Source organism: Myotis yumanensis, unplaced genomic scaffold (genome assembly GCF_028538775.1).
Source record: "Myotis yumanensis isolate MYYU_CA2020_CCGP unplaced genomic scaffold, mMyoYum1.0.hap1 SCAF_1, whole genome shotgun sequence".
Classification (NCBI taxonomy): Eukaryota; Metazoa; Chordata; class Mammalia; order Chiroptera; family Vespertilionidae; genus Myotis; species Myotis yumanensis.
The window spans coordinates 232,739,851-232,874,796 of NW_027223752.1; the positions used below are offsets into that span (position 1 = coordinate 232,739,851).

A 134,946-nucleotide genomic window follows, 5' to 3' on the forward strand; every position below is an offset into this window, starting at 1 on the left:
GCTGCATGTAAAAGGAGGCCTAGCATTTCTTAGAAATGCTCCGTTAGAGACTGGCAAGATTAAACATGTGTAAATATGTAATTCCCTATGAATAATAACACTTATTTTATTCCAACTGACCCTAAACTCCAATTGGACGTTTCCATTCGGTACATATTTCACAACCATTTCATTCACTGCTCATCCTGCAGACTAGATCAACATGACTAACTTTTCCCCTCAATGGGCGCTAGACAGCTAACTTTTCCCTTCAATGGGCTGTACCTGAGGGTACAGCTTGACTGTACCCTCAGGAAAGAACCTGAGCTAGACAGACTCAGCTAAGACACTCCGAATTCCTGGTCCCCAGGAACTGTGAAACAGTGAACGCTTTCAGACACTACGTTTTTGGGTAATTTGTTATGCAACACTAGATACATAATGGCATGAGAAGAAGAAGGAAAAAACAACAACCCTCTTCTTTCAGCCAGTGACATTTTTGTGTTTCCTGTCACATAACAGCCAAATCTAACTCTGAGACCCTCCCTTCTCCAGTTAAGGTGTAGAATTAACCTAACACACACACACACACACACACACACACACACACACACACACACACAAAACAACCAACAAACCAGTTTTTAAGGAGCTGTGTGTAGGTTCCAGAAACTGAGAACCAGAGGAGACCAGAGAGAGAATCTTGCCCAATCTCCTCATTTCCCAGTGAAAATGTGAAAGCTCATACTTAAGAGCTTCCTGTGCCAGGCTCTACTATGTTCCACAAAACATGTAATTCTCAGGACATCCTGTGAGGTAGACACTCACTGACTCATTTTATAGATGAGTCAGCCAGGTCAACACGCCAACCACTTTCCTTTACTGTCTCTCTACTGTTACAGAATTCTTTTCAAGCAGTTCCATTAGGAGCATATGTCAATGTTTTAATACAATCTTGCACATGAGGGAAACGACCTGTAGTATCCAAATAATCACCATGGTAGAGACATTTGAGGAAGAGTGAGTGGATCAAATCACAGTTAAATAGTTACACAAAGAAAATAATGGTTGGTTGGAGGGCAAGTAGCCCTTGATGGCCTTATCTAGATGGTTGGTGACTGATTTCCCATAATAGGTAAGCTCTTGCCTGGGACCGTCCTGTTTACATGTGTTGTAGGTTAATTAACATGTATTAATTATCACTCTGAAAGGCCCCCTGACCTCACCTAGTGTACAAGTGAGGAAACAAACTCCAGACTGTGCAAGAGATTTGCCCATGGGTAGGTGGTAGTGGCGGAGGTAGAATTAGAACTCAGGTCAATGTTTTCTGTAACCAGGCTGTTCCCCGATCCTGTTCCCTCCCAAAAATGCTATTGGTCAATTAATGGGAATCAAAGGTGTGCAAGACACTCCTATTTTTTTCTACCTACAAAGCTCTCAGCATTTTAAAATTTTTCTGGGAGTAACCTTATGGAACCAGGGATGTGTTTTGTACTGTGTTTTGAGTTTCTGAGGGTGCTTTTTTGTTTTGTTTGTTTAATGTCAGGGGTTGGGAGGAAGGAAACAGAGCTGATACTTCCCTGAACACTGCTTTTCCCTTTCTGTAGGCAGGAATTAAGCAACCACCTGCCAGATTTCATCACGGCAGTGAATGCAAACTGGCACTTTACAGGAAGCTTATCGCTCATTTCTGTTCCAACTTGTGATAGTTTTCCTTGATACATGGTGTGAACAGCTCAGGCAAGTTGCCTTGGGAATAGCCACCTTCCCCGCAGGCCACATACACTGACACTGTACCATCTCGTTCCATGCAAGTCAGCCCATAATAGAGCCTTTGATGGGAAGTCAGAAGTTGGTACGGACTTGGCAATATCTATTAAAAACAAGATAAGTGACACAGTGGCATGTTTAGGAAGTAAAAGGCTCTCTTCTGTTTGGAATTTTTGCACAGAAACATTATGAAGCACTTGGCACATTATAACTCCATATTTGTATTGAAGTAAACTATGGTCTTAGCATTATCTAAACTACTTCTCTTCAAAAGGTAATCTAAGAAATGGGACTATGTATTTGGACACAAATGTAGCTTGTGGTGTGACCTATATTCTTCCCATTCATCTTTGACTGCAGCTCAACGGTTAGTAGCACATATTAGGTATATAGTTTGTTGATAAAAATTAATGACACAGAATTGTTTTTCAGTGTAGGGTTAAGTACCTATTCTAGGCTGAGAAAGACAGATTTTATCTCTCTGATTTTCCATTAACTAGCTCTAGACCTTGGACAAATCAATAACTCTGTCCAAACATCATTTCACTTTTTGCCAAGTGAGAAAAGTAGAACCTTCCATATACAGTAATTGTGAGGCTTACACATGATACTCCATGTAAAGCATTTATAGTGCCTGGTGCATGGCAAGACCTTTAATACATTGTAATTATTATGTTCTTCTCTCTACTTCCACCCGTATCCTTTTTCTTTCCTTTCTTCCTCTCCCCACTCTGTTTTTCCTCATTGTTTTATTTCTGTCTTATCTGTTCCTTTTTCTTTTATGCCTCTTCCTTGCCTTGGCTCTTCCATTATCCTCTGCCTTTGCATATGTCCAAGCATTTCTTCTTTTCCTGTGTGAGGCATCAATACCCCTGTAGGGGCAAGAGCTTCACACCTTGCAAAAAGGCACAGTAAGTAGCACCTGCACTCCAATCTGATGACCTATCCTGTTAGTCACAAATGGGAAGCATGTGCTCCAAAAACGATACCTTGAATTCTAGGAAGGGGCACTGAGACTCGTTGTGAATACAGGGGGACACTGAGCCAGGAAATACCCAATGTGATAGATACCCCTCCCCAACTTTCTAGCAACTATGTGGACTTTTAGAAGAGCTGGTGGCAACCTTGGCAGGCGAGGGAGGCCCAGCCACGATGAAGGGTCCTGTCTGTGTCATGTAGGAAGTGCCCCAGGAGCTTGGTGGTCTCAGGAACAGAACTCAGCTAGAACTTTCTGGAATGGCCTCCCAGTGACAAGCTGAGAACGTGCCATGCCAGAAGGATGGGGCCATGTGGCAGGAGACGAAGGCAAAGGCCTCTAGGCACAGGAACAAGAAGCATCCTAGGACTCTCTTTATATGCCTGTGAGGTAGAATGGCCTCCACAGGACTGGAGAGAGTACCTGTGTTATAGATCTTATGGTGGTTAATGTCAATAAAACTGAAATCTTTTTTTTTAATTAGAACCTTTCTTTTTCTTTCTTTCTTTTTTTTAAATCCTCACCTGAGGATATTTTTTCCATTGATTTTTAGAGAGAGTGGAAGAGAGGGGGAAAGACAGAGAGAAATATCAATGTGAGAGAAACACATTGATTGGTTGCCTCCCGCACATGCCCTGACCAGGGCCTGGGCCTGGGAGGAGCCTGTGACCGAAATACAAGCCTTTGACCTGAATCAAACCCAGGGCCCTTTGGTCCACAGGCCAACACTCTATCCACTGAGCCAAACCAGCTAGGGCTAGAATCTTTCTTTTTTTAAAAAAGTAATATATTTTTATTGATTTCAAAGAGGAATAGAGAGGGGGAGAGATAGAAACATTAATGGCGAGAGAGAAACATTGATGGGCTGCCTCCTGCACCACCCTCTACCAGGGATCTACACTTGATTGGGAATTGAACCATAACCTCCTGGTTCATAGGTCAACGCTCAGCCACTGAGCTACACCGGCTGGTCATAACACTGAAATCTTAAAAAAATAATTTTGTTTTTCAACTACAGAATTTTGGGAAAATTTTTGTTAAAAATTTGAGAAAAACGTAGCTCTCCCTGTCCCCAAATCAGCCACAGTCTCACCACCAAGGATAGCCATTGTCAACATTTTGATATACTTCCTTTTAACCTCTTTTAGATGTATTTATCGAATATGGTTGTCATGAGATTGTTTGTAATATATTCATTTCTGCATTTCTAACATTAAAAGTAAAATATGCTCATTTAAAACATTGGAAAGAAGAGAAAAATATCACCCAAAGGAGACTCGTTAAGACTTCATTTCCAGTCTTACGCATTTTTGTAAATGTGGATTATACTGTAGGAACAATTTTGATCCCACTTTTTTTCAGTTTTCATTCTATCGTACCCATTTCCCCGATGTGATTAAAAACACTGTACCTACCCTCAAGATGCTCCCGGTCCCAAGGAGAAGGTGGATGTGGACCAAACCGCACTGTAAACAGAAAAGCCGGAGGCAAAGCAGATGCACAATACAGGTTAGAATAAAATTTGGGGATAAATATAAAATGGTTCTACCTGCAATTAACACTGTTTCTACTGATTATATATAATCAAACGTTTTTCTTTAATAGCATTTTTAAAGATTTAGAAATTATTGACCAAATTTTTTTAAAAAATGCATTCTTCTTATCTATGAATTTTTATAACTGTAAGAGCATGAAGTGAACATAGCAAAATACTAAAACTGTACCAAAGGGCACATATTTAAAAGACATTTAACTGCTTTACATCCTAGAACCCTGCTCACAAGTTTCTGCTGTTATTCTAGAAATGTATCTATTTTTTAAAAACACAAATGAAAGAATATTAATATTCTCTACATTGTGTTTTTTTTTAACTTAGTGAATATTGGTTTCACAGGGATGATAGATTTATCTTAGGCTTTTTAACAAGCCTATTTGTCATTGAATGAATGTGCTACAATTGCTATAATTTATTTATCTAATATCTGGTATCCTCTTGATTTGTTCCCAAAAAGTTGTTTCCAATATTTTTGTTCATGTTGTGAAAGGTTTTATTATATTTTCACTATTTCAGTGAAAAAAAGAAGTAAGGATTTGGGGCAAACTGCAGGCAAACTACATATTTCAGATTCTAGGTCCATTTGCATATAAAGTGACTTAAAGGGAAATAGGGGAAAAAAAGTAGCATCTGGCATTTCATTTTAACTCAGTGCCTATCTTTTATTTTAATAATGCCATCATCCTTATTCAAAGCTTTCTTGTTAATGCTGTAACAGTTGTTGATTGGCTCTTTTGACTGACTGGGAGGATTAACTCTGGTAGGAGTTAGGAATGGAATTCCAGCTGTTTTACAATAGCAACATTCTTTCATTGCTTGTTTTCACAACTAACCCCCTGTTGGGGAAAGTGCTGAGTCACACACTCAAATAAACAAGAGTTAAATGTCTTGGAGCTGACTTTCCCTGACCAGTACCTTTTCCACTGCCCTCAAGCTAGGATTCAAAAACACTAAAGAAGTGACCCAGTGTCATATTTTTAGGTCACAAGGGAATGATTTGGCATCTTTTGTTTTCCTGGTAGCATGCAGTTTTTCAGAGAGAATGAGAAAGAAGAAACCACATGTCCTCCAAGCACTCACTATACAGTGCAGATTTTCACTGCTGCTCCGTTTATATGCTTTATCCAGTCTCCTTGGCCAGGAGCTAGGTGGTCAGTTAGAATTTCTTTTCTGTCCTATACCAGAAGGAATCCTAGGGAGGTGATTAAACCAACAACCTTGGCCTCAATAAGAGTTCCTGATCTGCTGTAGTTGCAATAACCTACAATAATGATGCTAAATTGATCAATGTCTTCTTTCCGGGGCTAAAGTTTAATGTAAATCAATCATTTGTCTGGATATATCAGGTTATTAATTGCTACATTACTCAGCATATGGAAGTGATGTTAACAGCTTCTTTCAAAGGGAAGAATGACCCACAGGACTTATCATTAATTACTTTAGTAGTATTTTTTCATTTTGTCATCTTATACTAATTCCCTGAAATGGCCAGAGTCCAAAGTGGCTGTTTTTATTGTTTAGCTGACTACACAACTTCAACTTCTGGGTCACAATGAAACTGTGTTCATGGATTTTTTGGTTGCTCAATGCCTATTTCATGTGCCTGGTTCTAGGGGATACACAGACAAACCACACAGACACAGACAGGCATTGGGAAATAAAACATGGTGTATTAAGAGTTAGTTGGCCCTGGCCAGTGTGGCTCAGTTGGTTGGGCATCATCCCATGTACTAAAAGATTGCTGGTTTGATTCCTGGTCAGGGCACATGCCTGGGTTGCAGGCTCAATTTCAGGTAGGGAGAGTACAGGAGGCAGCTGATGATGTCTTGCTCTGAAATTGACATCTCTCTCTCCCTCTTTCTCTAAAAATCAATAAAATAAAGTAAAAATAAATAATGAGAGCTGACAGACAGTACTTCCTATGTCCCAGATACTAGTATAAGCAGTTCAAATATATGCATTCTCTTCATCCTCACAACAACCCTATAAGGTAAGTATTTGTCTTAGTCAGCTCAGACTGCTATAATAAAAATGCTATCGACTGGGGAGCTCATAAACAACTGAAATTTGTTTCTTATAGTTCTGGATGTTTGAAGTCCAAGATCAGGATGCCAGCATGGTGAGGGCCCTCTTCAGGGTTAATCCATAACAATTATTTTATGCATGAGGAACCTGAGGCCCAGAGAAGTCATGAAGCTTACCGAAGGTCATACGAGTAGTATCTGGCAAAACCAGAATATTTATCAAATCCCTATGACAGCGGTTCTCAACCTGTGGGTCGTGACCCCTTTGGCAGTCGAACGACCCTTTCATAGGGGTCGCCTAAGACCATCCTGCATTTCAGATATTTACATTACGATTAATAACAGTAGCAACATTACAGTTATGAAGTAGCAACGACAATAATTTTATGGTTGGGTTACAACATGAGGAACTGTATTTAAAGGGCCAGAAGGTTGAGAACCACTGCCTATGGTGTCATGGAACTGTGATGGGTAATAGGCATATAAGAGGTGAACAGAACATGTCTGGTTCTTGCCCTCCTCAAGTTTATGGTCATTGTCAACCAAAAACACAGAGTCACGCTTGAATATAGTGATTCCATTTTATTTCTTCACTCTTTACTCACCATTAAGCAAGTAATAGAACCCTTCCCAGGTTCTCAGCCTTTCCTGTTCCCACTCACCCCCTTTGTGTGTGTGTGTGTGTGTGTGTGTGTGTGTACATTGGTCCTCCAGCCAACCAGTGGAGAGTTGATCAGGGTAAATGTGAGGCAGGATAGTAAGAAGCTAGAAAAATCTCTTGGCAAGTAAAATGGGAAAACAGACAGCTGAACACACTGTCCGAACAATTTACAGCCAGATACAGAAGGTCACGTCCCTAGAGATAACATCTAGGCCTCAGTTATATTTCAGCTCCAGGCCCAGAAAAGCAGCAAAACCAGGTGGACCATGCCAGGACTTGCTGCAATGATGCTGACCAATCAGTAGAGACCACAACCCTTAAAGGGCACATTGGGAAAACTGATGAATATTCTGCTAAAACCCTCTTGAGACCTCCCCTAGGATTCCCACTACCCTGCAAAAGAGAGATAAAAGCCCTCAAGACAAAGGGCTTGAACCTTTCCCCTCCCCCCTCATCTTCTCCCACAAGCATGCATCTCTCTTTTTTTAAATTTTCTTTATTGATTAAGGTATTACATATGTGTCCTTATGCTTCCCCTTCCCTCCCCCCTCTCCCCCAAAGTAGGATCTCTTAAACTTTAAGAGACCCCATGAGACTTGCAACTAGGAGAGCAATGGGCAGTGGCAGCTGGTCCCTAGCTAACCCCCTAAACCTGCCCCCAAAGTTCCTTTTCTCTGACTTCCCAGGGAGCTAAAGCAGCCCCTCCTCTGCTCATTTCTTTGCTGTAACATTTCTAGACAAAGCAGCCCCACTAGTCGCTCTCCTGTTGCTTCTTCTATCCTACACCCTTCCTTGTTTCACTGTCCCCAGCTTTAATAAACTTCCTCTCAACATCACCAGGACTCGTGTTGTGAAATTTTCCTGCAGGAAGTCAAGAACCGACACACTACCAGCAGCACTAGGCAGACCTTGTCTGGGCCAGGTCCCCTTTCAGGTAAGAAATGGTGCCCATAAACTGGGCTCCCTGGTCTGGAGGGCTGGGGTAGGGACCAGGTGACCTGTGGGAGACAGACATAGATGTTTCTTTTGGCAATGTGGGCGAGAATGGGCCATATGCTAACCTGACTAGCTCAGGGAAGGCTGCATGGCAGGCTTGCAAACTCAGAGACCTAAAGTAAACCCAAAGGATGGTCTGAAATGAAAACTTTTTAAAACTAAAAGCAGTTTATGGTGGGTAGTTATGTCCTAGGCCTGTATCTTCCCTGACAAAGGTCAATCTTTACCTTAACTGAGCCTGTCTATTGTCATTTTGCATCTACACTAGCGTATTTTTGGAATGTGAAAGTAATTTCCCTTTTCTCCGGACCCCTCAAAGCACAGGCACTACTCTTGCAGAGACCACAAATCCCCTCATTGTTAATTGTTGACTGTTAAGTATCCTGCACCCACCTAAGTAAAAGAAGTATGTGCCTATCATTTCACTTTTTATCCAATCCCAGAGGTTTCCCGGCTTTGCTTTCTTCCACCTCCCTAATCTATGGCCAATGGGTTTCATGTAACCCACTCCCATCTCCTCTTTTGATTGCACTGCATAAAACAGGTGCAAACCTGCCATCCTCCAGCATTATCTCAATCTGTTGATATTCTGCTTTCCAGCATTTGTCCACAGTTTAACTCAAATAAACTCACAGAACTTCACAGATGTGAATGTCTCTTAGGTTGACAACAGTGATCTCCTTAAGGCTCCTTTCTTTCTGGGCTGCTGTTCAAAGTGGACATGCCTCAAGGTTCTCCACCGCACTACTCTTCTGTGACTACTCACCGGTCCCCCACCGCCCAAGGCCTCCCTGACATCCCTGACCTGCCATTCCAGTGCTTGAGGCGCCTTCCCAGCTCCTCGATGCCCTGAAATGTCCCCCTTCTTGGAGCCTCCAGAATTCCAAGGCCCGTCCCTCCCTCCTGCCCAGAGATGCCCAGCGAGCGTCCTGATCCCTGCCCTGCCCCCAGACCCAGGCGCCTGGCCTGAGCTGCCTGCTGGGGTCACTGGGGTCTGTGACCAGCCGCTGGGAGGTCAGTCCTGGCTGGTGGAGACACACAAAAGGGAATGGCAGGAGGCAAAGGGCGGCTCAGGAGGGCTGGGCCACGCACAGCACAGTCGCCCTGGCACACAGGAGGGCTGGGCCACACGCAGCACAGTCGCCCTGGCACACACAGGAGGGCTGGGCCACACGCAGCACAACCGCCCTGGCACACAGGAGGGCTGGGCCACGCACAGCACAGTCGCCCTGGCACACGGGCATCGGGGCCCAGGCGGGCAGGCAGCGCTCCCTGTCCTGCGGCGACCATTGTGCATGGCTGCCTTGGCCTCAAGGTCTGGTGAGCATATGGGTCAGAGATGAGCCGAGAGCGCCCCTAGAACGACACCCCGTCTCCACAGATAATGCGTTTTACGTTGCAAAACAAACAAGAATAAGCCTGGGTTCCTCTGCGCGACACGCGGAGAGGGTAAGGAACGCACAGAGTGAAGGAGGGAGGTGGGAGCTCAGCCTGCGCCAGGCGCCGGGTCACGTGGGCGACGGGGGGGACCGCATGGCGGCGGCCCGCGCGCCGCCGCGTCCCCAGCGGCCGGGCTGCCCGGGTGCGCGCGCCGACGGGGCGGGCGCATGCGCAGGGGGGCGCGCCGCCTCTGCCCCGCGGCGAGGGAGTCTATGGAGAGGCGGCGGCCGCGGCTGCTGAGGCGGAGGCTGAGGCAGCGGCGATGGCGCCCTTCCCCGAAGAGGTGGACGTGTTCACCGCCCCGCACTGGCGGATGAAGCAGCTGGTGGGGCTGTACTGCGACAAGGTAACGGCGTGCGTGCGGGGCCTCTGGCTCCGGGCGGCGCGGGCGGCGGGGAGGAGCGGGCGGGTCCCTGGCGGCCTGGCCTGCGTCGCGCCCGCCGCCCCCCGGGCCGCGCCGCCCGGATCGCCGCTCGCCGCCTGCGTAGCTGTCAGCGCCGCGCTCGCCGCCCCGCACCTTCCCCGGGGGCCCGCGCCCCCGCCCACCCCGCAGCCTCGGACGTGCCCTCGGGGCTGGCGGCAGGGTCCTCCCGGCCGGGGGCGGCTTCCCGCGGCCGCGCCTGCCTCCGGCTCCTGCGCCCCGAGAGCGCGGGGCACCGACCTCCGGGGACTCCGGGGCGGCCGCCTGCGGTGGGCTTCCCAGCAGCCCGGGGGGTAGGCCGCTTCCGCCGCTGTCCCGCCCCCCGTCACCACTGCCCCCGCAATGCCCGCGGCCGGTCTGGGGGCTCCCCGGTCCCTTGGCAAACACCCACCCACCCATCCATCTTCCGAACCTCACGCTTGCTTCCTGGCTCCGGGGGACGCTTCTCCAACCACCCCCGGTTCAGCTAAGCCCCAGCTTTTCACTGGTTGGATGGGGGAGAAAACCCAGGTTTCTCGGCTTAGGAACGAGCGAGCCTTCCCCTCGTCGTCGGTGGTTATTTTTTCGTTGCAACTTTTTATTGCCCCGAGATCTTACGCCTTGTAGGTGTTGGAATTCTTTACGTGGGCTCGGGTGTAAGGGGCCTCGGAAAAAGTTGGTTTTTGGACTCTTCATGGGGTGAGCACAAGCTGAGCAAGCACTGTTGTGGAGGTGGTTCAGGGCCTTTTGCTAATGATTTTTAAAACAATAGTAAGAATCCTCGTTTTTTGTTTTTGTTTTTGTCAATTTACATTGGGCAAAGTCCATGTGGATATCCTGAAAACGTGGGGGCAGTTATGTTTCGAGTAGAAATGAACCAAATTAAAAAACAAACAAACCATTTCAACTATTGTTTAAGCACAGAAATCAACTCTTATGAATGTTCAGGAGTTGCATAGCATGGAGCAGAACCCCCGTTACGAGAGGAGTTCTCGCAGCCCCGTGAAGCGGGTTGGAGGATGCCAGCGTGTTCCTTGCTAGGCCACACTCAAAACCAACCACTTCAAGGGCGCCCGCAACCATCCTTCCCATTCCTTCCCTTCATTTTGAAAATTAAAAAAACCCAAAACACCTGATTCAGATATAGGTATGAACACCAAGGTATTCTGGGACAGTGCTTGTCAACCTTGGTTGCTTGTGAGGACCACCCCAAAAAGCTGCTAAAAATGCTGATGCCTAAACCAGTCAAATCAGGATCCAGGCACCAGATGTACAATCATGTGCACGTCCTGACTTCCGTGTACTAGTAGGAGGAACTGCATGTGCCACCTTGGTCCCGTAAGATGATAATGTAACTGAAAGATTCCTGTGGCCCAGTGACATTGCAGCCTGTGTCCCCAGCGCATGACTCACGCGTTGGTGGTGACGCCCGGCCAGTTGAGTGAAAGTATGGCGCGTGGAATTCCGCGCAGTACATAGTACTTGATGATAACAGACGACTCTGTTGCTGGTTTCGGTATTTATTATACTATACTTTTTATTGTTTTGGGTTTTTTTTTCCTCCCTCGAGTGTACTTTTTCTGCTTGTAAGGAAAGTTTGCTGTATGTCATGTCATGGCACATCTCTTGACTGCATTATTTTCTCTTGTGCTTGATTTAATCTTCGGTTTTGTACAGCAACATGCTGTACAGGTTTGTAGCCCAGGAGCAATAGGCTACATACCATGTTGCCTAGGTGTCTAGTAGGCTATACTTAGATGGTATCTACCTTGGTGTTCCCACAACAATGAAACCGCTTAACGATGAAGTTCTCAGAATGCAGCCCAGTCGTTAAGGGGCACGTGATTGTATAATGTGAAGCTCCTAGGTGAGTCCAGTGTGCAGCCCAGGGTGAGAACTGCTGCTTATCCAGGAGAAGCATCAAGAATGGGTTAGCCAGTCGTTAGGTAAGCTGAGTAACAAACCCCTGATTTTTTTGAGTTAGCTTACTTTGTGTTTTTAACTTCTCTGACAGTATCCTTTAATTGCAACAAAGAAAAAGGGGAGGTTTTTTACTTTCTCAAAATCAAAAAGGAAAAGTTAGTAAGGACTAGTGGATTCTGAAGTCTTCTCCATTTTAGATTTGGGGTGATGTAGTCCAGGGATCATCAGAAATGGTGATGAAAATTTTTGTGCATGTGTACATTTCCCTCGGAGGTTTGTGGCCTTCATTGGATTTCTAAGTGCTTGCTACTCTACTAAAATAATTAGGAATCCCAAATTTATTTAATTATATACTAGACTAACCAACCTTATTTTAAAATTTTAAAAAGTTAATCACTAGTTTTGTATGTCATTACCTGGTGATTGAGAACACTAGAACAAATTTGAAAATTATAGAGCCATTTCTAAAAAAATATTTGAGTCAAATAAGATTCTTTTTAATTAAATGTTCCTCTTGCAATAACTAAAAAAGATTTTTTTTTTGGTTAATCCTGACCCAAGGATATTATTTCCATTGATTTTTAGAGAGAGTGGAAGGGAGAGGGAGACACAGAGAGAGACATCGATGTGAGAGAGACACATAGATTGGTTGCCTCCTGCACATGCCCGGGGCCAGGGATCAAGCCTGCGACCGAGGTACGAGGTATGTGCTCTTTACTGGAATAAAACCTGCGACCCTTCAGTCTGCAGGCCAATGCTCTATCTACTGAGCCAAACTGGCTAGGGTGGAAGCATTTTCAATTTGATATAGCATAAGTGAAAATCATCACCAATTCCAAACTAATTACAGGTAGTTAATGAGATTGCTGTATATAGTCATCAAGAAGATTAATAGTCCAATTTTCTGACCTATGGATCAGAGACCAAGGTGATTTGGGGAGGGGGGAGGAGTGGCTACATAAGAATTCTACATCCGGATTTCTTCTTGATGCTAATAGTTAATGGAACTCTCCTAGGATGTTTTTTGGGAACTATCTTGGAAAAAAAATAAGTTTTTTATAATGGCTGAATAGACTATTTGTTTTTACTCATTTGCAAACCCAAGTTTTGCCTTCACCATCTTTTGGTTTCATAGACCAGGGATATCCAACCCAAACAGCCTACATTAAAACTTTACAAAATGAGAACTAGTTTTTATACTCAAACTAAAAAGATACAAAGCATGTTATTTCACTGTATTTTTTTAAAATATATTTTTATTGATTTCAGAGAGGAAGGGAGAGGGAGAGAGAGATTGAAACGTCAATGATGAGAGAGAATCATGTATCGGCTGCCTCTCGCACATCCCCTACTGAGGACTGAGCCTGCAACCCGGGCATGTGCCCCTGACCGGAATCGAACCTGGGACCCTTCAGACCACGGCCCGATGCTCTATCCATTGAGCTAAACCAGCTTGGGCTTTCACTGTATTCTTAATGTTGACTCTGCCCAGTAATTATAAAGAAGCAGCTAGGTCGGACTTGTAGGCCTAGGTTAGCTAGACCAAGTTTACATAAGCATCTAGTGATAGATCCAAATGAGAACCCAAGTCAGGATCATGAGTCCTAGTTTAATTTTCTGTGTATGAAATCAGAGTAGTTCCTAGAAAATATTTTTGGTAACAGTTTTTTTATGAAATCTTTTTGCTAATTTACTGACCTTCCCAATTGGGATAATTTTAGTGAACATTTGCATCGACTGACATTCTTTTTCCAGTTTATTCCAATTCTTCAGTCTTTCCTCTAATCCTCAGAATTTAACAACATTAATTCTACCAGTGAGCGTTGAGTTTCTTCTGTCAGTTGGCTGTATAGTAACTTGTGTTGGCGATGTGAGATGAGGTCCTAATTCTTAAGGAATTTACACTCAAACCTTTATGGTAGGATGGAAATCCAAATGCAGAATAGAGGGAGCCAAGAGGTATATGGTCAGCTGTACATTAAAGTGTTGGGACTGGTCTTAGAGTCTCTTCAGACTGGTTTCTGAGAACAAAGTAGGTGGTCACGGTTTAGGATATGCATGGGACAGAGATTCCCAGGCTTACACATAAGCCAGTTACAAAAAATTCAAGTGGAGGCTTTATGGAGTGCCCAAGTTTTTCAGGTATGAATATTAAAAGTGTCATCTACTTTATCATTTTATAAAGAAAGGACAATTTATGACCAAAGCAACTAAGGAGGAAGTAAGCTCAGAATAATTTGAACAGATTCTTTTTTAAAATTAAACGAATACTAGTATAGCTTTATGAAGAATTCCTTTAGTTTTCCTATTTCTTTGCATACTTGTAAAAACTTATTGACTGGCATTGAGAAGATTGGTTTATTTGAGAGAATGTTGAATTAAGAGCTAGGAGAGGAAGGAAAAGGGTATTCAGTGAGTTCTTACTACATGCTTATGTTATTTCTTTAAATCCTCACAAGAGCTCTGTGAGACAAGTATTATCCCTCATTTAAAGATGAAGAAATGGACTTAGTGGTTAAGTAACTTACCCAACTCATTCAACTAGTAATTAGGGGAGCCTGGATTTTAATCTTAGGATTTTTCTCCCTTCTGAAGCCCATGTTTTTTTGCATTACCTTACTGATTCTGCTGTTTATTATGAGCTGTATGGTTTTATGCAAAACATTTTCCTGGTGAACCAGTTTTTTTTTTCTATTTGTAGAGTTAGTTTGACCAGAGATAGTTGGGTTTCTTCATTACGTGTAAATCTCCCTTGACTGAAAGTAAGCATTGTATGGCTGAGTAGACAAAAAGTAAAACCTAATTTGGGGTAATAATAGTGTTTGGGTTTTGTTGTTATTTTCATATCTACTTTTGAACTTATTATCTAGTATTTAAGTGACACACTTTTCAAATCAATTTGAAGCCAGGCTCTAAGATTTTAGGTTGTAGAGTGCCTGAGACAGAGTCAGTTCTCAATTTTTAAAATAAGGGAGATACCATGTTACTGGTTGTTACTATTTGTTTATTTATGTGTATTGTGTCCTACATAGGGTCTTTGTTGAATTTGCTAGGCATCAGAGTATACAAGTTTATAGGTCACTTAGGAACTTTTATAGCCTACTATAGAACATTGTTTTTCAAAGTGTATCCTATGACCCGTTTGTGGGTCATTAAGTCAATTTTGTGGGTCAGAAACAGCATTAAAACATGAAATGGAAAAGTAAATATTAGAGTACATCACAGGTTAGGGAAATACTGTTTGCTGAAATTTTTTGAAATGTTTTGTGATGCGTGTGTGTGTAGATTGCAGTGTATTTCATACTAAGGATAATAATTAAACATTTAAAAAACACTACTTTAAAGCAGCATTTCTCAACTGTAGCATTATTGACGTTTTGGGCCAGATGATTCTTTGTTGTGGGGGCTGTCCTGTAGGATGTTTAGCCCTATCCCAGACTTTTACCCACTAGAGGTCAGTGTCACTTCTGCAGTGGTGACAATCCAGAAATGTCTGGACTTTGCCTGGTAGCTCCTGGGAGGCAAAGTCAACTCCCTAGGGAGAACTTTTGCTTTAGAGCTGGCATTCTTTTTAACTATTGGATCTGAAAAGATAGCTTTATGACTGGGATTAACATTGTATCTTGTGGAAAGAACATAGATTTTAGAATAATAGAGATTTATCTCTGTTTTGTTGTCTACTACCTGTCTGGTTTGGGTTATTTTCTCCGAGCCTCAGGTTTTTCACTTATACAATGGGAAATATAACTTTCTATGATTGTTTTAAGATAATACCTAAAAGTACTTTGTATAATATTTAGCACAGCATAGGTCTCAATTTGTCCCAGATGTTATTAGTGTATGGAGTATTTTTTTTTTCTCAATCAAGCCTATATGCTTGAATAACTTTACAGAGGCAAACAAAATTAAAAAAAAAAAAACCAACTCATAAACAATTTTATAAAAGTTAAATCGTTTATGTACTGGTTATTTTTTTAAGTGCTAAATTTACTGACTTTAGTATCAGTTTTAAAAGTTATTTTCAAGTGGAGAAAAACTAACTTGGGTAGTTTCAATAATAGTTTTGAACTAACTATAGAAATAACAGAAAAGCCCAAGTAAGACTTACATATATTACAGTCTGTGTTCTTTAAATATATTATTAAATTTCACAAGAACCCTATGTGGTAGTTAATATTATTAGCCTTATTTTACAGATGAAGAAACTGAGGCACAGAGCAATTTGATGGCTTTTGCTGACAGAGATGGATTCATACTTAAGCAATCTGGCTCCAGCAGTGGTTCTCAACCTTCCTAATGCCCTTTAATATAGTTCCTCATGTTGTGGTGACCCCCAACCATAAAATTATTTTCATTGCTACTTCATAACTGTAATTTTGCTACTGTTATGAATCATAATGTAAATATCTGATATGCAGGATATATTTTCATTGTTCTCGACCCACAGGTTGAGAACCGCTGCTCCAGAGTCAGCACTTTAACCACTATGCTGGATTGACTCTACATATAAAATAAAGTACTTTTATATATGTGACTTGGTTTCAGTCTGGATCCTGCACCTGGGCTTTACCTTAGTTAGTGTTTAAATCTGAAAGATTTTCTAATAGGTCACTGAGAATATATGCAGAATTCCTGCATGTCTTTTAAGATATTACTTTTCTTAACTCACATGAGGACATTTTTTTTCCTTAATTGAGTTGAGAGAGAGGGGAATGCCGTGGGGGCTAGGGGAGCGAAGGAGAAACATGGATTTGTTGTTCCACTTATTTATGCTTTCATTGGTTGATTCTTGTATGTGCCCTGACCTGGGATCGAACCCGAAACCTTGGCATATCAGGATGACACTCTAACCAACGGACCTACCTGGCCAGGGCCTACAACATTTTTTACCTTTTTTAAAATATATATATTTTTATTGATTTTAGAGAGGAAGAGAGAGGGAGAGAGAGGAACTCAACAATGAGAATCATTGATTGGCTGCCTTCTGCATGCCCCCCACTGGGGGTCAAGCGGGCAACCCAGGCATGTGCCCTGCCCAAGAATTGAACTGTGACCTCCTGGTTCATAGGTCGACACTCAACCACTGAGCCACACCGGTGGGGCATTTTTTACTTTTTTTTTTTGCCATGCTTTTCTTATTTTTAAAAATTTTATAGCCATTATTAATGTTTTCTTTTGATTTATCTCTTATTTCTACTAAATTTAAATTTTTAAAAAATAAAGTGACACATGATAGTATTTGCTGAAATTAGACACTAGTGAATTTTGTAGTCATCTTATGTGACATTTCTTTTTTTTTTTTTATCTTATTTTTTTTTTAATTTTTATTTTTCGCTAAAAGTATTACAAAGGGTATTACATAAGTGTCCTTCTCCCCCCCCCCCCCCCGCCCTTGACAAACCCCTACCCTCCCTTACCCCCCAGTGTCTTATGTCCATTAGTTATGGTTATATGGATGCATACAAGTCCTTCGGTTGATCTCTTACTCCCCTCCCTCCAGTCCCCCAACCCTCCCTGGTCTTCCCACTGCAGTCCGACAATCAGTTTGAGGCAGCTCTGCCTCTGTATCTATTATTGTTCAAAAGTTTGTAATGGTCTTAATTATCCATGAAAGAGTGAGATCATGTGGTATTTTTCCTTCATTGACTGGCTTGTTTCACTTAGCATAATGCTCTCCAGTTCCATCCATGCTGTTGCAAATGGTAAGAGTTCCTTCTTTTTAACAGCAGCATAGTATTCCATCGTGTAGATGTACCACAGTTTTCTAAACCATTCATCTACTGATGGGCACTTAGGCTGTTTCCAGATCTTAGCTATGGTGAATTGTGCTGCTATGAACATCGGGGTGCATATATCCTTTCTGACTGATGTTTCTGGTTTCTTGGGATATATTCCTAGAAGTGGGATCACAGGGTCAAATGGGAGTTCCATTTTTAGTTTTTTGAGGAAACTTCATACTGTCTTCCATAGTGGCTGCACCAGTCTGCATTCTTATGCGACATTTCTTGGGATAAAAGTCTGCATTTGTTTTTGTGTGGCTCAGTAGGTAATGTTTGAAAAAATTAAAATAATAATATTTTAGGATGTGAAAATTATATGAAAATTAAATTAATTCCATAAATAAAGTTCTTTTGGAATACAGCCACATTCATTTGTATGACTATTTTTGTATAACAACAGCTGAATTGCTTTGCAAAACTTAAAATATTTGCTGCTTGGCCCTTCACAAAAAAAGTTGCCAACCCCTTTTCTAGATAATTTACTTACTTATCGTGGTTACTATTCATTGTCTTATTTCCCTTCACATACATTATAGAATGTAAGCCCTATTAAGGCAGAGATGTCGTTTTGTGTTAACTGAGGTATCCCAAGTATCAGAAATAATAGCTGGCTCATGGTAGCTACTCATTAAATGTCATTCTGAATAGAGTGAAAAAATGCATGAATTTATAAAGTTGAATGATTTCAAAATAATGATAGCTAACATTTACTAAGCACTAATTCATTTTAGTTTCACTTGTGAAGTATACGTGTCATTATTATTATCATTTAACACCAAAAAGACACTAAGACATGGAGGGAGAAAATTAACTTTATCCAGCTAAATAAATGTTAGAACTGGGATCCGATCTTAGACTGACCATAGGTCTGGTTTTCTATAAATTACTCTTAATACCTAACCCATACTTCCTTTTACAGAAGCTAAATTAATTCTCTTGTGTATAGGAGTATTTGTATTTAGCATATGTATAGACTAATGGAATTTTGGGTTTGGCGGGAATCTAGTCTAATTCCTTTTATTTAAAGAAACTAAATTTAATCAAGTTAACCAAGTATAAGAGAGCTATTTTGCTATGTACAAACTACATAAGAATGCATTTCAATATTTCTTATTGGTGCATATTTACGTGTATTTATTATGCCTTTCTTTTTAAATTTTTATTCAGCTTTCTAAAACCAACTTTTCCAACAACAATGATTTCCGTGCTCTTCTGCAGTCTCTGTATGCTACTTTTAAGGAGTTCAAAATGCATGAGCAGATTGAAAATGAATACATTATTGGTTTGCTTCAACAACGCAGCCAGACCATTTATAATGTACATTCTGACAACAAACTCTCTGAGATGCTTAGCCTCTTTGAAAAGGGACTGAAGAATGTTAAGGTGAGTTGGAAAAATGGATATTTTACTATCACAACTTGTGTCATCTTCTGGTATGTCATTGGTAAAAATTGTTAGCATTTTATAGTAAATGATGTTTTGTTACAGAAAATAAAAATTTTCACACTTGTTAATAACTGTAAGGAAGACTTTACTCGGGGTTATTGTAGTGGGTTTCAACTCTGAATATAACATGAACAAGTGGACCTTTATAGCTAAAAGCAGGGTGGGGGCAGGAAAATGTATAAAGTTTTAAGAGAATAATACATTGGGTAGAATATTAGGAAGCAATTGAATAAATTAGTTGAAAAAAAAATAGAGATTAGAGAGGACACCAAAGGGATAAAATATGCCCACATTTTGAAAGTTCATTATTTTATAAATTTTTCACATTTTAAGTTTAGAGGGCTGATATAGAAGTGATAGATAAGTTACAGGGAGATGTGATCTTAATTCATATGAGGAGGAACTTTTTAGCAATTGTCTGGACTTACAATGATTTACTGTAGTGAAAGATGTAGTGAACTCTCCTTGCCTTTAGAAGTTGATACCTGTCTTTGGAAATATATATGGTCTTCTGTAGGATAATGTAGCATGCATTTTGAATTGCTTAGTGGAAGATACACTAGATGACCTTATTCAACCTTTTTCATCTCCTGGCACACATAAACTAATTACTAAAACTCTGTGGCACACCAAAAAATATAAAATAGGTATAGGTTTGATTCATTCATACTGGATGGCTCTTATTTGTGTTGGCTATTGTTATTTTTTATTTGACAATCTAAGGCAGCGGTTCTCAACCTGTGGGTCACGACCCCTTTGGCTGTCGAACGACCCTTTCACAGGGGTTGCCTAAGACAGTCCTGCATTTCAGAATATTTACATTACAATTCATAACAGTAGCAACATTACAGTTATGAAGTAGCAACAAAAATAATTTTATGGTTGGGTCACAACACGAGGAACTGTATTTAAAGGGCCAGAAGGTTGAGAACCAATGATCTAAGGGAAAAGAGGTCAGTGCCTCTGACTAAATAGTCAGGTATTGCATGGTTTAAAAATTGTTGGGGCACACCAGTTGAAAATTACTGTCTTAAAGGGATTCTGTAATGGCAAGAGTCCCGTAGGCTCCTATGGACTACTTGGAGATATATTAAGAAAACTGACACAGAAATTATATAAATATATACATTAGAAATCAATAGAAGTTTTGAGCAAATACTTGCTATTTTTAGATCTTTTATGGCATTTAAAAAAAGAAATATGAGATCCCATTACTAAAGGAATTCAAGGTTCAGGATGGCCTTAAGACATCTTTTATACTAAAAAAGTACAGAGACCACTTTGCTATTTGTTTGTGCTTTTTAAAAATTTTTTTAAAGGTTTTATATTGCATTTTAAACTGACTTCTTAGGACCAGGTACTGTGGAAATAATGAAGCAGAATTTTTGCAGATTACTTATTTTGTTTGTTTCTAGAATGAATATGAGCAGTTGAATTATGAGAAACAGCTGAAAGAGAGATTGGAGGCATTTACAAGAGATTTTCTTCCTCATATGAAAGAAGAAGAGGAGGTAAACATAATTTTTCCTCCTTGTGATTTTGATTTATAAATTTTTAAAAATGTTATTTTGGGCTTGTTCTACCTCTCAGAGCACGCGTATGCCTTTTCTTCCACCTTTTCTTCTTTCAGGGGTGTTACCTTTGCCTTTCCCTCTCCTAAGCTCCTAGGACTCTTATTCTGCCTCTGTAACTTGTTTCCTGAGCCTACGCATTCCTACTGGCTCACTTCTATTACTTCTGTGATTTTCCAAATAAACTTTCTCTTATATTTTGAAAGATAGATAGATAGATAGATAGATAAATAAATAAATAAATAAATAAATGTTATTTTGCCTTTGATTCTTCAAAATAATACATTAGAACACTAGAGAAAAAGGCAATCTTTTTTTTAAACCTCAGAAAGGTTGTTGCTTTTCATTAAATGAATTATTTAATTCATTTATTCAATATTTATTTTCTTATGCAGATGGCACTATATTGAATGTTCATAACTTTTTTTGTCACCCTAATGTATTTTCAGAACCTTTAGAGGATTCTTTAAACTCTTCCTGTATTTCCAGGCTAATAAAGAATTTTTAGGGTTCTTTTTTTAGTAGTTGATTTTAGTAATTACAAGATGGTGTTAAACTTATCAATCTTTTATGCCTCGTGTACATGTATTAGGATATCACTGAATGGAAGAGCAAAATATTTTCTCATTCTCTTCTTTCTCTGAAGTGGGATGGGCACACTCTTATTTGAGCACACCCTCGTCCCCCTTTCCTTAGGCATGCGCTTTGCTTTTTCTAGCTTAAGCTGTATGGATCCTGATGAACCTGCACCCAGGGAAGCACTGGGTGGTGGCAGCTGGTTCTGGGCTTACCCTCCGATCCTGTCTCCAGGGGCCCTTCCTTTGCCTCACTGTTTCAAGCTTTGATAAACTTACTCTTACTTAAAAACAACCAAAGTGGGATGAATATCAGGGTAAGGAATAGAAAAAATATTTGATAAAGAACTGGCTTCTTACTCATCTGTAAATTAGTTATTATGGTGATTCTTAACTATAGCTTCACCTTATAATCAGACTAGAGGCCCGGTGCACAAAAATTTGTGCACTTGGGGGTGGAGGGTCCCTCAGCCCGGCCTGTTCCCTCTCGCAGTCTGGGACCCCTCAGTGGATGACCACCTGCTGGCTTAGGCCTGCTCCCTGGGGGATTGGGCCTAAAATGGCAATCAGACATCCCTCTGGCAGCCCGGCAGCCCTCAGTGGATGTCCACTTGCCAGCGGGGAGCAGGCCTAAGCTGCAGTCGGACATCCTTAGCGCTGCTGAGGAGGCAGGAGAGGCTCCTACCACCACTGCTGTACTGGCAGCCATCAGCCTGGCTTGTGGCTGAGCAGAGTTCCCCCACGTGGGAGTGCACTGACCACCAGAGGGCAGCTCCTGCATTGAGCGTCTGCCCCCTGGTGGTCAGTGTGTGTCATAGTGACCAGTCATTCCCAGTCTTTCTGCTGTTAGGGTCAGTTTGCATATTACCCTTTTACTATATAGGATAGAAGCCTGGTGCACGGTGGGGGCCGGCTGGTTTGCCTTGAAGGGTGTCCCGGATCAGGGTGGTGGTCCCGCTGGGGTGCCTGGTCAGCCTGGGTGAGGGGCTGATGGGTGTTTGCAGCTGGTCACACCCCCTTTAGGGTGGGGTCCCCACTGGGGTGCCTAGCCAGTCTGGGTGAGGGGCTGAGGGCCGTTTTCAGGCTGGCCAGCGACTGAAGCTCTCAGCCTCTCCTTTTTTTATTCTGAGATTTATTTACCTTCTATAATTGAAACATTGTTGCCGTCACTGGCGCTCCCAGCTCTGAGGCTGCAGCCGGCCGGCTGAAAGCAGGTATCTGGGGTTTGTTTAGCTTTTATAATTGAAACATTGTTGCTTTTGGGCTCAGAGCCGGGCCGCGGCAGGCGGGGAACCTTGGCTTCCTCCATCACTGGAGCAAGCGCTGCATGGCTGCCGGCCGCCATTTTTGTTGGCAGTTAATTTGCATATCGCCCTGATTAGCCAATGGGAAGCATAGCGCAGGTACGGTTAATTACCCTTTTTGTCTTTTATTAGATAGGATTGGTATTTAAAAACAAAAACAAAATACTTTAAAGCCCTTTTTAGACCAGTTAAATCAGGTGGGATGTCGGTATGGGTATATTTAAAAGATTCCCCAAGTTATCATCATAACCAACCAGCACTGAAACCACAGAGTTACTAGAGCAGTGTTTTTTAACCTGTGATGCACATCAAAATTATCTGTAGCACCATAAAAAAAACCCTCCATCTCTAAAGGTTCTAATTGTATAAATGAGCAATTGAGACTAAGCATCTATTTTGAAGAAGAAATCTAGGTAATGTTGAATGGTTGAAAGTCTCAGTAGAGCTTGGCCCCATTCTCCTAGAATTTAGAGCCTTGTTTGGGTGGGTAGAGGCCAGTTACTGTATTAGAAGGCAGTTAACTGACCTAACTGTCTAACTCTAGAGAAGAGTGAAGAGTGTTGGACAAGCTCTGTACAGGAAGACCTCGTTCTGATGCTTTGAAATTGTTTAGGGATTGACTTAGCCAGAGAATTCATAGAGAGAAGGATCTTTTTGGTGATATTCTTCTCTATAATTTTTGGATAAACTAACTTGGTGGTAACAACTAAAATTTTTATCTCTTTGAAATAGGTGATCATAATACTATAGCCATTAATAATTTAAAGGGTGTAGAGTAAAATAAAATAATTAAGCATATTTCCTTATGACTATTTTGTTTAATTTAGGTTTTTCAGCCCATGTTAATGGAATATTTTACCTATGAAGAGCTTAAAGATATTAAAAAGAAAGTGATTGCACAACATTGCTCTCAAAAGGATACCGCAGAACTCCTTAGAGGTCTTAGCCTGTGGAATCAAGCTGAAGAGCGACAGAAGTTTTTTAAATATTCTGTGGATGAAAAGTCAGATAAAGGTGAGATAGCAAGTGATTTATTAGTTTCAAGGCTATTTGCTTTTGTTGATATGAACTTTAGATTTTGTTTGAGGAATAATTTAAGTCATTTAATTTCAAGTATAAATTTAATTGACAGTTTCTATCTTAGAACTTAGTGTTTGATAATTTAGCATCTCATATACTTGGGCCACATGAATGTTGTATTTCTTAAAGGGATTGATATATACACAAACTAATAATTGGCCTATCAAAATTACTGAAAACTATCATATACAGAGCACGTTTGCAGTATCCAACTTTCATATATATATATATATATATATATATATATATACACACACACACACATACACATATATATATATATATATTTGTATTGATTTCAGAGAGAAAGGGAGAGGGAGAGAGAGATAGAAACATCAATGATAAGAGAGAATCATTGATTGGCTGCCTTGTGCCCCACACCGGGGATCGAGCCTGCAACCTGGGCATGTGTCCTGACTGGGTTCAAGGCAACCTTTCAATGCACAGGACAACACCCAACTAACTAAGCCACACCAGCCAGGGCAAAATATGCCTACTTTTTTCTTAGACTACTTCCTCCTTTTTATTTTTATTTGTCTTTGATAGCTTTGCCATTTAAAACATCGTTTTAAAATATTGGCATCCTTAGGTTAGTAAAAATTTCTTTGATTCTTCTAGATGGGCAGTAGCAGTGACACTTCTGTTAAAATAGCATAAAAGGTTTTTTGAAATTTGTCCTTTTCTGTTATTTTTATTTAACAAAGTAGGTGAGATGCATGTTGAAACAAAAATGTTTTTGTAGGTTAAGCTATAATTAAACTTATAAAACTTGTGTGCTTCACTCTGAAATTCAACTTGGGCCTTTAACACCAAGCCAAGGCCTGTTGTGTCTAGTTTAATTGTAGTATATAACATGGGATTTAAAAGCATCACACTTATTACATTTAATTTTCCCACTCCTTCAAAGCAAATTATAGCTGCTTTATTTTAAAAATATTTGTTACTTAAAAAGGGTTGGGAGTAAGTAATTTGTTCATAGCATTACAGTATTTTTGTGAAGACAAATCATACAAAGTCCTCAAATTCTTCCTAGTACTTCAACAATGAATCTTGTATATTTTTTATTCCTTATTGTATACCTAATTTGCTCTCCCCCCAGAAAATTGCTACTGAATTAATGTTATAGGAAATTAGACATCCAATGACTAATTTCTACAATAGTTGCTGACCAAAGATTCCTGATAAATGTATGCCAGCATTAGAAATATTTATTATATTGTCTCAACTGGCTCATAAATATAGACATATAAGTAGGTTAGGGTATTATTTATAGGTTAAAGTATTCAGATATCACAGACTCTTATATGAAATGTGAAAAGAGGGGAAACTCGGAAGATACTCACAGGAGTCATAATGCATGAATGGAAACTGTTGAGAGATTTGTGTGTGTCATTAAAAATGCCTAGGAGATCTCATAATCTAGTCGACTCCACACTTGTTGATTTAAAGTTGTATAACCTGTTGGATTTCTTTTTCAAATGATGCTGCTTATGCTACAAAGTGAGTATTGTTTTTTCTGTGACGCGTTTGTAAGAGGAAGTCGATTCTGTGTTTGCTGTTGTAGCTCCCACTGATGAAGTATGATTTGAGCCATGATAGTTTAACCCTACGGATTCTTAACACGTTTAACATCCTTATGTTACCTCTAATCCATGTTACTTCCTTTTCACATCTTGCAAGCAGGAAGGAGTGGACTTTAGGCACTTGATTTTATTTATAGAAATGTGATTGTCCTTTCTTAGTGCTTTTGCTCTTATATTATCTAATGGTAAAACTTTCTTTTTTTATTTCAGAAGCAGAGGTGTCAGACCGATCCACAGGTATAACCCATCTTCCTCCTGAGGTAATGCTGTCAATTTTCAGTTATCTTAATCCTCAAGAGTTATGTCGCTGCAGTCAAGTAAGCACCAAATGGTCTCAGCTGGCGAAGACTGGATCGCTTTGGAAGCATCTTTACCCTGTTCACTGGGCCAGAGGTAGGTAAATGGGACTTTTAGTTTGTTTACAAATATTTCAGTCTGGTTTTTTGTTTGTTTTTTTGTTTTTTAAAAGAAATACTCATAGACATTAATAAGTAAGGCCAGTGAGTTTAATGCTCATTTAGAAATTATTGGGAAACTGAGAGGTTAAATAAAAAGTAGATGTCATAGTTAGATTGTGTTCTTTGTATGCATTTTAGAGTGAGTTATGTGATGTGTGCCATTTCCTTTAAAATAATCAGGAGAAAATTGTTGGGGAGAGAATGCAAAATAATTGGCAAAATGTTGATCATTGTTGAAGATAGGTGATGAGTACATGGGTATTCATTGTGCTACTTTTTTAATGCAATTTATTCCTATTTTTAAATTATTTTTGGAATTTTCAATAACAAAAAGTTAGAAATCAAATTAATAGGATGTCAGAACTGCTTTAAATAATTAGATTATTTACATATTTAAGAAATACAGAATAAATTTAATTAAATATAAAGATGAGGTGCTATTATGGTTGCCTTTTGGTAGTAGCTCAAAATAACTGAATCTATTTTTGTCTCCAGCATATTTTTTTATTTTTGTGTGTGATTAGTAATGCCTCACTCAGTAAATCAAAAATTTATATTAATTCATGTGTTAAGATACTTATTTACATGTAAACAATTAAAGAAAATTTCTTTTCATGAGCATATAATGCAGTCATGGGGTAAATGCAGCTACTATTGCATGTAATTTTTTTTGTCACTGAATTAAAATAATTTTTAGATGAATATTAACCTCAAAATTCACATTAAGTTATTCTTAGTTTCCTATAATTTGTCACTTTGACATGGAAATATATATTTCTCACATAATTAAATTATGAACATGATTGTAAAAAGTTTTATATTTACCATTTTTTAAAAATATATTTTATTGATTTTTTTACAGAGAGGAAGGGAGAGGAATATAGAGTTAGAAACATCGATGAGAGAGAAACATCGATCAGCTGCCTCCTGCACACTCCCCACTAGGGATGTGCCCGCAACCAAGGTACATGCCCTTGACCGGAATCGAACCTGGGACCCTTGAGTCTGCAGGCCGATGCTCTATCCACTGAGCCAAACCGGTTAGGGATATACTTACCATTCTTTGAGTAGTGGGTGGGCTTGTATGATCCAAATGATCTAGAATTGCTATTTTTATATGCAATAATTTTTTCTATTAGTTGTAGTATAATGAAAGTCAAGCAAGACAAATATGGATGTTTTAAATGCTGTTTTTGCTTAGCTATGTTTTTAATTATGAATAATTATTAGGAATTGATATATAATGTAGGTACTGTTTAATAAAAGGTCAAATGTGATGATGATATGCTAGACTTCTGTGAAGTTAAGTGGATATTAATGTTTCTTTTTTTTTTTTCCTGTTTCAATATGCTTAAAAAGTTCCAATAGAAATGGTTTTTATGTGTTTATAGTATTTGTTTCCAGTAGTTCTCACTCAGAACTGATTTTACCCACCTTGAGGGACATTTTGGTATGTCTGTAGAGACATTTTTGTTCAGTCTGGGGGAATTTACATACTGGTCTTCAGTGGATGGAGGCCAGGGTTGCTGCTAAACACCCTACAATGCGTAGAACAGACCCCCACAACCAAGAATTCCCTAGGCCAGGATATCAGTAGTGTCGAGGTTGAGAAACCCTAATTTAGATGTAATGTTGGGAGTTCAGTCTCTGTCTCTCACTTCACAATCATGTGATTTAAATGCAGTATATCCTCCAGGATCTTTAAATTTATGGCTTACTTTACCTTAATCTGACCTGTTTACTTCTGTTCCTACCTCCTTCTGAATTGCTGACTAATCCACTACTCAGCAGAAAGTCTTGCTTCCTTTTGTTTATTAGCTGTCGTTATAATGGAGATATTGCCAGAGCCAGTGTGAAGCCTCTGTAGGGGAAAAAGTTAGGTGGTTTTCAGTGATTTCTAAAATTGCCAGTAAGATTATTGATAACTATTTTTCATTGTTCTTTTTAGCATGTCTGAAATTGAATTCTTTGCTTATTTAAGTGTAATTTTTTTTAACCATAACTGAATATTTCTAACAATAGCTGGCCCATTGCCTGGGGCTCATGTGTGTGTAGAGATTTTTATTATAAATAGGTTACTTTTTTTGTAATGGTAGTCAATCTAATCTTATTTTGTTCTTGTTTATTTGTTGAATAGGTGACTGGTATAGTGGCCCTGCAACTGAACTTGATACTGAACCTGATGAGGAATGGGTGAAAAGTAGAAAGGATGAAAGTCGTGCTTTTCAGGAATGGGACGAAGATGCCGATATAGATGAATCTGGTAAGCTCTGTTTGGAAATAAAATTATTACATGGTGCTTTAATAATTCATATTATATTAAATGAGTAAATTAATATTATATTAAATCAGTCCATTAAATATTATATTAAAATGTAAATTTCCATGATAATATTTACGTATTTTGTGTTTTCTAAAGAAACATATTTTTAAGCCTACTACTTTTTAAAATTTGAAGGAATAATCAGCAAATTTAAAATGTATTCTGTTTGAAGTAATTTTTTTAGTGTGTATAAGATTGTGTTGCATATGTTTTTATATTTAAATACCTTAATCAGAAAATGCTGGTTATTCTTCTTATTTAAATAATGTACATTCATGATAATGCTTTGAAGCTTACAATGTGTGTTTTTAAATGTGCTCATTTGGTCATTCTGTAGTATTTATGGAGTCATATGTGGCCCAGAGGAAGGAGCATGAAGCTGTTGAATCTGTTTTTTCTTTTCTTTTTTTTTTACTTGACTTTATTGGGGTGATATTGGTTAACATAACTATATTATTAGTTCTATAATACATCATCTGTATATTGTATGTTTACCACCCCAAGTCAAGTCTCCTTCCATCACCATTTATCCAGCCTATATGAACCTGTTTTTTCATTTGTAAATAGTTATGCTGCTTGCCTCACATGGTTGTAGAATTGTGAAGTAATCTGTAAAAATTTTTTGCAAATGGTAAGGGACTAACTAGTGTAGCCATTCATTAAGCACTGTGAAAGAATTCATGGGTGAATAAGACTTTATTTTCTACCCTTAAAGTACTCACAGGTGAGAACTTAGGATACATGATTCTTAATTCACTGTAAATAATGAAAAATGCATTTTAATAGAGGTGCAGAAATATGCTATTTGGGAAAGGAGAAAAAAACATAAAGTTTGTCTTAGATATTATTCAGATAATAATTACTAAAAGATGATGAAATAGTAAAAAAATAACAGATAAGATACTGTTCTACTTGGTAAAACTGGACCTGTAGGAAATTTTTATTTATAAGTTGTCCACTTAAAAAGTAGTATGCTGGTCTGGCAAAAGAACTAAATGTGGAAAGTAAGGACTATAAAGTTAAAGGTTATTCTTTCAGCAGCAAGTTTATTTTTATGAAATGAAGGTGCCACGTTTTGGTATAGTTTTGAGCATTTGCAAGATATGACATAAGGAACAAGGGAGAAAGAGGTCTATTCCAGTTAGATTTGGTGATGTGCTTATCCCGTTGCAGGTACTCTCTGAGCATGGGGTTAATAGTGAACAAAATGGAGGGGGGTGGAATCTCTCTGGCCTTGTTTAGGATAAAATTTGGAGAGGGTAGGCAGATAATAAATGCAGGCAAAAATATATTCTATATTAGATAGTGTTGAATGCTGTGGAGAAAAATAAAAAGGCAAGAGTGCCAGGAAGAGAGAAAAGAAATTATGATTTTAAATAAAGTGATTAATTAAGGTTCAGTCCCCTGAGAAATTTGAGCAAAGACCTCAAGCAGGTAAGGTCTTTACGCAGATGTCACATTAGGGAAAACTTGATTTATCTGTCCTAGAAAATTAATTCATAATATCTATGTTTAGTTTTAAATGCTTTACCAAACTGTTTGCTCTTCAACATTTGAAGATAGCTAAAGTGAAGGCTGTTGTTTTCCTCTGTATTGAAAGAGAAAAATTAAGGCTATAAGGTCAAGCCCTTTTTAAGATAATATGTCCAGTTATTTAGTGGATCTAAGACTAAACTACCATTTATGTTAGTACTTTTTCAGCTTAACTGTATAGAAGTTAATGTTCTTGTAGGATGTTTATTTTATTTTTTTAAGATTTCATAGTAAACAGTACAACACATTTAGATGGAGAGGGCAACAGAAAGAAGACTCATTTGTGAATAAAAGTATAGCAGAATAAATAGGTTTAATTAAAAGTCATTTTTATCCATATATATTATGTCTGGCTAAAGGAAGAGTTAGGATAATATATGTAAACATGGAACCATTAGTTACAAATTCAGACTTATTCTTTCTATTTACATTCCTTTTGTCAGCTACAATGATTTTGTTTGTTTGTTTTAATGATACTTCCTTAATATATATATGTGTGTGTGTGTGTGTGTGTGTGTGTATAAATAAATTGGTTTATATTTAGAGACATTTAAGTTAGGTCTTCAGGTAAGCATAATAACAATAGGACCCTGAGAAAGGTGATAAAATTATTAGTTCATTCTTTTTATTGTAGTTTTTTTTCTTATATCAAATTGAAGTTTGCAGTTTTTTTTGTTGTGTTTGTTGTTACAGTAGTGCATCCTGTTGTAATCATCCAAGTTCTGCAGAAATTATTAAGCAAAAATCAAAAGCCATGCTCATTTTTAACTTCTTAAAAACCCTAAGGTACTTTACTTTGCTTGATTTATTATGACCAGGCTTACTTAATTGTTTCAAATCTCTTCCAGCTCTATGTCCCTTTTATTTGGGTAAAATAACTAATGTTACTTTTATTATGGTTCACTTTTCTTTTGGTGTCCTATATTCTCTTAAAGAACTCCTAATATTCTTCAAGTATTCAAAGTTTTTTTCCTAAAGCTGTTTTCAGTGCCTGAAACTGGAGTTATTTTTTTGTTTCCTTTGCTGCCTATCTTGATATCAAAATTACCTTCAATCTTGAAATACCGTATGTGAAAAAAACACACCTTCCCTTTATTCTCATCATAAACCTTTTATTTTTCTTCTTTCACCTCTTTTTAATTGAAGCCGGACCAGTTAAACATTTAAGTCCTGGGGAGTGAGACTTTGTCCATTTAACTTGCTTTGCATACATAGGGGAGTTTAAGGATAGCAAAGAGTATTTAATATTTAATGTTGGTGATTCCATGAGTAGCCTAATTATAATTAGTATATCAAGTTCTTAGACTTTTGAATTTATTTTACAGAAGAGTCTGCAGAGGAATCGATTGCTATCAGCATTGCACAAACGGAAAAACGTTTACTCCATGGCTTAATTCATAATGTTCTGCCGTATGTTGGTACTTCTGTAAAAACTCTAGTATTAGCATACAGCTCTGCAGTTTCCAGCAAAATGGTATGTATAAATTAGCACTAGTTGGGTATTAATAAAAACTAGCAATGATCTAAATTTGGTTTGCTTATTCCTGAGTTTAATTAAGGAAAAAATACACTTTACCCATGAGAGTTCCTTCCCATGAGTAGGCATATACTGCTGATGTTTACATGATTTCATTTCAGTTCTCACATTAATCTTTGTATATAGATATCATTGTCTACACATTCTACAAAAGGATGCAGAGACTAGGAGAGGTTAAACCAGCTGTGGGCAAACTACGGCCCGTGGGACGGATCCGACCCGTTTGAAATGAATAAAACTAAAAAAAAAAAAAGACCGTACCCTTTTATGTAATGATGTTTACTTTGAATTTATATTAGTTCACACAAATACTCCATCCATGCTTTTGTTCCGGCCCTCCGGTCCAGTTTAAGAACCCATTGTGGCCCTAGAGTCAAAAAGTTTGCCCACCCCTGGGTTAAACAGTTGTATTTAGTTTTACAAATGTTAAGTGATGAAGTCCAATTTTATATGATTACTAGAGGCCTGGTGCACGAAATTCATGGCACGGGTAGGGTCCCTAGGCCTGGATGGCGATCAGGGCTGATTGGGGCTTTCTGGCTGCTGGCCAGGGCCTATCTTCATTTCATGCCGCCCCCTGGTGGTCAGCACACGTCTTAGCGAGCAATCAAACTCCCAGTCTCCGGGTCAAACTCCCGAGGGGACACTTTGCATATTAGCCTTTTATATATATAGATAGTATGTGAGGCATGGTCAGGTGGGCAAAGGATATTAAATCTCTGTTTTATAAAAATGTATTTCATGACATCCTACATCAAAATCTCCTTGGATATTCCTTAAAAATGTAAATTTCCTGGGTCTAAACTCACAGCTACTAAAACAGATTTTCTGGGGTTTGAGCCAACATATATATTGGCAATGCAGATTTTAAAAAAATATTTATTAAGTTGATTGGGGTGACACTGGTCACCATGAACAGGCAATGCAGATTTGAAGTGATTTTTCCATGCACAAATGTTTGAGAACCTTTGGATTATGTCACTAAAAGTCACCTGCCTCTTGTCTAATGAAAAGTCTGTAGATCTTCATAGTGACTTTTTTCCCCCTTTAGGTGAGGCAGATTTTAGAGCTCTGTCCTAATCTGGAGCATCTTGATCTTACCCAAACTGACATTTCAGATTCTGCATTTGACAGGTTAGTTGTTTTTAAATATTTAAATATGATTTATAACTATGAATTTGTAGAATTGTTCTGTAGTTTCTTATTTGCATAATTATAGTTTAATCATACTATTATTTTTTATTGTCAACTCTGAGCCATGAGTGGTTGTAATTTGATAGCACCTCCAGTTCTTTGCCTCTTGTCAGGTCCCAGTTGATCCAAAACTCCAATCTGCATCATCCTGTCATTTTTATAAACTTGCACTTTGTCTAGGCTTCTGAGCCTTGCCGTGCACTATTGTTTTTAAGATGTTTTCTATTTTAGTTGGTTCCTAGTAACATTTGGCAAGGCTCCCTCATACAATTCTTCATATTTATTCTGAAATTGTAACACTTCCTTCAAGGTACACTTGCACAGATTTTACTTCTTTGGATGCTTCCAATTTCCTTCTCCCTCTATCTCACTTTCCTTTTTTTTATCCTAGCATTTATATCAGCACCTCTCTCTCCATTGCAGAGGGAGATGTGTATTCTTCTCTAGCTAAAGCTAATGCTCTACCATTTCCTAGAGCTTGTTTCTTCTGGATTTTCCTGCATTAATCATTAGTTACTCTCTCTCTCTCTTTTTTTAATGTGTATACAGGCTCTTCTTTACTGGTTACTTTTCAGTAAAATAAACTAGGTCTTCTCCTTTCCTAACCTTCTCTTAGGTTAAATATTCTTATTTCCTAATTTCTCTTATTGTGTTTTTGTATCTCTAGCATCTAAAATAGTGCCTGACAATATACATTCAGTAAATGTTTGATTATATTAAAGTCTTTCTCTTTTTTTTGTATTTTTTTAAGTTTTTTTATTGATTAAGTTATTACATATTCTTTTGTTTTTTATATACTTACGTAATAGTCAAATGCTTTTGAAGAATTTAACAATATCCACTAATAGTCTTGTAACCTCTTAATTATAGTTGGTCTTGGCTTGGATGCTGCCAGAGTCTTCGGCATCTTGATCTGTCTGGTTGTGAAAAAATCACAGATGTGGCTCTAGAGAAGATTTCTAGAGCTCTTGGAATTCTGACATCTCATCAGAATGGCCTTTTGTCTACAAGCAAAATTACTTCGACTACATGGAAAAATAAAGACATTAACATGCAGTCCACCAAACAGTATGCTTGTTTGCAAGATTTAACTAACAAGGCTATTGGAGAAGAAATAGATAATGAAAACCCCTGGACTAAGCCTGTTTCTTCTGAGAATTTCACTTCTCCTTATGTGTGGATGTTGGATGCTGAAGACCTGGCCGATATTGAAGATGCTGTTGAATGGAGACATAGAAATGTGGAAAGTCTTTGTGTAATGGAGACAGCATCCAACTTGAGTTGTTCCTCCTCTGGCTGTTACAGTAAAGATATTGTTGGACTAAGGACTAGTGTCTGTTGGCAGCAGCATTGTGCTTCTCCAGCCTTTGCATATTGTGGTCATTCATTTTGTTGTACAGGAACAGCTCTAAGAACTATGTCAGCACTCCCAGAGTCTTCTGCATTGTGTGGAAAGGCATCAAGGACTAGCTTGCTTAGGGAAAAGGACTTAATTTACTCTGGGAGTGAAAAATCTGATCAAGAGACTGGACGTGTACTTCTGTTTCTCAGTCTGTCTGGGTGTTATCAGATCACAGACCATGGTCTCAGGTAAGTAATCAATTTTAAAGTATTAGGAAATGGACATGTTCTCATTCTCAAATGAAATATAAATTTTGAATCTTAAGTGTCATGCCTTTTCGCTGATTTATTTATCCAAAAGAGTTAACCAAGATTTGTCTTACTTTAAAGTGTTGGAACATAACTTCAGCATGAAGTTTCATGTAAGTCAGTTCAAATACGTTGTGATATATTGGAAGCACATAAATTTAAAAGTTTTATAAATACTTAGCAAATGCCTACAACACTTTTCTGTGATGTTTTAGTGGATATAAACATGAATAAGATAAGAATTTTTACTTGTAATAGAGAAGAAAATATATCTACCATATTCAATCTCCTTGTTATATAGGTCTATTCTGATTTTCTTTTTTTAAACTCAGTTTGCTTTTTGTGTTTTTAGGGAATTTGTCTATTTCATTCAGGTTATACAATTTGTTGGCATATAATTTTTTATGGTGCTGTTCATAATCTTTTCTGTTTCTGTAAAATTGGTAGTAATGTCCCAATTCTCATTTCTGACTGATAATTTGAGCCCTCTTTCTTTTTTTCTTAGGCAATCTAGCAAAATGTTTGTCAATTTTATTGACCTTTTAAAAGAACCAATTTTTGGTCTCATTGATTTTTCTTTATTATTTTTGTACTCAAGGCCTGGTGCATGAATTCGTGCACAAGTGGGGTCCCTCAGCCTGGCCGATAATAGGGGCCGATTGGGGCCGGCCAGGGGAAGGGACGCGGGAGGTTGGTTGTGGGAGCACACTTACTACCAGCAGAACTGCTGCGTTGAGCATCTGCTCCCTGGTGGTCAGTGCGCGTCATAGCGACTGGTCGTTCAGTCATTCAGTTGCTTAGGCTTTTATATATATATAGATTCTCTATTTAAGAAATTTTTTCCTGTAGTCTTTATTATTTCTTTCCTTTACTAGCTTATGCTTGGTCTTTTTCTAATTCGTTAAGGTGTTTAGTTAGGTTTAAGATCTTCATATTTAATGTTGGTGTTTACAGCCGTAAATTTTGCTCTTGGCCCTCTTTTTGCTGCATCCCAGCAGCTTTGGCTTGTTGTGTTTTTGTTTTTATTCATCTCAGTTTTGTGTGTGTGTGTGTGTGTGTGTGTGTGTGTGGTTTATAATTGTTATATCTTCTTGGTTTAGTGAACCTTATATCAATATATAATATTTTTCTTTGTCTCTTGCAACCTTTTTTTAAAATTTAAGGTCTCTGTTGTTTGACAATAGGATAACCACCTGGCTCTCTTTTGGTTACTTTTTGTATGGATTATGTTTTCTCATGCTTTTACATTTAACCTCTTTTTGTGTTTTTGCATTTAAAGTGAGGTCTCTTATAGAGAGCATATAGATGCATCATATTTTTTTAATCCAGTCTGCTAATCTCTGCATTTTAATAGAAGTGTTTGGTTTACATTTAAAATTACGTATATAATGTGCCATTTGATTCCCGTTTTTCCTCTTCTCTGTATTTTTTTATAGTTATTTTCTTAGTTGTTACCTTGGGAATGTAGTTAACAGAACTTAAAACAGCCTACTTTGACAACCAATTTAATTTCAATTATAAACAAACACACAGTTCAATGTATCCCTGTCTAAGGAATGAGGTTAGTTATGCTTTATGGAAATTTTTAATTTTTCTCATTACCAAATGGAATGGTCTATTGATAGAGGCCCAGTGTGCCATTGGAATGGAATACTTAGTTTACATAGATTAACATATTGTAATTGCTGGATTGCTTCTCTTGCAGGGTTTTGACTCTGGGAGGAGGGCTGCCTTATTTGGAGCACCTAAATCTCTCTGGTTGTCTTACTGTAACTGGTGCAGGCCTGCAGGATTTGGTTTCAGCATGTCCTTCTCTAAATGATGAATACTTTTACTACTGTGACAACATTAACGGTAATGCTTTTTATCAATGAGATAATTTTGAAGGAATTGATTTAAAAATTTTTAATAATGTGGATCTTTCTTAGGGTTTCTGTTTAGTTTTCTAGATTCTAATTCCCAAACTGTTTTATTTTCAGATTTAGTCCTTTATATTTGATAAAATTTTTAAAATCACATGTTTTCCTTAATTAGGTCCTCTAAAAGTAATTTGTTTTTACAGATATTTCAAATATCCATTCTGGCATATTTTTGAGATATGTAGTAGTTTAGTCATATAAAGTTTTGGGCACTTCTTCTAGAATGATATAGTACTCATTAACAATTTGGATGTATTGATGGTCTAGATAAATTGATTTCTTAGGCATGATAGACAGTTTCTAGTGGGACAAGTTTATAAAATGCAGTAGGAAAAGGACATTGGTAAAGTGAATTCCTCAGGGATCCATTCTCATAGTATTTTTAACTTTTAACAATCATCAGGTAAACAATTCTTAATTTTTGTTTTGATTTTTAAGCCTGTCCCTACCCTGCAGTGGGCTTGTTCCCTATGCTTTTGCAAAATATAGTCAGTGCCCTTTTGAGCATTTGATGATATTCACTCGTAGAGACTGAAATTCCCAAAAGCATACAAAGCTGCTCTTCAAGTATTAGTAAACATTTCAACTTTCTGTATTTATAACTGGAAAAAATTTAGATGATTCAAATTCTCCTATACACCTGCCTTTTACACCATATACTGTTGTTTGAGCCTGATTTGTCTTAAGATGATGGGAAAATCAACTGAGTTTCTCTCAGGCAGAACGATGGACAGGAGCTAGGAAGGCTAGAGGAGTGGTCTCTTCTTTAATTACATACCAGTAGGTAGAGAAGTTAGTAAATCTGCTATTTTCCTTAAAATATATATGAAGAGACAGGAGATAGCAGCTCTCTTATTTCTGGAATCACATTGGTGATGCAGGAGATGACCTTTCATGTCTTGAAATAGCAACACTAAGTTGGAGCATTTCTTGACTCTGTTACCATTGGTGTATAATCAAGGAATGGTGAAAATTTTAGTTGCAACCTGCCAAGTGTACAAAAACAAAGTATGATTGCTAAAGTGAAAGATTTGCCTCTTGTATGGATGCAGTGAGTTTGAGAAGGGAGATATTTTTTAAATGTACAGTTATGTTATTGTAGGTACAGTATTGTACTTCCTAAAGTACATAGTATACTGTGAAATATAATAAAAACAATTGTTTTTATAAGAAAAACATATGTATGTTGCACTTGAATTGTCCATAATGATTTCAGCATAGGTTATGCTTGTGGGAATAATCACAACCTAATTTATTATATTTATTTTTGGGTATGTAGAAGTTATGGGGTGGGGTAGATTGGTCTCGGTTCATTTTTATGATCTGCCTACTTGTTTCTTGTGTGTAATTTTATAAACTTTTTGAAATAATTTACATGATGGGATAAAATATTTAAAATCTTTTGCACTTTGTTAGGATGTTAAAATTCCTTTAATCTCAACTGGGTTTGAATATATACATTTTAAAGTGTTCTGAAGGAGCTGCTACATTTCTTTGTTGAATTTTAGATTTTCTTTTTTTTTGGTAAGTGAGTGGTAATTTTCAATAAATGAAATTTAATGAAGACATCTGACTTTGAAAGATGTGGAAGGAAATTAACAGTGCTATATAATCTGATATTAAGTATCTTTTTACAGCTTAAAAGGAGCATGATGTGGGGAAATTGAAACCTTTTAAAGATAATAGGGTGACTTGTCATGTTAACTTGTATTCCAGAATTCCAGCCAGCTGCTCTGATGTAATCTTTTTCTTAAAAATTAGACATGGACAGCCTAGAAAGTGTTAGAATAAAGTTACTTTGCATCCAGTATTGCAGGATGACACTGATGGTCCAGTATCTTTCACTATAGCCCAACTTGTACAGTAAATAGTTAGTGACTGCTTAGGGGGCCCCTTTTGATTATTATGTTTATAATTTTTCAAAGTAGCTAATATGCTTATACATGATCTTAGAACAATAAGGAGCATACTTACATGACAAATGTTTTAAATATTTGAGAGCAACATTTAATTATAATGTTTTTTGTCAAAAGAAAGTTTACATAAATACCAGGTTACTAAGTAAAAGAAGTAAATACTAATAAATGATATTCATTATCTAAATAATAAGTGATAAATAAGACAGCAATCTGTTTCATAAGCACAGACAGAGATTTTGCAGAAGGTAATTTAGTAATCAAATATTTAAACAATACCTACTGGGAGACAGACACTGTACTAAACATTGCTATAAAATGCCATTTTTTATTCTTCTGAATGATTCTTCATAACATGTAAATTTATTTGATTGATAAAGTTAAGATTTAAATATAAAAGAAGGCTTCTTAGCCATAATATTTAAAAGATGTCATTTAAGAAGTGTTAAATGGAATTGCATAGTTTTAGAACTCTGGACAATGACAGTAAATAAACTTTTTATACTGATTTGCATTTCAATATATGTGTAATTTATGAATTAAGATAGATTAGATTGTAGTTTTGGAGATGACAGTCTCAGATGATTTGCTCTTATGTTTCTAATTTAAGTTAAAGAGGAATTAAAGGTAAGTGAAGGTAAGTGCAGATATACAGTATAAGTAAGATTTTTAATATCAAGGAAAAACAAATTATTCAATAAAAAGTTTGGGTAAATAACTACAGATAACATAACGTATCTTAGTCATATTTTTTTCCAATGCTGCTGCACTTTTTCTGTTGTCCATTTATTCCCTTTCTGAACAGTCCTTCTGTGATGTTTAAAGGTCTTACTGTTAACATTGCTTACTATTTCCAGGCTTTGGAAATTGTTACTCTCCCATTTTCCTACAATATGAGACTAATCCAAGTTAAAGATGGTGGTTGTCTTCACTTATTTTTGCCCTAGGCCATCAACAGTGTACAGTCTCTTCATGGATGGCATCGCTTTGATGGATTGTTAGGACCAGACACCTGCCCTGTCATTGACCTTATGATGGGATTGCAGTTACTGTTACAGTGATTGTTTACATACCCATATGCTTCCTACCTTCACATTGAAAACACTGACATATTAATTCCCTCTGTTTACTCTAGTATTCACTTAGAATCCCATTGAAACACCGATATTCTAGTGAAAATATTTGAGGGAGGGGCACATTTTACACCAGTGTGAGTGAGAACTTTGTTTTGTGATGAATAAGGAGAAGTTGACAATAGGATTGGATTACTATCTAGCTAATTTTTTCTTTCACTACTATCCCTATTACCAATCCCGTAGCCTTTGAGAGCAAAGAGTGACCCAGTGTGGAGACTGAGGATGCTGGGCCCCTCTGTCTTTTGGGGTGGATGGTAGAAACCTGTGTGGTTTTTGGAAAGATAGGGATCTTTAGAATAGCTTCCTCAGTCCAATTAGCTCCTTTGAAGGCTCCCCTTTATTTTCTCCCTTGAAAACCAGTAGCAGACCTCACTTTTCATTGCTTTGAGTCATTGTTTATGATGTTTTTTCTAGGCCACTGTTGAATTCACTATAAAGGCATTGTGGTGAAGTATTTTAGGAAGAAGTTTAGTTTGGAGAATTATATGAAGTTTCCATATTTCTTTCCTCTTATTTCTCCTTTTTTAGAAATTTGGAATAGAATTACATACTGAGAAAATGATAATCAGATATGTTTTTGCAAAACCCATCAGTTCAAGCATTTCATCACAGGTACTAAGTGTCAGAGCAGGACGATGGATTGGATCTTTTTTTTTTTTTAATGTTTTTTTTATTAATTTCAGATAGAGGGGAGAGAGAGAAACATCAATGAGAGAGAAACTTCAATTGGTTGTCTCCACCCCCCTTGCAGGTATCCAGCCTGCAACCCAGGCATGTGCCATAACCAGGAATTGGGTCTTGAAGAAAGGCACTGGGTGATTGGTAGGCACGGAAGTAACCAGAGAAGGGCGAGGGTAGTGAGGCAAGACAAGAAGGGGTGGCATGGAGGGTTGGGTGGTGTTGAAAATATAGAAGCTGAAAATGTATCAGCTTCTGGAAAACCAGGTCAAAGATTAACAGTGGGAGAAGGATTTCAAACTATAGGATTCCTTATCTGGGCATTTCTAATACCTGGTAATATGTACTAAGAAATTTGATTTTGGTTAAGATGACTAACCTTATGTCTTATTTTAAGGGAAGCTAATCCTAACAAAAATGCTACTTTGTGAATTTTAAATATTTGACACATTCAGCTTCTCATTTTAAAAATAAACAGATTTTAATTTTGGTTAAATGAAAATGGGCTTGTGGTAATTCAGTTTTATATTTGAAATAATTTTAGATTTTAAAAAATTTTAGATTTAGAAAAATTTAAACCTACGAATACAGACTAATATAATGAGCATTTGTGTGTCACTGACTTCAACAATTATAAAACTGTGCCCAGTATCTTTCATATACAATGGTATATTTTTATACCTGCTCCCCATGCCCCAGGCACCACATCCATTCTAAAGTTAAACATAAGTGAAAGTAAATGAAATGATAAACCGTTGCAGTTCCACATGTTTGTAAAGTTCATTTCTTGTTTCTTTTACTTAAAGATACTAGTACATTATCATTTCAATAGTGAAATATATGAACATTACCAGTATGCTTCATTGATTGTATATCCTAAGAAATTTGCCCTTTGTATTTTGTATATGCCATTTCAGGGATACAAGGAAAAGTTAAATTCTGGGAAATAAGTGTGTGCTGCTTGTCCAGTTGCAAGTAGTTATTTTCTTAGGTTGGTGTTAGCATACTGGCCTTTCACAATAGGTTACTCTTTTAAAAAACAAAACAAGCCGAAACCGGTTTGGCTCAGTGGATAGAGCTTCGTTCGGCCTGCGGACTGAAGGGTCCCAGGTTCGATTCCGGTCAAGGGCATGTACTGGGTTGCGGGCACATCCCCAGTAGGAGATGTGCAGGAGGCAGCTGATCGATGTTTCTCTCTCATCGATGTTTCTAACTATCTCTCTCCCTTCCTCTCTGTCAAAAATCAATAAAATATATTAACAAAACAAAACAAAACAAAACAAAACAAAAAACAAAACTAATTTAAAATATGTTTCTGGTTAAGCTAGATGTCAATCCAGTTATTTCAATTATAACCCTTTGACAAAGTCTATAATAAAATTACATTTCATGTACTTTTCCTATGATCCTTACATATCACAATTGCAAATATTTTTGGTTCTGATTGATGATTAAAGAACTATTAACTACTCTTTATTTGTTCATAGTGCAGATATACTGAAAGGCTTCAATATAATTAAGACATGCTTTTCCACATTTTTCTGCCTTTATGAAACTGATTCATTCAAAGTAATTAACATTTGAATATGTGCCATGATACCTCTTTTTGACATTTCCGAATTCACAGCTATGTTTCCTAATGGTCTTTTTATCTAGTGTCTGGATAGCATAATGTGACTGTGATAAAATGTCAGCTATTCCACGTGTTTTACTGTTCTTTGTAATTGAATCACATTTTTTATGTGTTAATATGTTTATTTAGTTAACCACTCATTATGTACTTAATTCTGGAAGATAATTTCACTTAACCCAATCATATGATTTATTTTGGCTGCAGATGTTAGATAAAAATATGACAAATATGTTAAGCCTATGTTTACACAGTTTTTAAAATTTTTGAATATAATCCTATATAATAAAGAGCTAATATGCTAATTAGACCAAACAGCAGAACGACTATCTGGATGACCTTCCGGCCCAGGCAGCCGCGGGCCTCTAGTGTTTATTATAATTGTTTAATATTAGATTCTCTAGCTGATCTGTTACAGATAAGGCTGTGTTTGCCTTTATTATATTTCCTGGAAGGATGTTCAGAGTATAAGAAAGCTGTTAAGCTAGCCTGTCAGCCTTATCTGTGGGTTACTCTTTTTCTTCTTAGATTTTTATTTTGTAAGAATATTGACAAAATATTATTTTTCTTCTTTCCTTTAGCTTTTGGACCATGAAGGATACATTAATTAAAGTCAAACTATTGGCAATGTTTATGTCAGAATAAATTTTTATACACTCATTGTGAGATTTTGTGATCCCTAAGAAATTCCTCCTTTCACACTTTTCTGTTTTTATACAGGTCCTCATGCTGATACCGCCAGCGGATGCCAGAATTTGCAGTGTGGTTTTCGAGCCTGCTGCCGCTCTGGCGAATGACCCTTGACTTCTGACCTTTGTCTACTTCATTTAGCTGAGCAGGCTTCCTTTCATGCACTTTACTTGTAGCACATTTCTTGTGTTAACCATTCTTTTTGAGTGTGACTTGTTTTGGCCTCATCCTTACAGCCTCAGAAATCTTAAAATTTACCAGTGAATTGTACAGTGTTGTTTCTCTTGCAAATCATATTTTTGTTTTAGAAAGGGATTAGGTCTTTTCATGAGGATGAGAACAGTTTTATCAGATTTCTTTTAAATTGAATGCTTGGGAAATAATGTCACTAATGCCTTGCCATTCAAAGTATATTTTAGATTATTTTGAGTTTTAAATTCAGTGGGGGTTATTGGTTCTCTTTCTATATAAACACTGTACCAAGCTTTGCCGATCTTTCAAACATACACTTCTGAAGTTTTATTTTCAAAGACAGCACTTTTTGGAAACCAACCTGTTTTCCTTAATTTGAACAATTCTTAGAAGGCCAATTCAAACATACCCACATATAAGATTCTTAAGTTTATAGAATAAATTGGCTTCTTGGCAGTTGCTCAGTGAGCTAGCAAAGCACCAATTTATTTGTATTTGCTTTCTTCAAAGAACCCCAGTTTCCACCACAGTTCCTAAATTGTCAAATTTGGGAGGGATTTTTAAAAATTCTACAATCATTTGAAGAAATGTATAAATAAAATCTACTTTGAGGACTTTACCAAGTGTCTTTTGTGTTTTGATTTTATTATAAACCTCAATGCAGGTTTACTTGAAGGTAAAATAGGACTAAATATTTTAGCTCCCATGAAATCCTGACCTTGATAAGCAGTTTTAGATAGATAACCTAATTTTGTTGAGCTGAATCGGTGTTTTTATTTTTAATTAATTATGCAGTAGTCAAAATTTGAATTGCTATGTGAAAAGGTAACGGGAGTGGAGACCTGCAATTCAGAAAGGTGCATGCGGAGTCAATTTTATATATCTAATGCTATATGAAATTCTATGTCAAGAAGAGAAGAGTAGGCGGCATGCCATCAAAATACGTGCAAAGCTATGAAAGAGGAAATAGTCTTGCAGTCCTGTTTGTGGTCCCAGGTATTGTTTTATTGGGCGATAGGAGATGTAGGAGAGAAACAAACTAGGAAGACAGGTTTCAGTTCAGGCTAAGAGAAAACTTTATCCTAGACAATGTTTTCTAAAGATGAAAGAAGAATCATTTGATGGGCATATAAATCAGGAGAATTCACACATGCTTGTAAATTTCACTAACATTTGAATTAAATACCCTGAGGGAAGATCAGCTCTAAAGGGTGGATATCTAATGACTCTCTGAAATTTTACCTTTCTTTAAGAGGTTTCTCATTTTGATTCCATTCCTGTTAACAATTGCAAAATAAATGATGGACCCACCGCTAGTTACTTGCTAGGCAGCTTAGTGTAAGGTGACCATCTTTCTTTTTGAGTTTGTAGCTCTTAAACTTAAGTAGTTATGTGGTACTGCTTATGCCTTGCTTTGTCCTTTAGTCTGGCCTAAGCTACTTCTTGATTCCCTTAGAGGACTTGAAATCTGAGCTTATTGAACAGTTACAGGATCCGAAGTTTTATTTTGTAAGGTTGACTTTTATAGTTACTATATTTTCATTTGTCTAAATGTTTAATAAAACTTATTTGAATAGTTGACATCAGGGACTATTTCAAGAAAAAAACTACAAGAATTTTTCTTCAGTAAGTGCCATCCAACCCTGTACTTGGACTTATCTGTAGTTATGTGAACTGCATGGTAAAATTACTCATCTATAACCATGCCCTGGGTCACCAAGGCAGCACTAAAATTTCTCTCCCATATAAGCAGAAGACAGTATACTGTTTTTTTTTGGGGGGGGGGGGATGGGGGGGGAATTATGAGAAATACTTAAAATCATGATTAAATGGTGTTGCAGGACTTGGCTCTAATTGTTATCCTTTAAATTAATTAATTTAAGCAGCTAATTTCCCCAGGGGTTCCAGGTAATTGAGGTGCCTCCCTTTTGCTTTGGCCTATGCTGCTTGATGTTAGCAAACCATTCAGTAGGACTTGGCAAGCTTGAACCGAACTGACTTCAAGTCAGCACTGGTTATGTGGGAACTGTTTTTCTACTGTCCACCTTCCCTCCAATTGCATGGGGAGATAGCAGTCTGCATTTAATTTTTGGGGGGGTAACACTTTTTGGGGGGTACAGTGTAAGGGGGGAACTGTGATATGTGCCATGCCAGCATGGCCAAGGGTGAACTTGAGTGGTGGTGAAGGATTAAAGAAGACAGACAAAGAGAATATAGCTGGGGCTTGGTGGATCTCCCATGCCTGGATGAGGACACAGAAAAGATCCAGCTGGCGAGCTGAGGCTTTATTTTATAGTCAGAGATAAACAAGGTCAACATAGTTACAATGTTCTTGTGAGTTTCACTTATTTTGGCAGTGCTTGCTGTATCTCCCACAGCCCATTAGCTACCTAGGAAGGATCTAGGGAGCGCTATAAGGTCAAGCTTAATTATGCTAGGAGAGCTCTTCCCCCTAAGCTGGGACTTGTTTGTGGCTCTGCCACAGGTCAATCCGAGGCTTAACTCTATAGCCACTCCCTACAGTGATAGTTCTGAATTTAGAGTCAAAGTGGCAGAGACAAGGCTGATTAATGAATAACACTTTTTGGGGGGTACAGTTTAAAATTTTTATTTCATTTGCAAATTATATTTTCTTCTGATGTGATTGAACAATATCAGTTAAAAATATTCTCATATCCTAATTACAGTTTTACATGATATAAAAAGTATACAATGAAAAAATTACCTGTTACGTATAAGGGAGGCAACATAGATCCAAACAGACAAAACATTTTTGGGATATGGGTGGATATAAACAGCTAAAGCAAATTCAACATTAGGAACATCAATATTATGCACTCCAGTGCTATACACAGCTTCAATTAAAGGCTTCAGTTCAGAATAGGGCATGTGAAGGGGAAATCCAGAGAACTGAAGGGAAAAAACAACAAGGTTTGTAGACATTAGTGAAGTTTAAAGATTTTACTTTATTTTTTTTCTCTTAATATGCAATTCTTAATATTCTTAATAAGAAGTCTTCCTCTGGATCACAAAGTCATTTATTTATTTCTGTCTTTCTGTTCAGCTATATATTAGCAACACAGAAAACGGAGTGGGGCTAAATGTCTTTTTTGTTGTGAGTTGCTAGCATGTTGACTTGGTATATAAGACACCTATTGGTCACCCTCTGCTGTTCCCTTCCCTCTTCCTGATAGCCCCTGGTTTGCCCAGTAACCCATGCAATTCCAGGGGCCCAGGTTAAGCTAATCATTGCATTCCATCCCCCTGGCCACAGTGATTCTCTGAGGGGTCGATCAGTCACTCTCCACATGAGTTTTAGGAATACTGGTCCTCAGAGGCACTCTCCTGCTTTGTCAGTATGTGTGCATGTTGTCAATAGGTGTGAGCCCTGCCTGGAACTTTCCAACCAAGTGCTGCCATGAGAAAAGCCAGCTTGAGGATGATGCCATCACAGGGAGGATTCCTCTTCTACTTAAATAAGCCAATAACTTATTTTTATTGCCCAATGATGCTTGAACTAAGTTTTCTGTTACTTGAGAACATCTGGCTGAAAACCTGGCCATAAAAGTTAAAGGATATGTTTAAGTCAGTGACTAGAATTAAATGTCCAGCTTCACCCTGTGTGTCCAGCAAGGCATTTGAGACTGCTTGCTAGTTTTTCTTACTCGGCTGTGAACACAGCACTACCAACAGGCAGTAGAGAAGATATATTGTCTATTAATGAGGACTTTCCTTAGCAATGAAAAACAATTAGGATAAAATCATACCATTTTAAGAAACCTGATTGAGAGTGGTTGGTTTCACCTTTAATGCATAGTTGCGTCTAACATGAACTAGCCAGATGATTTCATTTTATTTTACTGGCAATGTATTTTCTAAGTTATTTTTTATAGGATCTTATAAAATGGTATTTTTTATTTGAAAAATACTCTGCTACTTAATGATAGGTTACTGAGATTTGAACTGTTAATGATATTTTTTAGCCTGTGCTACTTCATATACTTTGTAGAGCAATGTAGGATTTTTTCTTTTTACTTTTCAATTTTAGTCTACATTTAATACCATTCTGTACCAGCTCCAGATGCACAGTAAAGTGGTCAGAAAACCACGCACCCCACAGTGGTCCCCCCACTGCCCAAAGCACCCACCTGGCCCCATGCCCATTTATCTCTACCTATGAACCAGGAGGTCACTGTTTGATTCCAGGCCAGGGCATATGCCCTGGTTGCAGTTGTGGTCCCAGTAGGGGGCATGCTGGAGGCAGCCATCAATGATTCTCATCATTAATGTTTGTATCTTTCTCTCCCTCTCCCTTCCTCCCTGAAATTAAAAAAAAAAAATGTCCCACAGCTGTTTGTCCACTCATCTGATGGGCCACTGTAGGAATTTTGATGACAAAAACCTGTTGAGCAATTTCCCATTTGAAACCGGGGAATCCACAGGCTCAGTTGAGAGCTGTGTGCTTACCCTGTAGTCCCCCAGCTGTCTCAGCAGCTCCGCTCTGTGGTCCTCTTCTACTTCCTCCCCTCGGCTGCTTTCCAACAGAGGCAGGAAGTGGCGCAGCGTGGAGGTGCAGTACCTGTTCCACCGCGTCAGGTGCCGTGGCCTCCACTCCATGACTTTTTCTTTTAGTATTTTTTCAATCCTGTTTATAAAACATAAACTCCATTTTTTTGCTGATTTGACTTTTCCTTTTAGACAAAAATCCAGTTTGCACGCAGTGGGGATTCAGGTGATTACATAACCACATTTTTGTAGGTGGAGTTGTTCGCTAGGAGTAGTTGGTGCCTAATAGGGGCTAATCCCTGAGGATTCAGAAATTAAAACCAATGATCCTTGCCCTTACGGGTCGTATATGGTTGGGATGGGGAGTAGACTTTGGGATGATATTCTAAGGGCCATAACAGATGCTTGAACCAGAACACAAAAAAGGGAGCACTGAATAAGGGGGACAGCTAAATTCAGTACAGTCAGCGAAAGATTTTTCATGCAGTGTTCTATCACTTCGTTCATTGGTAATGTATGTACAAACAACTTAGACCCAGGCATAAGGGGTGGGGTTTATGCTGAGAGCTTCAAGTAGGCTGTGTATACCCCATATTGATTGCTTCCCAGTGCCTTCTAGTCATGAGGTTTATTTTTCTAAATTGCCTTAAAACTGCCTTTAAAATACCCATCATCGCCGAAACCGGTTTGGCTCAGTGGATAGAGCGTCAGCCTGCGGACTGAAGGGTCCCAGGTTCGATTCCGGTCAAGGGCATGTACCTGGGTTGCGGGCACATCCCCAGTGGGAGATGTGCAGGAGGCAGCTGATTGATGTTTCTAACTCTCTATCTCTCTCCCTTCCTCTCTGTAAAAAATCAATAAAATATATTTTAAAAAATAAATAAATAAAAAAATAAAAAAAATAAAATACCCATCATCATTGCAACTTAAGTTTTGATATCCTTTTTATAGTTAACAAGAGGCCCGGTGCATGAAATTCGTGCATGGGGTGGGGTCCCTTCAGCCCAACCTGTACCCTCTCCAATTCGGGACCCCTCGGGGGATGTCAGGATGACCGGAAGTTGGACATCCCTCTTGCAATCCGGGACCACTGGCCCCTAACTGCTCACCTGCCTTGCTGCCTGATAGCCCCTAACCACTCTGCCTGCCTGCCTGATCGCCCCTAACCTCTCTGCCTGACTGCCTGACCGCACCTAACCACCTCTGCCTGCCAGCCTGGTTGCCCCTAACTGCCCTCCCCTGCTGGCCTGATCGCCCCTAACCACCTCTGCCTTGGCCCCCACCACCATGGCTTTGTCCAGAAGGATGTCCAGATGGATGTCTGGTCTAATTATTATATTACCCTTTTATTAGTATAGATGTGATGGATATTGGGTTCAAAGGATGTGAAGCTTAAACACAGAATCAAAGAAAATAGCTACCACTTGTTAATCCCTTATTCACTAGATACTGTGCTAGTGGGTTTTATACATTTTTATGTACTCCTAACAATAACCCTATGAGGTAGGGCAACACTGTCACAATTTTACCTATGAGGGATCAGTGAGATAGGATAAAGGAGGATGATGGCAGGGGAGCTGGGATTTGAGTTGAGGCCCCGCCAGTTCTAAAGCCCCTTGTGCACCCCTAAGCAGACACACAGGTGTGAGGACCCCCCCGGCTTCCTGCTGCTCAGAGCTCTGGGATCCCTTTCTATTTTGGCACAAAACACGACCTCTGTGTTGGGTTTCAAGATGGTCTGAGCAAGAACTGCCTTGCACTTCTCATCAGTCCTGCAGAAACAGATGGTGGGAGGCTAATCTGCAGTACCCTGAAGCTATTGGAAGAGATAAGGAACTTGGCAGTGAGCTGTTCTATGTGGGGATCCCAAACAAGACTTTATCTAAATTTGAACTTGAGAGTGAATTGGTGTTTTCTAGTAGTAATACCTGAAACCAGGCCACGTTTAGTCTTGTGTGATTTGGCATGCTGCTGCTCAGAGCTTGATACATAGAAAGGGCACACAGGCTTTGAAGTCAGAACATCTGGCAGACCTCTAGCCCCCGAACACTTAACAGCATGTGGACCTCTCTGAGCCTCAGTGTCCACATTTGTGAAACTGAGAGAGTATGTTCTATTTTGCATGATTATAAGGATTATAGGGACTCAAATAGGTTCTTACAGGCCACGATTTAGGTTTATAAACTGGTTGAAGTTTAGTAAGCCACTAATTGGACAAAAGAGGCATGTAAGCTGGGGATTATGATCTGTCTGAACAAGACCCATAACGACATGGTGTGGAACTCTAGTCTGAGGCTGAATTTTGGAGGACTGCCTAGCGTCCCGGAGTTCACTTCCATGCTGACGGTAAAGCCTCCTTTTGAGCCAGGGGATTTAGAGATCACATCTGCACTTGGGGTCTATAAACAGGGATTACAATGTAATTGCCCAAATTATTTCCCATGGCCCCAGGCTGAGAATCGTCTAGTTTGGGATTACACGCCCAGGGAAAGAGTGCATGTGCATGTACGGCACCACGTGACCTGTCCTGTAGCTCGGCTGCGGCCGCCTTGTCGGTGCGCTGGTAAACAAGCTCTTCCGGCTGTAAAAGATGAAGTTCAGAAATTCTAGAAATTTTGTACACCTAATTTGAATACTCCACATCTTTTCTAACTCCTTTTTTTTTAATTATGAAATTTTAGACAATCAAAGCATAACCGATGCCAATGTATGCATGGCCCATCTTAAGTAAAGCATCACCAATAAATGATAGTTCATCCTCAGTTTCTTTTCTCTCTCATCACAGAAGTACCCATGACTTGAAATTTGTTTTCTAACACTTTCATTCCACATACTTAAAGTACCTACTGTGTGTCAGGCACTTTTGTAGGTGATGGGCATATAGCTGTGAATAAACATTTCTGTCCCCACGATATTTACATTATAGTAGAGATAGGCAAGTTAATAAAATGTGTGCATGATTTTACTACAGACATACAGATCCCTAAATTATATATTGTATTGTTTTGAATGATTTTTAAACTATGTGATAATTTTATGCTATGAGTATGCAACTTGCTTCTTCTCTCTTCACATAATATATAGAAATAATAGCAAACACATTTTTAGAATGTTTACTAAAATTAATATTTATTCATTTGTGTAACAATGATAAACTATTCCATTGTGTACCATAATTTATCCTTATGCTGTTCCAATTCTTAGGCTATTGCAAACATTGCTTCTATGAAAAGTCTTGTGTATGTCACTTTGTACACATGGGAGAATTTCTCAAGGCAGGGTTTATTAAATCTTTTTTTTAAAAAGGTTTGATCACAGTTAAAAAATACATTTGATGTTATATACCCAGTATACACATACATACATAGCTCTCAAACAAAAGTGATGGTAAACAATTCTCATGCTTACTACTTGCAATCTATTACCAGGACCCTTCTTTATTAACTTTGTGAATGGATCATGCTATGAAATTAATTTAGTGCATTGACACCAGAATATTAAAAATTACATGGAATAACTTCTGTGATACTCTCTTATGTCACAGGACTCCTTACATCAAAATGTTTTCTTTTACATAAGTGTATACTGGTTCATGACATGATGTATATATCTTATTTTGAGTTGTGCTCAACTAAGTTTGTAAAACAAATATTATTTTAGAAAAAAATATCTAGGAGTCGAATTAAGGGTCAAAAAGTATCTGGCTACCCAGCATAGTGACTTCAAATTTTTCACTTTCTTTGTCTACATTTGATTGTTATTAAAAGAATTATACCTGAACACTGGAAAGGCCAGGGTATGGAAGACTTCTTGAAAAGAAAGATTTCCATAGCTTGGGCTTGGTGACATCAAAATTTACCCTTAGTGGGGAATCATATCGTTGAATATTAAACCAAATCTAAAAAAGACAAGATCACCATTAATACATGCACACACACACGCACGCACACACAATGTATGTGTGCATGTATGTACAGAAAGGCAGATTCCTGCTTTACACAGTACCCTCCAAAATTAAATGGCTCTCAAACTGGGCGCAGCCAGAATCACCTGATAGTACCTGGAAATCTCTCTTAAAAAAAGAAAGAAACTCAATTTTCTCAGATGATAAACCAAAGCACTAAGAGTTAGGCATTGTGAATGCTGTTTTGGAAGAATAAACAGAAAAGAGCTGGGACACAAACTCGGCTCTTCTGAATCGAATCCTGTATTACTCCTTTAACATTCTGCTTCTTTGCAGGTCAGGTGACTAATTCAACCAAAACTTTTATTTAAGACAGTTGTGTAACTGTGCTTGACACTACATTTCTTTAAATGGTATATATGTAGTCCTGGCTGGGTGGTTCAATTAGTTGTAGCAACATCCTGTACACTGAAAGGTTATGGGTTCGATTCCCAATTGGAGTGCATATGGGTGGCAACTGATCGATGTTTCTCTCTCTCTCTCTCTCTCTCTCTCTTTCCCACATGCCCTCTCTCTCTAAAATCAATAAACATCCTCAGATGAGGATTAAAAAAAGGTATATGTGTATGTTTATATAAATTTGGATACGTAATATTTAAGTAAGTAGGTCAATTAAAAAAAATAAAGCAACAGTCAGCCAACTGTGTTTAAGAAGAGATGTTAATACTTACATTATCAGGACCTATTAAACAGCCCACACTTTTTAGGGGACAGAATGTATCAAATTGTCCATAAAAATGTCCACTGCAGGGGTTCCATATTAAGTAGTGGCTTTGCTCCCGAGTTAGCACATAGACAGTTGGGCCCTAAAGGAAAACAGCTGTTAAAAGAGTGCACTAATTATGCAATTAAGGTCGAGAGTACTTCCTACAAATAATTTATTATATCTAAAATCCATGGCTAATGGTAAAAATTAGTTTGAAGTTCTAGGTTTCACTGGATTTAAGAAATAAGATGGATGCATATTTTTGCAGAATTCTTGCATCTGTTACTAGTGCAATGTTGTGAACAAATAGACTATTAGTTGTGTTGCTCAACCAATATAGCTTCAGATTGGCTGAATAGTCAGTATTCATGGAAATAAGCATTCATTTTCCTTTTAGTCAGTAAGATTGCCTTTCAAGTATTTAGAAGGCTGATCATTCTGAATACTACTTCTCTTTGTAATACATTAACATTAGATACACATTTATAATTATATAAATACAAAAAGGTAATTTGACAAGATACGTATCAAACTTTTAACAGTGACTACACTGAAGAAGGTGTGGGGTTGGGGGTTGGAGCCTGGAATACATCTATATTACTGATTTTTTTTTACAATGAGCATCTATTCATTTTTAGCTCATGTATGGTTTCCTTTCATGCTCACAGTTTCCTTATACAGCTCAGAGTTGTGAAGTGACTTGCTGAGAGCCACACAGCCAGGAGGAGTGCAGAGCCTCGAAGCCAGGCCTTGCGACTTCCCAGCCTGGGACCAGGCTATCTTATCTGGAAGATACTGATGGGGAATGATTAGGATTCAGACACGATGCTACCTGCCCAGCAGCAACCTGTGCTATCGAATTCCTAGAGGACTCCCAAGACCTCCGAGCTTCTTTTTGAAACACGTTTTGGATAAACTGCTTCAGTCCCTGTGAATTTTCTAAACTCGTACCCAGAATTACCCCAATGTGCTCTGAGTGTAGGGATATTTGCAGTGGGCTGGGGAAACAAATTGTAATCACTAAGTCTCCAGTCTAATAAAAATAACGACAATATCAAAATATAGCTGCTCACGTTCTTTGCTCCTATGGTCCCTGCCTTGCTCCCTTTGCCTGTGGGTAGTAGCAGATGCCTGTAGAAGCAGCAAGAGTGGAAGGAGAGGTCTCTAACCTGGCCTCACTCTGATCCCCTTCCCTCCTCAGCTTGGGTAACACCGGGTCACCAAGGGAGTCAGAATTCTTAGTAACAAGGGCAGGAGAGGCTCATACTCAAAGGGCAGAGCTCGGTGGGGCTTTGCGTGGGAAAGGATGCAGATTTGCCAAAAAATTTAAAGTCTTGTGTAGGGCCTGGTACTCCATATGGCTGAAAACCATTTTGTGTCTTATCATTGGTCCTCTCTGCCTATTACGGAATTTCTGGGCCACTTTCCTTACAACTCAAAAGACAGTTATGAGAATCAGCCCTGTTTATGATCTGGAACATAGCAACCCTGTTAGACAACGCCACGCCTCTGTTAAAGCCAGCCCACCTGTCTTACCTCGGGAATGGCATTGCCCATCATGAGCCAGGCCTTTTTCCCCAGGGAGAGAAAATAGTTGCATAGTAATACTGCATGTTCTTCTTCATCTCCTGCCAGGAGATCCAGGAATTGCTGACACAAAGAAAAAAAAAATCATGTTGCCTTCACTGACTGCTTTATTCTGGATTGGCTGTGCAGGGTTTTAAAACATCATTGTTAAAATGAGTGCTTTGCAGTATATGACCTGTTTTTTAAAATCCTCCAAAGGGCGTTGCATAATATAGTTTAATTTTATGCAAACACAATACAACCCGAAATGTAGAAACAGAATGAATACCAGCGGTACATGTTTGTTTACCCTCCAGAAGATCCCGTTGGAAGTTACTGGCACACAGACTGTAAGCTCATGAGAGCAAACACCACGCTTCTTTCGCTTGTGGCCAGAGCTTAGTACAGTGTCTGATACCTGGTAGGTGGCCCAGAAATACATGCTGAACGAATAATGACATGGCATGCCTTAAGAAGCCCACAAATGAAGGAATATACAATTCCAAATGTATCAGAGGCTGTAGCTGTTATTTTTTAATGAATAAAACTGGGATGTTGATAAGGCAATACTTGGAGGATAAATCAGAGTTAAGGCATCTGAAGTGTTTGTTTTTTTAAATTTCTTTGTGCAAATAAAAAAAAGTGAATTTTTGATCTTTGGGCAGATTAATCCAGAAAGAAAAACGACTTCAGAATTCAGCCCATCCTGGAAACAGGTGACAGTAGATTTTGATAATGACTAACGAGTGTGGCAGTTGAAAGTCACGCAAGGCCTTTAGCCAATACTCGGAGGAGTCAGCGCCAACCGTAAGCTGTGAGGAAGAACGACTTACATCAGACGTGCTCCACAGGTCACAGATGCCCGCAAACGAAACAGCGTCCGGCAGGAAGGGAATCAGTGACACGTACCGAGCCACCAGTTCCTGTTTAAACAAAACTGGCTTTAAAAAATAATTTCTATCAAATAGAAGGCTGGATCCTGTGTCTCGTTGCCTGCAAGAAAGTTTCATATATCACAAACGTTCGTGTGTACAAAACGCAACGAAGGCTCATGCTCGCCGAAGGCTTCCCCTCTCCAAACATCCTATGAAGAAGGTCCTTGCTATTATCCATTTGTTACAGATGAAGAAACTGGCCCCTCTGTCTCTTTGAAATGTCGTTGTCATCCCCCACTTGCCCTCCCCACTGCTCCCCCCACCACGTTCTTCCTTACTCTCTGCTAAAAAGAGGCTTTCTGGGATCATCTTGTATTTTTCCTCGCTCAGTCCTGAAAGCAGCCATTTCTCCTTTTGAAGGGCAATAACATTTAGAAACCAAGGTCAGGGCACCTTTGTTGTAACTCAGATTTATGTAATTTCTAAGAAGGTTGAGCATCTTTTCATATGGCCTGTCATGTTTTCACTTCTGCATGTTTCTGTTGTTGTTTTGTTAATCCTCAAATCTATTTGTCCATTGATTTTTAGAGAGAGTGGAAAGGAAGGAGAGAGACAGAGAGAAACATTGATGTGAGAGAGACATATCAATTGGTTGCCTCCCACATGCACCCTGACCAGGGCTGGGGATCAAGCCGCAACCGGTAGGTGACTTTGACTGGAATCGAACCCGGGACCCTTCAGTCCACAGGCTGACACTCTATCCACTGAGCCAAACCAGCTAGGGCCACTTCTGCATATTTTAAATTGATTTGTAGGTTTGTTTGTTTTTAACATATTCTAGCTACTATTCATTTGTCTGTTATACATGTTGCAAATATCCCCTCCTGATTTGTGACTTGTCCTTTCAGTTTTTTACGGTGCCTTTTCATAAACTCAAGTTCTCAGTTTTAATGTGGTCAAATTTATCATTCTTTTTATAGTTGGTACTTTTCTGTCTTGTTGAAGAACTTTCTATCTCAGATCAGAAAGATAAAAATGCTTCTCATATTTGAGTCCTCAATCTATCTGCAATTGAATGATGTGAAGCAGGAATCTGTTTTTATTTTTTCATATGAAAAGTCAGTGATCCTGGTACAATCGATGTAACAGTCCATTTTTTCTTTATTCCTCTCCAATGCCAGCTTGGTCACGTATCAGGTTTGAGTGGATCTAGTCTGGAGTTTTTATTCTCTCTTAATTTTCTTTGTTCTAAATGTGTCAATACCATTTTCCCTTAATCACTGTGGTCTCATCAGCAGTCTGGATGTGCGGGATGACAAATCTTTCTTGTCTTTTTCCTCTTAAGAACGTGTTTATTTTGTCATTACATTCATTTAAATGAAGACGCAAATCTTCCCACTGAGTTCTTACTCTGCAGGGTTGTCTTGGCTATTTTGACACTTTGCACTCCATAGAAATATTAGAATCAGCTTGTCAAGTTCCACTAAAAACTGGAAATCTATTTTAACAGGCAGGCTTCCTCCTACAGGGCAGGGTAGCTCCTAGTTCATATTGGTGTCACCTATCAAGGGTTCTAATTGTAGTGGAGCCTCTCCTTCAGCCTTTGGCCTGCTCACCCCTCCCTCCTCCCCCCCAACAGCCTTGTGGCCCATGAAAACCCAGCTCTAGGCACCGGGAATTATTTGATGCCCTCAAGGCAAACACTATTTCAAGCCCTCATCCTTGTGGAATCTTGCTCTCTTGCTGTTTCCTGTCTCTTCCTATTTCAGCTATGATTTTAAAAATGTTTTCAATATTTAATTCATCACTCTTAAATGTTCTATGCTGGGAGAAGTTTTCTTCCTACTCTACTATACTAGAGACAATAGAAGTCCCTTTATAGTTTTCAATAAAAGTTGATTAATAAAAAAAGGAAATGAAATGTGGAATACAAGGGTTTTTTATGTATTTATATCTGCAAATAGATATCTCATTATCCTGTTCCTAAATGACTATATTACTAAATTACTAATTAATAACTTATTAGCAGAAATTAGTCCCAACACTATCCCCTCCCTAAAGACAGTCAGGGTTACAGGGCTCACTGAAGAGCCTGCTGACCACACGGGCTCTGTCCCTGGGAGCTGTGCTGAATAGCCGTGAGCAGAGGAAGGCATGTGCATTTTCAATGGCCACTCTGGACGTGCTTGGTGTTGATGGCACACGTGCTGTATGTACTCAAATATTGGAAGGCATTTTTGCTTAATTGGAATCCAGGGATGCTTGTAACGTTAGGTATAACACTGTCTTGGTACACTGGGAAGTGCCAGAGTTCTGAAGTCAGGGCCTGGGTTCAGATGCTATGAAGGTACCAAGAATACATGATGAAGACATTTATGGAAGACACTGAAAGTGTAGAGCATCTCCCAAATATCCATTTCCCAGCACCAGTATCTGTCAGGGATATAGTAAGCACTTAATATGTGTTGAAAGAAAGAACCAAAAGTTACTATCCTCTCTGGAACCTTCAAACTTTTCTAAAGAACACAAGCCTCATGGTCATAAAAATGTTTTAATCACTAATGATCTTAATTTAGTTACTTTCTTTAAAAAATGTTTTTTTTTATTGATTTTTTTTTTTTAGAAAGGAAGGGAGAGGGAGAGAGAAAAACATCAATGGGAGAGAGAAGCATTGGTGGTCTGCCTCCCACACATACATCTGGGATCACGCCCACAACCTGGGCTTGTGCCCTGATTGGGAATCAAACCTGCGACCTTTCAGTGGACAGGACGATGCCCAACTAAGGAGCCACACCAGCCAGGGTTAGCGTTACTTTCTTAACTACTATGAAATATGATAATTAAGATGGTAATATATTGAAACTTTAACCCACTTTTAGCCCCAGGTTTGATTGGTCATAACATACTTACTGCGGTGGCCTGTGGGTCGTTGGGATAAGCATCAAGAAGCTCCTGAGGAGGGTTTAAAGGCTTGAGATAACGAGTAACAAAAACCGTCTTCCCACTTATGTCGATCACTGTGGTAAGGCACTGCCGATTTGGGAACTTTAAGGCGCATTCAGCGTGAAACTTCTCTGTTGCTTGGAGCAATTTCTCATCTTCCTGAGAATCAAACTTCAAAGAGAAAGACTCCATGGAGTTTGCATATGGTTACAGGAGACACAGTAGAACTTGCTCAGATCTCACAGTCAGCCCAAACTAAATGTGAGCTCCAGGAATTACGATTCAGTGATCCAATACCACCATGCCCCGTGTCCCTGATGCTTCATAATCTTCAAATTAGATGGATTCATTAAATACTTAAAACATACTTAACAGGATTGAAAGAAAGTAGTTCACAGACAAGCAGCCCTATGCGATTAATAAAACAACTTCAAAAATGTAAACGATGAGGTACTAATTATGATTGATGAGACCAAGCAATAGTTTGATGTGTATTTTGATGTCAGTTTCAGAGGCAAGAAGGACTCAAGTCTAAAATCCCAAATATAAAACTTAAGCAACTTATATTAAATGGACAACAAATTTACAGACGTATATGGATGTACTAAAAAGTTTCAAATCCATAATCACTATAATAACAAGTAATGTTCTCAAGGAAAAGGGAGCAGAACTGGAAACATCACATGTATAGTAGTTATTTTAGGGGTTCTCTGATCCAAGGTGAGCTACCATTTTCCAGACTTTTGAAAGTAACTCAAAGCAGATGAAACAGAACAAATTTCAATTGCCTTTTCCCCTCAAGCCATTGCTAAAAATATAGCATAAAAAGCAGCTCTTTAAATGTTTTCATAAAAAATGTGTTGCTTAGTCTAAAAATATATGCATTGTTACTTACACTTCAAAGAATTTCGAGTCAAACTCAAATACAGTTTTATTAGGGAAATTAAGGAAATTAATTTTTAAGTTCAATTTAGATTCTAGGCAGTGCTTGAAGCTTTTTATTTTGTTTTTATGGTTTTCTTTTTTGAGGATGAAAATGCATCCAGCTTTCCCCCTCATTCGCTGCTATTCCCCTCATCTCTCTTTATATTATTTTTTTAGCATTTAAAATCACAGTTATAGGATATGTTTATTTACTCTGTCTCCTCTACAGTTTAAGTTTCCTGAAGTCAGGGATTTTGTTTTGATCTTGGTTTTTATCTCCAGTACTGAATGCTACCCAGCACATAGTAAGTGCTTAACAAATATTGTTCAGTGAATGAATGAGTAAATGGAAACTCTCACATTACTGGTTATAACTTCAACTAGAATCGAGTATTCTGATTATTCTTGACTCTCTTATATGGGAGCTGGGCCATGGCTTCTGTTTCTAATTTTGTCTCTGTACCCTGAGAAATTGGGGTAGCGGTTGTGGGGGTTCCATAGGACAGGGACATCTCCAAAGGCCTCCTATATATTCCCACAGGATATCCCCCTGCTATCAGAATCTTGACAACATCATCATCATCATAACCACCTACAACTCAGCACAGTGGCAAGGCATGGCAGCTATCTAATAGGTGCTGTGGTGAATACATAAATAAATGGAAAAGGTGAGCTCCTAAGGCTTTTATATAGGTGTGTGATGGGCTCCTACGGTAGAACTGCCAGGCCAGAAAGAATTACAATTTTAGAAAGATGGAGAATTATGAAACAAGGATGGTGTGGATAAAAACACAGTTTGCCTGGCCAGTGTTGCTCAGTGGTTGAGCGTCGACCTATGAGCCAGGAGGTCGCAGTTCGATTCCTGGTCAGGGCACATGCCCGGGTTGTGGGCTTGATCCCCAGTGGATGGCATGCAGGAGGCAACCGATTGCTGATTCTCTCTCATCATTATTGTTTCTCTCTCTCCCTTCCTTCCCCTCTGAAATAATAAAAAAAATTTTAAAAAGCACCTAGTAAAATTTCATCCCTGTTTCCTTCAGACTCATTCGCTTATTTATTCATCCATCTGGTTATTTGAAACATGTTGCTGAGAGTCTGCAAGGTTCCAGGCACTCTGGGTGAATGAGTTTGAAACAGTCCCCTCAAGGAGCTTCTAGTCCAGGGGAGAACATGGATGAGCAATCAGGTGCTTAGGGAACTTGACCAGAACTTGTATGGGGATAAACAATGCACTACGGTAGCGTTGAAGAAGCAGACACAGGCACTGTCCAGAAAGGAAGGTAACAATCTTGAATCAGGACTGTGGGCTTCCAAGTTGAAAAAAGTGTTTCAAACATTTTCTGCCACTTGGACCTGGATGTTCTGTGTTATATTTTGGTTCTGTAACTAGTGCTTCCTGATGGTGGGGCCCGTGTTTGAATCATTCTTTGTTCATTTCTGCACGGAGCATATACAAGGTAAACACTTAATAAGTATCAATGGTCATTAATACTTATTTAGGCCACTGGGATGCCATTTCATGGCGTGAAACAGTAATTTAAGGAGTGAGTCGGATGCTATGTTGGTAACCTAAGAAGTGCCAAGCAAAAGCTCCATGCTGAAAGAATTCGGGTCATTTGTCGTGAAACTAATTAAGGTGGAGCTGACAACTTCACCATTTGATTCAACATGAAACTTGGAAGGTTCTTAAGTGGCTTAATTCTTTAACCTGGAGGTTCATATACATACTTACAGGAAGCTGAATGGGCTTATTCCCCCCCCCCCCCCACTTTGTTTACCTACAGTTTGACAGCTCCACTGATCAGAAATAACTGTCACAGACCCACTGTCTCTGTAAGAAGCAGCTCTGGGGTTTTATAGCCATGGAAACACTGGAGGTAGGTAGCTCCCAGCATGCAGGTGACATTCAGACCCACGACTTCCTAGATTCAAAGCTAAATACGAATCCTGACAAAATGAAATGGGCCAAAAGACAAAGCTGGACATTCACCATGGAGCTGCAGGCATCTGAAGGTCATTGCTAAGGGGACACCACACACACACACACACACACACACACATACCACACACACACACACATGTCAGGACTCAGTAGACTCCATAAGGTGGACAGGGACCAAAGCAGAGAATGAAAGTGAAAGCCTGGGACCTGTTGACTGATGAAGGGTAAACACAAAAGGCTTGGTACCTTTTTCTGCATCTCACTCATCTCTCAGAGGCAAGAAAGAAAGAGGGAAAGAAACAACAGAAAGACTTCATTAACAGAAACAATCTATTTTCAAAAACTTGTTTTTACCAAGACAATGTTGGAATAAGAGTTTCAGGATTTGCTACTGATTTTTTAGAAAATTCCATGGGTAAATAACTTTAAAAAATCCCGTGGAATGGCATCATATGGGATGATGGTGGAGGGAAGAATAATCCCTGAATCCTGGAAGTTGCAGTCAGTGGGAAAACGATTCCAGGTGTGGGTCCCTATTATTTTAGGAAGAGCTGCTCTTTCTTGAGTAATGGACAGGGAAGCCCTGAGGGACGTTGTCTGCCTGTGCATTTAGGACCGTGAGGGTGCTGTCAGCCCAGGTACCTCCTTATCCAAAAGCATCAGAGAACCTGGGCTCCCAGGGGTTCCTCGTGGCTTCATTTTTAGAGGTCTCAGAGAAATGCTGCCTGCAGCCACAGCGGGGCAGTGAAATGCTACCAAAGGCAGGAGGACAGCCTGGTTATCTGCTTTGAGGAAGAAAGGCTGCAGGCTTGGGAACTGGGTCTCAGAGCCCCGGAGGCCTGGAACATTCTGTGAAAGGAGGCCAGTGCCCTTGAATGCGCCATGTGCCAGGGGGTCTCTGATGTCCTCCTTCTAGCCACAGTCACAGATGGACAGTGGCCACACGGTTCAGAGCTCACCTACGGGGGGAGACTAGCTGACTGTGTTCTCTCCTGATAGAATACACAGATACTGTGAAACCATCCTGAATGGGAGCATCCTACAGCGTAAACATGCCTGCTGGCATTCTCTCCAGGTGACGCTTTCTGAATATGCTTCCTTTCCTAAACTATTTTGAAATGCATGCATGCTAACATGCTTTATAGACAACATCCTTTTTACAACTTTGGTGATAAAGGCCAGCGTATAAGAGGAATTTGAATTTCGGTAGATTTTTTTCCCCAATCATCCTTTATGTCTTCTGTAAATGCCTTACGAATGGGAAATAATAAGAGTATATTCCTCTGTGAACCAAATTGTGATACTGAAAAGGAAAGAGAGGAATGTGCTCATTTAAGAAAACCTCCATCTGAGTCTAATGACAGTGGATAAAGAGTCGGCACAGTGATCGATGCAGTACAGCTTAGTCGCTAACAACTTGGGCTTGTAAGCGCCAAGGAATTTTAATTGCTTTTCTAGGCTGTTTGTTGTATCTCTGGTGCCTAAAAAGCACCCGCTACATAGAAGATTCTCTGCAAATATTGAGTAGATCAGATTTCAAGTGGGACAGATTTTTTGTTGTCAGTTGTGGCCTTACTCCCTGGGTGAACCAGGATAAGAGGAGCTTTATTTCCTCATCTCTGATTGGAGACCCACCTCACACGACAGCGGGACTATTAAAGGGGAGAACATGAGTCAAATGCCTGACAGTGCTCTGGACAGAGGAAGAACTCAGGCCCTGTTTGTGGTGGTTGTTATTACTGTGATAGTTCACAATGATAAGAGGTTATGGTCGATATTTTCTCCCCAGTCCAATGAGGGTGGCACGCCTCAAGGCCGCATGGGCATGCTACGTGAACACAGTACCCCGCCCCCCCTCCCCTGCTAGGAAGGGCGGGAAACAGCTGCTAACAAATGAAAGTTCTGGAAGCTCTTTTTTTTTTTTTCTAGAGCTGTGCAAAATTAGAGTGCCTGTGCACATATCTATTTCTATCCGGAGGCACTGGAACGAATGGAGGTCACCCCTGAAGGTCACCTAGCCTTAGAATCCTATGAATCGATTCAGTACACAGCACAGCCAGGGATGTGAGGTCATGCAGATGTATGTCAGCGTGCTTGCCAAAACATGTCCAGATGAAGAGTCCTATTTCATCTCCCTCCCACTGAGAAAATTCTGGAAGGGGAGCATGTTTATATTCGTCTTGCTTTGCCTAAAACAGTGGTTCTCAACCTTGGCTGCACATTAGAATCACCTGGGAATCTTTTTAAAATCCTGATTTCTGGGCCTCATCCTCCGGAAATTCTGTTTCTTTGTTATGGGGTGGGGCCACAACATTAGTAACAAAGAAACAGAATTTCCCGAGGATGAGGCCCAGAAATCAGGATTTTAAAAAATTTCCCAGGTGATTCTAATGTGCAGCCAAGGTTGAGAACCACTGGCCTAAAAGCTGACGTTGCTGATTGACCGAATTGTTGGCTGGGTGGAAATGCAGACCCACACGGGTGCTCTCTCCCTTCATTCTGTCCAAGCAGACGGAGCACTGAGTGGATTTGGAGAAAGGAAACCTCTGCTTGTGCCCCGTGGTCCCAGTTCACCCCAGCAGGGCCTAGCGAGCATTTCTCGTGTTGCCAAGGTCAGACACGACTGACGGGTAGCCAGACTTACCTTTTCTCGCACCGACTCCCCGGGAACCAGCTGAGGCTCGATGGTGATGAACAGGGCGATGTAGGAGCCTTCGCTGAGGCTGCGGACAGAGTCAAAGCCCCGCTCAGTGATCACGCTCCGCTCCTTACTGTAGCCCAGGAGAACAGGGGGGATGTCTATTTTAAATGTTCCATCGATCTGTGCAGAAAACACGACGTGGTAAACATCCCGGTCATTTGTCAACAGACGCTCAAAAGCACATGTCGATTCACTGTCTGATGAATTCACTAAGGACTGCTCAGACTGGCATTCAGGGTCGCCCATCATTCCAGCCAGTCTCTCTCTATCTTTTTTTTAAATCCTCACCTGAGGATATTTTTCCATTGATTTTTAGGGAGAGTGGAGGAGAGAGAGAAAGACAGAGAGAAACATCGATGTGAGAGAAACACATCGATTTGTTGCACCACCAGGGCCCAGGTCGGGGAGGGCCTGCAACCGCGGTATGTGCCCTTGACCAGAACCAAACCCCGGACCCTTCGGTCCACAGGGCGACGCTCTAGCAGCCGGTCTCCCTAAGCGTTCACAGAAAGCACTGCCTTTTTCTTCACCTTTTCTTGGTTCAGCAGAGTGTGGGCGAGTTATGCATGTTGATACTAACACTAGGTGTCCTGGGTTCACAACCTGAATTAAACCCCGTGTCTCAATGTATGCGTTTGTAAAAGGGCGATCATAACAGTAACTAGTCTGCAGGGCAGTTGCGTGTGCCGGATGCTTTCATGGATGTACAGCACTGACAAGAATGCCTGGCCGGTGGTGAACTGCTCAGGAGGTGTTAGCTAGCAGCCACCCGCCTTTCCCGGATACCCCAGCCTCCCATCTCCACCTTGCAAAATTGTAACGATTTTATGTTATCGCCTTCATGAATTATTTTGTCAGCTCCGCCAGCCTCACACGTGGTTTGTTTTCTTCATTTGTTACACGGGCACATTCTGTCAGACTTTATCATTGTGAGCGTGTTTACGATGCTCCTCCAGATGTTTGCTCTTGGTGAACAGAATCTGTAATCCACTCCCTGTGTATCACCCTTCTCTGATATACAGCCGTGTTTTGTGTACACAGCGGACACTCAGTAAATGTGGGCTGAATGGATTATAAGCCACTTTTATAACATGACCTAACTGTGCAGAGGTCCAGAGGGGCAGGACTTTTACCTCTTGCATTGTCCAAGCGACAGTGTGTTTGTTAGACTATCTAGTGCTAGAGCCAGTTCAGGGCTGGAATGTGAAGGTATAGAATTCACAGTTTTGTTTCACTCTTCAATGGCATTTGTGTCTCAGGAGAAATAGGGAAAGGGCTTAACTTAGAAGAGGACATGTCTTCCAGGGAGGAAGGGACATTACCTGGATATAGTCAAGGAGATTCATCCATCAAGAAGGGGTTAGCATAATCTCTTCCGAATGTGAAATTCGGCAGTGGCCAATCACTTGGGCAATTTCGGTTGCAAAATGACGTGCTTTTTAAATTTTTTTTGTAATTTAAAATATATTCGAAGAAGGAAATGTGAATTCTTTTGGCCAGCATGTCACGGCAGCGTCACCTGTAGACTGTCCCTTATTTTGGAGGAGGACTGCAATTCCAGATGATCTATGAGATTGCAACCAACCCGGGCCTCCCAGGGTTGAGGCGTGGCCTTGGCCTTGCTGGACTCTGTGGTCCAGGCAGTATTGCTCTGCAACCTCGTCGCCTGGGGAATTAAAGCCTCCTTCCTTAGCTGTGTGAGATTAGCCACAGTCTCGTGGCTCAAAGCCTCTTGTTGCCATGGACTCAGTGCTGGGACATTACAGCCACTTCAGAATCTTTAACTGTCCCAGATTGGAGGCGACAGGTCATAGAAGAGTTGGTAACCTAACGGATCCCTTTAGAAAAATTGCTAAACTCTGAGGAAGGATGTCTTAGTTGAGCGAATCTCTACTAACTGTTCTCCTTTTTTGAAATGGTGAGGACTCTGGAATCATTCATGAAACGCACTTGACTCAATGGGCCGTCCAGTGTCCTGACTGATTTCTTCAAGTCACTTCCCGGCATCTGTCCGTTACACTTTGTTGCTTTTACAAGTTTCCACCTTGTTCCACCTTCTCCTTCACTTCTATTTAAATGTTTTTAAAAATCTCAGATTGGAACAATCATATGTTAACAACTAACTCTAAGGAAGATGGATATTTAATAAGGGGCACAAATATGACAGAAAATCAATGCCTTTATATAGTGTTTTTTATGTTTCCCAGGGGGCTTTGCATGTAGGCTCTCTCAGGGTTGGCGGTACATACCCACAGAGAAAGTTTAACAGGAAAATGGATAGAGCGGTTCCCTATTCCCACGGCATTCCAATGCCAGATGCTTACCCTTGCTTGGCAATATATTGTGCTAAATGGAATTTTCACACATCCCAACCAGTGTCTCTCAATACGAGTGTGGATTCCACTTCCTCTTTCCCGGTCATCCTAAAGAAGGGGTGGGTAGTAATAATCAGTTAAGAACTCCAAATGCTCATTTTGCAGCAGGATTTGGACTGAAAGTACGTGGGCTTAGGTTAGGCTGACCTAAGTCACATTCTGGCTCAGATGCTTAATGGTTTTGTGACCCAAAGAAAGTCTGAACCTCAGTTTCCTCACTAATAAATTGGAGATGTAACAGTCTACGTCACAGCATTATTTTAGAGTTAAATAAGAAAAGATGTATGAAGAGCGCCTGGTACAATTCCTGGGACACAATGGACACTCAATCGACAATAGAAAAGCTAGTGCCCTTTCTCTCTTTCCCCATTTATGATGTCAAGTTTCAGACATTCAAAATACAAGAGAGATGGACAATGGGTTCGGGTCTTATATGGTGGACGGAGGATGTGAGAATGAGTGCAGACATCTTCCTGGAACGGTGAACTCACCTCCAAGACATCAAACAGCACTTCATCAAAAATGTTAATGAACACGTCGTCTTTCACTGACTGCAAGCTGGTCGTGCTGTAGTCCCCACTGGGGGCCCTGCAGATGGGCACACGTGACCAGGGGACAGGGGAATGGGAAAAACAGAAATAATGAGCACGCAAACATCAACATTTAAAAAGTGCTCAAACACGAGCACAGATGTGAAGATTGGAAGCTGTGCTTTCAGTTAAAGCATTTGTCTGCACAGGGTGGACACCATAACATGCCTGTATATAGCCAAACAGAAAGGGACTAAACCCTCTGTCTGCTGTCCATCACCATACTGTTGGCTGTGTGTGTGTGTGTGTGTGTGTGTGTATATATACATACATATATATATATATATATATATATATATACATATTTTTTATTTTTTTTTTTGCTTAATTTATTCACCTTTTTCACCCAGCCCCCCCAACCTAACCCTCTCCCCTCTGATAGCTCTCTCTGTACCTATGAGTATGTTTCTATTTTCTTTGTTAGTTTATTTTGTTTATTAGATTCCACATTGGAGAGAAATCAAATGGTATTTGTCTTTCTCTGCCTGGCTAATTTATCTTAGCATAATGCTCTCCAGGTCCATCCATGGTGTTGCAAAGGGTAAGATTTCCTTCTTTTTTAAATGCCTATGTATTTCTGGTAAGAGAAAAGCATAATTTCTGAAAATGAGAGAGTTTCAAATTTACTTAAAGCTTCCAGAGTTGGGGAGACAATGAAGAAAGGAGAAGCAGCGGAGGGGCCGCGGGTGAAGGGGAGGGGAGGCTTGGGCGATAAGTAGGCAGAGCCTGGAGAGGAGGGTGGTGTCCCGCAGTGAACCTGAGTTTCACAAGTTGGACATTTTTCCACTTTATTATTTTTTTTAAAATCCTCACCCAAGGATATTTGTTCCATTGATTTCTAGAGAGAGTGGAAGGGAGGGAAGAGGAAGGAGAAAGAGAGACACGTCTATTGGTTGCCCCCCGCAGGTACCCCTTCTAGGGCTGGGGAACCTGCAACCGAGGTATGTGACCTTGACTAGTAATTGAATTCCTGGTCCTTCGGTTTACAGGCCAACTCTCTAACCACTGAGAAAACTGGCTAGGGCCCCACTTTATTCTTGATTGGAGTCAGTTGTGGCACATGAGGGAAACCAAGGGACTTGGTGTCAGGACTCCTGGTTCTTGTTTCGGCTCATTAGCTGCACAAACTTTCATCTCAGCCATTTCCCTCTGAGCCTCTGTTTCCTTCCCATCTCTTCAAAATACCCTCTAGTGCTTTAAAGAGGACCATGTGCTTACCTAAACGGAAGTTCAAGTTCTTCGTTCCAGCTGGGGTTTGGTCCTTCGGCCGTCGTGGTATGGCAAATTGTTCGTTGAAAAGAGACTTCTACAAAAGGACGTACTAAAACCTTAAAAGCAAAAGCAAATTGTAAGAGTCCATACAGTTACTTGAATGATTTTGCTTTTTGTGGAGGTGGAATATGTTTGCTAAATAGTATACGTCCAAAAAAATGAAGCAGAAAACAGGCCAGAAAGTTTCCAGGCAATTCTTGAAAACATAAGGGGTGAGATTCTAAGCAGAGACCCGGCACTGGGGCATCTCACCTGGCCGAGGGGGTAGTCGGCACTGTGGGTTGGGCTGTGTGTGGTTGGGGAAGCAGCGTGCCTTTCCCTGAAAGTTCTTGAAGACCTTGATGGCTGCTGGAATTTGCTAGGAGGGAAAATATATGAAAAAAATAAATGACAGAGAAAGACTAACTATATATATTGAGCAGATGGTTATTCCAAAGATGCATGGCTCTGGTGACAGACATTCTCTCTAAGCTTGCTGACCCTTTTGGAAGGCTTTTCGTGTGCTCTGGTCACCCCCAGTCACTCAGTGATCACTATAGACTCCCCAACTTCTATCCCTAGACCCACCTGTATGGCTAAGAACAGAGGACAGAGTCCTCTTCTCTCTCCTCTGCAAGGGGGTGCCTGAGTGAGAACTTGCCCTTTCCCCATAAATGAACCTCAATCCCCATCAGGTAGCAGGATACTAAACTTCCTGACCAGCCTTCTTTGCCTCGATCTAATTCCTCTCCTACTGTATTTTCTTTGAACCTGCCTTCTCCAGGAACCTTGAGCTACAAATTCTAAGTAAACACTTCTCTGGACCTCCCAAGCCTCGCTGGGAAAGGACTGGGGTCAGGGATTCCTAGCTTGAGTTAGGAGCCATGGATCTTGTTGTCTTTCTCTTTTAAAGAGCTGCTATTCTTTTTTAAAAAATATGTTTTTATTGATTCCAGAGAGGAAGGGAGAGGGAGAGAGAGAGAGATACAAGCATCAATGATGTGAGAGAATTATTGATTGGCTGTCTCCTGCACATGTCCCACTGGGGATCGAGCCTGTAGCAGGGGCATGTGCCCTGACTGGGAATCAAACCATGACTTTCTGGTTCATAGGTTGATGTTCAACCACTAAGCCATGCCAGCTGGGCAAGAGCTGATATTCTTAAAGAAATGAAACTCATCTCCAGAGAGCCCCACCTAGGTACCTTTCCCTTCTCCCCTGAGAAGCTGATGCTTGGTGGGTGGTACCCTGGCTGGATGGACCACTTCCATCACACGGAGAAGAAGGAAGCAGACCAAAAGAGGGAAGCAAGCAAGGGAGACGATGGGGCCTCAGAAGAACCATCCTAATCTTTACAGTCTACCCCTAGTTCAGCTGCACCTCTTGTCCTTGCATTCCATGAGACAGTCCCAATAATCCCTTCTTTAGCCTAAATTGACCAACTTGGTTCTATTACTTGCAAGTAATGGGAGTCTGACTTTGGCCCCCACAGAATAACACTATGTTAGAAACAGGAGCACGTGTGCTATAGAGAAGTGATGGGCGTGGCCAGGACCCCACACGGTCCATCCCAGGGCTGCCTGAGGGCTCTCACCTTGCGGTTGGTCTCCTCACAGGAATGTCATAGGCCCGGATGATGTTCACCAGCAGCTTTATGTCTCCATCGGACAGGTTTTGGGCTGTCACCTTCTTCCGGCCTTTTCTCCTGGGCCTCAGGGGTCGCTTTTGTTCTGCCAGCTTGAAAAGGCTTAGGCCCAAAATGCTAATGATTACAGAACAGAATTAGGAGTCTAAGGAAAAGAAAGATCTGGAAAGTCACCAGACAACTCAAGCTCTGCCCTAAGGTCCCATACAGGCCCCTGAAAACTGTCTTTCTAAAGAGCGTGGAAATCATCAAGAAATTCTCCTAAGATGGGAGCGATCTTACTGTATGGATTATTAATATTTATTGTAGCTGCTACTGATCAGAGAAAGAAAAGGGTATTCTGGGCCCTCCCTGAGTTTCCTGCCTTGCTTTCCTTCTTGCTTACCCTGCAGCCCCTCAAACCACCCCCTTCTCTCCTACTCTCTGACTTTGCCTGTCCCTGGTCCCTGCACAGGGGCACCTCCCTCTGCCTTCCTCCTCAGAGCAGGATTTCCCTGTTAGGAGCCCCGGGCACATCAGCTTCAAGGGGCTCCCGCTCCTGGGCCCCTTGAGTACTTTCTTGATGTCCCATCTTCCTGGCAGCTGACTTTACTGCCCTTCCAGGCACTTCCTGGGATATCTCACTCTCTGGCGTTAGACAAGACTGGGTATGAATCCTGGCTGCACTTGCTCTTTGACCCTTTTAAACCTCTGTTTTATCTGTAAAATGGAGTTCCATGCTATCTCCCGGATTGTTGAGAGGATTAGGTAAGGAGGTGCCTGCAGAGCACCGGGGCTCTGGTCCAGTACAAGCAGAGGTGACCTGCTAGGTGTGGGGTGATGACAGTAGTTATGACATCAGCGACTATGCTGGAGGAGGAAGGGAGATGGCAGGGGGAGCTTAAGGATCTCACATCTCCCTACCTCTCACTGAGATGATGTCACATAAACACTTCCTGGAAGACGAAAGCAACATGCTCAGTGACTTATGGGAGAAAGGGCCCTGGAGCCAATAATTAAGTTGGGGCCCAGAGACTAAACAGAAGCCCAGATGTGGCTCTGAATCTGGAAGCTGACATGACTGATGACACCAGATGGCACAGAACAAAGGCCGCGGGGAGCTGGGCCTCAGGCTGCAACACATGCTCTTCTGCTTCCCTCTGAGCAGGGCTGGAGCCCTCAGCCCAGGAGGCCCGAGCCAGCTGGGGAGGAGCGGCTCCCAAGGGCTCCCGGAGCTGCTGTTCCGTCCTTCCCAGGGTCTCTACCCCACGGAACAGCAACCATTCATCAGCACCTTCATGAGTCAGGCACAGTGCTAGGCGCCTTACATAGGATATTTCTAGTCTTCACAGGTATAACGTTTACCCCATTTTTCATATGAAGAAACCAGAGGCTCTGAGTGGTGACAGGATTTGCCAAAGCTCCTCACTAGGGGCAGGGAGCTGGGGTTCAGCCTGGGGTCACTCTGGCTCACAGCCCACCCTCTTCCTTTTAAACATTTACATCTATTATTTATTAACTCATGTAAAACAAGAACAAGCCCATTCATTCCATGTTAACATGATGTACCACTATGAAGGCTCACTTTCCTCTCCAAAACAAAATGTGAGAAGAGGGGCATTACTTGACATTTTCTCCAATCTCTGTGTGTGTGTGTGTGTGTGTGTGTGTGTGTGTGTGTGTGTGGAGAGAGAGATTACCTACATTTTATTATTCTAAATTTATTTTTATTGAGATGCAATTGGATGTAATGTTGTGTAAGTGTAAGGTGTACAACCTGTTGGGTTGAGGGGTTCATATATTTAAGTCTGATTCCCACCATGACATCAGCTGACATCTCTATCACGTCACATAACAGTCATGTTTTTTTTGTGTGGTGGGAACAATTAAGATCTAGTCTCTTAGCAGCTTTGAGGTACTGTTAGCTATAATCACTATGCTGGGCATTAGATGGCCAGGACTTACTTATCTACTAGTTATAAATGTGTTCCCTGAAATAACATCCCCCCAATCCCCCTACACCTCGGCCCTTTTTTTGATTCCTCATGTAAGTGAAATCATATGGTATTTCTCTTTCTCTGTCTGGCTTAGTTCACTTTGCACAGTGCCCTCTAGGCCCACCCCTGTTGTCACAAATTACAGCCCATCTTCTTCAGCGCTCGCTCTCCCAGGACCTACCTAACCCAAACCGGGGACCTGAGCGGGATACCTGTGCCAGGGGCCCTAATATGACACATCCCCTCCTCTGTTAATACTGCCTCCCTCCCCCGAGAGGGCGCCTCCCAAAGTCTCAATGGCAGTCAGCAAGGGCGCATCTTGGTGGCTGGCACCACGAATGACAGAAACATTAGTTTAAAGCCAAGAACAAATCAAAATGAAAAGAAGAAAGAACATACCCTGAGCCTTCAGAACTTAATGCAGAAAGTAAAGCAGATAAAAAGAAAAAGAAATGGAAAAACAGCATGAAAAAAAAAATCACCATCTAGTCTAAGTGTAATTTTCATGACTGAATAAAACATTCGATGACTAGGCTGTGGGCCTGGAGTACAGAGAAAGGGTTTGGGTGAATCGATGTGGGCACAGCCTCTCTACTGTGCGTGGAGGGAGGCAAGGTCAACGTCAGGGGCGGCCCTGGACAGCACAAGGTTTTGTCTCCTTCCCACCTTGACGTTGGAGAGGAAATACATGAATAAGAAATAACCCTTTTAGGAGGCCAAGAGATTCAGTCCCAGGAAGGATCATGGGATTAATGGACTGCCCAAGACTCCCAGTGGAGAAAAGTATCTTCCATCTTTTGTGCATCCACCCCAAGTTGAGACAATTTGAAATTTTTTTCTAAGTGATAGTAAGACAATCACGCATATACACGGTCAATTTCCAGCTTCTATGTAAACACCCATTTTCCCCGCTGCCCTTGGGCCTCACCAAACACAGCAGCTCTCTCCTCACAGCTGCCGTGCTGGAACCAGACCTCACAGCCTCCCAGATCTCCTGGCCTCCCAGACTTCCGTGGCTGGTTCCCAGCTACCCCACTGCCCTGTGATGGGAGAGTAAGGGAAGTTGGCATTGGGAGGAGGAAAATGCTGTCAGACTTGGATTGCAATGAGCAAGTGGCAAAAGCTCAACCATCGTTCCATGCACTGAAAGGTCACCAGTTCGATTCCCGGTCAGGGCACATGCCCAGGTTCTAGGCTTGATCCCCAGTGGGGGTGCTTAAGGGAGGCAACCGATCTAGGTTTCTCTCTCCCTCTCCCTCCCTCTCCCTCTCCCTCTCCCTCTCCCTCTCCCTCTCCCTCTCCCTCTCCCTCTCCCTCTCCCTCTCCCTCCCTCTCTCAATATCTAAAAATCAATAAAAACATATTAAAAAATAATGGCAAAGCCTGGTGAAGCTGACGTGGCAGTAGTGGGGAGACAGGATTCCTGGGCCCATGATGGAGAGGATCTCGTGGGACTAACAGAGACCCCTCACCTAATGCAATCGTAAGGCATTAATCAAGCTTTATCCGTTTCCAGTGCTATTTGTGGCCCAAATGCACACTAAACAATGATAAGCATCTTAGATTTACATGAAAATTTTAATATAATGCAATAAAAATAATTTTTAGAAGGAACAAAAGTTTGCTTTTACCTGATATTGGGAACTTCTTCTTCAACTATCAAATCCGTAAGAAGAAAATGGTGTTTTGCAATTAGGAAACGATTTAACACAGATTCCCTAACCTGGGGAAAGAAAGAGGTTTTATTTAAAATGTTCTCATTCTAGGACCTTCATAGGTCCCTCCGAGACTTCTCTGAGTCTTCACCCCAATGTCACTTCAGTGCAGCCCCCACCCGGCACCCTCACTTTCTCCGCAGCATGACTTCTTCTTACTGTAAATCATCCGGCTTTGCTCACTAGTACAAGTTCCTAAGGCAGAGGGCCTCTGCTCTGCTCACCACCCAATTCCCAGAACCTGGAAAAGTCTGACACACCGGGAGTGGAAGCGTGCTGAACTGAGGAACGAACAAAAACCAGGCCCCATCTCAGAGCACAGGCAATTCCGACGTGATTCTTGAGGTCCTCCCCTATTCAGACTGGTTTACTTCCTAATACTCCTTTAAATAAAGGACCTCTTAAATGTTGTAAACTGTTGTTGTTACTTTATACATGAGCTACAAGGCAGATCAACTGGATGGGAAAAATGTGCTGTAGTCACAGTAGCCTTTCTTATAAGTTAAATTTATTAAAAAAAGGAAAGAAGAATGAGAGGGAGAGAGGGAGGACAAAAAGACACTTCAAGTTCCTAGTGCCTAGGGCAGAAAGTATGTCATTCATTCATTTATTCATTCATTTATTTTAAATATATTTTTATTGATTTCAGAGAGGAAGAGAGAGGGAGAGAGAGAAAGAAACATCAATGATGAGAGAGAATCATTGATTGGCTGCCTCCTGCACGTCCCCCGTTGGGGATTGAGCCCACAACCTGGCATGTGCCCTTGACTGGAATTGAACCTGGGACCCTTCAGTCTGCAGGCTGACTGTCTATCCACTGAGCCGAACCAGCTAGGGTAGAAGTATGTCATTTATAAACCTTCTATTTTATTGCAAAGAGAGTATGATGCAAACATTCAAATACTGTCAAATACTGTCCTTTGTCATCCTACCCCACTTAAGAGAATCACTGACAACAAGCTGAGATACAGCCTATTGTTTTCGTATGTTCACAAGATGAAGAGAGCTGCTAATCAATTTCATATCTGTGACTATGAGATAATCAGCCTTCAGGGGTTAAGCACCACATAGATATTGAAAAGAAGGGGACCTCCTCCCTCCCATCTCAGGGTGCTGGCCATTTCCCTGTAAGGGCCGTCCACAATGGTTTCCTTACCTGCTGGAGGTACTTGGCTACTACCGCCCGGTGGCTATCTATGTGGCCCTTGGTCTCAATGACATTCCTGTCTCGTAACCGCTTCTCATAGTCCTAAAGGTTAAAAAGGAATAATTTTATGATTTTAAACTACTAGTCTTTTCTCCTGCCCTCCTGAGATTAGAGTATTTATCACGTGTTGCTCAAGTTCATAAATGATGGTTCTAATTGTTTCTTCTGCCTTCCTCTGAACGTTTGGTTCAGAATTAGCCTTTGATGTGGGAGCCAGAATTCAGAGACAGCTGGTTGATGCCTTAGAAGCAGAAGAGCACCCTGTAATTAGAGGCCACACAGTAACAGTGGCTGTGGTTCAAGACACTAAGCTCACCCAGCAACTTTGCCAAAGCCTCTGCTTAGTATTCTGTTATTGTTGCTGTTAATCCTCACCTGAGGATATTTCTTTCTTTCTTTCTTTCTTTTTTTTCTTAGAGAGAGTAGAAGGGGGCAGGGGGGACAGAGAGAAAAAGAAAGGAACACCAATATGAGAGAGACATTGAGTGGTTGCCGGGGATTGAACCTGCCACCCAGGCCCCGGGAATCAAACCCTTGGGGCGAAGGCCAATGCTCTAACCATTTAGAAACACCAAACAGGGCCTCTCTGCTAATTTTTGTCTTTTCCTAACTTGAGTAAAGCAATTACAAAGCAGCAAATAGCATCTGCGTGCAGCCAACTTGGTCACCAACTTGGAGTGGGTACTTCTGCCTAGGCCGCTGCATTTTCTCTTCCACCAATAAAATTCCATGTGGGCTCAGGGAGCCGCCATGTCTCCTTCAGTTCTCTCAGGGGCCTCTACCCCATGTTGTGTGACTCAAGCTGGTCTCAAGATTTTTAGACTTGGGGCAAGAGGACACACCTCTCCCTTGTGGCTGAAATTGGTAGATGTGAACTTGAATGAAGGGGACCATGTGTCCAAGCAGAGTGAGTCCATCCACAATGGGAGGAAGTGAAGCAACCATAGCAAGGGAAGCTCAGGCAGGACGGGGAGGGGCCCTGGTGGCATTCAGGCCCTGCATCTGGGCATCATCAAGGCACAGATAAACTCCTGCCATTCACACATCTTTAGATATTTAGCCCCATTTGGGATTTTATCTTTCAGTAAACTCCCCCTGAAGCCTGAGCTAGTTCAAGTTGTTGTTGTTTTTTAAAATATATTTTTATTGATTCCAGAGAGGAAGGGAGAGGGAGAGAGAGATAGAAACATCAATGATGAGAGAGAATCATGGATTGGCTGCCCTCCTGCATGCCCCACACTGTGCCATGACCAGGGATAAAACCGCGACCTCCAGGTTCAGAGGTCAACGCTCAACCACTGAGCTGGCCAGGTTCAAGTTGGGTTTTTATCACAATTACAAGTCCAGACACTGCAGACAAGAACCAAATAACTGATAATATTCTCCCAGAACAGCTTCTGCATGAAAAGTCCTACTGGTACCAGTTTCTAATGGCTCTCCATTGACCTCATCAAATACAACCTCCCCTGAGTAGATTCATTGGCCTGCCCCATCTATACAGGCCTGCCCCACTTACACAGGATTGCAACCTGTGAGCCCTCAAAGGTCCCACACCCCCTGGCTCTCAGATGGCTTCTGCTACCCCCCCCCCCCAACTCTGTGCATTCTGCCACCCTTGCCCAGGATGCCAGCCCTGCTCCCCACTTCCTTTGTGCCCCTCCCACGCCAAGGCTGCTCTAATCCTAACTATCTGTTTCCCCACAGTGCTCACCACTGGGCCTTGTGCTTAACCAGTTGGATTACAATGGCCTTGAACTCCTGACTAAGGCAAGATAATTTGCCACATTAACATGTAAGATATTTCTCAACCCTACAATTCTAATTTTTCTTAGTTTATGTCATTCACTGTATTGAGAGAAGAGTTAATTTAAACATTGGATTCAAGAAAGATAATGGAAAGATTCTATAAAGTGCTGCAAAAGAGAAACCGGTATTGCTACTGAGAACATATCAACAGCAAGATTCATGGAGAAAGGTTTACCACGTAGCACAGCAATATTTTATTACAGCCATTTCTTACCTGGAATACCTTTTCCATGATTTCTCGGTCATATGCTGGGATTGGCTTATAATTTCGGAATTCTGGCACCTCTTGGCTTCTGAGACACAGGAGCCTGAATCGTTTGGCTCTATTCAGTTCCTCATCTGAAACGAAGTTAAATTCCCGCTGCAGCTGTTCCAGGCGAAAGAATTCGGGGACGTAGGATTCGCCACTGGTAGCAACCTGTGAAGAACAGAGAATGCAAAATTCCAGACAACGGGCGAGTTTCAGCCAAGGAAAGCCGGCGCTGAGTGTTTGGGAATGGAAGCTTAACTGGTTTACGTAGACAGTGAGACTGGATATGTCCTGCCTTTCACTTAAAGACAAAGGACATTAAAATGTGATGGCAGCCCTGGCTGGTGTGGCTCCGTGGATAGAGCGTCGGCCGGCGGACTGGAGGGTCCCGGGCTCGATTCCATTCAAGGGCACATGCCTGGGTTGTGGGCTTGGTCCCCAGTGGGGGGCGTGCGGGAGGCAGCCCATCAATGATTCTCTCTCATCACTGATGTTTCTGTCTCTCTCTCCCTCTTCCTTCCTCTCTGAATTCAATAAAAAATATATATTAAAACAACGTGATGGTAATAAGGAAGATGCTATTAAATCACGTAGTAGCTATAAAAAATACCACAAATACTTTCCCAAAGAAATAGAAATTACAAGGTTCATTTTTGGTATGTACGTTCCCCTAATAGGTGTTATGAAAATATACAGACTGAACATGAGAGATTTTAAATAATTGTATTACTAAGTGCCAATTGCAAATAAGGTTACTCCTATGCATAGTGTATTTAAAATCATATATATGTGTTTTAAATATCTACATATTTTTAATTAAATTTATGGGGGTGACATTGGTTAATATCATTATGTAGGTTTCAAGTGTACAATTCATTATTTGTACTATACTACACTGTGTGTTCACTACCCACAGTCTAGTCTTCCTGCATCACCATATATTTGACCCCCTTTAGCCTCCTCATGTTTTAAATTTATTTTTCAACTTTTTACTAGTCTTATGCCCAAATGTGGATACAAGCACAGAGTCAGTTGATCACCTTCGCTTAGCTCCAGGGCCAGGCCCTCCTGTCCCTGAACCTTGATCATTGGGGGGAGTGAATCAGGGAAGGATCTGGGCGCCGACCTCCCATGTGTCTGTAAGTGGCACAGAAAGCTGGCTTCAGTTCCTCTGCAGGCTGAGCAGGTGTGGGCTGATGCTGCCCAGGTGTCCCGAGCCCCTCTGCTGGGGGCCTTTGCCAGCTGTGACCTCCTCTGGGGCAGGAGGAGAGCCAGGCGCAGGGTGTGCTGGGCTTTGTGATGGGGAGGTGACCCTGCCGTGCAAATATTGGTTCTTGAAGAGACCAGTCAGGAAGGCATCCCTGTGTTTTTGCTTCTGAAGGCAAATAGTTATAAAGGGAAAATGAAGGTGACAGGTGTCCTATATTACTTCTGATTTAAAGATTGTAATCAAACCGTGATTTGAAAAGTTTACATGGAATAGACGACCCTTTAGGTAAAATGATCCGTTCTCTCTAACACTTCTCATATCCACACTAAAAGTATCATGTTGCAAAGAGAGTTTATAAAGACAAAAGTCACAAGCTTGCTTTGGGACTTAGAAATATCAGGAGAGAAATGAAAATTTTCATCTTAGTTATAGTTACCCTACTGATCCACTTATACTCATAAACATGATCATAGGATGTGTTGCTATCATCACTTTCTGGATCATCTACTTACTTATGATGTTTTTGTGAGAATTATGATCTTGCAAGTAAAAACATTTATATCTGATACCAAGAAAAATCATTTACTGACTAATAACCCATTTTATAAATTCACTGAAGAAGAATTCTGAATGTTATGATAGATACAAGCAGTTTATCCCATAAATACTTAAAATGAAACTTAAATAATAATCAAATTAATCTTAACGCAAGAATACAAACAAAACCACTGCTTCTTAAAATGGCCCATCAGTCCATCAAGGTAGGATGGGAAGGGCACGAGCTCTGAAACCAGATGAACTTGGTTCTGATTCCTCACTAGCTGTGTGACCTTGAGCAAGGAACTAAGGGGGAAATCAAAACTTTCTTTAGGGGTTTTACAGAAGTTTGAGGTCAGAGTATCAATAGCAGCTAATATTTACTGCACAGCCATTGTGTGCCTAGCAAAGTATTGATACCGACAGCATAGCACCGTGAGGGCATCTCAGGGCTCAGACACATGAGTGCGGCCTGGATCGCATAGCCAAGTGGGTGCAGAGCTGGAATTTATTTATTTTTAATAAATTTTATTGATTTCAGAGAGAAAAGGAGGAGAGAGAAACATCAATGATGAGAGAGAATCATGGATTGACTGCTTCCTGCACACTCCCTCCTGGGGATTGAGACCGCAAACTGGGCATGTGCCCTGACCTGGAATCGAACTGTGACCTCCTCCTTCACAGGTTGATGCTCAACCACTGAGCTACAACCAGCCAGGCCAGAGCTGGAATTTAAACTTGCCATTCTCTCAGCATTTATGCTCTTAAGCACCACCGCAGAGAACACGGTATGAGAGCCAGTGTGTGAGAAGGGCCAAGCCCTTTCTATTCCTCTCACACCAAATCCAGACACAGCGTGGTGCACGGCTCTCCTGCCACTTTACCGAGATCAGCTGCATCAGAGGGGCGTTGTTGGGGTCATTTGGATCCAGCTTGGACTCTGCTGCCCACTTGGCCAACTTTTTCATGTCCGTCAGTCCTGAGGTGCCAATGGATGAGATGGCATCCGCTCTTTTCAAAGCGCTGGAAAAAAAGTTCATTCCGTGAGGTGGGCTTAACTTGACCACAGAGCAGTTTGCATCAGGACCACAAAATCCCAGGACGCACGGCTTAGGACGCTGCTATTCTGCACCGCAGGAAGTCTGATAATTAGGACAGACTTCTGCCACTTTTCTTTACTTGAAGATTGTCATGAAATATGTTATAAAGCAGTATGTAAGTATGAATGGTGGGAGGAAATATTTGCAAACCACACATCTGATAAGGGGTTAGTATCCAAAATATATAAGAAACTCATACAACTCAGTAGTAAAAAAAAAACCCAAATAATAAAAAAATGGACAAAGGAACTAAATAGATATTTTTTCCAAAGAAGATATTCAAACGGGTGGCAGGTACATGAAAGAGTACTCACCATCACTAATTATCAGGGAGATGCAAATCAAAACCACAGTAGGGTATCACCTCACATCTATTAGGGTGACTGTTATCAATAAGGGAAGAAACACTGATAGGAATGTAAACTGGTGCAGCCATCGTGGGAAATAGTGTGGAAAGTCCTCAGGAAATTAAAAGTAGAACTACCATGTGATCCAGCAATCCCACTTCTGGGTATATAGCTGAAGAAAATGAAATCACTATCCCTAAGAAGTACCTGCACTCCCCCCCCCCCCCCCCCCCCCCCGCATTGTCACTGCAGTATTATTTATAACTAGAGGCCCAGTGCATGAAATTAGTGCACTGGTAGGGTCCCTAGCAGCTGCCAGCCACTGGCTGGGGCCTCCCTTCCCCCAGCTGCCGGCTGCCAGCCAGGTTCTTCCTTTGTTCTGCACTGGCCCCTGGTGTTCAGCGCACATCATAGTGAACGATCGAACTCCCGGTTGGTTGAACTCCTGAGGGGACACTTTGCATATTAGGCTAAGTATGGAAACAATCTAAATGTCCAGTGACAGACAGATGGATAAACCAGCCACACGTTACCTCCTGAATCCAGTGTTCTGCTGTGACAGTGGAGGGATTAAAGGTGTCCCATTCTCTCCAACGGCCCAGGCCACACTGTGGGACACTTTCCCCGAGGTCATCAGGATCAGCTGATTACTGCCGTCAGCTTCAAATGACAAGGGCACACCTAGGGAAACACCACATGTTGTTTAGAACGAGGGCACGAGCCCAGTCCTGGTGAGAAAGCAGGCAGTAGACAGTGAAAGGAGAGGGTGAGGGTGGTGGGGGTGGAACACGTAATTCAATATCACTGAACTTCTTCAGGTGACAGGCGACGATGCTCAGAATCACCGCGTGGCTGTGTCTCTGACAACAGAGTGCAGACGTTGTAATGAATGATGCACCCGGAGTGGGGCCATCTGTGTGCACATTCTGGTTCTGACACTCAGCAGCTGTGTGACCGTAGACAAATGACTTAACCTCTTCATGTATAAAATAAGAATAAGAATGGCATCTCCTTCCAAGGGTTATTGCGAAGACATTCATTTACTCATTCTCTCAGAAGACACTTATTTGAGCTCCTACCTCGGGCCAGGCGCTACTCTAGGCACTGAAGACAACAGTAATGAAACCAAACTGATAAGAATCCCTGATATCAGGCCATTTATATTTGAGTAGGAAAGACGGGCAATAAGTTAAATGCAATGCACAGTATGTTACAGAGTGATAAGTGCAAAGTGAAGCATATATTAGGGAAGGTATAGAGAAAGTATGTGTTTGGGGGTGGGCAGGGGTTGAGCTTTCAGATGGTTGGCCAGGGGAGGCTCCAGGAGAGGCAACTTTGGAGTAAAGGCCTGAAGAAGCTGAGCTGGTGAGACGTAGAAATCTTGGGAAAGAGCATTTCTTGGCAGAAGGACCAAGTGTAAGAAGCCTGAGGTGGGAGTGTAAGAGGCCGGGGGTGAAGGATAGCGGGTTAAGTGAGGTCACCCTGGCAAAGCGCTAGTGCCTGGGAAACGGTGACCACTCAGCAAACGTTTGCTCTTACTGAGCCCTGTGGTCCCTGATTTGGCCCCCACTGAACGGAAATGAATGATAAGAAGTGTCTGGGCAGTATGTTCCACCAACCAGAGGAAGAAAAGATTTTCAAGCACTAAATAGAGCAACTTCACACGCGGGATTTCCAATTGATGTTATTAACACGAAACTCTGTAAAAACGTCTGTGTTTTTCCAAGACTTCTGCTACATTCGAAACATCCCATCTTAATCTTCAAAATAACCTTATCAGCCTATAAAGGGGGTAGTATTAGATCTACTTTATGAACGAGAAAGATGATATTCAAAGAAGTTATGTGACTGCTAGGGTCACAGGACTTCTCAGTGTCAGAGCCAGGACTAAAACCTCCATCTTCGGGCTTTTAGACAGTGAGTGAGTTTGGGCCTCGGAGTTCTTGCAGATCTCCAGCTGTGACCTCACAATAAAAAAAAAAACCTTGAGCCCTAGCCGGTTTGGCTTAGTAGATGGAGCGTCGGCCTGTGGACTGAAGGGTCCCAGGTTCGATTCCGGTCAGGGGCACATGCTTAGGTTGCAGGCTAGATCCCCAGTGGGGGGCGTGCAAAAGGCAGCCAATCAATGATTCTCTCTCATCATTGATGTTTCTCTCTCTCTCTCTGGAATTAATAAAAATATATTTTTAAAAAACAAACACCTTTAACAAATGGCAACAGAATGAGACCAACTCTTAAAATGATAGATACAGAATATTAAAAATATTTTAATATGTTTTAAAAATAAAGCAATTAATGAATAAAAAAATGACTGAGTCTAAAAAAAGGACAAAAAAATTGTCACACCTAACCAGACTTATTGGGAAAAAAACTAGATAGAATATCTGAAGGTGAAAAAATACTACAAAAATTGAAATGAGAAACACAATGAATTGCATTGATTAGGCACAGCCAAAGTGTGAATTCATGACTCAGAAGACAGATATAAAGAAATTACACAGAATGCACCAGTGAAAGAAAAAAAAATATCAAGTGTAAGAAACATAGTGGAAAGAGTGAATTGGTCCATCATTTATCTAACCAGAAGTGCAGGAAAAGATGAGAGAGAATATTAATTAATAATTTCTCTATTATAGGCATGTAAGTTATTTCAAACTTCACAGCTTTAAAATAATACCACAATGTACATTTTTTTAATGCACAAAACTTTGTCCTCATTTCAAATTATTTTCTTCGAAAAGATTCCTAGAAGTAGAATTAAGGTATCAAAGGCATTCTAACCGCCCTTAATTCCCACTGCCAAACTGCTTTATACTTGCAGAACTCTGTGAATTTACTGGCCACCAGGAACATATCAAAAACAACTTCGCAAAAAGTTGTATGTAATTATTGTTTCAATTTGAATTTCTGATAACAATTTTAGAATTGTTGGGTTGACTGGGAAATGAAAAAAAAAGAGAAAGATACGTTCACATCTGACAGTAGAACTGTGAGCCCCTGAAGATCATCCACTGTCCATACCACTTCCAACTCCCTCGTGGTCCAAGGCCACATGCTGGTCACTGCTGAACTCCACTTCTTCGATGGGAGCCCTCCCGGTGACAACGGTGGTTTCAGGAATAGGCAGAAACACTTCTGCTAGCAAGGTGGTGCCGCTGTGCCCCGCTGTTTCATAGACCTGAAATCGAGGAAGAGAAACAGCCACACAAAAGCGGCAATAAGTCACCTGCTGCATGGGATGATATTCACAAATGCTATATCTTTTAAGGGGTTGATATCCAAAATATATAAGAAATTCATACAATTTAACATCAAAAACCCCCTAAATAATCCAATTATAAAAATGGACCTGGGTAGACATTTTTTCCAAAGAGGATATACAGACGGCCAACAGACATGAAAAGATGCTCCACGTCACTAATCATCAGAGAAATGCAAGTAAAAACCACAATGAAATATCACCTCACACCTGTCAGAATGGCCATCCTCAATAAATCGACAAGTAAGTGATGATAGGCATGTGCAGAAAAGGGAACCCTCGTGCACTGTTGCTGGGAATGTAAATTAGTACAGCCTCTATGGAAAGCAGTATGGCAATTCCTCAAAAAATTAAAAATACAGCTGAGCCCGGCTGGCATGGCTCAGTGGCTGAGTGTCGACCTATGAACGAGGAGGTCATGGTTCGATTCCTGGTCAGGGCATATATGCCCCAGTTGTGGGCTCCATCCCCAGTGTGTGGTGTGCAGGAGGCAGCCAATCAATGGTTCTCTTTCATATTGATGTTTCTATCTCTCTCTTCCTCTCCCTTTCTCTCCCTTTCTCTCTGAAATCAATAAAAATATATTTTAAAAAATGCATCTGAGATCAGGTGCACCCTAAGTCCAACACGAGTATCTCTGTAAGAGACAAAAGGACACTCAGAGCTACAGAGGAGGTCATGTGAAGACGGAGGCTGAGGCCAGAGTTAGGCCATCATAAGCCAAGGAACTCCCAGAGCCACCAGAAGCTGGAAGGGGCCAGGAAGGACCCCCGCTTTGGAGCTCCTGGAGGGAGCGTGGCCTTGCTGACCCTGGGTGTCAGACTTCAGGGCTTCCAGGATTGAGAGAGTAAACATCTGCCGTTCTAAGCCACCACATTTGCATTGCTTAGTATGGGAGCCCTAGGAAACTAAAACAGACAGAAAGAAACATATTGCTAATGGTGGGATTTAAATTAGTAGGAAATTTATTTTTTGGGGGGGGGGGGGGTTCCTAACACCTATAACTCCTCTCCCAATCCCCCTCCTAACCTCCTGTGACTATAGCATAATTGATTTCTCTGGTACATTATGCTGGTCCTGGTAGAAGGGGAGACTGAGGCATGCCTCTGATGAATGAGCCAGAGGTTCTCCCCACCTCCACCCTCCCTCACGCCTCCCTTTTCTCGAGGTGCACCCTTGAGCACTGTGGCCAGCATTACTCTGTCCACATTTTGAGGAGGTGAGTTGGGGTAACAGACCTCCTTCTGCCAAACCTTAAGCCAGCGGTTCTCAACCTGTGGGTAGCCAACCTGTGGGTCGCGACCCCTTTGAGGGTTGAACGCTCCTTTCACAGGGGTCGCCTAAGACCATCGGAAAACATATATAATTACATATTGTTTTTGTGATTAATCACTATACTTTAATTATGTTCAATTTGTAACAATGAAAATACATCCTGCGTATCAGATATTTACATTACGATTTATAACAGTAGCAAAATTACAGTTATGAAGTAGCAACAAAAATAATTTTATGGTTGGGGGTCACCACAACATGAGGAACTGTATTAAAGGGTCACGGCATTAGGAAGGTTGAGAACCACTGACTTAAGCACAGACGTGTCCAGGAGGAGGCTGAACCTTGAGAACCTACCAGGAGGCTGCCATAGCCAATGGGTGACTTCCAACCGCCTTGTTCCTGCGATGACCAAGATATTCCTAGGACGGTGACTATCATTGCAATGCGTACCTGCAGCGTTAAACTCTCCGGCCAGTTGACTATTTGCAAACTGAAAATCTGTCCAAAGTGAACTCGGAAGTCTGCCCCGAGTGGCCGCCCTTCAGTCCTGGACACCTCCTTGCCGTTGAAGATCACCTTTAAATACACCGAGCGCCTCTTGACATCTTCCCTTCGTAAGACCTCCGCCCTGCAAAGGGAGACCGTTGGCAGGTGAGGCTGGTGTTCACGGACTGAGGATAACGGGAGTGCTTGGCGGATGGACACTGAACAGGACAAGATATGCTGAAGGCGGTACTGCCAGTCACGTTAGCCCTCACTGAACCCAAAGGACTCCAGGTCTCGCTGAGCTTCTATAATAAAGCATTGTGATTGTGATAGGGAGGAGGAGGCCCGAAAGGCCATCGGGATTTAAGAACCGGGTCCAAGCATCGCTGTATAACAGTTTCCTTAAAGTTTTTCAAACAAGCCTTACATTTGTGTCCCAAAGCTTTAAGCAAACAGAAACATCAATTCTTAAATGGAGAGAAGTCAAACCATAAGGGCAGTAGTGATTTATATTTGGGGGGGACATTTTATCCTGAAAATATAACAGCATATCGTAGCAGTTAGGCCACGTTGGCTTCTCTGAGATTCAAGCTGGTTTTGTTTGCTTGTTTGTTTTGTTCAGTTTGCTTTGTTTCTTAACACTTTCCAATAGTGAGTGACGGCTCACTGCATGCAGGGGATTGAGATATGTCCCTTATTTTTAAAAGTCATTTGAATCCCCCAAAAAAGGTATCCTTAGGAAGTATATTATTCATAAAGCCAGGAAGTTAAAAAAATATATCAAAACCAACAAGAGTGGCCATTAATTTTACTATGTATATGTGCAAAGATGCCCACCCAAAACTCCGATTGTCGGTTAAGTCAATGGCAACTCTAGCTTGTTAAGGAAAGGGTAGGCTTCAGATGCCTGACTTAGTATCCACAACTCCCTTGGGAGGCTCTGCAAGGCCAGCAAAGGGCAAAGCTGGCTTCTGGAGTGGCTGAAATCAAGGGCTGAGGGGAGACCTGGGTGTCTGTGCCCTGGAGGGGGCGGCTACCGATGGACAGAAAACACAGTGAAGTTACAGGTAAAGGCTCCAGATCAAAAGCCATGCAGGCAGCAACTGCGAAGAGTGCCCTCTAGGGGCAGATTCATGTACTGGGTTCCTGGGAAGCCAGCAGGGATGCATTAACTAGGGAGGTGAACCACACTGAGTCACCAAACTATGGCAAATATCAGCAATTTCATGTGGTTCAATCAAATATATGTCTGCAGAGAGTTAACGATTCTCCTGACTGCATGGTGTTGGTCAGGGGGTGTACAGGAGATGCACACTCCACACCGGGTGTATGTATGTGCATGTGCATGGGTATGTCTGTGCGTCACCTGTCAACCTCACCTGGGACACTGGTCATTGGGTGTCACACTCCCGGCCAGGCTCAGCTCTGGGACCAGTGTGGGTTCCCCAGGCCTCCTCCTGCTCCGGGCTGCTCTCTCCCGCACCTGCTGCTCCAGCACTGCCCGCTGGGTGGGCTCCGGGGGCATGGGTTTCACGGGACCTTCCCCAGGGGATGGCTCCTCCACCTCCTCATCAGGGTGTTCTTCGGCTGCTTGTTTCTTTTTCTTTTTCTTGGCCCTCTGTTGGGTGAGAGGCAACCTTATGTCAGACGGAAATGTTAGGTTTTCATTGAAGAGCACAGCCTTCGGAATCAGATAGACCTGGATGCAAACCCAGCGAACCCTCAGATAACTGTGTGCACTCAGGCAGGTTACAAAGCTACCTGGCCTCTCCATGCCTCGGTTTTCTCTTCTACAAAATGGGAACAATCATGGGAAACTCCTTCAGGGCTGATGAAATGGGGTAATTAATGCCTGTAAAGCACTTATCACAGTGCCTGGCCCCTAGAAAGAGCTTAAAAAAACATTAGCTATTTATATGATTATTAATATAGATTCTCAAGGCCAAGGACACATCTTGAAATTAAAGTGAGGCTGTGGCTGGGCCGGCGTGGCTCAGTGGCTGAGCGTGGACCTATGAACTGGGAGGTCACAGTTCCATTCCCAGTCGGGGCATATGCCTGGGCTTCAGGCTCGATCCCTGGTGTGGGGTGTGCAGGAGGCAGCCTATCAATGATTCTCTCTCATCATTGATGTTTCTACCTCTCTCTCCCTCTCCCTCTCTTAAATACATACATATATATATATATATATATATATATATATATATATATATATATACTTTTTAACAGTAAGGCTGTGAGCAGGACTGGCACTGCAGGTCCCCGTCATCTATTACTTATTGCCCTTGGATTCAATTTTGCAGATCATTTGTACAAAGTTATGTAGTTTTCTGAGGGAGAACCAGAAGCATCAATGCCCTCCATTCAATGGGACGATGCATGTAACATGCCTGACACATACATGAACAAGTACTGTTATGACTTGTTTGTTCACTCAGATAGCCACAGAGTGGTAACAGAGAGCTAACAGTGATAGCAAGAGTAACTTGCCCAAGAACACACAGTTGGAGAACCCTGGCTCTGGTTTCAGCTAGCTCTGCAGCTTTTTAAACAAGTGCATCCATTAGCCAGTTCATTCACGCATCTTTGGTTCCCTGGCGAGGGGGCAAGGAGAGAGACAGAGCAGAGCCAGCAGTTTCCTTCCTTCTGTCTCATGGGGTGCCCTCTAGACCCTCCCCTTCCCCCAGGTCAGCCCAGTTCAAGGCTGAGGCTCCGTGTGCGAACCTGGGCTTTCCTCCAGGCTTTCCACTGCTGATACTCGGTTCTGTATTCTTCCATCTTCTGCTCGTACGCTTCCGAGTGTTCTTCCAACAATTCGCTTATTTCAGCTTGAATTTCTGCTTCATATGCTTCTTCGTCTGCTTTCTGGTCCACTTTTTCCCTTTAAAATAATTCATAGTACCTTGGTTATTTCTTGAAATGAATAATAGAGTAATAATAACAGCAACCACCTGCACCAGGCTTGATTTGTGGCAGGAACTCCTCTAAAAGTTCTGCACATGTCAGCTCACATTCCCTTGATACAGAGACTGATCATCACGTTTTATATATGAGAAGACAGGCACAGAGAGGGTAAGTAACTTACCCAAGAACACCAACTGGTGGTGGAAGAGCTGGAAAATTTACTGCTAAACAACAATGCCACTCTGAGTTAAGTGACCCAGATGGCATACTGACATGGTGCCAGTAAACTCTCCACCTGTAGCGGTAGAAGGTCACTATAGTTATCTTATTAATCCTTCAAGTCTCGGACGACTGACTTCATCATGTTGCTACCCAGTCCCTAAAGCCACTTTTTGACTTGGGATTGACAATTTGAGTTTTTCTTGGATGATTCTGCGGATACTCCATCAGGAGTTCGGCTCAACCCAAGGCAGTGCTTCCCAAGGCATGTTCTGTAGAACACTAGTTTCTGTGAATGCCCAAGTCAACCTGAGGTTAAACAAATGGGAGCGGCCTCTTGCTCATCTTTGCAGGGCCCTTTACCTGTTAATGGGCAGTGTGACTCTTTAGGAGGGGGATGGCCAACATGCCTACCCAGTGTGTCCCACCCAGCACGTCCCACCCAGCACGTCCCACCCAGCACTTAGAGCTGTTGCCACTCATCACCTGTGCTTATCTCCTAATGTGGTCTGGTCAGGTAAATGCCATCTGGCCCCTTAAAGCTCCTCATCCCTTTTAGATAAACTTAGTCAGGTGCCCAGAGCTGACAAATGTTTGCTATGTACATGTGTAGCCTGGTGCTTAGGCAATTAGCAGTCCAGGGTACAGACGTTTAAAGATTTCTAGGATTCTACCTAAGAAACCCCGTTGGAAGCACAGTGACACCTCACATTTATAAACATTGGGGAAGTCTGGCTCAAAAATTTAGTTCCATCTCTGATATATAAGGAAGCATTCACTTCCTCCTTGTTATTCAGAAACACAAATGAGCTGGTGGAAATTGGGGAACTTGTGCAGGAAAAAAATTATTCTGTATCATAAGGTGGCTCGAGGAACCACGAATGTGAACGAAGGGCACTCCAGAAGAAGTTAGAAAGAAGCACTTAGGGAAAAACAGGGCCTAAGTTTTATGAAAGTGACAACCTAGAGGTGACCTGAAGGGTAAATCTCCTATAAAATTCAGTTTATCCTATGCTGGCCGACCAAGATCAACAGTAATTGATATAAATGTGAGGAGTCTGACAGAAGGCTGACCAGGACTCCTTTTGATATTCACAGGGTGAATATCTACATTTTATTACCTGCTGCTGACTCAATGGCCTAAAGCGAACTCCCCCAAGACCTGACAATCTTACTGTTTGCTAAACATTACCATTGATATGTCTGTTTGCATTCCTAAAGGCAATTGTGTATTCTAGCTAATAAAAGCAGCTGGTAATGGAGCAATGGAGAGAGCTTGACCTCTATGGTTAGGCTGTCCTCTGGTTCCCGCAGTAATTAAAAATTAATATTCCATCTTGCGTATCATTTGTGCATCAGCCCTCCCTCCAAGTCTTTGAACCCGCGAAAGCCACGCGGGCCGTGGACTCTTGCAATCCTAAACTTAGGAAGGAGGAAGGAAGGAAGGAAGGAAGGAAAGAAGGAAGGAAGGAAGGAAGGAAGGAAGGAAGGAAGGAAGGAAGGAAGGGGAAAACAATCTTATAAATATTTACATTCTCCATTGAGGTTAGAAGGGTAGCCTGGGAGACAGAATTTAGAAGTAGAAACACTGGAATTTCTGGGAAACATCCATGGTTTCTGTGGGAGAAACTCTTTGAATTTGTTTTTCATGAACTAACATTCAATGAGCACACACCCAGTGGCAGGTGCTCTGTTGGGGACCAGAGTTCCAGTGGCAACAAGGTCCCTGACCTCACAGAGCACAGTCTACATTGGGAGGATGTCTTCTCAGCCTCTGACGATTACAACGCCCCAAAATCACCAGGCGTAGCTCTCTTTGGCTGAAACATGGCTGATTTCAAAGCCAAGCACCAGCTCATTGCCCACACTTGTCACTTTCGTGTTGGTATACGGACACAACACTCATTCAGAAGAAACCATCCGGAGAGGACCAACACCAGCAGAGACACTCTTGAATCAATACACAGAACAAGGATCTGCTTGTTAACTGCGCTCTTGCTCATGGATCAAAGCCTAGTGAATGAGGCCTCCTTAGCATAAGTGCTATCAAAGCACACCTTCCCCACACCAGGCCCTGGTCAGCTCTAAGTGAGTTGGAGATGGATGTGAAAGATAAAGCTGAAAAGACTGCAGGAGACAATATCCAGACCACATGGACTATCTACATGACTCAGAGGTTTTCTTCAGCAGATATGAAAAGCACTGATCACAAAAGAAAAGTCTAAAATATTCTTTTTAAAGCTAAGAACTATTCATCAAAAAGCAGCAGAAAGAGAGTAAAAAGACAGGTTCAGATGGGAGAGGCCACTTCTGCAGGCACCATCCACAAAGGTCTCATGAGCGGGGTGTATGCCGAACACCTACGAATTATGAAAACGGTAAAAGGACAATCAATCCAGGTCAAAAATCAACAAAAGCCTTGGTTTCCTCAGAGAAGAGGAAACCAAGGTGGCCAACTCATGTCTGGGAAATAAAAATTAAAACAGGCCATCATTAGATTAGTACAATGTTCATGTTGGACAACATCAGGCGAGATGGATATGGGTGATCTGGACCTACGGGGACACTGGTCAGAGTACAAATCAGCTCAGTCACTCTGCAAAAAATGTCTGGATTCAGCACGTAAATGTAAATTCTTGGCAAAATGCCTCCCTTAAGACTCAAAAATTTCACTTCCAGGTGTACTTCTGGAAGGTGTAGCACACAAACCCTAAAAGACATGTCCACAAAAATGTCCACAGGAGTGCTGTTTATAACAATTGAAAAATGGGATCAACTCAATGTCCACCAACAATAAAATGGAAAAATTCTGTGTTATTCATATAATGAAGAATTATAAAGCAAGGAAACTGCAGCTATGTGCCATAAGGTAGATGGTTCTCACATAGTATTAAAGAAAAGAAACAAGTGTGTATTCACTAAAGAATACACACAAAATACTTTGATTTATGGAAAAGTCAAAAACTATATGTTCCCAGGGATTATACATCAATGGCAAACCTATAAATAAAATCAAGGAAATACTGATCATAAAAGTCCAGAAAATGGTTACTTCTGGGACGAGGGGGGTCGAGTTGGGGTTAGGAACATGGGGGCTGCCAGGTTATGTTCTATTTCTGAAACTGGGGAGTGGTTACATGGTTATTCATTTGTAAGTATTTTTTGTGATTATTTTTTAAAACTGTACCTATGTTTTATACATTTTTCTCTATGATATAACCCAATAAAACAATTTTTGAAAAAAAGCCTACTTTCTCAAAACAAGTTTCAAGGGCGTGTTTGTAAACCTCTGGAACTCTCGCAGGGACTTCATTTCTTTCCAGACTTTTATGATGGTCTTAAGCAATGTTCGATCTGTTTCTTGTTCAGCATCACGGAGTTTTCTTGTTTGCCTGCAAGATATAACACACACACACACACACACACATAAAGTTATTTAGCTGTGTTTGCAAATTAAAAAGAACTACTAATGCTATAGTGATTGCATATTTAAGAGCTATAATATAGAAAGCCAAAACTATGAATGAAAATTTGAATACAATAGGATGTTGATATATTTTGAGAGGTTATTTTCTTTTCTTTTTGCTAGATGAATCTGACTTCAACTTAACTAAATTAACTTTTAAAATTATTATTAATACAATGTACCTTCAACAAATCGCCACCATTGACACTATAAAAATAAAGAGCCAAATATATGCAGTTCTAAAGTATTGTTAACATAGGGGGGTTTATTGCTGTCCCAGTGAACAACAAATATATTCAAGTCTGTGTTAGCACAAATCACAGTTCTTCCTTTAGGAGACGAAGTGATGTTAGTGGGTGCCTTGGTGAGTTTTCAGTGCTATCTACAGGAACGATAATTTTGGCCTGATATAAAGAGGTATCCTTGGAAAATGCTTCTGTTTTCATTTCCATTATTTAAAGTGTTTGCCAATTATCTAGTGCCCTACTTTAAGCTTTGTAGGACTGACAGCCTAATCCAGAACCCAAATGCACTCTATTATGCCATTAATTAATTAATTAGACAGGATTTTTTCCTTGAGCAAGTACCAGGTGCCATGTCAGGGGATTCAGAAGTGCCTAGAAGATAGGAGGTGTCCCTGTGGTCAGAAAGCTTAGCTCAGGAGATAGGCACATAGATAAATGACTGTAACATACAATGTGAGCTTGGCCTAAGAGAGCTTGACCCCCCAGAAGGCAGGCCTTAGCCTGGAGTTTTCCTTGTGTTAGTCAAGCCTCTGGAGAAGGTACAGAGAAGCACAGAGGGCTGGTTTTCTAATCATTCAACTGGTGGCCGTGGAAAAGGAAGACAACAGCCAATTAGTGGTTGGGTGGCCATGAGTCAGGACACACTGCAGGCGGTGGAAAAGCAAGAATGCAGTGAACTAGGATAAGAAACATTCTTCTTGAAGAGCAGCAAGGCATTACGGTTAAGGACACAAATGTGGGACTCACTCCCCAGATGTAAATCCTGCTTCTATCGTTTACTAGCTGGCATGTGTCTTTTCTGTCCATGTGTCCCACACTTGTGTACCTAGGAAAATGAGTACTGTGTCAGGTGTTCTGTAGGGTTAGTAAATGGTATCACACAGCAAGCAGCTTCTGACACTTGGATTTTTAAATTCAACATTATTTTATCCATATCAATACATGCAGAGCTAATTCAGTCATTTTGACCATGGTAGAGACAGTTCATGTGACTCTAGCAGATATGTTCAGTGCTATGGGGTCATTTCTAGTTTCTGATTTTGTAAATGATGCTGTGAAATCCTTGCAGGCACCTCCAGGTGCATGTGTGCATGGCTCCTTGGAGGGCACACGTCTGAAGCAGAATTTCTGGGTCTTAGCTGAAGGGTATTTCCTCACTTTGCTTGTCTCTGGCCAGGCTGTTCCCTGAAGGGGTGACTGCAGCAGTATTTGTTTCCACCAGTAGAGTGTGCGAGTCACAACATCCTACATCTTCATTCCTTTATTGGGCTTCCAGTTTGGTGTTAATATGATGGCTATATCTCATTGCTTCTTTTGGCTTAATTTCACACGTATTCAGTGCATTTAGAAAAACTGAAAAAAAACTGAGCTCTCAACAACTGCACATCAAACTGTGGGAAAAAAGAAGTTAAATTATAGACTTTAACTCACCGAATTTCAGATTTATACTCATTGATGGCTTTTGGGGTTATATCAACAGACTTATGAGATTTTGCTGGATCAAGGCCCATCTGAACAGCATTTCTTAAAGCTTGGAGCTTAAAAAGACATGGATACATGTTTCGAGTTAGACATTGTCCTCCCTACTGCAGGCTACTTGCCTGGACTCATATATAAAATGACCTACCCACAAAATGACCCAAGGACCCATCATGTAAATGGATGTCCAGCATCTAGCTGTCTCCAGGCTTTTGCCAAAATGAACTTTTACAAAGAGCTGTTTCTTCTATTCTTGGGAATCAACCACAGTCCTCTGCTCTACCAGCTGAGCTATCGAAGGGATGGACTCCTTCTTCTATTCTTGAAAAAAGAAAGGAATACTAAAGAACATTGCATGTCTGTCCTTGTTCTGTGGCCCAGATAATCAAGAGGCTCATGAGAGATGTTGCTTTTATGTGCGTGTCTTAGACACAAGGTTTTTCTCAAGGCTAAAAGTGGGTCCTTCTGGATCTTGGACTTACACTGATATTTTTGTGATGTGAAGAGAACATAAAATAGTAGACTTATAAAAGAAGGTACCATGGAGTTATCGCTTTTTGGAGGTAGTATGTTTTAACCTCAGGGTAGAAGACTAAAATTCCCCATAGTCAAAATTATCCATGAAAATTCCACAGGATGGGATTACATTGGAAACCATTCTGAAATGGATGGCCATGTCTTTGAGCATCAGGTGAAACAACTGACTTGTGTTCAGGTGCCACGTTATGGGAAATTATATATAAAATGGAATGTTTCTAAGGACAGAGAGATTCTCTAGCCTTGAACAGCCTCAGCATCTGAGGTCACATAAGCAAGACAGAGCCAAGCATCTTTCATCTAATACCCACCCCGGGTAGGTGAGATCGCTTGCACTGTTCGCACAAATCTTTCTCTTTTAGCCAAATGTGTGCCACTGAATTTGCACACGTTCAAGTACATAGTCATATCCTTCCTTTTGTTTCCAGTATAACAACATGTCATACATCCTAGAAAGAGGAGCCACATGGACATTTGCTGCTGGACATGTTTCTGTTGATTGGGCTCATCAGAAGAACCCACCCCTCCAACAATAAGTGTGGAAGAGTGTACCTTATCAGTAAGAAATTGTGCCTTGTTTCTCTGGCGTCTTGCAAGGTACTGGTCATATAACTGGGCCAGCTTGGCTGCCAAAACATGCTCTCGGCTAAAACAGGGATGATGGGTAAAGATTAACCCTGAAATATCAATGTCCAATTGGAAATTTTCAGGAAGGTCTCCAGATCCAATCATATGTTGAGTTTTCTGCACATATCTGACCGCCTGCCAAAGAGAGCAGAGTGTTGGGGGGAACACAGTTAAGGCACTTACTAGATAATGACCTAATAAGCAATGGAAAGATATGCAGATGCAAAATACCTCCTACCCTGGTCAAGCCAGATTGATGCTCCATTCCCTTTCTTAGTGGTTTTAGGGGCCTGCTCTTTTCTGAATAGTAGAAAGGTAAAAATGAAAGACAAGAGCGAGAAAGGAAACCATTTTAATCTTGTCTCCAAGGTTTTTTAGATTTTTCTCTCTCCCAAGTCAGTCCTAATCTTTGTCCCGCAGACTATCTTGTTTCTTAGGTTTTGTCTCTGGTGACCTCAAAATTCTTTTGACCAGAGATGCATAGATTCTGGTCCAAACTGATCATTATTGGGATCATAGATATATTCTCCATGTACAAAGTAACAGTGGAAGAGGGAGATGGAGCAGCTGAGGGTGTGGAAACAGGAATGGAAATTTCCACTGGGACGTCCATGGATCGCTTCATGCATAGTGAGCCCAATAAATCCCTCTGTGTTTATCCCATAAAATCCTTAAATATGCCCCATAGATCACCACTGCTTTTAAGGTTGGAAGGTCCAAGGTGGAGAGACCTTTCTGATTCTGTGTCTTCATTTATGTAGACACTACTGTGATCGGGAAGTGGGCATTGAGACACATCTCTCGATCCTCTGTTTTTGCAGAATGGAGCTTTTGGAACCTACTTACGTTATCTGGAAAATGACAAGCTTATGTGACATAAATGTATTATTTATTAGTTATGAAGTTAAATGGAAGTTGTAGAAACTGTAGTGAGAACTGAAGCATCTATCTTTCATCAATTGTGGGTAATGTTCAGTAATCTCTTCGCTTAATTCCTCTTCATGGCAACATCTAAAGAGGCTGGGCTGGGGGAAGCCTTGGATTCCAGCTCTGGTTCTAACTGATTTGCTCTGGAACTTTGGCGAGGTTACTACACATCCCTGAGCCTATTTCTTCATCTGTAGGAATGGGAGGCTGAGAAAAGATTAGCATTTTGTAGATCTCTAGGCAGCATATCAATTACTTCACATATGCCACCTCATTTCTTCCACAAAGATGAGTGGATGTCTGCGATGTGCTGGGCCTGTCTCCAAGCAGCCACTGCATTAGGAGGAGGACTGGGATCTGACCTTTATTACACGAGGGGGGGAAGATAAGGCCTGGGGTGTGCACAGGGAGGCTGGAAAGCCCAGTAGAGGGGACTCCTATGATTATAAGATTCTAACTTTCTCCCGTCTCAGAATAAGAATAGGAAAGGGAGGTCCAGATTGTTTGTGTGTGTGTGTGTGTGTGTGTGTGTACATACATGTAAGTATGTACAGAAATATACTCCCACAGGTTATAGAGTGTGATCTGCTTTCCAGTTACTATTAGTCATCAAAATAGTACTGGTATTCACACTTATAACAAAGCATGTACATATGAGCCTTCATTTACCGGTAAATTTGTCCTGGTTTGGTGTTGCTGTCTGCTTTGCACTGGTAAGAATATATGAGTTTATTTCTTTTTAGCCATTTAATCTCACACTTTGTCCTCTGCCAGATTAGTAGACTATTAATGTATATTTAGGACATACGATTTTCTGCAAGAGTTCAATAGAGTGTATCCTACTTTTATTTTAAAACAACACATTTTCTCCAAAAAAATAGCATTTAAAAATACCATGTTGAAAAAAGCATTAAAAATGTCTTTAATGAGAAGATTGGTAGATATTTTGTTTTAAAAAAAAGTCCTTGTAAACCAGGATGTGTTTATAAATAGGGAAGGATTGACCATGTCTCATTCCCTTCCAAAACAGGCTAAATTGCATCTCCCTTTGGATTATAGGGCAGAAAGCCCATCCTGCATGGGTCTTACTCCACCAATAATTTGTATGTTATGAAAGCCCTAGTTCTGGTCATTAAGATCCTTACACTTTAGATGGCAACAGTGGAGACCCATTTCTTTCCTCTTTTATTTCAGTAAAAGTATTCAGTTAGCACCTGCATTCACGTTAGAAGTTTTTATTCTGTGTGGTCACGATGTGTCTTGTGAGCACCCAGACTAGGTGACTTAGAACATTCCCACCTCACAAAGACATGTACTAGTACAACTGAACATCGCTCCACAGACTTAAAAGAACATTCCTTCCTAATTGCTTAGCTCTGGCTGGGTCTTGCCTTGCCTTTCCTTTTACATGGGGTATGAGATCACTCAGGTGTGGCTCTCAGGTTCCATCTTGTACTCTTCTTGATGAAGAAGTAACGTTGGCAGCATAGTTTCAATTACTTAAAATATTACCTGGGGCACCTGTACTTTGTGTCTCCTTCCCCAAATCTGCATTAGCTCATGTTCAAGTGATTATTGGTGGCCTCTGCTGTAAGCTGAGCTCGACTAAGTAAAAATAGCTCCCAGGACTCTTGGTAGTCATTGGGCAAGACCACTCAAAAGACCCCAACTCTCTTCCTATTGGGGAGCAAGACCCCCTGGTTTGTTGTCTTTCTTTTTGTTTGCTACAATTTCTCCCAAGAATAAATCACATTGATAGGGCATATTCTTTTAATTTTGAAATTGATTTAATCCTTCAGTCTTTAATTGAAAACTGAAAACTGGAACTATCAACGATGGTGCATATGGACCATCTGCTGACAGTCTCAGCATGAGTTGAGATGCATGCCCATGGAGAAAAAAATAAAGTTGTACAGAAAAAGAATAATCATTGGTGGGATTAAAATCCAAGTGTCCATATTTGTCCTGGAAAAATAGTAGCAACTGAAGTAAGATGACAGAAAGGAAAGAAGAAAAATAAGAGCAACTAACCTGGATATGCAAATAAGACACTGACTCAGCTACCCCACCTGGTAAGCTCGCTCCTGGTTAAAGAAGGGATTAGGTGAGCACAGTGGACTTCCTTGTAAAGACGCCTGCTGTCTGTTCTTTATGTGTAAGATGTAAATTATTTAAAAAATAAATCAAAGTAGAACACCACAAATTCAGTACTCCAAGTGATTCAAGCAGCAAAGCACTTTCAAGCAAAGGCACCTATTAAAAATGAGAGGAAGGTTTACCTTCTTATACAGTGTTTTGAGCTCTGCGTGAATGTCTTGCTCCTGGGTCAAGGCTGGCGGCCGGGAAGGGGAAGGCCTGATGGGGTTTGGCAGGGCTAGGATTCTGCCGTCATCTCCGAACCACCTTCTGTCCTGGGGAGCAGGCAGAGGGAAGGACATTTTCTACTCATTGGACAGAAATGGTTTACAAAATAAATAATGTTTGCAGGGAAATTCCGGGTCCACATACACATCTATGTACCTTCCCTCTTCCCCAATAGATCTTCTATAGTCTCTGTTTCCATTAGAAATTGAGTCTTCACTAATGCCCCTACAATTAATTTAAGATATAGTCCTCACCACCACCCCACCTGCAAAAAATAAAAATAAAAAAAACCTTAAGAAAAAGCTGTAATAATTGCTATGGAAAATTTTGTGTTCTATTCATTAAAAATTTAAAAAAAGGAGAAAAGCAATAGAGAACATTCTATCTTGGATCTTTGAACATTTATTTCTATGAATTGTGAAATTGTTGCCAACATCTGATTTACAAAAGCCGGAATGCAGCTGGCAGAAGATGTTTTTTCAGCAGTGAGAGTGTGTGCCGCTTGAGATCATGAAACATTCTGAGACAAGTTACAAAAAACAACGGCTGCGTATGGACACCCCCAAGGGGAAATGAGTTGGGTGGTGCAGTGACTGCCCTGTGGAAAAAGGGATCCCCTGGGTCACTCGGGGCGACGCTGGGAGGGGGTGTACTTACGGACTCCTGCACCAGCAGCCTGTTCTCCATGATATTCTGCGTGGCCCGCGGCACCTCGGGCCTGGTTCCAATGTATAGTCCTTCGTCCTCCAGGAACCTGGGCTGCACGTTCTCAGGAAGCTTCTTATACGTGGGCACTAGACAGTCCACAGAGAAATGCAGCCATTTTAGTGCCCACCTAACGTTTCCAACTGCTTTGTGAGGAATTAAAGCAAACCTCCCCCCCCAAAGATTTCCTTTCTGTTCTTGGAAAAAGGCCTATTTTCCAAATTAATTTCTCAAAGCAGAACAAAGGAGAAGACGAATGTGTTTACTTGCAATATCATGTTGTAGAGATGAAAACATTCAATACCTACTAGTATGTGAAAGGAGCAGTAAGGAGGGGTTAATCAGAGGGTCTGCTCCAGTACCCTGGCCACTCCCCCCCTCAAGGAACTCCCCCAGTCTGCTTCCAAACACACAGCTGCTCAAACCCTTGGAATGTTCAAAGTGATAACTGTCCACCCTTTTGTATGCTAATGAGAAGACTCCTGAATGGTCTCAGGATTAGTGCGGTGTCCAGGGAACCAATCACGTGAGGAGACAGTTGGGGCTTTCATCACCCACTTCCTCCACTCCCACCTCTGGGAGAAAAGTGGGACAGAGGGACCAGAGATAGAATTAATCACCAACGGCAGTGATGTAATTAATCAGTCTTGGAGAGCTTCCTGGTTGGTGACACACACCTTTTGCCCTCTGCATCTCTTCGCCTGTGAGCTCTATGTTCTTTATTATATAACTAGAGGCCTGATGCATGAAATTCGTGCAAGGGGCTCGGCCCTCACAGCCGCAATGGCTTGCCTCGGCCCTCGCAGTCCCAGCTTCATCCAGAAGGTCGTCTGGAAGGTCATTTGGCTGTCCTGTCTAATTAGCATATTATGCTTTTATTATTATAGATAAACCAAGAAATAGAAGTGCTTCCCTGAGTTCTATGTGCTGTTATATCTAGTTATCAAACCTGAAGAAGGAGTCAGGAGAACCCCCAATTTGCAGCAAACTTGAGTAAAAGTGTGTGTAGCCTGGGGACATGCTATTTGGCAACTGCTGTCTGAAGTAGTGGGTAGTCTTGTGGGACTGAGCCCTTACTGTGTGGGGTCTGTACTCACCACTGGTAGGTAGAGCAGGATTGAATTGTAGGACACCTAGCTGGCATGGGAGGGTTGGTTGGTGTAAGTAAAACCTACACATCTGGTCACAGGACTGTTCTAGAAGCACTGAGTGTGAGTAGAGGGTGAAACACAGTTGTTCCTTTTCATAGCCTGACTCTCAGAGCTCCCAGCGATGGTCACTGATATGATGAAGGAGCTCCCATGGCATTCTGGGATTTCTTCTGTGATTCTGTCTATAATGGCTTGCTCAGTGGATATTTTTCCATGTTCTACATTTTTTTTGGTGTGTTTGTGTGGAGCTATTTCTTGATTATGAAATCAGATTAGAACCTGGGATCAGTGATGGAGATCTGGCGTCCTTAGACACCATCATCCTTTTATCACTGAAGGAAAAGGAAGGTGAGCGGGAAGACAGAAAGAGCCAGTACCTGTCAGCCTACTGGGTATGAATAGGAGTTCTTTCTCCTTCTGCAGCCGAATGTGGACGCTTTCATAATAGGCAGGTCTCACTGCCACGAAATCTTCAGCCCCATGATGTAAGCCCAATAGGAAATGCTCAGCATCTCTACCATTAAGCAGCTCTTCCTCATCCTGCATGGCGTTAAGAAAATGACAACAAAAATCATGCTAAGATGATCCGTTTATATAGAAAAAAATAATGTATGATATTCAACTCACCAAACAACACAACCTACAATAGTATTACCTACTTATTTATTTGCTTGTTTGTTTATTTATTTAAACAAAAGCATAAAGCTACATGGCCTTTCATATTTACCAAGCAGATTTTCTTTGTTTTTCACTATTTCCTATACTTGGCAAATGTCAAAATCAGATCCGGCTGAAATCAGAAGAGACGTGCTAAGGGAATCTATGAAACCTCAACAACTCTGGCCTCCTTGGAAGGTTGACACTTATTTAAAGAACATGTGCTCACAAGTTATGTAGCATTTTAAGCTTCCACCTGGCACCCACCCCAGGCAAATGCACAAGTGTAGGGTCCACACACTCTGCTCAGACTGCCTGGAGTCCCAGCCACAGGGATCTTGTCTACTTTACTGACCCTCGGTTTTCTCAGTTGTAAAATGGGTACATTAGTAGAGATGACTTCTTAGGGTTTTGTGAGGATAGAATTAAACGACCCATTTAAAAATCTTAAGCACAGGACCTGCAATTATAAATATTAGTGGAAGCATATTAATTTTGCATAATTGAGGATTTTTCACACGTGTTCTCCTTTTCTTTCTCTTTCTTCCTCTTTCTTCCTCTTCTCCTTTTCCTCTTACTTTCTCCTTTATAAAAATCAAGGCTTTAAAGCAAAACAAAACAGCAACACCTTTTAAAATCCTGTGGAGACGTGCAGGGAGCTGAAGACACCGCGGCTGCCCAGCTACCAGCCTCCTAATATTTCCTCCCCAAACATACAAAACAATAAGAAAGGAAAAGTAAATCTACGTGGTCACTAAGCTCTCAGCATAACTTGAAGACAGAGAATGCCAAACACCTCAAAAACGGAAGGATGTTTCTTGCTTCTGCCCTACCTCTGCTTGTGACGAGCAAAGACCAAAGACTGGGAAAAACTGCAGCAAAGACAGAAAAAGGAAGTGAGTGAAAGGGCCTCTAGATGATCTAAAACTCCCTCCAGAAAGACTAGTCCACTTTCAGTATGAAAATATGAACAAAGGTCTGGGCAGGCCAGAGCGTGGACTACAGGAGAGGGCTTCACGTACAGATGACTTCAAATGGCATGTTTTGCCCGGCCGGTGTAGCTCAGTGGTTGAGCATCGACCTGTGAACCAGGAGGTCATGCCCCACACTGGGTATCTCGAGCCCACAACCCGGGTGTATGCCCTGTTGGGGAATTGAACTGTGACCTCCTGGTTCATCGGTTGACACTCAACCACTGAGCCACACCAGCCGGGTAAGTCCTTTACACACTTTTACAGGCATGCTCTCTTTTATCGAACACATACCACTCACAATGAGGGAATCTGAGTTGTAGCTTGGGTGTGGCATGGGGCACAAAAAGCTGCTTGCCTGTAAGGTTGTGGGGGCAAGAAAAATCTGCAAGCCACATTGTTCTGCTGTTTTTTCTTTCTCCACAGAAGATGGACAGATTTAATTCAAGGCCCTCACTACCCAAATTGTGGGGTGAAATTAAAGGCTACAGAAGGTTATGTGAAGCTAATACCCCTTTTCTTTCACCCAAGACATGGATGAGCTGTTCTGTGTGGTGGTGGCAGTTTTGCCTTCAGCCACTTTCTTCCTGGCTAGGGTATCATCGTCATCTACTTCCTCCTCCTCCTCCTTATTAACATCCTCATCCTCATCCTCATCATCATTGTGGTCCTCATTGTCATTACCATCATCATCATCATCATCACCGTCAAAATATTAAATACCGTTTTGTTTACTCCTTGAACAGGTGGCCCTTCCTCCTCTCCTTCCGCCTCCTCTTGATTGGCTCCCTCTCTATGTTTTGCTTTTGGTTTTTCCTCCAGTTCCTCTGGTTCGGGATCAAAGGTGAAGGTGAAGAAGTTATAGGCTTCTTCGGCAGAAGGGAAGCCAGGCGGAAGCTGAGGAGAAGCAGAGAGCAACAGAATGTCAGGGTTTATAAGCTGGAGTGAGCTGTGCACTGTTCCCTGGGAGTGGGCTCCATGCTAATGGCATCAGGCATATTACCTCTGTTGAAGGTCCGCGACTACTGGTAATGAGCTGTAACAAGGGCAACAGGCAGCTGGTGGCCTCCTTTAATAAGTACCTTTAATGAGTTACTTTTTTGTAAATGGGCTCTTATTTACACTCCCACAAGCACATAAATATATCAGCAATAGCAGTAAAAGCTTTAGAAAGGATGATTAAAATGCCAAAAAGTGGATCCATTGTTTTATAGGCCAATGCTGAGATGGTTTTATTTAATCATGAGCAATACAAGATTTGTTAGCCTTTTTTTTAAAGACCATTTTTTTTGGGGGGGGGGGGGGCGGTTAAAGCTTTGGTTCATCTTGAGTTAGTGTCCCTTTTTCCCCATATTGAAAGCGGGTCAGTGTCAGAGCTGAACAAATAGTCTTTCCTGCCCTTAATGCATTTCCCTGCCCCAAATCAAGCTTGCTCCTATGATTTTGAAAGTAGGAATTATTTCTCATACTTTTTTCTTGTATTCTCCACAGCAATAGGAGGCAGGTCATGTATATTGTCAACTCACATTGGATGTTTTTGGAAAATAGAAATTAACAAAAAACCATGATTTAAAGTATGTGTGATTGAAAACAAGCACGATTTAAAGACAGGATTTCTCACCGGGGGTTTAGACTTGATTTTTCGGACACAGTCACGGAACTTGACTCTTGAATAACTTTGGGAGTCATCATCTTGTGCAGTCCTTTGGGTCTCTCTCCCTGGCTGGATGAGTCAAAAATGATAGATACACCATTTAAATAAAATAACTAAGAACGTTGTAAAATAAGCATTAACCCTCCCAAGGCATATCTTGTGACCATCAATGCAGATCACCATTCCTGAGGAATGCTGTTAAATGTCAAATATATTTGAAGGTTAAGGTTGCTGAATATTGTCTTACTTGGCTCTGTCTCTCTCAGGACCAAACAAATCTAAAATTTTATATTCCATAAACCTTAAAATGAAAAGTGTTACTTCTCCTCAGATCAGTAGATATCCTTCCAAGAGATCATTTCCAAACAGCCTATGAAGAAAAGTATCAGTAATGTCTGAATGTAAATAAGTCTGGCATATAGCCTTCAGGGCACAGGGCCTGGCCTTCTTGTGAGCCTTGGGACCCTCCGCTGGAAGCGGAGCCTTCTATCTATACTGTGCTAACACTCATTATGGGTGTTCTTTCTTCCCTCTGCTAGCCAACCGACCAGGTGTTGTTCCCACTTTATCTTCATCTTTCTTCAAACCCACCCCTTCTAGAGCCCTGCTACTCCACCTAGCAGCCATCGCTGAGCTTAACCACCCTGTACCTCCACTGTCCGTGAACATGTCTGAATCCCCAGGGCTCCTCAAGGGCGGGCTGTTGTCACCACTGTGAGTTCAGAGCCCATTGGACATCTGGCAGGAATGAGTCTCCATAGATGCTGGCTGGACACCAGGGAGAATGTGTCAAAGGATCAGATCCTGGGTAACCTGGGACACTGACCCAGGTCCCCAAATAGAGAAATTTTGGTCCTGTTTAGTGAAGCCCAAGTATTCAAATGTTCTGTGTTATTTCCACCTTGATGTTAAAGGCTTCTTGGAGATTTGTGTTTAGCTTTGTTTTATCAGAAGTCACTGAGAATAAAGTGAAATGAAATGCAGATGAGATTAAGCACAGGTCTCTGTTGGTGAATTTAGATACTGACCGAAATATTCCCAACTGGTTTCTGCTCTTCTCTCCGACTCTACAGCCTCCAACACGAGCTCATACTTAGAGAGGGCTTACTGTGTGCCAGGACTTGTAACATGTGTGAACACTTTGAATCCTCAATACAATGCCAAGAATTAGGTTCTGGTATATCCCCATTTTACAGAGGTGGAAAGTTACTTGTCCAAGGTCATACAGCTGATGAGTGAGCCTGTCAGTATTTAGCACTGGGCAGCTGGGTTCTTTGTGTGCTATACCCTTTGCTCCATAGAATGGAAATGGACAACTTTTTAGATATTCCTTCTGGGTTGAGGTATATATGAAGAGATATGTTCATGGGCGAGATGTTCCATTAGGAATATGAGATCTGGTCTAAGGACAAGGTAGATGATGTTTGTCTGAACTCCATGGAATGGTTTTTAGGGGATGAGGAATATAATAGACATGTGAGTCAGGATCTATTCACAAGGAGAAATAAGTACCTTGTACACCAAGGGAATATATTTGTACTTCCAGAACCTCCAGCGTTTTTGGGATGTCATAGTCATGGCCCATGGACAAGCGAAACCTGAGCATCAATCAGAAGGTATAGACAAGACCAGATAGAAGAGATCAGATCCTCCTATCACTTAACCCACTTGCCCAAATGTGGAGACACACACACACCTACCAAAATAATTGAAGTGTTTGTCCCAAGCTGATGGGAATTTAGGTAGTTTTTCTGAATTTTCTAATATTTAAAAAAATGGTGGCTCTTACAAGGAAAAAAAATAAATTAGAATGAATGAAAAAGAAATGTCTGCTCAATAGAATACAGTAGAAAAGTGTCAAAAAGTCACTTCATGGGCCCACAGAGTGTTCCTACTAAAGAACCCTGGACCATAGCACACGAACAGGGTTGAAACTTCCCTGATGATCATGGAACCTTTGGTTTGCTTGGGATGGATGAAGATGAAATGTTTATAACCTTTCATCACAGAAAAAGGAAAGGCACATATAAGAAATCAGTGGTTATGCTACGGAAATATTCCCAAGGCCTGTGCTTCTTTGTCTCCATGGTGAAGAACAACCAAAACATCATCACCACCAACAACAAACAGTTAGATCAGACTTGCAAACACACTTCATTGGACCATTTGCTCTGTTGTTTTGTCCATTCCTTCTTCTACCCTCCTACAGCTTGTCCTTCATCCACATCCTTGCCAAGTATTTCTATCTTTTACTGGCTTCCTCCCTGCCCCGTAGGCTTTTACTGTTAAGTTTTTCTCCAAGTGGCAAGACCCTCCTCTTCCAGTCTTCTTCCCTCCAGCAAGCAAAGGCACCTCAAACCTTCAAAACTCAGTAGCGATGCTTCCTAAATGTGTTTCTCCAGGCGTGGTCCCTCCCCTACAGACCTCTCTAGAAGAGCGCCCATGGAGATGCTCCTCAGATTGGAACAAAATCACCCCAGTGCATTCACACCATGCCCCATCCTATCAAGAACAGATTCCCATGGCTTGTAGAGAACCACTGAGGCTCCTTAGTGTGATGTTCAAGGCCCCCCACCACCTGAATCTGCTCTTATCTCTCTCTGCTTCCCAGCAAGATCCATGGATCCAGCAACTCTGACCCATAAGACAGATTGGGGATGAAATAGAGCTGGGATCAGATCCTGGCTCTTCCACCTACATGCTCTATGACCTGGGGAGGGCTTTGCAGCCGTTTTGAACCTCAGTTTCTTCATTTGTCAAATGTGAGTGAAAAAAATAGTACCCACCCCCTAGGGGTATTTGGTAATGACATGGGATAACACGGGTTCAAGACTTGGCACAATGCCTGGCACCGAGTAGCACTCTATAAGTAGTAGCTATTATAATTACTAATAAGCACTTAACACCTCCTCTGTGCAGAGCTCTGTTCTAGAACTTCTGCCTGAACTTTTACGTTTTGTTTCACTGTCTTCGATCATAAAGCAGAGATGGCCCGTTTCTCACCTCCACACCAAATTCAGTCTCCAGTTCTTTCTCACTGGGGCTTCGTAAGCGCCTGGGCCGAGGGGTGGGAATTTCCTGGAGCAACGCACTTTCTGCTTTGGACTAAAAAGTCAAACAGAAAATTACTGCTACATGGCGTCAGTAACGCTATGAAAACCGCAGTCACCCTCTCGAGGAGTACAATCAGTGAAAGATACATGCTTTACCTCCGTAAGTGATGAGAGCAAGCAAGGTGGTTTGTTTAGAGGAACAACAATGAATGCTTCTCAAGCCTAATTTTTGTCTGCGCCAATGTTAAATACTACATTAGCATTCAACATGTGAAAAACATTTACCGCTACTCAGATCCACACAGTTTTGAACAAACAAAGCAAGTCAGAGACAAGACCCAGAGAGCTGCCCTGAGGACTGAACAAAGCATTCAGGTGGTCCTCTTACCCTCGCAGCTTTTAATTTCTCCCTCATGCGCTCCCTCATGGAAAATTCTGCAAAGCCCGTTCTAGAAGCTGAAGGAAGTGGAGGTAAGCCTAAAAAAAATAAGACATTTACTTTAAAACAATACTCCCCACCCTCCAAAGGAAAGATTAGATTAGAATAACAAGAGAATGCAGTTTTATTTTGCAGATTTGGAACTTTGCATAAACAAACAGGAAAGGCTGCTGACAGCCCTCCATTTGTCTGGGCTTCTTTGAGATCAATAGCGAAAGCCTTGGTCCTGCCAGGAGCTTCACATTGGGTAACTAAGAATAAAATGAAAACCCTGGCTGGTTTGGCTCAGTGAATAGAGTATCAGACTGAGGACTGAAGAATCCTGGGTTTGATTCTAGACAAGGGCACATGCCCAGGTTGCAGGCTTGATCCCCAGTGGGGGCGTGCAGGAGACAGCTGATCAATGATTCTCTCTCATCATTGATGTTTCTATCTCTCTCTCCCTTTGCTTCCTTTCTGAAATCAATAAAAATATATTAAAATAAACAATAAAAAGAAAACATAGACCAGCTGCCTCCTGCACACCCCCTGCTGGGGATCAAGCCTGCAACCTGGGCATGTGCCCTGACAAGGAATCAACTGGGGACCTCCCAGTGCATAGGTCGATGCTCAATCACTGCGCCACACTGGCTGAACAATTTTTAAAATTATTAAAGATTTGATTTGAGGCTATGCAAGAACTTATGGATGAGATATTCAAGTCATTACATCATAATATTCAGAAAATAAAAAATATTTTAGAATACAGTGTACTATTTACTTATGCTTGGCTCTTCAGCACCGTGTGAGGTAGAGTCTCCAGAACTGTTTGGCAAGCCTGCATCCCCAATATGCATCCTCTGACTAGAATGTTCTTTTCCTTTTCCAGCTGCTGGGCTCAGATGTAACTCCCAACACCCAGCTCCTTTGGGCAGTTCTCCCTTCTTTCTCATACTGTCCCTTTAACATCTGTTTCCTGGGTCAGTCTCTCTGGGCCTTGATGTCTTTATAAAAGTGAGCCTGACTTAAATGATGTTTCCTTTCACTTGCATCAAATTTCACCAGATTCCAAACTTCCTTTTCAGTCAATACCGAGAAGTTGGCTCTGAAATGATGCTTTAATCAGAGAAACTAACACAAATGAATGAAAAACAGATGCCAGCAATGAAGAAATTTATGTTCATAGGAACATGTGATAGTCACTCCCTGAAGAGGGGATGTGAGTTGGAATCCTGGGGGAATGAGTGTACTTTTGTTCTATGTTTATTTGATTTGGAACGAGTGCCTGCTCAGTGGAGCCCTTTCTTTGTTCAGAATGTCCTGACTATGTATATGTTTGAACAGCAAATTAGAAGCCAAAGCATTCACTGCATAGATTTGTGCTGCTGTAAATCAGGGACGTAGCACCTCCGGACATGTGCCTGGTGCAGTGGGGGCAGCCATGGCATCAGGGTGCTGGTATCTGAGTGTCTGAATCTCATCTGACCTTGACAACTTTTGGAGCCATATAGGAATGCCACAGAGTAGATTGCAGGTTCAAGGTGAGGAGCTGGTGTGGTAGCTCCGAGGGGAGGCCAGATCCCCAAGAGGCTTGGGAAGTCAGTTTTGCACCCAGGTAGGCAGACTTGTGGGGAAGGGCATGGTGGGCACGGAGGTGGGTGTGGTGAGTGAGCACACCTCAGCCAGAGCACAGCCTCCAGTCCAAGGCAGAAAGGCCAGCCTGAGACAGCTGTTCATTCAGTCAGTGAGCACTGCTGAGTGCCACCTGTATACCAGCATGTGCTACCCACAGCTAGAAGTCAGCCTCTGCCCTCAGAGATCCATAGTTCAGTGGACAGGGGAGCTGCACACCAATAAAAAGAGACATCAGACACATGGGCACAGGGGCCACACGGAGGGAGAGGGAGAGCCTTCCCAAAGGGGATGATATGTATCCTGATTTTTTAAAAAATATTTTTTTATTGATTTTTAGAAAGATAGGAAGGGATTGGGATAGAGAAATAGAAACATCCATGTGAGAGAAACATCAATCAGCTCCTTTCTGCACAACCCCTACTGGGGATGCAGCTCACAACCCGGGCATGTGCCCTGACCTGGAATTGAAGCAGTGACCTCTTGGTTCATGGGTGGATGCTCAGCCACTGAGCCATACCAGCTGTGCTGTGTCCTAATTTTTGAAAGGCAAGGAGCTAGAATGACACAAAAAAGCCCCAAATAGAGAAGGGGTTAGTCTAGGTTGGGAGAAGAAGGTGTGTGATTTACCTGAGTGATAGACTTTGGGTAAAAGAGAGTGCCACAGCAGGCTGTCAACCTTGTGAAGACTCTGAGCTGGCTCTGTGCCTTGTCTGAAGAGTCCTTGTGGCCGTGGGAGCCACTGTGGACAGGGCTGGTTGTAGCATTGGAGCCAGCAGACCAGAGTCTGTGCTCAGGCCCCACCATTAGCTGTTGGTTCTCTCGGAACCATTGTTTCCTAATCTAGAGCAATGCCAGATGATAGGACTGTTCTGGAAAGTGAGAAATGTAGTACATATAGAAACCTTAGCATGGTGCCTGCCGTGTCCTAGCCGCAGAAAAGGTAATTATTTATTTATTTTTTTAATATATATCTTATTGATTTTTTACAGAGAGGAAGGGAGAGGAATAGAGAGTTAGAAACATCGATGAGAGAGAAACATCGATCAGCTGCCTCCTGCACATTCCCCACTGGGATGTGCCCGCAACCAAGGTACATGCCCTTGGCCGGAATCGAACCTGGGACCCTTGAGTCCACGAGCCGACGCTCTATCCACTGAGCCAAACTGGTCAGGGCAAGGTAATTATATTTGTTAGTTATTTAGCATCAAGTTTCTCTTTCACCTGGAGGAGGCTACCAGGTACGCGCCAGACTTTCAGAGGGAAGCTTTCGGCATCTCACCCGATTTCATTGTCACAACAGCTGCACACAGCCAGGTGTTTGTCATCCCCATTTTATAAAGGTGGTTCTTGTGGGGCAGGTGGATTTGGTAGTTGCTCAAGGCCTCTTGGCCAGGAGTCCCGAAATAAACCCTCGCATGTTTGGTCAAATGATCTTCAACAAGGATGTCAAGACCACTCAATGGGAAAAGGACAGTCTCTTCAACACATGGTGCTGGGAAACTGGCCATCCACATGCAATAGCATAAAGTTGGTCCCTTACCTTACACCGTATAGAAACATCAACTCAAAATGGATTACAGACCTAATCGTAAGACCTGAAATCAGAAAACTCCTAGAAGAAAGCTTTGAGGAAATCTTCGTGACACTGAGTTTGGCAGTGGTTTCTTGAACATGACACCAAAAGCACAGGCAGCAAAAGCAAAAAGAGACAAAAGGGACCACCTCCAACGTAGAAACCTCGGTGCATGCAAGGACAACGTCAGTAGAGGGAAAAGGCAAACCACGAAATAGGAGAAAATAACGCAAATCACACATCTGACGAGGAGTCGTGGTCCAGAATATATAACGAACGTCTACAACTCAACAACAACAGCAACAAAACAAGTAACTGGATTAGAAACTGGACAAAGGATACACATTTCTCCAAACATCATATACGAATGGTCGACAAGCACAGGACAAAATGCCGAGCATCACTAATCTTTAGAGAACGGAACCCAGAGACACTTACTCCGCGGGCCTCGTTGGGTGGGCATGCTCAGAAGGTGGGTGTCAGGGTCCTGATCCTCCTGAGCAGGCTCCTGCTGGCTGCCACTGTGGGGCTTTCCGGACACCATTTCCTCGGGGCCAGCAGTGAGGAGCTGCAGGTGAGGGTGGGAGGTTGTGATTCTCAGGGCTTCAGTTGACTCAGATCCTATCTCAGGATGAGGAGTGTCACTTAAACAGAGGCTAGACCCTAAAGTATTCAGATCTAGATAACCTGGGACCCCACTCTCTATGCCACTGTGGTCACCCCCCAGGGAAGCAGTGCCAACCCTGAGTTTCTCTGCGGTGTCTCGGGAAATTACTAAGTCACCCCAAAACAAGGTGAATATTTTCACTTCTTTTAGGTATAATGTACAGAGCTCTGCAGAGATGTGCAGAGAAAGGGAAGCAGGAAAGTCACAACCAAACTATTTGAGCCCAACTCCAACTCTTGGAAACAGGGCAAAGAACAGCCTCTGGTTTCTTCCCCAAACTCTCAGAGGAGGGAGGTGAGCAGAGTGGCAGAGGCAGCCATGGTCCAGTGACAGCCTGTAAGGTCAGACAAAGGCTGGCCTCAGAACTCAGATTTACCTTGAGACGTGGGAGGGCTATGGGACTTCCTAACTTCCTTCCCTCCTCATCTCTGAAGGAAAGGAAATTAAAATTCACTGGGATGCCGATCTGTATCAATCACTACGCAAAGCACAGATTCTGGCTTAAATGCATGGCCTGGGATATCTTGAGGCACCAACTTAAAAATAAATCCCCAGTGATCCTGAAGTGTCATGGGGTTAGCAAATGTTACGCTAGGTTTCTGCAACACCCCAAGACTGCTGTGCCGTCTGTGATCAGGTGATCAGAGCCCTGGTACCCGTTAAATTAATGAGATGATGCCGAGGAAGTGTGATGCCTGACACTGGATTCTATTCTCCCATCTCACACCCGCCTAGCCTTGCTCACCACTTCAGGTGGCCATTGATCTAAAGACCTGCACTTTTTCTATCTGCTCCAACCTTTGCTGCCTCCATGGGTTCCTGTGCCCAGGCTGCAGAGCCATCACTCACCCTGCAGGAAGGGGTTAAAGCTCTGGAGTGGCCAGAGGGACCAGCCACGTGGCTGGGCAGCACCTCCCATCCCCTGGGCCCTCCCCTGGGCGGCTCCATCTCAACCGCAGAAGCCGGAAGGCTGCTCCTGGGCCCAGCTCATCCCAACTGGAGTGTGCTGGGGAAGGGGAAACTGAGAAGAGGGTTTCCTCCAGCCTTGGGCTCTCGGGGACCCTCCCATCTCCCCACCTCCCCTGCCACCCTCCTGCAGGGCCCCTTCACGTGGCTGCTGGCTCAAAATGGCGCTCCTGCCCCTCCCTCCCAGCTGGCATCTGAGTCTTCCAAACAAATCCTCCCTCCGCGGGCAAGGACTCTTACCCAGGGAGTCTATTTACCTTGAGCAGCTGACCTTTCGAGAAAGCTCCCAGCAAAGCAGAGCCACTCCAGGGAGAGGAAAACGGGAGGGACTGCTAGCAGCCGGGGAGACAGGAGTCTGCCTGCTGCTTGGGCTGAAGCAGGATTGGGGCTGGGAACTGGAGAAAGAAGGGGGGCTCCCTACAATTTGTAATCCTGCACTGCCATCTATCGCCGGTCTTAGCTTATGACCTTTGATGACAACACTAGAGGGGCTCTTTCCATCATTTCTAGACTCCTCTCCCAGGGGAAGGGAGAAACCTTACAGGAAAAATGTTCCCATCCAACCAGGGTCTCATTGCGAAGGGCATCTGTCCCACACAAGGTGCTACAGCTGGACCACCCACCCCATCCTGCCTCTCCCGGAGGATGTGTGGTCCCTGTGGGTGCTGGTGGTTGTAGACAGACCCGTGTTTCTTGTCACTCCCTACCTGTTTCTTTCCTTTTTGTCTCTGAGTCTTTGAAGGTTTCTTCTTTCTTCCTACATCTGCATCCTCATAATTTTCAATGAACTCCTTTATTAAAATGCAATGGAAGAGTTGTCATTAAAAGAAACAGGGCTAGGATTTTAGTTGTTAAAAATCACCATCTTGTCCTGATTTTGAGTGTGAGTGGACAGAACCAAAGTAGCCATCCTCATCCACTCTTTTCAAACTAGGTATGTCCTTCAAAAGTTGTATCCATAGGGAAACATTGTAAATGAGATGATGGCGCTTCCATTGTCCCGAGTGCTCCTTCATGCCTAGGACATTTATTGAGCACTGACTGTGTTCCAGGCCCTGGAGGCACAAGGATACTCCCTGTTGCAATCTAAAGAAAGCAGCTAAGGCGTGAATCTGCCAGGACAGGTGGTCTGGCCCAGAGGCAGGACCCCGACACAGGATGACCTCAGGACCATACTGAGGGTTTCGAGGGTTGGGCTTCTTTGCTCCCAGTCTTACCATCAGGCAGAGAAAAACGAAGATACATGTTAAATCATCATGAAAGTTTTGACTTAAAGAAAAATTCAGCAGATCTCTTTGAAAAGTGACATATCCGTTAACATGGCAAACTTTTTTTTCTTCCATATTACATTTTCTCATAAATTGTGAGAACTGAATGCTCTCAAATGTCAAGCTTTCAACTTTCCTAGTCCTAAAATTTTTCAACCTGGGGAGCAAGCACCTCTGGGTGTAAAAGTAATTGCAAGATAAAGTCAGAACCTCTCCCTGGTACACCAAATTTATTAGAATTTTCCTCTAAAATTGGGAATTTAAAAATGCTTATACAGAAACAAACCTGGAACTCAAGGCATGGATTTTAATGACAGAAGAGTTCAAAGGAATGCCATGAGGTTGCTGGGCTGGGCTGGGTTCCAGTTACACATCAGTGCCCTTGGCTGTTTGGGTAGAGAAGACAGGAACTTGATTATAGAAGAGGTCAGAGGTCCCAACCAGGGAATAGGTGTGATGCTGGCTTTTCCTTAGTCCACACAACGGGTCTCTCTTCTCTGACTCACACTCCGGGTGCACTTAGATACACAATGCTGATATCATTGAGGTGTGCAAGCATGGTCCTTAAGATAAGTCTAAGTTTTTTTGTTAATTGTCACCTGAGGCTATATTTTCCCATTGCTTTTTTAGACAGTGGAAGTGAGGGAGGAAAGGGGTGAGAGAGAGAGAGAGAGAGAAACATTGATATAAAAAAACTCCACATTGACTGTTTGCCTCCAGCACCTACACGTGGGGAGTGAACTGCAACCCTTCAGTGTGTAGGCTGATGCTCTTACCTCTGAGCAGCACCAGCCAAGGCAAGACAAGTCTAAGTTCTTATTGGCTTACAATGGACTTGTGGGAAGTCTAGGTTCTTTTTGGCTTCTCTATCATGTGCTGCTCCTTCATCAATGAAGAGCAGCCCAGTAGGACTTTAAGTTAGACAGAATGTAAACTCCATGAGGGCACAGGGTTTTATTCCCCGCTGCATCCCCAGGGACCAGAGGAACAGCACATATTTGCTGCAGGAGTGAATAACCAAATGTAGCATGATGTGGTTTTATCTGGTGTTTTGATGTGGTTTTATCTGGTGTTTTGATGTGGTCTTATCTGGTGTTCCTTCAGGCTTTTTGAGTTGCTCTTGGAAACAGCGTACTGTCTCCTTCTGCCTCTGTGGTCTCCAGCGAGTGAGTCCTGGAGCCAAGAGAGAAGCAAGGTTTGGGAGGAATAAGGTCTCCTCTGGTTGGAGGGCTCCAGTCTCCCAGTTGGAGACAGCTTTCCTTCTGTGTGCAAGCCAGTGTTAATGATATTTGGTACACAATGAGTTAGAAATTGCAGAACTCCATGAGACGGAGGATTTGATTCGTGGTTATAATCTACGATTGCCACCTTCATTCTGAAATTCTTTAGAATTCTATGTGCTTCAGCCGAGCTGGACACAGCTGCAGGTGGTACCTTAGAACTGCTGTGTCAGAATTCAGGGCAAGATGACAAGTAGAGGCACCTCAGAGCTGCGTTTCCTTCACCATCCCCCTCCCCATCACGCACCTGACATGGCCCCCTCTGTGTGCAATCCATGCTTGTTGCGGGCCTAGCTCCCTCACTCCCAAACATGTGTGATGTGAGTGAGGCCCACACAAGCACAGACTCGGGGGTATCTCAGCCACTGCTCACCTCTGTAATTATTTTCACTTTTTCTTCCTTGGGATCCATTCTGCTGTAATGGCTCCTGCCTGTCAGGCAAATAACAAAGAGTCAGGCTTCTGGATATCAGTGCAACAGCTTTCTTGCTATTGGTAAGTAGGAAGCTGACCTCCGTGGTTAGAGAAGTACTTGAACTGAGTAGGTGTCCTGTTCACAAGGAATCAGTCCCTGCAGACCCAGGACTGGCGGGAATGAGCCCTTGGGGAACAGGAGGGATGCTAGACCTTTATCCCCATTAACCTGGCAATGAGCCCACTTTACTGGACAGCAGGTGGGAGTTCTGCTCTGGGATCCAGAAGACCCGGGTTAGAATCCTGCTCTGGGAGGCTACGTCACAGCTTCTTCTCTCCCTTCAAAACTCCCCCTTCTCACTCAGCCTCTATCCTTGACCTTGGTCCTCATTTCACTGAGAGAGGGTTTCCACCTCACTTCCCCTCCCCACTGAATCCTGTCACCTCCTCTGCTTCCACTTGCTACTGTGGCCTGTCCCTGCTGGCATCTGGGCCAGGGCCTCTGCCCTGCATTGCCCACCCCGCTCCAGGACCGTGACCAGGACAATTTCTCCCTTTCACCAGGACAGTCACTTCTTTCTGCTCTATCGTCTCATTGCTATCTGTACAAAGTGCTGAAACTGCCCCCCTTCCCTAAAAAGAAGCTCGCTGGACCTCATGTTTCTTTCTAGCCACCACTCAACTTTTCCACCCTCTAGGAACACTCCTCAAACCCTCTCTTTCCAACCAGTTCTTGGAGCTCAGCCTTCCTGAAACTGCTCCTGCAGGGTCTCCAATGACCCTGTGCGGCCACATCTCACCATCTGTCCTCAGTCCTCATCTTATATGACCCGACAGAGCCATGTAGTAATGACAGTGACCCATTGCTTTCTTTCTCTTGAAATATTTTCTTCATGTGGCTTCTGGGACATGTTTCTTCTCTGTTTTCCTCGCCCCCCTGCCTCTCCCCCCCTCCGGCTGCTACTGCTTCTCAAACTCCTGGGCTGGTGTCTCCTTATCGTCCAACCACTCCATGTGGGTGCCTGGGCTCAGCCTTGCCTCTGCCCAGTACCCTGGTGGTCTCACCCTGTGGTTTCCCTTTAAATACCATCTATCTACTCAAATTCTCCATTTACATCCTGGGCCCTCACGTCTCCCTAGAACTTTAGACTCAGATGTCCAAGTGCTACATGGATATTCAGTTAACATGCTCCAGATGAAGCTCCCTGTCCTGACCTCTAACCTGCCTATCCTGCAACCTCCCTCGTTAATAACCTTGTTAATAACCAGAATGCAATTTGCTCAGCCTGAAACCTTGGAGTCATTCTGGATTCCACTCTGACTCTCACATGACACCCCACATCCAACCCATCAGACATCCTGCCGACTTTGCCTTCACGTTATACTGAGAATTCAGCCACCTCTGTGCACCTCCACTACGTCACTCTGGTTGAGCACTGTTGTCTCTCATGTGGTCTCGTGCAAAAACCTCCTAACCTCTCTGATTCCCACCTCACTAACCTGCAGTCTAGTCTCTACATCGAAACCGAACCGAATTGTGTAAAATTTAGCTGAGAGCATGTCATTCCTCCACACAAAATCCTCCAAAGACTCCCCTTTCTCAACAGGGTAAAATCCAAAATCCTTTCAGTGGCCTACAACAAGGCCCTATCTCATCTGTGCTTGGGTCCTCTGGCCTCAGGGCCTTGGCCCATGCTATTCTCTCTGCATAGAATGCTCTTTCCCAAGACATCTGTGTGGCTCTCACTCTTTCAGTTACTTCAGGGCTCTGTTCAAATTTCATTTTATCAGAGAGATCGCCCCTAAACACTCACAGTTCAGTGATAACCTTCTACCCTCACCTTCTGGAACTTGCTAACTACCTTACAGTGATTTATTTTCCCATGGTTCTTATCACCAGTCAACATACACATTCACTCATATTTACTCGTGATGGTCTGCCCATTCCTCATTAGAATACAAGCCACAAGAGGACAGGAACATTTGTTCTTTTTTTCTTTATTGTAAGTTGTTTATTATAAGATAATTCACAAATATCGTGCTGTCTTTAGTAATTTAAACAACAGACCAATAATTTCTTCTGACCAGGACAGCAGTAAGCTAAAAACAAAATCAGCTGGCTGAATTTTCCTTCTTTACCTTTTGTCTGAGTACAAAACTTGATTTTTACAGGAACATTTGTTCTTTGTTTACCCCAAGAGCTAGGACTATGGGACACAGTAGACTCTTCATAAATATTTTTCAAATGAATGACTAACTCACCATTGGCTGCGTGTCCATGGCCACATTCTGGAGCCCATCAACACATTGTCCTCTTTGGGCTGCTGTGAAGATTAGATGAGCACATGGGGAGAAATATCAAGGCTGACAAATTGTAAGCCTCCCTGACATACTAACTGAGACTCGGTCATTTAAGCAGCTCATCTGGATGTTCAAGGTTTCACTGACCCTAATGGGGAATGAGCATGCTAAAGGGAAATAAAGCGCCTGAAATTCAATTGTCTCCCACCCAGACCTCCTCACAGGCTGCAACAAATAGTGGAAGGGGAATGATGACAGCAGTTAAGAAAATAAAAGGGTGGGGAGGTCATCGAGAGAGCACTAGGGGGCAGATGATAAAAATAAAATTCTGAAGGACACAAACGCGCTCTAATAAACACGCTGGCCATTATGAACCAGAAAAAAAGAAAGGACTGTGAAATATTTTGGTAAAGAAGAAAAGGTTCTCAATAAATTAAAAAATGTTATCTGTGAAAAAGAAATAGAAAATGAAAAATGTAACGGGGTTGATCTTTTCTTCTCATTCTTTCCTGATCATTACCTTTGAATGAGTTTCAAAGGAAATCGGATGACAACAAAATTTATTTTTTCTTTTCCTGCTAAGAAACGATAAATCAATACTGCCCAGCTTTAATATACAGCTTGTCAGCATATGTACTGAGTGTTTATTAATACATTTCTATTGGCAATAGCAAAACAAGAGCCATGATTCACTGCAGACTTATTTTGTGCTCTCTCTGGACACATGTTATCGCTAGGCCTCACTACAACACTCCCGGCTTAGTAGTACCTGGCTCAGTTTACATGTCAGGAAACCGAGGTTTCCTCTGAGCTCAACCTCTGACAGGTTACTTGATTTGCCCAAGATTATAGGTATTAAGTGTCACATTCAGCATTTGACCTCAAGGCTACTCCAGAGCCGCCCCCACTCCATTCTCCCCTGCCCCCAGCTACTCTAGGTCTCTATCTGCCTCACCATTTATTCTTTTTTTATTTTTACTTATTTATTTTTAAATATGTTTTTATTGATTTTAGAACGAGAGGAAGGGAGAGGGATTGAGAGATAGAAACATCAATGAAAGAGAGAGAGTCATTGATTGGCTTCCTCCTACATGCCCCCCTACTGGAGATCAAGCCCCAAATACAGGCACATGCCCTAACTGGGAATCAAACTTAGGTCGATGCTCAACCCTAACCCACACTGGTCGGGCAATTCTTACTTTTTCAATAATATCAGTAACTGTTCTGCCAGTCCATGATTCTGGAAGTATTTACAACTGAAAACTGGGGAGCACTGCCCTAGTGAGAAAGGGCTTTGGCTATGTTAGGTTAAAGATTTATTTAACTCAGTGCAGAAAACTGAACACATTTTTGAAGGAAAGTATTGATACTTCATCTAGACCAGCGGTTCTCAACCTGTGGGTCCCGAACCTGTGGGTCTCGACCCCTTTGGGGGTCGAACGACACTTTCACAGGGGTCGCCTAAGACCATCAGAAAACACATATATAATTACATATTGTTTTTGTGATTAATCACTATGCTTTAATTATGTCCAATTTGTAACAATGAAAATACATCCTGCATATCAGATATTTACATTATGATTCATAACAGTAGCAAAATTACAGTTATGAAGTAGCAACGAAAATAATTTTATGGTTGGGGGTCACCTCAGCATGAGGAACTGTTTTAAAGGGTCATGGCATTAGGAAGGTTGAGAACCACTGATCTAGACAAATGGACCGTCTCTGAGGGTCCTCAGGGGGTCATAAGAGGACCCATGACATTCAGCTGCAGGAGAAAGGGATGAAGGTGTAAGGAAAGGGCAGAACTGTCTGCATCTCCACCTCAGCTGCTTAAAATATGATCTGATACGTGCATCCTGCTCCAGAACAGGAACACGTGGGCTCACGGGAAGAGTGAGGGCTCTATAAACAATCCCATGGGCCTGGGCTCACAGTCCAGCCCCACTCATCAGCTGTGTGCCCTCGGAGCAATGCCTTCGCTGCTCCGAGATACATTTCAATGTCTGTGAACATGTGGTCATAACTCCTACCTTGATGGGAGATTATTTCATAAGGACTAAATAGTAAAGCATGTGCAGTAAGATGCCTCTCCGACACAGGCAGCTTCCTTTCTGTTCCCATGGGCAGCACGACTGAAGCCTTCCCCACCCTCACACACCTGAGCATTTTCTCCCGGAGGACAGCGCTGTCCTTTTCTGTCCCATCCTGTCAGAGCTGTGGCCTGGAGCCCTGGGCAGGTAGGTGCCACATGCACCCTTCTTGAATTCATTACCTAATTCTATGAGTTATTCCAGCCGTAGCTTCCCGGGGTATAAGGTTAGTGACAAATAGCTTCAGAGAATTATTTAATCAGCTCGATATAACATATATTAGCTTCAAAGAGTGCATATACATATTGGAGTTGTTCTATGTGATATATACCCAGTGCATTGGCTTGATGAACTGAGTGCCCCCAGGCCCTCCTGGAGGGGCCCTGGCAGGCTTTAAGCACGTAAGTCCCTTTTACAAATCTCTCATGGCACCTAGCTCATTGCACTATTAAACTGTGCTTCTGACCTGATCTGAATCACTGTTTGTGCGCTTTAAGCTTCAGCACCTTGCCTGGTGCATAGGGCACGCTCAATAAATGTTTGAATGGATGATTCTGCAAATGAGCTCCAGGAGACATACAGAGACACTTCCTTCTGGTGCAGTTTCTGTGCAGAAGTTATCCGAAAATGTAATATCCTGCATGTATTTCCCATTAGGCTTTATTAGCTTTTCACAGCACTGCTTTGCTGTGGATGGAAACAATCCAGCTACATCGCAGCTCGCAGATTTTCTTTGTGGTTTTTTTTTTTGCGGGGGGAGGGTGAGGGAGGAGCAGCGATCCTCAGCCCTCTGTCTGCTGTGGGCCCTTCTCTGTCTAATGCCAAGAAAAGGGAAGCTTGAAGTAATTACTACTTAGCCCTTTGAACCAATTTGAGCAAAAAGGCCCAGAAATGCAACGTGCAGCAAATGTTTCCGGGGACTGGAAAGCAACAGGCTGACCTGGATGTCCCAGGGAGGAGTGTAGCCGGGGCTGTGATGAGCTGACCTAGTGTTTCTGCAAACAGACTCCAGGCAGCAGCTCTAATCAAAGCAGCAGAGCACTGCCCTCCATTCCAGAAAGGAGAATGTGAACAACCCCTAACTTGGCTCTTCCTTAAATCTGCTCAGGCCCAGCAGGGAGGCTGAACTCCACGGGGGTAGAGGGGTGAGGGGGACTGGGAGCAGGACCCTCTGCTGCTGCCTTGCTCCCAGAGAACAGATTTACCTGAAGAAACTTTACAAGCACTTGGCAGGTTCCGCTTGCTCTCTGGGATGGAGGGAAGTGGAGGAGGCCCTTCTGACTGTGGATCTTCTAGGGGTCCAAAGGAAGAGGCTGAGCCTAGGGGCGGTCCCGGGCGGCTCCCTGGGAAGCTGCAGCCAGTCTCCGGCAAAAACACCCACTTAGCAACCCGTTCCTAAGGAAGGTCACTCGGTGGCTTTCTTTTTTTTTTCTTTTAAAGCGACAGGTTAATCCTCTCGTAGTGGAACACAAGCATGCTGAGCAGCAGGCACAACACGTGGGACAAGGACAAAAAGAAATCAGCTGGGGGAGGACCTGGCAGAAATTAGGTCAGGCTGCAGGGCCTCATGTCCTGGTCACAGGTGTTTCTGGTCAAAGACAGGCCATGCTCAGAGCAGCTGGTTAGGATCCTGAGGGGCCTTCATTTCAAGGTGAGGGTGTCTTCTTTGTACCAAAGGTCCCTAGAGGTGCTCCAGGCCCCAGGGAATGTTGCTCGGGGTGGGGGGTGGGGGGGTCAGTTAAATGTGGGGGAGTGAATGTACAAAATTAATCTCCCTGTATTCTCTGAATCCCACTGAAATCACTGAACGAGGATATAACTGTTACGGCTCAAAAAAGCAGAGAGAATGAGAGCAGAGGCAAAGCAGATGCAAGAGTATGGAGTGGACAGACCAAAGAAAGCCACATGCCAAGCATACATATGCGTGTGTGCGTGCGTGTGTGTGCACGTGTGCTTGTGTGTATCTATGTCTGTGTGTCTCTGTGTGTCTGTGTCTACATGTATCTCTCTGTGTTTCTGTGTATCTGTGTGTATCTCTGCATGTGCACATGTACATGAATGTGTCTCTGTGTCTGTACCTGTGTCTGTGGGTCTCTGTATTTATGTGTGTATCTGTGTGTCTGTGTCTATGCGTGTCTCTGTGTATCTGTATATATCTCCACATGTGTACATGTATATACATGTGCCTCTGTGTGTGAGCATGTGTTTGAGTGTATCTCTGTATGTGTAGCTATGTCTGTGTGTGTCTCTGTCTATGTGTGTCTCTCTAGGTGTTTCTGTGTATCTGAGTGTATATCTCTGATGTGTGTTTATCTGTGTGTGTGTGTTTGTGTACATACATGTGCCTCTGTGTGGGGGACAGGTAGGCATAAGAATGAGGAAATGAGTTGGTCACTCTGCAGAACTCCAGAGGTTCAGGATTGGGCTCAGTTGTGTGATGGGCTGAGTGTGTCCCTCTAAAAAAGATATGCAGGCGTCCTAACCCCAGTCCCTCAGAATGTGACCTTACTTAGAGATGGGACTTGACAGAGGGAGTCAATTTAAAACGAGGTCATTAGACCAAATCCGATATGACTGTGTTCTTATGGCAAAGGGGAGTCAGTGCACAGAGACAGGCACATGCAGAGGGAGGGCCGTGAGAAGACACGGGGTGGGAACAGCATCTACAGGTCGAGAGCACCTGAGGCCACCAGAAACTGGAGAGAGGCAGGGAACCGAGTGTCCCTCACTGCCCTCAGAAGGAACCACCCAGCCAATGCCCGTTTTCTTCTAGCCTCCAGAATCATGGGACAATACATTTCTGCCGCTTTAAGCCACTCAGTGTATGGTACTTTGTTACAGCAGCCTCAGGAAACGAATACAGTCAGATACCAAGGGGAGTGTGGAGAGAAATGGGGCTGAAATGCAAGGAGAGTTGAAAGCCTACTTACTGAGGGGCTAGATCCTCAGGACCCTCCCTTACTCCCGTGGTAAGTCTCCTCCCACCCTCTCTTCTTCTGCCACGTAGGAGAGTCAAGGCTTCTTGGGAAGGTGAACCACAGACAATCTGGTCTCCAGGCCCCAGGAATGGCAGAGGGTGGGTGTGTTTCAGGGTTGAAAACTGAAGACTAAGTGGAGAGGTGGATAGGGTGCTCTCCTCACAGGACTAAGACAACCCAAAATATCCCGTTGGCTCCCTTGTCCCACCTCCACCAGCGTCAAATTAGAACACATGGGAAATTATTTTCTGGAGAAACTAAATGTTCACAAAGAACAGATCCCAGATACTGACATTTCTGAATCCTCCACTGAAAGAAACTAGCGCATCACCCTTGCAAAAGAACATCCCAGAGAAAATGAGGGGATTTCGGGTGAAGAAATTCCACACTTGTAGGTATAGAAAGAACCAAAAAATGAAAAGGTAGAATTTATCAAACAGGTAATATAAGAAAAAGTCTCAAAAGTGAAAGAATAAGTCTTTAGATTGAAAGCTGGCACTAGGCGACAACAAACACATTTCTGTCTGTCTCAGTTTGTGCTCCGCATGTGGTGAGAAAAAATATTCTCCAGGGAATTCGTAACTATGGCTTGCACTATGCTGTCTAACTGTCTTATTTATGTTATATCTTTTAGGAACACCCTATGTGACACATTTTAAAAAGTGGACTCAGGTTATTGTATCCCTATGGGGTGCCGGGGAAGAGTAGATACAAAACATTTTGGGAGAGATACACATTCAAGTAGTCAGCTCAGGATGGGTGAAGATAAATCTTGCTGAAGATGAGCTCACAATCCAAAATTAGACCGCACAGGAGGAAACAATCAGATCTGCAGGCCACAGGAGGGCACTGCTAGATACCCAAGAACTTCTGATAACACAATGATCAGAGAGAGAATGTAACAAAACTGACGACCACAAAAGAACTTAAAAGGAGGGTTTGAAAATATGAAAGAAGAGTGAGGTACCATCAGCAAGAGCAGGCAAATGTGAAAGAACCAGCTAAAGCTTTCAGAAATGAATAATACAGTTATGAATTTTTTTTAAGGAAAGCATAGGTTAAATTTCTGAAGGAAGAGCTAGAAAGAGAATTAATAATGTAAAGAAGAGATTTAAAGAATTAAAATGTGCACAGCAAAAGAAACCATCAACAAAATGAAAAGGGAGCTCACTGTATGGGAGAATATATTTGGCAATGATATATCTGATAAAGGGTTAATATCCAAAATATATAAGGAAATCATACAACTTAACAAAAGGAAGACAAACAATCCAATTAAAATATGGGCAAAGGACCTACACAGACACTTCTCCAAAGTGGACATAAAGATGGCCAAGAGATATATGAAAAAATGCTCAAAGTCACTGATCATCAGAGAGATGCAAATTAAAATGACAATGAGGTATCACCTCACAACTGTCAGAATGGCTACCATCAACAAATCAACAAATGATAAGTGCTGGGGAGGATGTGGAGAAAAGGGAACCTTAGTACACTGCTGGTGGGAATGCAGAGAATGCAGACTGGTGCAGCCATTATGGAAAACAGTATGGAGTTTCCTCAAAAAATTAAATATGGAACTGCCATTTGACCCAGTGACCCCACTTCTAGGAATATATCCTAAGAAAACCAAAACACCAATCAGAAAGAATGTATGCACTCCTGTGTTCATAGCAGCATAATTTACAATAGCTAAGATCTGTAGATGAGTGGATAAAAAAGCTGTGGTAAATTTTACCATGGAATACTATGCTGCAAAAAAGAAGAATCTCTTACCCTTTGATACAGCATGGAGGGACCTGGAGAGTATCATGCTAAGTGAAATAAGTCAGTCAGAGAAAGACAAGTATCTCACGATCTCATTCTTATGTGGAATCAAAGTAACAAAATAAACTGATGAACAGAGTGGATCCAGAGACAAGGAAGCATGGAACAGAGTGTGGAATCTCAGAGGGAAGGCAGGGGAGGGTGGGTGGGAGGGGAGTAATCATCTAAGAACCTTACATGCATATATGCATGGCATGGCCCATGGACACAGACAATGGGGCATTGAGGGCCTGGGGCTGGGGTGGAGATGGGGGTGGGCTGGAGATGGTCAATGGGGGAAAAGGGGAACATGTAATACTTTCAACAATAAATATTTTAAAAAGAATTAAAATGTGGCACAGATATGGAAAACGGGAAAGAGTGGATGAAGGTCTTGGGGGAGAAATCCAGGAGGTCTATGAGTCTCAGGAGGAGAGAAGAGCAAAAGAAGATAAATGCTGGATATTAAAATGGAGGGATCTTGGTCAGCTTCCTTAACTCCCCTAGGTCTCCATTTTCTCATCTATAAAATGAGATTAATAATAGTAATTACTGCCCTGGTTCTATTCCTGGTCAAGAGCATGAACTAGTAGTAGTATCTGGGTTGCAGGTTCTATCCCTGGCCCCAGTTGGGACATGTGTGGGAGGCAACCAATCAATGTGTCTCTCTCACATAGATGTTTCTCACTCTCTCTAGCTCTCTCCCCCTCTACCCCTTTCCACTCTCTCTAAAAACAAAAAACAATGGAAAAAATATCCTTGGGTGAAGAGTAACAACAACAACAACAAAATAGTAATTGCTACAGAGGCTGATTTATTAAATTAATGTTTATCAGGCCCTGGCAGACAACAAATGCAGGTTTTACAAAAAAAAAAAAAAAAAAAAAAAGGTGAATGTTGTCTTACCTCAGACACCTTTAATAAAATACCATAGACTGGGTGGCTTAAACAATATAAATTGATTTTCTCACAGTTCTGCAGGGCTGGAAATCCAAGGTCGAGGTGCCAGTTGATTCAGTTTTTGGTGAGGGCTTTTATCCTGTCTTTCTGTGTCCTCACATGGCCTTTGCTTGATGCATTCAGATGGAGAGAGAGAGATCACTCTTCCTATTGGGCATCCTCAATTGGATTAGGACTCAACTCTTATGACCTCATTAACCTTAATTACCTCATAAAATCCCTATTTCAAAATATAGTTACATTGAGGGGTTAGAGTAGCAACCTGTGATATTTAGGGGGCAGGGGCACAGTTCAGTGTATAGTAGATGTTTATTGTAAGAGATCAGTCACTTGAAGTGATCAACTGTTCTAGAGGTGGAATTTGTTCACCACTCTTGTGCTAATTAACCTTCTGATTATAACCTCCTTTATCTTTCAACATTTTGCTAAACCAGCTCATAAGAATTATACATTGCCTCATAACGTTCTGAAGTTATTAAAAAGCGTAATTCAAAAACATCATTTCTTGTGAAAATTCTTATGCTAGCAAAATAAATGAAATCTAGCAGATTTGTTTTAAATCAAAATGCAAAATTCTCATTCTTATAGTATGTGTGTCTAGCTGGCGAAAGAATTTTAAATGAAGAACAAGTGTTGAATCACATACCGCAAGTTTTTTCACTGCAGCTTTTGAGAGAATCAAATATGATTTTTCTTTTTCCATTTTTTAATGTGGGGAATTACATTAGGCTTTTTGACGTCAAACTTTTCTTGAATATACTAAACTTGGTCAAAATATTAAAAAATAATTGTTGGATTTAGTTATTAATATTTAGATTTTTTTGCCTTTATGCTTGTAACTGAGATTGTACTATTGCTTTTTCCTGTCTTGTATTGCTCTTATTTTATTTTAGTACTGCATAAAGGATATTTCCAATCTCAAAAAGCAGACTAATCTCTCTCTATCCTTCTCTATGTCTCTGTCCCTATGTCTCTCTATCATTCTGTTTCTCTCTCTCTCTCTCTCTCTTTCTCTGTCATACACACACACACACACACACACACACACATTATCTGTACTGTGAACTTGTCTATAAAACTGTGGATCTGATGAGATTTTTTATTGTGATGAAATATGTATACATATATCATAAAATTTGCTATTTTAGTAATTTTTCAGATATAATTGATACATAACATTGTATTAGTTTTAGGTGTACAACATAAAGATTTGATATTTAGTTATTAATGTATCTACATATTGCAAAATGATTACCACAGTAAGTTTAGTTACTAGTACCTCTGTCGCCTCACATAGTTACAAATTATTTATTTTGTGCTGAGAACATTCACGATGTTGTACAACCCATACTACTACCCATTTCCATAACTTTTTCATCACTCCAGATAGAAACTCTGTACCCATTAAACAGTAACTCTACATTCTTCCCTCAGGTAACCCAGCTCAGCTCCTGGCAACCTCTAATCCACTTTCTGTCTCTATAAATTTGTTTATTCTAGTTATTTCATGTAAGTGGACTCATACAATATTTTTCCTTTTGTATTTGACTTAATTCACTCAGCATGTTTTTGGGGTTTATGCATTTTGCAGCCTGTGCTGGTACATCATTTCCTTGTATGGATATACCACCTCTGTGTATCCACTTACCTATTGAAGGATGCCATACTGTGAGGGAGGCAGGCCACTCAGAAAGGCCAAGTGGACACGCTCTGTTCCACAGTCCTTGTCTTTGAGTTGTCCTAACCAAGGCTCCAGACAGGTGTGGAATAAACCTTTGGATGATTCCAGTCCCTAGACATTGAACCTCCCAGGGTTCAAGTTTTTTCAGCTGAGGCCCCAGGTATTGTACTAGTAGAATAGAGACCAGTCAACCAGTTGTGCTCTGTTCAAATTCCTGACTCACATAATCCGTGTGAATAATAAAATGATTGTGTTAAGCCACTGCACTTTGGGGTCATTTGTTATGCAGCAATAATAACTGTAACAGTCACATTTTAAATAAATTAATAAATATGTGAATGAATAAAATATAGTCATTATTTTTTTACATGGGACTCTGAGGCGTATTAATTTTTACATATATTGCTAAAAAAAATATCCAAATGCATTTAATGCCTTCAATGGCAATGTTCCAAAAGCATGATGCATTTGAAGCCTCGTTGGGAGATTAAGACACTGGAATAAACATGGAACAACCGTACGACCTGAAATGAGACTACCGTGTATATTCTCTTCAGAGGAAAGCTGCAATAGTATGTTATTTAGGACAGTAAATGTTAAAAATAGGCTTTTCACACCTGATCATATGAAACACAATTGCAGCTTTAGATAAATGTGTTCTTCTTACTCGGTTCTTGGGATTTTGTAATATTTTTGTTGTAGCTGATTCATTCTTCATAAAAAACAAACAAACATATCACAAAGAAAAGCACATCACTAAAATAAGGCTCTACTTGGAAGTGGAGGAATCAGTTTTGAATCATAAATTTTATAAAACCATGCTCTTCAATACTTGACTTATGTCTTCTAGTGTACTGAATTATATACATCTTCCCCTGAAGTGGAACTCGAACTCCAGCCAATTTGAACCTCTTGTTTCTATAGCAAATGGAGAGAAACACTTACTGACTCAGATATATTGGCTGTGTAGCCTATTTTTATATGATACATATTAAGGCATTTAATTTTCTTGCTCCAGGCCTATGACTTTCAACCTGTTTGCATTTGCAACAACGGTCCTCATTTGCTTCATTTCACAGCATTTTCGCCTTCTGAGAGCTGTCTGAGCTATTGAGAATAACATGCTATAAGATTCATTTTCTTTAGAGACTCGTGTCATCATTAGAAATATCTGGAGACACTCTTGTGCAGAGGAAACTGCTGTTCTAGTATGAGGAGCGGATTCTCATATTTTTCTTGCTGAAAAGGTTCTTCTTCTACAAGCTTTTCATTCTCTTCTCTCCAACTGCTTCCCTTAAGTGTCTCTCACTGGGGTGATCTGCTTCAGCAGCACAGAGTACAAATATCATCACAGTGCGTTCATTTTCTAATTACTTGCTTGAAAACGTGCTTGCTTTTATTAGCAGGGCACCCAGTGTCTCCCCCCTTGAGGGCTCATTTTCACTTGGAGTTGTTCATAAGTCTTGAGAGGCTTACTCAGATCACACGGTGGTCCTGCGTCCCAATGTCAATGGCGAGAGACAGGTGTCCGGCTGGTTACTGAGGAAATGGCACCTTGATGGGCCCAGGAGTCACCCCAGATCCCTCCTATTTGGGATTCTAACGTTACACTCTTCAGTTTATTTCAGTGCTTCTCAACCAGTGTGTATTTTGCCCTCCCGGGAGATATTTAGCAAAGATCGGTGACATTATTGGCTGTCACAACGTGGAAGGACATGCCACTGGCACCCAGTAGTTAGAGACGAAGGATGCTGCTAACCTACAGTGCACAGGACATCACCCCCCCCCCCCCCCCCCCCCATAAAAAATTATCGGCACGTAGTAACCCTCAGTACATTTGTGTTAAACGATTGAAAGAACAAACCAGTTCCAGGCTCCAGTCCCATCTTCGTGACCACTGAGAAGTTCCTCGTTTTGCATGGATCTCTTTCCTCTTTTGGAACCTGAGTGAATCCGGAAAGTGATCTCTAAAGCCTCCCCAAGCTCACATTCGAATTTTGTTCTCTAGCAGAGTAGTTACAGCTGCTGGCCACTAGAGGTCAGCACCTTAAAAAGGAAGCTGGCCACCTTCCATTGGGCCAACAAAGTGAGCCTTGAAGCAAAAGCAAAATGAGCATATTCTCGCTTGGTTCTGAGAAGGAAGCAACGTTCCCAGGGCAACAGTTTTCCTTTTGAAATATTAGAGCCTCGGTCTTGACATCCCCAAACTCCTTTTGCTAAACACTCCCTGCAGAGATTACTAGCAACCTTAGTGGGAGAGACGGAATGAACAGAAGATACAGCCCCAGCGAGTGAAGCACCGGACAGACCCATAGCATCCATGCTTGTATGACAGGACGAAGGAGAAACTGCAAAGGATGTGGCAGATGGGGTGCTCCCACGCAGTTCCCGAGGATTACAGGGGAAAGGTTTTCGGAGCAGCTCTCCTCTCGTAAACATGGGATGGGGAAGGCATTTAACAGAGGGTGTGAAGCTAGGTAAGATCTTGCCTGTTAGAGTTGAATTAAAATCCAGAGGATTTCAAACTTTCATTCGAGTCGGAAGGGAAACGTAAGGCTCATTTAATTCAGGGAAGATAAGTGCGTAGATTTCATCTCATTGTCAGTTGTCTGGAGTTTTAGTTGAAAAGAATCCTGAGGCTGTCCCTGAGCAGAGTGGGGGTGGACATGCTGAGGCCCATTAGCAGTGTCTGCAGTGAGTTCCAACCAGGTATATTCCACCACAAATCTAATGTGGACACAGATGTGCAGGACTAGGGTGACTGGTCCCAGAGCCACACAAGGCTGGTTACTGGAATTGCTGGGATTAGACCTTAAGTTTTCTAACTTCCCATCCAGCTTTTCTTTTGTCTTTCTGATTCAGTGAAATTGGACTCTTTGAAGCTGTTTTGGGAAGCTAAGAATGCATTGTCCCAATAAAAATGGCTTCTTCTCACATGAGACATTACACGCACAATCCTTTTGAAGGTCATCTGAATTCACGTTATGTCTTTGCTGGTGAATTCTAGGGGAGTAGAGTTGGCATATTTAGCAAATAAGAACACAAGGCACTCAGTTAAATATTTGGGATATCCTTATACTAAACAATGATTGCTTGTGCTATCTGAAATTCACATTTGATTAACTGTCCTGAATTTAATCTGAATTTTATGCCTTGGGGGACTCAAGTGGGTAAGGACTTTTTTTTGTTGTGCATATCTTTTTTGTTGTTGTTAATCTTCACCTGAAGATATTTTTTCCATTGCTTTTCAGTAGGAGTGGAAGGAAAGGGAGGGGGGGGATGGGGAAAGAGAGAAAGAGTGTGAGAGAGAAACATCAGTGTGAGAGAGACACATTGACTGGAGGTGGGGAGTGAACCAGTTAATCCCCTTGTCCAGGAATTGAACCCGAGACCCTTTGGTACATGGGTGGACCTTTAACCACTGAACAACATGGGCCAGTTCATGTGTGCATTTTTAAAAAAGATTTTTATTGAGAGAGAGAGGAACATCAATGATGAGAGAGAATCATTGATTGGCTGCCTCCTGCACACCTCTCACTGGGGATCAAGCCTGCAACCCAGACATGTGCCCTTGACCAGAATCGAACCCGTGACCTTTCAGTCTGCAGGCTGACACTCTATCCACTGAGCCAAACCGGCGAGGGCTGTGTGAATATTTTGATATATCAATGGGCATACTGAATCCTGACCATCTCATCTACCAACCATCAAATTATTTTTTGCCAATGGTCCGACCATCTGGAACACCTTGGTAGCTTGGCTTTAGTTTGAATTTTGAGGTGGTAAGACCAGGGTATTTTCTGTAGAAAATCCTTGCAGCTCCCCATCCTTGTTCCAGAGTAATTTCAGTAACAGTAGGGATCCACTGCAGAGCCCAGCATGTGATCTGAAGCTGAGAAGGGATAGATGACAGAGACCGCTCCTCCCTGTTTATTTCAGTCCAGGCACTATCTCATAGGCCTCTTGTTACAGAGGACACTTTTGTGATATAAAAGCATCCATGCAATGCCTCAGCATTTATGATTTTCCTCCTTTCTGGCCATTTCCTGGGATTCTGACCCGATTGGGCAAGTCTTAACTTGAATAAATTCTGCCACCTCCACAATGGCACTGGAGCGAAGTCCGGATTCAATCTTCTACATCAAGCTGCTCATAAACGCCTTTGCCATCCCACAAATGCATTGGTTCTGAATGACTTCATCCTGTGGCGAACCCATTGGGTTCAGAGTTCTGGACTAATAAGAACTCAATAAAATGATATAAATTCAAGACTCATTTCCTCCCCTATTTACTAGTAAGTGAGGGTGGAATAATTATATATATGTATATGTATACTAGTGTGTGTGTATATATATATATATATATATATATATATATATATATATATATATATACTAGTGTATATATGTATTAGAGGCCCAGTGCATGAATTCATACACCAGTGGGGTCCCTCGGCCTGGCCTGTGGGATTGGGCTGAAACAGGCTCTCTGACATTCCCTGAGGGGTCCTGGATTGTGAGAGGGTGCAGGCCAGGCTGAAGGACCCCACTGGTGCACAATTGGGGTCGCAGAAGGATGCAGGAGGTTGGCCAGCCAGGAAGGGACCACAAGAGGGCTCCAGGGCATGACTGGCCTGTCTTGCTCAGTCCTGATCAGCTGGACCCCAGCAGCAAGCTAACCTATCAGTTGGAGCATCTATGCCCTAGTGGTCAGTGCATGTCATAGCGACTGGTCAACTGTTCGACTGTCTGCCCCCTGGTGGTCAGTGCTTGTCATAGCCAGTGGTTGAGCAGATATCATTAGCATATTACGCTTTGATTGGTTGAATGGCTGACCAGGATGAGTGAACACTTAGCATATTAGGCTTTTATTATATAGGATATATATACAGCTATATGGTATTTGGTTTTCTTCATACTTTATTTATTTATTTATTTATTTTTTGCTTAAAGTATTAGAAAGAGTATTACATATGTCTCCTCCCCCCCACCCTTGACATTTCCCCGGCCTCCCCTACCCCCCAGTGTCTTGTGTCCATTGGTTATGCTTATATGCATGCATACAAGTCCTTCGGTTGATCTCTTAAAGAATCCTCTGGAAGAGACATCCAGGATGATATCTTTCAACTTTAAGGATGATGTCTTTTCTCACTCCAACCTACACTTATAGGGGTTCCCCCCAACCCAGACTTTTTCTCTGCAAGCCTTTGGGAGCATAGTAATGTGCAACTACCCTGACTAAGAGCTTATGTAAAATATGTTCACTCTAAAAAGTGAAAACAAAGGTCAAAGAGTAGAAATTTTTAAATTCCAATTACTAAATTAATTTTATCCAGACATTTTTTATGCACATATGCAAACACACTTTAAATATGGGATAATTATGGAAAGTGTTTTTCAGTAATCTATTTTGTTCTGCTACTATGCCGTGAACATCTTCTAGTGCCAATGCATTTTCATTCTCATCACTTTTAATGACCACTGGATGAATGTGTCACAGCTCATTTACCCAATATTCTATTATCAGACACCCAGGCTATTTCCCAATTTTCCATCTTACAACTTTGCTGCAAGGCTCTTTCTGTAATTAAGCCTTTGCACACATTATTAATTATTTTCTTGGAATATATTCTTAGAAATTGAAGACGTGATTTTTCATATCTTTGACAAAACACATTAAAAACATTTTTGCTCTAGGAAGAGAGAGTTGGGATGAGTGCATTCTCAAAGAAGGGTGCTGTACAACTAGGGGTTCTTAGAAGGGAATGGATATCCTGCATGAAATGGTGACCAGCCATGTGGTTATGTCTGGGGGGAAAAATCAGATGGGAAAATGGTTGTTGACCAACAGGTAGATTGTAGGCACTGAGCAGACTCTGTCACCATGACCAGAATGTCAAGTTCTTCCATTCAACTCTCCTTTTGAGTGTGCCTTGATTCTGGATGCTGAGTGACACATTCCCAAGAGAAGAATACATAGAGACAGACCTTGGTATATGGCCTTTACTTTGACCTTCTTGTCATGCTTGATATCCTGGGGCTACTGACAGGTCCACAGGGATGTTTCTCCTTCTAGCGGGCAGAGAGGTGGAGGAGATACTGCTTTTCCTGAGGCTAAGTTAAGGCACCATGCTAAAAGGGCTCAGCGTGGTGCCAATTACTAAGAAGGCACAATGTAAATGGTCGCTGCTGGTATCACTAGGCACTGACTGATGGTCTCTCAGGAAACCAGAAGTAAAACATGACATCAGTGTAGTCAATAGCCTAGATGGTTTTCTAATCCCCCCTTTCAGACCTTTGACTATGTTGGCCAAGGAATGAGTTGCATTTACTGGCCCTTTATAGATTCTGCAAAGAGACTAATCTCCAAGAATGCTCCTTTATATGATTATAAAATACAGCTGCCTGAGTTGTTGCATGTTCTAGGGTACTGATGTAAAAAATCAGAAAGTTGGAGGAGAGGAAGCATTTAAGTTGAGAATCATACGCTCTTGCATGAGAAGTGTCGATTGGGAGCTACCATATGACAGACTATAGCATGAGATTATCACAGACGCTAGGTTCATGTAGCACAAAATATTCAATCAATTCTGAGCAAATACTGTAAGAAGTAGAGTGTTTCAGAGAAAAGTTACCCTAGCAACACGTTTATTTTGTGTCATGCAGACAAAATTAAATGTGGTTTTGATATTATATGGAAACAATCACCAGAGGTCACCTGTTGCTTTTGACTGCCCATCAACCAAACAATCTTTTTCCAGACCTGAAACCTGCATTTTCCTTTGGGGAACAACCTCTTCCTCACCCCCAGCCCATGTGATTTAGAGGAATGATTCCATTTCTAGTTCTAGAACTGTAGTTATCTGCATTTGCTTGGACTATAGGTTGCATGTGGGTGACTTTTGGAGATGTGACTATGAAAGTAAGCAGAGGCTAGATCCCAAAGGGTGCTTGTGTTAATATTAGGTAGGATAACATCTTTTGCAAGTGACCTAATACCTACCTCCAAAAAGCTTATGTGAAAAATGTAAAAATGGCCCTTAATGGCTACAATAACTAAAAAATTTAAATGAAGAGATGGCCACATACATGTCTAGATGAGGGTTGAAATGATGACTTCAAGCACTTTATCTCTGTTTCTTTGCTTCACCTGTCCATGGCTCTATCCTCAAATGATATGATGCTTTGTGATGATAGGATGTCTGACCGAGGTCACAGGCTCAAGTCTAGTGAAAAGAGTGAGGTTCTCTTCTATAGAAGTCCCAGCAAAGTTTCACTGGCTCTGATCAAGTCATCTGAACCAGTTATTCTGTGGAATACTCTGATAGATCGGGCCTGAGATTTATATACTGCAAGTGTCAATTCCACGTAGAAGCTCAAAGACCCAGCATGTGAAGGAGGGTGGTTCCTCAGAAGAGAGTTGGGTTATGAATACCAAAAGAAAGATATGGAATGCATACTAGATAGAAAAACCCAGAGAAGTTCAAGACACCTTTTATAGTGTAGCGATTGGAGGGCCACCAATGGCTTTTAAGCCATGGAGTGACACGACCAGATTAGTATTTAAGAAGAGAACCAACCTAATGTGGAGTATGGATCAGTGGTCTGTGGCTGAAGGCAAAGGGTCAGCTAAAAAGGCTTTTACTAGTCCAGGGAAGTGATGATGAGTATATGAGTGAAACCTCAGAACTAGGAATGAAAAGGTGCAATGACTCAGAAATGTACAGGTAAGGTCTAGAACCATAAGAATTTTATGCTGAGTGAATTCAGTGGGGAAGGGAAGGAAGACTTCCAGAATGTGCTTTAGGTTTTGGCTTTGGAGCCAATATGGATAGGGATACCCTTTATGGAAAGTGGAGCTACAGAAGGTGAGAGGAAGGTATAAAACAGCTACCATGGTAATAGCTGACATCTAAAATGAATTTATGGCTAGGATAACTTTCACAGAGTGGCAGAGAAAAAGTATATTCAGAGCTTATGGATTTTTTTTTTCACCACAAACGTTATTCATAATGATAAATTATCTGGATATGTCCTTGGCATGTACAGATACACAGAAATACATGTGTCCTATGAATGTATAAGACAGTTACACATGTTCTTGTACATGCAGGTTTGTATTAGCCTCACTCTTTCCTTTTTTTGTTTGTTTTGCTCTTTTATTCTCACTTGTTCTGACTACACGCTCTTTTTGTCTTTGGACTATCTTTGTAAGTGGCTTTAGATCATTCTGGAATGAGATGGTATCTAGTAAATAAATAATTCTTAATGCATATTCATTCCAAGTCAGCCCTTACAAAGAATGATTGGAATGAGGCTTGGAATATTTTAAACCAAAATTGTTCTTGTACTTCCTTTCCATAAACATCCATAAATGTGGATACTTTGCATTTGTCTTTTTTTTTTTTTAAGGAGTAAAAGACACCTGCATTTGTTTAAAAGTTTATCACTTCAACACTAAAATAACCTTTCATTATCCATGGTAGCTCTCTGATCCCCATCACCATCCTACCAGGTATTTCAAAATGAAATTTATCTCTGGGCCTAGAACCAGCTAAAGAATTTTTAGTTTAAAAAGCTACTCAAAATAGGCTTTACAATGAAAGAAACATTTAAAAGATAAGCAAGTAAACAATGTCCAAAAAATGAATGCATTAATGGGTCATCCTAAAAATATTTAAATTACATAATAATCATGTGGGTCATGACAATCAACAATAACTTCTCCATTTCCAGTTTCTCCAGCAAATTTCATAGTCTTCAAAGGGCCCATGTTTTCATGTTCCCCAGATTAGCTTCTTCTATTGGCTGTTTTCTTAAACATTTTCTAGGCTGGAATCCCAGGTTGAGGTATTATCTAGAGGTAGGTGCCTATCTCAGATCACCTTTGCTCAGTCTTCTTTGACTAAGGGTTACTGACTTTGTCTTGACCCATGTCTTGACTCAGAAAGAGAAGAACCAGGGAACAAAGGATGGGAGGCAGAAGAAGAAGATGAAAGCAAGATAGATCTGGAAGATGGGACCATTGCCCTCACACACAGCTGCTTGGTAATTAGGTATTTCACCTCGGATAATGATTGCACCCAGCTTGGGAACACACAGGGGCTCCACATCTTCTCATGAATAAAGTCCCCCACCCACAGGTTGGACATCTTGCAAATATGGCCCATGGATTCTCACTTTTATTATTTGTCCCATTATTACCTCTGTCTAAAGTGCTCTTTCCCTCAATTTGGCTACTCCAAGTCCCATCCATCACTTCAGGCCCAGGAAACAGAGATTTCCCTAGCTCTCCTCTCTCATCTCTGAATTTGGAAGTAAACATCTCCCCCTGAATTAATTCCTTCCACAGCATTTTGTTTCTATCTCCAGTTTAGCACTTACCATATTTTAGCATGTTTGTTTTCAGAATTCTAGGTATTTTGTGTGTGTGTGTGTGTGTGTGTGTGTGTGTGTGTGTATGCCATTTCCTTTCTTGGGGCTGTGCCACATTCACCTTTGTGTTCTTTCATCTTCAAAGAGCCCACCATGGTGATTCACACATAGAAAGCATTAAAATTTTTTATTAAGTGAATAATCAGAGAGAGGAATGCATGGAAGGAGGATTAGAGAATACCAAAAGGGAGGGAATAAGGGAGGGCTATTACTACTAATCAAGAGAGTGGAAGATGACAGAATTATGGGTGAAATTAGCTGAGGGATTGCAGCTCAGTGGAGAACAAGGGGTTGACACTAAAAAAGTGTGGGATAGGGAGGTGTGAGACTTGGAAGGGAAGCTGTTTGCTCAGATGTCTGGTCTCTCTCCCTCTTCTTCTTGCTGCCTCCTCCCATCAACTCACTCATAAATAAGTGGACATTTCCTGTGCTTTATCTGAATTCAGCACCTAGAAAATCCATGAGACACAATGTCATCACCACAGTGTAAAAGCTGTGAAAGCTAGGAAGACAAATATTTGTCTTGGGAAACTATCAAGCTAACAGATTTAGGAGAATGACCTACTGGCTAGTCTCAGTGACTTGCTTCTCTTTTTTGCCAGTATGCCTCCCAGGCCTCCTCTCTCTCCGGTTTTCACCCCTTCCTGATTGTAAATACCAATGGTGTTTTGAGGATGGAATGGGGAGAATGCCACCACTGAAGTCCTTGTTTTCTTTGCATACCTCCCATCTACTTAAAGACACACATCTTAGCATGCATAATGTTTTTCCATGTTTTCTGGTTTCCATTGAACCAGTCTGTTTGCCTTGGTGCTCATCACACTGAATTTTGACAGTATATTCATCACACACTAGCCTGTACGAAGGTAGGGACTTTGTCTGAACTTGTTATTACATCTGACCCAGCATCATAGTGTCTGGTTTATACAGGCTTAGTTAAAGAGTTGTTGAAGAAGGGGAAGAAGAAGAAGAAAGCTAAAAATTATGAACAATAAAATGGCAATAAATACATATCTATCAACAATTGAATCTAAAGATCAAAATAAATGAATAAGAAATCTAATGAACAAAATAAAGTGATGAATAAAATAGAATCAGACCCATGGAAACATGGAACAGACTGATTAATCTCAGAGGGAAGGGGTAAGGGGGTGCGGGAAGAGATTAACCAAAGATCTTATATTCATACTAGTGGCCCAGTGCACAAATTCATGCACATTGAAAGAAAATTAATTAGAAGAAATACTTTAATATCACTATTCGCCCTTTCTCTATAATAGAAGTGTCAACCAAATTCATGATCAACAATGACAGATGGAAACACATGCGTGTGATTGGCTCCAGCGAGAGCTTTATATGTATTATGCATGCTTGAGTCAACTTACCTTTTATGGATATAGACCAACTTGCTTCATGAGACCTGCTTTCTGAT

At 41.7% G+C, this 134,946-nt stretch overlaps 2 protein-coding genes across 9 annotated transcripts; one reads left to right on the forward strand and one right to left on the reverse strand.

Annotated features, from left to right (window-relative positions):
- The first annotated feature begins 9,582 nt into the window (after positions 1-9,582).
- Positions 9,583-52,155, forward strand: FBXL5 (F-box and leucine rich repeat protein 5). 2 transcript variants are annotated; one of them, XM_070399153.1, is made up of 11 exons: positions 9,583-9,747; positions 18,672-18,887; positions 20,366-20,461; positions 23,228-23,414; positions 25,274-25,456; positions 27,659-27,784; positions 30,703-30,851; positions 31,966-32,048; positions 32,979-33,698; positions 35,464-35,612; positions 51,764-52,155. In XM_070399153.1, the coding sequence occupies exons 1-11, from the start codon at positions 9,664-9,666 to the stop codon at positions 51,787-51,789; spliced, it is 2,019 nt and encodes a 672-aa protein (XP_070255254.1). In that variant the 5' UTR covers positions 9,583-9,663; the 3' UTR covers positions 51,790-52,155. The 2 variants fall into 2 exon arrangements, with proteins under 2 accessions (XP_070255254.1, XP_070255245.1); XM_070399144.1 differs by lacking the exon at positions 51,764-52,155 and adding an exon at positions 41,758-42,538.
- On the reverse strand, positions 44,240-117,941 carry CC2D2A (coiled-coil and C2 domain containing 2A). 7 transcript variants are annotated; one of them, XM_070399135.1, is made up of 39 exons: positions 117,861-117,917; positions 114,521-114,582; positions 112,218-112,276; positions 110,004-110,087; positions 108,102-108,231; positions 104,426-104,514; positions 103,988-104,089; positions 100,952-101,053; positions 100,054-100,227; positions 98,080-98,242; positions 96,504-96,640; positions 95,762-95,893; positions 92,481-92,690; positions 91,344-91,450; positions 89,453-89,593; positions 85,803-85,959; positions 84,458-84,696; positions 83,043-83,220; positions 81,077-81,233; positions 78,589-78,736; positions 77,493-77,631; positions 74,826-75,029; positions 72,755-72,847; positions 71,515-71,606; positions 67,857-68,024; positions 66,536-66,641; positions 66,230-66,339; positions 64,913-65,009; positions 64,371-64,469; positions 61,990-62,166; positions 59,592-59,612; positions 56,447-56,650; positions 53,495-53,584; positions 52,632-52,745; positions 51,061-51,195; positions 50,201-50,323; positions 48,948-49,006; positions 46,387-46,564; positions 44,241-44,829 (listed from the first exon to the last, which is right to left on the reverse strand). In XM_070399135.1, the coding sequence occupies exons 3-39, from the start codon at positions 112,254-112,256 to the stop codon at positions 44,641-44,643; spliced, it is 4,887 nt and encodes a 1,628-aa protein (XP_070255236.1). In that variant the 5' UTR covers positions 112,257-112,276; positions 114,521-114,582; positions 117,861-117,917; the 3' UTR covers positions 44,241-44,640. The 7 variants fall into 7 exon arrangements, with proteins under 7 accessions (XP_070255240.1, XP_070255236.1, XP_070255237.1 ...); XM_070399136.1 differs by lacking the exon at positions 117,861-117,917 and adding an exon at positions 115,080-115,110; XM_070399131.1 differs by lacking the exon at positions 114,521-114,582 and having other exon boundaries at positions 117,861-117,941.
- Between the last annotated feature and the right edge of the window lie 17,005 nt (positions 117,942-134,946).

Excerpts from the sequence above, each read along its gene's own strand:
- FBXL5 (XM_070399144.1), top strand. The coding sequence starts at position 9,664 with ATGGCGCCCTTCCCCGAAGAGGTGGACGTGTTCACCGCCCCGCACTGG. Across the intron at positions 27,785-30,702 it reads TGCCGATATAGATGAATCTG|AAGAGTCTGCAGAGGAATCG; the intron begins GTAAGCTCTGTT and ends TTTATTTTACAG. Across the intron at positions 32,049-32,978 it reads TCAGATTCTGCATTTGACAG|TTGGTCTTGGCTTGGATGCT; the intron begins GTTAGTTGTTTT and ends TCTTAATTATAG.
- CC2D2A (XM_070399131.1), bottom strand. The coding sequence starts at position 112,256 with ATGGATCCCAAGGAAGAAAAAGTGAAAATAATTACAGAG. Across the intron at positions 110,088-112,217 it reads AAGTGAAAATAATTACAGAG|GAGTTCATTGAAAATTATGA; the intron begins GTGAGCAGTGGC and ends ATTTTAATAAAG. Across the intron at positions 92,691-95,761 it reads TCAAAACACTGTATAAGAAG|GCGGTCAGATATGTGCAGAA; the intron begins GTAAACCTTCCT and ends TCTCTTTGGCAG.